Source organism: Telmatherina bonti, assembly GCF_933228915.1.
Source record: "Telmatherina bonti genome assembly, chromosome: 18".
In the NCBI taxonomy this organism is placed as follows: Eukaryota; Metazoa; Chordata; class Actinopteri; order Atheriniformes; family Telmatherinidae; genus Telmatherina; species Telmatherina bonti.
In genome coordinates this window covers 76,934-221,112 of record NC_136616.1, presented here as the reverse complement: position 1 = coordinate 221,112, position 144,179 = coordinate 76,934, and the positions used below count along the sequence as shown (strand labels likewise).

The following is a 144,179-nucleotide window of genomic DNA, read 5'->3' as shown; positions in this document are numbered from 1 at the left end:
TGCTCCTTTTCAGATCTGTAAACAGAATCTGTAGTTGTGTTTGCTTTATTTATTTCTATTTATTTATGTCTTTACATTCATTTATTCGGGTGAGAGCTAGATGAAGTATAGCCGGAGCCTGTTGTTGAAATGTTTATTATTCTTCTCAGCACAACTCATTCAATTTTGAACCCTTAGCCCCCATGAAAAGTTGTGAAACTTTGCACACACCTCCAGCCTGGCGACAATTTTGATTATCTGTGTTCCGCAATCATTTCAATCATTTCAATTTCCATTTTTTCTCTTTGTAAAACAGTTACTAATTATTTTTGATGAAGCCTAACCAACATTAACATAACGAAGAAACATTCCATACTAACGCAGTTTAAATATGGATACCAAAGTAGCCTGTAGTCCTGGATGTTGTTGAAGGACTTCTATACTGTGAAAGGATTCTGTTCTTTTCTTGACCTAATTTTCCTCATCAGTCTGCCAGAAGTTGTCTTGTCCAGTATGGATGGAGGCCACAGCTCAATATGCTGTTGTACCCTGAAAGAAAAAGACCTATCAAATTATGCAACAAACTCTTTTTCACTGAAAAACTCAAACCATGCATAACTTTGTTATGCATCATGCATAACAAAGTTTTTAACTTCTACAACTACTTCTGTGAAATTGCTGTGAGGATCCGCATGAGGATCGTATGATGAGAATCCATATAATGAAGATCTATATCAGGGATCAGCAACTCCAGTCCTCGAGTGCCACAGTCCTGCAAATGTTAGGAGTTTCTCTGCTTCAACACACCCAATATACACCAGACCTAATCAGCAGACTTGTACAGAGGTTGACATCAAACTCTGCACAAGTCTGCTGATTAGCCATCAGCGTTAGGAGTTGCCTAACCCTGATCTATATGATGAGAATCTGTATGATGAGAATCTGTATGATGAGAATCTATATGATGAGAATCTGCATGATGAGAATCTGTATGATGAGAATCTATATGATGAGAATCCGTATGATGAGAATCCGCATGATGAGAATCTGTATGATGAGAATCTGTATGAGAATCCGCATGATGAGAATCCGCATGATGAGAATCTGTATGAGAATCCGCATGATGAGAATCTGTATGATGAGAATCCGTATGATGAGAATCCGTATCATGAGAATCTGTATGATGAGAATCCGTATCATGAGAATCCGTATGATGAGAATCTGTATGATGAGAATCCATATGATGAGAATATGTATGATGAGGATCCGTATGATGAGAATCCGTATCATGAGAATCTGTATGATGAGAATCCGTATCATGAGAATCCGTATGATGAGAATCCGTATGATGAGAATCCATATGATGAGAATCTGTATGATGAGAATCCGTATCATGAGAATCCGTATCATGAGAATCCGTATCATGAGAATCTGTATGATGAGAATCCGTATGACGAGAATCCGTATCATGAGAATCTGTATGATGAGAATCTGTATGATGAGGATCTGTATGATGAGAATCTGTATGATGAGAATCCGTATCATGAGAATCTGTATGATGAGAATCCGTATGATGAGAATCTGTATGATGAGAATCCGTATGATGAGAATCCGTATGATGAGAATCTGTATGATGAGAATCCGTATGATGAGAATCCGTATCATGAGAATCCGTATCATGAGAATCCGTATGATGAGAATCCGTATGATGAGAATCTGTATGATGAGAATCTGTATGATGAGAATCCGTATCATGAGAATCCATATGATGAGAATCTGTATGATGAGAATCCGTATCATGAGAATCTGTATGATGAGAATCCGTATCATGAGAATCCGTATGATGAGAATCCGTATGATGAGAATCTGTATGATGAGAATCTGTATGATGAGAATCCGTATGATGAGAATCCGTATGATGAGAATCTGTATGATGAGAATCCGTATGATGAGAATCCGTATGATGAGAATCCATATGATGAGAATCTGTATGATGAGAATCCGTATGATGAGAATCCGTATCATGAGAATCTGTATGATGATAATCCGTATGATGAGAATCCGTATGATGAGAATCTGTATGATGAGAATCCGTATCATGAGAATCCGTATCATGAGAATCTGTATGATGAGAATCCGTATGATGAGAATCCGTATCATGAGAATCTGTATGATGAGAATCCGTATCATGAGAATATGTATGATGAGAATCTGTATGATGAGAATCCGTATGATGAGAATCCGTATCATGAGAATCTGTATGATGAGAATCCGTATCATGAGAATCTGTATGATGAGAATCCGTATGATGAGAATCTGTATGATGAGAATCCGTATGATGAGAATCTGTATGATGAGAATCCGTATGATGAGAATCCGTATCATGAGAATCTGTATGATGAGAATCCGTATGATGATAATCTGTATGATGAGAATCCGTATGATGAGAATCCGTATCATGAGAATCTGTATGATGAGAATCCGTATGATGATAATCTGTATGATGAGAATCTGTATGATGAGAATCCGTATCATGAGAATCCGTATCATGAGAATCTGTATGATGAGAATCCGTATCATGAGAATATGTATGATGAGAATCTGTGATTTCCGTCTAGCCTTGTTTCCTATTTATTATGTTCACCTGGACTCAATAGACTTATCTGCGCCTTGCTCTGTTTCTGTCTGCATGTATAGCCCTTGGTTTCCGTCTTGCCGTTGGTTCATTGTGTTTTGCTAATGTGTTAGCATATCTGTCGTTGCCTGTTTTTTCTCCATCCTGTTTGTTCACTTTAGTTTGAGGATTAAATTCCTGTTCTTGCATCTGGTCTGCCTCTCTGCCCTGCATTTGGACCCCCACATCACCACAAACTGTGGCAAGTTAGCCATCTGTCAGAACTCCACAAGGTCAAAACCATAAAATGGATACCCACGAGGTACAGCCAGATCTCCATGCCTGAGGCTCTGGAAACTGCCAAACAAAGACTCCGTGCTGCACGACTGAGGAGATACATTGTCATTGAATGGCTTTATAATTGAAACATCAAATCTTGAGATCTAGGAAATAAACAGCATAAGTGAGTGGATGAGCATTTAGGATGCAACATCGACTTCTTTCCCCTCAGTTTATTCACTTCACAGCTCGTTGATGCTGGTGAGAATGATGAGCATAATGATGATGGGACTTCCAGACCTGGCCTGCTTCTCAGCTGTGACGCACTGCCACCTAAGATTTACAACAGCTTGACGTCAACATCCCTTATACGCTTCCTGTAATGAAAAGTGAGACTGCAGCGTGACTGCCTGAAAGAATTCCATTTCCACTGCTTGACATTGATTTACTTGCAAGTCTTATTTCAAAAGTGTTTCTAAAACCTCCTGCAGTATTAAACCGTCGCCTGTGGGTTGATACAGCGCGGGGGTAAAGCATCCCGCTATTTATAAATACTTACTTTTCACCACAGAAATGTAAATATACTTACACAGATAAACTAGTTTAAAAATATTTTATTTCCCCCCTAAAAAGAACGAGTAGAACGAAAAAAGCCTGCTGGTGCAGAAAACTTTGTTAGATTGGAAAAGTAAAGGGTATGTCCTGTTCTCTACTAGTTTAACATCCCTACACTGTTCTTTTGACCTGGAAAACAGACACAAGCTGCACACACAGGTTGTTAAGTGATGCTGTGGATAGCAGCAGCGTATTTGATGATGGAGGTCTGGAATGCTGAGGAACACGGGGAAATGCTCAGTATTCTGAGTGTTTTCACTCTTTACCTGAACCTGAAGGCACACCTCTCGTCATGATTCATCAGCAGGTACAAATAAAAGCAGAAGGATGTTGTAACCATTACATCCTGCAAACTTGTGGGATTGCTGCTTGGTCTGGATGAGGAACCAGAGCCAATGGACACGGTGGTTCGGCCAGGTTTCATGCACCAAACTGGTTAAAAACCCAGCTGATTCAGGGTCCACGTTTGGTGCATCGCCTCCTGGTCCATGGTCCATGTCTGGTGCATCGCCTCCTGGTCCATGGTCCATGTCTGGTGCATCGCCTCCTGGTCCATGGTCCATGTCTGGTGCATCGCCTCCTCATCCATGGGCCACATCTGGTGCGTCGCCTCCTGGTCCATGGTATGTCTGGTGCATCGCCTCCTGGTCCATGGTCCATGTCTGGTGCATCGCCTCCTCATCCATGGGCCACATCTGGTGCGTCGCCTCCTGGTCCATGGTATGTCTGGTGCATCGCCTCCTGGTCCATGGTCCATGTCTGGTGCGTCGCCTCCTGGTCCATGGTCCATGTCTGGTGCGTCGCCTCCTGGTCCATGGTCCATGTCTGGTGCGTCGCCTCCTGGTCCATGGTCCATGTCTGGTGCGTCGCCTCCTGGTCCATGGGCCACATCTGGTGCGTCGCCTCCTGGTCCATGGTCCATGTCTCCAGGGTTGCCACCTGCTTCCCAGTCCTGGTCCCGGCTGGGGCTGAAGGCTCCCACACCAGTGCCCAGGTCCTGTCCTGCGCTGCAGGTTCCTGTTCCTGAGGGGGTTCAGGAAATAGACGCTCGTCCTCTGACCCTAGTTACCGAGGAGGTCGCTCCTCCTCCACCTCCAGTCCCCAAAGAGGTCGTGTCTTCACCTTCTCCTGCCTTCTCCCGGCTAGTTTAGCGGACGCCCTGCCTTGGAGGTCTGTCTTTGTTGGCCCATCTGTGGAAACCTGCCTCGCTGGCACTCACTGTCTCGGCCTCCCGGCCATCCAACGGAGCCATGCCTGCTCCCGTCATCCCGGCCTCCAGGTCGTTCCCCAGAGCCATGCCTGCTCCCGTCATCCCGGCCTCCAGGTCGTTCCCCAGAGCCATGCCTGATGTCTGTGCGGCCTCCAGGCCGTCCTCCTGAGCCAGTCCTGCCCTATTCGTCTCTGCCTCCGAGCCACCCCCCTGTGCCTGGCCTTCTGGACTTTCCCAGTATCCCTGGAGCTTGTTTCACCTGGGTCATTTTCAGGGTGCCCTCCTCCATGCACTTGGCTTTGTACTCTTTCTTTTGGGCTGTCCAGTGGCTGCCCTTGTGGGAAGGTGGGGGGGTACTGTCATGATATATTGTTTCATGTTGTGTCTTTAGTTCTAATTTCCTCTTTTATTTTGTAGTTTTTCCCAGTTCAGTTCCCTTGCCTTTGTTCCTGTTCATGACCCGGAAGTTCAGCCACACATAAAAGAGCTGTGAACAAAAACAAGCTTATTTGAGGTTGAGGAATGAGAGATGAGACTAAGGAGCAGATGATCAATCCAGGGGAATGAGCAGCTGTAAGATTCCAGACTCTAGAGACAGGGTCAGGATGGAGGCAAGAGGTCAAGATTAAGATGAAGTACTTATCCAGGACGATAGGTGAGGCCCGGGGACCCAAAGACAAGGCAAGGGTCTGTGACCTAGAGGCTAGAGGTGTTTGTTGTGGGCAAGCCAAGGAGAGCAACCCTGGGGCGTGAAGCGGTAGGTCGGCAACTGGAGACAATCCATAGAACGCTGGACAAAAACTACACACAAATCAACCAATAATCTGGCGGAGGGGAAGAGACTGGAGTGTTAAATAGGCTGTGAGTCATGACAAAATGGGCAGAAGACCAGGGGAACTGAATGAGACTGATGAGCGCAGCAGAGGTAATTAAGAAGTCCCAGGTGGACTGAGTTCCAACTGATGAGTGCCAGCGTAGCAGGGAAGAAAAACATGACAATAAAACTACATCTGATGGGATGTCTGGTCCAGTGTTGCAGTGGTTTACTTTTTTCTTGGTGCGTAGAAGCTTTAGTGTGTCAGCCAACCACATACTGTCTAAGCCCAGCAGCATGTTGTGTGGTGTGCCCCAGGGCTCCGTTTGGGAGCCGATCTTGTTCTTATTGTATGTCCTTCTTCTTGGTCAGATTATCCAGCAGTGTAAGGATGTTTCCTATCACTTATTTGCTGATGATCTCCAGTTGTAATGTTCTATAAAGCATCTGAAACCCTCAAATTGAGCTCTTTACTAGACTGTCTATTAAAAGCAGTGGTTAAGCTATAACAGTCTTCAACTCAACCCTAATAAGACCAAAACGCTTATCCAGACAACAAAATCCCCAACATTAAAGGAGTCATAACCTAGTCTTTTCATGTTTCCACTGTCCTCTCAGTGTTTTCAAATAATAGTTTGAAGTCTTTCTAAACCAAAAAATGTTTAAAAAGTGCTTGTTCTGACCATTTATTCATAACAAACTTTTCTCGTGGTTTCATGTGAGATTTTGACAAACACATATGTTAGATTAAATAATGTTAATGAGGTGTGCGATGACTGATTGTTGGAAGCCCAACGCCGGAAGGGGGCGGGGCCAGTACATCCGATGCTAAAAACAGCAGCTAGTGACAGCAGCAGCTTTCTGAATTCCACTATTCATGTCTGAACCCGACTCTGAGCCTGAGAGAGAATGATCACCACCATGATGGTGGAAGGAGCACGTTTACGACAAACTGTCTCTGAACGGTAAAATTCATCATTTTAATGTCTGCTCACCTTGCTGTAAAGTCAGATAGCATGTTGACAATGAGGCATGTCGTTCATGTTAATACGTCTCACTTTTATTCTGTGTCGTGTTTTTAAACTATGAATTTTAAAAAGTCTGGAGTTAGAGATGTAAAAACCGAAGTAATGTTGACCGCTGCATCATGAAGTTAAATATCCTGTATAAAGAAGTGTCACGGTTTCTCGTCTGCCGGATGAGATTTTATGAGAATAGCGTAATATTAACCAAACACTGTTCAATGGAAACGCTTGCAAACTGCAAATGTAGTTTGTTTCCTTGTTTATGGAAAGCAATAATCTCTCCTCAGAATGTTTTGAACCATTCTCTTGACTTACTGTCTCTTAGCATTTAATCCAACGTCCCAACCAACAGTCCAGGTGTTGGATGGGTTCCACACCTGATGCAAATCATGAAAACCTGGACTGTTGGAGACCACATCTGATTGGCTAATGGGGACTTCTATAAAGGGGGCTGAACCACTTTGAGACTGGACTGGTCATCTGGTGTGTGTGTGAGTGTGTGTGTGTGTGAGTGAATCTTTAGTTAGTTATAGTTGCAAATGATTTTTCCCAAAATGTAACTGAGTTTGTAACTCGGTTACCATGCAGTAAAAGTAAAAAGCCCTGTTATGCATGAACTATGCCGTCAACCAGGATGTTTGTATTAAGTGTTTTTTAAAGCGTGTTTTGATAAAATGTTTTTTAAGATGCATTTTTCAGAGTTTTTTATATGTCCATTATAGTGGGAATGTGTTCGGAACATGAAATATGTACTTAACAAATGAAAGACCTTTATCACATATAGAGTGAAGTCTTCAAATAAACATAAAAACAGTCTTGTACTGATGTGTTACACTTCTAAATATTTTAACATAGTTTCTCACTCCTTCGTGTCTCGTCTGTTGCACATTCACTGACGTCCTAAAGTCCATCAGTAAAATTAAGGAACAAAACTACACCACTACCACATCAACCTTCTTCCATCTGAAATGTTTAACAGACAGATGTTTGAATTGAATTGATCTTTATCAACAAATAAAAAACTGACTCAGAAAATGGGTAATTATTCACCAATTAATATGAATACTAGAAACCTTCTTTAATAAAGGAACATGGTTCAGCAAACAATCATTCATGTGTACTACAGACGCAATGTTTTAGTCTCTGGAAAACATCTGGGAAGTATTTATTGTTCGGGGCAGAAAGATGTACCTACATGTCATGATCAAATCTCTGCATTTCTTTGCTTCTGTAGGTTTGGGCCAGTGTTCTCCAGGACCAACCCTGATTTCAGGGAGTCTCTGTGACACTGGTTTGCATTTCAGAGGAGGTGGGAGGGTCTGGGTCATCCTCTTGTGTTTTCCTGGAGAACCTCCATTGTCACCAGTGCTAAAAGACACTAGTCTTGTCTTTTCTCACTGCAGTTCATCTTCACTGCCACCACCACCCTTGCTTGACTAAAGATGTCGATATAATATAGTTCTTTTTGTCCCTTAACTACACTTGAGCTCTATAAAGGATAGACACAAACTGTACACTGAATAGCCACAATCTGAACAAAAACTACATTTCTTTCTTTCTTTCTTTCGGTTTTTTTCATCAAGAATTGATCAAAAACAAAAATCAATACACATAAATCAGTGTTATTATAATTATTAGGAGTAGTATTCATCATTATGGGTACTCTAGCAATAATCACTGGCTAATTTTGATCAAATACTAAGTTGAAGTCCTTACTGTGACTAGGGTGTGAGGAAGTATTTGGGGGTCACTTTTAAGGCCTTCTGTCTTCAGCATTAACATCTAACTAACCCTCCTAACCCACCAACATCTCCATGGCTGGTAGAAGTGTACCATGAAAACAGTTGTCTTCTCCCTGAGGTATATACTTTGACAGCAGCCACTTGTCAACATCTGTGCATGAAATTAGGTTTAGGGTATGTGATGCACATCTCTTGTGAGGGGGCAACGTGATCACCACCATGATTATCATCAGCTGCATGAAGAGCATCATTCATGTCTGTAGATTATACTTCATCGTCCTGCTCAGAATCACTGTCCTCAAGTGGTTGGTGAATCTTAGACGCTTTTACAGAATTAGAGACATTATCTGTTACTGTTGCTGTGATTTTGTGTCCCATTTGTAGAGTATATATTGTCAAGCTCAACTGCAATGGTGTCATGACTGTGATGCCCCATGAACTCTGCAGGCAAGAGCTGATCTCTCTTTCCATCGTACTTGGGTGGATCCAATGTGCTGTCGCACCTATGTAACTTTTACTGTGGGCAGTCCAGATGTCTGCTGTATTGAGATGTACTCTTTTTCCTCAAATGACTTTTTGAGCTCAAAATTCATTTCTTCATATTTGCTGTCTATAAATTAAGCAAAAGTCTTTGGGCCCAGGGCAACCCCCCCCCCCTTCCTCCTCCTCCAGTTGGTTTTTAGGCAAGAATAGATCGAAATGACTCAAACTCCACAGTGGACAGAGGTAGATGTTTTCAACAACATACCTTGCAATCAATGTGTTCAGCTTGGCCCTAGTCACCTCTTGGTGACCTGAAAAATCAAGCTTTGCTTGTTTTAATGGAGAGGCTCCACCTCCTCCGTAGAGCTCCCGCTAGCTGCATCTGGCCTTGGGTTAGTGGCAGCAACAAGGTTGGAGTTGCCTGAAGCGGATGTTGATAGAATCTTCTTTCCTGGGGATAAGGTAAATGCAACATAAAAATTCTTGCCTTAAACTTGACTTTGCGAGAAGTAGTGTCCATACCTCCAGGTGGAAAATGCTACTTTGGAATCTCCCTGGAATGTCGCCACCGTCGGTAAACAGCCAACCTACCCTATTCTCCCAGCCAGCCAGTCATCATCGCATTTGCAAGGTTGTCATCATCACAGACTCCTGCTGTCCTGGCAGCTGATGTGTGGCTGTCAGAAAGCCTGACATGGCTGCAGTCACCCAAATTAATGCAACACTTTATATCCTTAATAGACTAAACGGCTTTGCAACAATGAAAAATGTAAGTAATTATATTACTTCTTTAGCTTAAAAAATAATGCAGTTAGTAACGCCGTTACTCCCAACACTGGTTGTGACGTAGGTTGTTGCTGCCATGCCGATGCTGACTACTCGCTTTTTATTTCTAATTAAACAATAACATGAAATAAACAAAGTGTTGCTGAATTTGTTCCAGATGACCAACAATGATGCTTACAAACAGCATTTAGAAAACCTGTTATTGCTGCACATCTGCCCTGTCATCCTGCTTGATTTGCAGTGTTCTATTAATTGCAGCAGTTTGTCCAGATTTCTTTCAAAATGGTGTTTGACTGAAGAATTTTCATCATGTGTGTTCAAAAGCTTTTATTTTCTAATGATCTCCACCAAGAAGCTTTTGTTTTTACCCGGGTTTATCTGTTTGTTTGTTTGTCTGTTTGTGTTCAAGATAATTCAACAAGTTATGAACGGGTTTTCATGAAATATTCAGGAGTTGTTGGAAATGTGAAAAGGAAGAACTGATTTAATTTTGGTGCTGATCTGGATCACCGTTTGGATTCAGGAACTTTTTAAGACCTTGGTGGAGGTTTGTGCTCTCTGAGTGTTTTTCTATTGTTCACTTTGAAAACTTTTACATCTTTAAACTAGAAAACAAAATGAGTCCAGAACGTGTCCTTCCCTGAGGGGTTCTGATGGTAGGCAGGTGTTGATGTCAGAACAGCCCCCCCCCTCACCCCAAAAACACACACAAACACACATCCACACACACACACACCAGGTTGGCTGGAGGGACACCTCTTAGACCTCTGGTTGGCTGCTCTTTTGACAGGCATGCCTTCAATACCAGCCTTTATTTCCAGGAAGGGGGGGGGACCACACAGAAGCCAAACACACACACACACACACACAGATGTGTAATTTCAGTCCGTCTGCATGCAGCTGGTCTGAGTCAGAGTTATTCCACCTTTCTCACCTCGTAAGCCTGAACGAGGCTGAGGCTGCGGATCTCTCCATGGCTTTTCTTCTGGCTGATGTACTTCTACGACTCCATCACAAAGTCTTTCTATCACCTCCAGTTTTTCAGCAAATAATTGCAGAAGGGCTGTTTTCCAATAGCTTCTTGGTATTCTTGGTATTTAACAGCTTTTTCAGTCAGGATTTATAACACATCACAGCACTGAAACAAACCTCGTCAATTAATAATAGAAGGTAGATCTCAGCAGCACTTTAGAACAGAACACCACGTTGGAACGACTGAAATAGGGCAAAAATCTTCTTTCCAGTTCTGATCACGATGATTCAGACATGAAAGACGGGTTATTTTGTGTTAATTGGTAACTGTAGATCTAAGTTTGCAGTTTAGACCCCTGATGTTCAGCATCTACAGGCTCCCACCTGCTCAGATCATAGAAACAAACTAAATATCTGATCATCATTATGCTGATGACACTCAGATCCATATTACTGTCGCACTAGGAGACTCTGGTCCCAGACAAAGCTTAATCGTATGCCTAAGTCAAATCCATATTAGCAATGCGAAATGATTGGTTTTGGAACCAAAGATGAGCATCCAGCTTCAGTCAGCAATGCTAAAAACAATCAATCCAGAAATATTGGTGTCTTTTCAGGATCATACTTCTAATTCAAGACTTCTTTTTGTCAGTTGTCTAGATTACTGTAATGGATATGAAATGACTATTCCACTGTAAAACAAAAAAAACAAACAAAACCCAACACATTTTAATGTCTACGATATTGTGATCTGAAACGGTCTTTCTCCATATAACTAATCAGATGTTTCCATCTTGCAACACCTGATTCAAATGAAATGGATCTCCAACACCTTGTTAAGTTCTGCTGTGATGAAAGACCTCACAGAGAGAGTGGAGTTAGCAAGACTTTAATTCAGGTTTGATAGCATACAATAATCTTACTAAATGAGGTAATGCTGAAAAAACACTGGAATCTGGAGGCAAAGCCAGATAAACCGGAGCTACAGGATGCAGGAAGGGAAGTCCATCTATCCATGAATGAGGTTAGATGAAGAGTGTTTGTGGAGCTGTTGCTTAACAGGTTTCATGTGTGGAAAATCAGCATTCTGGTGACTCAGATTGAGGGGCCAGAGAAGGAGTGGGCTACGGACACCTGTGGCAGAGACTGGTGTGGCGTAACATTTGCAGTCTGTTAATGATACATACATTAGAATCAGGTGTGTTGCCCTCAATCAATCAATTAAATCTGCTGTACAACACAATGGCTGGATCCGCTGCTGGTTTGTAAATGTGGGGCGAAATATCAGAATGAATAGTGATGAGTGACTATGTAGGTGTGACCAGACCCCCTGAGGATCAGAGTTGGACCAGGAGGCCCACGGGAACTGGAAGACCAGCCTCATTCCAGGGCACACACTCCAGCCAACCAACCACAGAGGCGACCAGACACCCACCCAGATGGCAGCAGAGAGGGGCCGCAACCAGACCACCTCTCTGCCCTGAAGCACAGACCCCCCGGAGGCTGTACATGGCAGCCACCAGCCCCCCAAAGGCAGACAGAGTGCAGGGTCACAGGGGCCCGAGGACAACCCACCCCCCCAAGGCAGAGGCCCCCCAACGCCCAGGGGGACCATGCTCTCCTGGCAGCTGCCCAATGCAGGCCAGCACACACCATGGCACCAAAGACAGATCCCCCTGGGATGGGGGCATGTGCCTGAGTGGTACCAACCCCCCCCCCCCAAACCCAATCCCTGTGTACCTCCAAACACCACCCCGTCCAAGAAGCAACACCCCCATCAACCAATCCTCCTCCCTGACAATCCCCCTCCATCCACTTCGTCCAACACGTGTAGGACCTGAGAGAAGGAAACCCACCGTTAAGCTGCAGGAAGCCCATCAGGAAGTCATTAGGGTGTGGTCCATGACAGGTCAACCATGGCAAACCTGTTAGGGGCGGAGCTTGCCATTGGGCTGTGCCATTGCCTGTTTTACAGCTTGTTTGAAAACGTGAGGAGAAACGGCCAATGCAAGAGCAGGACGTTGTATCATTGTAACTGTTTTAAAATGTCATCCTGGGCTGATTTTCCTGAAAAAGATGAACGCGGGCTGAAGGAGTGTCAGCAAAACAGTGAAAAACCGGCTCGACTTGCAGAGTTCTTATTCTTGTTTATTTCCTCCAGGTAGTGTTCTGTAATTAGCATTAGCAATTAGCAAGTGTTTAACTTACCTACCCAGAAGGAAAGCGGCAACCTCTGCATGGTGTTTCAGCCCCTCTGCTTGCTTCAGTCAGCACCAACGCTCAAAAGCTTGACCGAGGTTCACCCTAGTCCTGCTTTGTTATTGGTCCGTTTGTATTTGGGAAATATAATGGGGAGATGGCATTTCCACAGTCCGATTGATCTGGCAACTCCTGAGCGCCGCCTCATGTAACATCAACCTACGAATGCTATTGGCTTAGAATCCTTTAGTGTAGACGTTGCCGTCATAGCCAGATGTAAATATTCACATATTTTGGATCCATCAGAATTTATAAAACAATTACTTATATCCTAAAATGGATTTTTCTCTTTTCAGTAAAATGGATCCTTCTCTCAGAGGCAGGTTGGACCGTGGTCACAGCATGCCGGCTACAGACAATTTACTCTCAGACAGCATCGTTGTTCTCTGAAGCCTTTAGCGCTCGAAATTTAAACCAACATAAAATAGAAAATGTGCCTTTTGGCCAACAAACCATCTGCATGGACATGACAGTGTTATCTCTGTCCTCCTACTCCCATCGCTCTGAAAGGAACATTGGGGGGATTTCTGACTGCCTGTTTAAGTTTGACAAGCAAATCAGTTGTTTCATCAAACGTGACAGAACTTCTGGGAGTTTCCCGTCAGCGCCCCCAATCGACGGTTAACTCCGCCTCCATCCTGCCTGACCTGTTAGCTCTCTCCAGCCAGCAGACGACCATCATATAACTCGCTTGTTTTGTCTCTTTCTCTCTTTTAGCGTTTCTTTGCTGATTTTGCGTGTTCAGTATAACGGTTTCTTGTAACACCGTGAAGCGAGAAGTCACGTCGCATCCCGGATGTAAAAGTTATGTGGTGTCTGTTTGCTGCTGGGTAGCAGCGGCTCTAGAAATACACATGATAGATATCCTTGACCAAGTCCAGAACGCAGAGTTTTAAGGTCAGAAAGTTCGGGAATGCGTCTTTAAGTCGAGCTTTTTCCAGCTGAGACTTCTTTCAGAAATAAAGCCACATCTTCTGCTTTGTCCCATCACAACGTAGGGTTGCAGTTTCTCTCCAGCATTTGCAGAACTCTGCAGCCCACTTCTTGACTAAATTAAGCGATAGGAGCACATTACTCCTGCACTGGCTTCCCACCACAGGCTCCCAGTAACTTTTAGAGTCCAGTTTCAGATTTTATTCATTCTTTTGACTCACTTTATGACCCTCCTTATTTACCTGAGCTTCTGTGGCGAGTCCTCTGGTCTGCAGACCTGCTCTTGTTGGCAGGGCCTGAAACCAGGATCAGGACTAGAGGAGGTAGACGACTGTGGAGCTTCTCTCCCTCTGTCAGGTCCTCACACTCTCTGGACCAGTTCAGGTCCGGTTCAAGTCTCCCTGTAATTATAACCTAAACAGGACATCTTGGTTGTTGCTATTTCCATGTTTACAGATGGATTTTATGTTTTATTGTGTACCTGTTGTTGCTTGACATTTTACTTATTGATATTATTAGTGTTTGTACTTTTAATTAGCTTTTTTTTTTTTTTTCTTTTACTTTGTTTAGCACTTTGACCAGCAGAGGTTTGATAAATGTGCTGTATGACTTGTCCCGTCGCGTCTCGTCTTCATGCCACTTATCCGGGGTCGGGTCGTGGGGGCAGCAGCCTAAGCAGGGAAGCCCAGACTTCCCTCTCCCCAGCCACATTTGCCAACTCTGCGGGGGGATCCCGAGGCGTTCCCAGGCCAGCCGAGAGATATAATCCCTCCAGCGTGTCCTGGGTCTTCCCCGGGGTCTCCTCCCAGAGGGACGTGCCTGGAACACCTCACCAGGGAGGTCCAGGAGGCATCCTGACCAGATGCCCGAGCCACCTCAACTGGTTCCTCTCGATGCGGAGGCTCTACTCTGATCTCCTCCGGGATGATCGAGCTCCTCACCCTATCTCTAAGTGCTTTATGAATAAAATTTGAATTTAATTAACAGATTATATTTTTATTCTGCACCCCTCATGACATTCTGTCAATGCAAATACAAAGAAAGCAGACCTACTTCACAAGGGAGGAGAGTGAATGTAACTAGAATCAAGTATTTTTATATTAGTCTTCATTTAAATGAGTGGGTTTTTTTTCAGTGTGTCTGAATAAGACGACAGGTTGATGGCAGAAGAAGGTCCAACTTAATCCAGAACCTCCATCTCTATTAGATTTAACAGCAATCTCAGGGCCAAACACTGATGTCAGTGTTGACTTTGGAAGAGCAGAGCCAAGTTTACATCCATCCAGGATGAGATTTCACTGGGCTCACACTCACTCACACACATTTCTGTACTTGAATGAGTATAAAAAGATGCTTTTCCACCATAACCCACCCGTCCTTTCATCACCCCTCGTTTCAACACACACTCCCTCTCTGTCATCGTATTTCACCATGATAAGGTCTCACAGCCCTGCAGAAATCCTCCCAGTGGATTTCTTCACTGCAGTTTAATGTAAACTAACAGATGCCAAAAGATTCTGACCTGTGACTTCAAACTTTCTGACTGGTGAATATGGGCAGTTTCAGAATGTTGTTTCCATGTCAATCAGTATTTTCAGTTGTTTGACTGTGGAAAAAAAGAACTTTTATTTAGATATTGTCTTAGTTTTGTCTCAACCAGCAGCTGGTAGTCAGGTTCTTCCCCCACACGGTGAGCGAGCTGGTCCTTAACTACCAGCAGAGGTGTAGAATCCAAGTAGCACAAAGTAAAAGTCCTGTCCAGCAGCTGTTCCAACAGTCACTAAACCCGCTTGGACATGGTGTTAGCTAAAACCAAACACCTGCAAGTGGATGGGATTACAGCAAGACTGAATCAATTCCACTGTTTAAATGGTATTTTTGCTTTAAAAGTCCATCCATACTGAGAACATTCTTCTTCTATCACATGGGGGGAAATGGAATTTCCCTGCTGCAACACACCTGACTCACATCAACGGGTAACAAGTCTGCTAATTAAGTCAGGTGTGTGTCAGCAGGGAAACTCCTAACATTTACAGCAGGTTTTCCAAGTGTCCCTGCTGCAACAAACCTGATTCAAATCAGTATTTAGCAGACATGTACAAAGCTTGTCTGAGTCTGAGTCAGGTGCGTTCCAGAAGGAACTCTTGGAAAACCTGCAGGACACCGGTCCTCGAGCACCAGGATTGGGGATCCCTGATTTACAGGACCGAGTTGTTGTAGGACAATCGTTTACTCCGGAATAAACCACTGAATACATTTCATGCATGGCTTTTTGTGGTTGTGTCATGTTGAAACTGTGCAACAACGCACACACAGGTCCTGCTTAGAAATGACTTTTACGACTTTTTGTTTTGCTCTTTTATTTAACCAAGAAAGTCCCATTGAGATTAAAATGGAGTCTAATCTGTGTAAAGTAGATTATCCTTTTGGGACATGTACTGTAACTAGCACTGCCAGCCTGTGGTTGAACTGGTGGAACTGAAAGGTGAGTCAGGACATCGTTCTTCCTCTCCCCTCCTCGGTTTCATGTTCCTGTCTGAAAAAGTGCAGTCCTACAGGAAAAGAAAGACAAACACAGCGTTCGGCTGCAAACCCAACCCCCTTCTCCTCCCTTGGTGGCAGATGGGATATTGAACTCACACTGGATCTTGCTTGCCCCGAAGCAGCAAAGGGGGGTCGGCGGCTCATGGTGGGGAGGTTTATTGAGCCAGCCTCCCTTTTTTCTTTCTATACATTATAATATGTAGCTTAAACTGAAATCAGATGTTTGGGGAAGCCTGGGGGTCTTCAGATGGCAGGCCAGCAAACACAAACAAACCTGGGTCAGTCATTTCTCCTCCCTGTGTTTACCTCCAGGAGATGAGGAGGGAGGAGAGAGGAGGCTCAAGCCATGAGTCCAGGAGGTTGTTGTCAAACCCCTGCAGGCTGCAGGTCCATCTGAAGCCTTTCTCAGCTTGGCACATGAACAGACCTAGAAGTTCACATCGCAGGAGGATACCAGATCTATTGCAGATCTCAGACCCAGATCTGCAGACTCCAACCCAGATTCCTCTGTCTATATCACGAAATGTATTGTAGCTCCACTCAGCTGATGTTCGGGTTGATCGCCTTTTTCTCTTTATGTTAGTTTGTTAAAAGACTCTGGCGTTGCACTTTTAGGGTGCATTCACATCAGGTCTGGTTGTGGACTCGGTCCGTTGGTGACCCGGTCCAGCTGTAGGGGGGTGTATCCATGCGGACCGTGTTCACGCTGCACTTTGGTGAAACCAGCCAAACCATTAGAATAATATCTCCCCATTCCCACCAGAGGTGGCGCTGCACTAGTAGTTAGCAGAAGAGAGGACCAGACCGGCGTGAAGAAGAAAACTCTGTTGCCCGTTAAAACCAATGCTGTTTTGGGTTTTTTAAATTTTGTCTCTGGCAAGTTCATTCATTCATTCATCATCCTAACCGCTGAGTCCGATGAAGGGTTGTGGGGAGCTGGAGCCTATCCCAGCAGGCTCTGGGCGAAAGGCAGGGTACACCCTGGACAGCTCGCCAGTCCATCGCAGGGCTGATACAGACAGCCATTCATGCTCACACTCACTCCTATGGACAGTTTGGAGAAACCGGTAATCTAACGTGCGTGTCGTTGAACGGTGGGGGGATTAGCAAACCCTGACTAGCATTAGTTTGAAAGATGTGACTGAAACCTCATGCCTCTCTAAGAGTCATGAAATAAAACGTTTAAAGTTGGGGAAGGTAATGTTGGAGCTAGCAAGATGTGAAAGTGGTGCCCTGCCTTGGCTCCTCCCCCGCCTTGGCCCCTCCTCCTACATTGGCTCCTCCCCCTCTGGTTCTGCTCCTTGCGTGATCCGAGGCTTTTTTATTCGCAGCTTTTTCCACCAACGATTTTCTCTTTCTCGGCTGTTTAACGGGAGGAGGCAAATAAACCGAGCCGGGTCGGGAAATCCTTCCTGCATTTTCTCAGCCATGTTCGCCTTCCGAGTTTCTTCTTCACTACTTTGTATTTTCATCCTAACGCACTGTTTTTATGCTATATTTTTTATTGTTCATGATTACAGAATGTATAGACTACTATCAGGAAGAGGAACTGCTTCACCCAGAGGAACATGTCTCTGAGCAACGTTACCTACCGCGGTTTAAGACACTTAGCTAACAGAAGAGACGTGTTATTACAAACTTTCAGTATCCAGAAACCAATCTGATGGGGACCAGAAGAAGCTCATAGGTGGATAAAATGTCGACAAATGTTTTGCACTCGTACAGCTGACTTATTTAAAAGGTTGCAGAATGAATCTGAACTTATTGTATTGATTTTCACCCTTACGTCTTACTTCCAAAAGGGGAAGATAAAAGTTAGGATGCAACAGAGAGGTAACAAAACGTATGTACCGATTCCAGCTCCACACAAAAGAAGAGTGTCGGCTTTATTACATTTAAAATGTCTGCATGAATGAGAGGATATGGGATTTATGGAAGATGTTGCTTTCAAGCCAGCTAGTAAATATCACCTTCAGGCGTCTTTAGCATCAAACAGCCTGGATATGATCTACATCCCGTTTTTATTTACAGCAGGAAATTCGATGTAAGAAATATGCTAATCAGAGGTTAGGCTCCGCCTCCTAAAAGTAGAAACTCCACAGAGTTCTAACATTTCCCATGGTATTTAAACACAACAATGTGTCCATGCAGACAGTTTGGGAGGCAGAGAGAGAATAAAGTCAGCAGAGGGGAGGAGAAAGAGAGGAGAGGAGGGAGGAGCAGAAAGGAGGAGAGTTCCAATGAGCAGGCGGAGAGAAAAGAAGCAGAAAGAGAAGAAAGAGCCAGAAGTTTCCATACCAGTGGATTTACTGTTGTTGTTGTTGTTGTTGTTGAGGGCACGCGCCTCTTCAGTCCTATTGGATGAGGTAAAGTTGGCCATGAGGAGCGAGCCCGTCCTGTTCGCGTGCACCAGGGGTGAGTTTCCTTCTGCTGGAGCTTTATTTATTTACTTCTGCTTGTTTGTGTCATTTTCTTGTTTGTTGCTGGTGTTTCTGTTTACTTGTTTTTCTGTAAAACATCTATAAATTCAGACTATTGTACATCAGCCATCCATCACGTGCGTCGGCGTTAGCGCACGCGCACGCAGCTTGGTTTTGGCCCTGAGAGCAAGGAGAAGGCGGCTGTGGGGTTGTCATGGAGGAGTCCCATTAATGGGAGTGAAAGGCACAAAGTGAAAACCTTTGTGGAGCTCAGTTTGCAGGAGTCTGACCTGCAGGGCTCCGTGGATGAAACGGATTCTTTCAGGCTTAGTTTGGACAGCTTTGTATGGAGGTCATAATGACATATAAATGCAAAGTTTTGGAATAATTGTCAGTAATACATGAAGCCTGAAAAGTCTCAATCCCTACCAGATTCAGTCAAGTCCATCCACCTCGACCATCTTACATAAATCCTGCTGTTTTATGGACTTTGCTGAGTACAGCCGCCTGAGTCTGATCAGACTGAACTCCTTCTACAGCCTCTGGTTTCCCAAGTTAATCCTGGAAAGACGGTATAAATGCCCCATACTTGTCATTTCTGCTGCCTGTGGCCATGAATGGACGTGTAGAAGCAACACTAGCAGCTGTGGGGTATCGGGTAGCCTCTGCTGAGGCTCACACAGACCTCCATTGTGTAGAGCTGTAATCAGGTCTCAGTGGCACATGAACACGTGGTAGATAATGTTTGGGTTTGGGATCTGGTCGAACCAGTGTTGAGTCGAAGAAAACCAAATGCATGGATACACCAGTGGAAGAAGTTCAGTTTACTAAATCAGTACTTCCTTGATGTTGCATCTACAGGAACCAGAAAAAGTCCATTTTAAACTACACTGTGCAAAAAGGAGCCAAAAAACGGACTCCCCCCTGCAGCTGATGTGGTCCTGCTGCCTCCTGAGGAGCTGAAAGAGTCTCAAAGCAAATGTTTAGAAGTTGATTATGCTGACCAATATAATACTGTCTGATCTTATAGTTACACACCTTTGGATTCCAACATTTTCCTTAATGAATATAAGATGTTTATTCATTTCCTAAATCATTTAGTCAAAGTTTGGCTGGAAGGGAAGCTGAAGTCTATCTCAGCAGGTCGCAGGCAGAAGATGTGGTAGGTCTCGGTTAGGGTTGCTTTTTCTAAACCGTCTTTTACAAACGTACCGTACAATGTTTGATTCGTAATTTGGACCGAGTCTATTGGATCATTAAATGGGTGTATCAGTTATTTCTAGTTACAGGCTCAATTTGTTGGTCCCACCGCAGCAGAAGGCTCTTCAGCAGTAGTTCTGGTCTCATGTTCTGCTGTCATTTCATCCACTGGTGGAAGTGGGGAAACTCCGCTAATTACTGGACATTGGGAAAGTCCACTCCGTACTTTTTAACAGCTCGCATTCTTTGAGTGGCTGATGTTTGTTGGGATAGCAGAAATATTCAGGTGTGAAAGTGTTTGATGCAGTTAGTACTTCAGCTTTCCATGCAGAAAGCTCGAGTTGACGAGAAACTAATCGGAGGGGTTGTGACGTTCTAGCCCTCTCGGCCCATGTGCTCTTTCTTTAGAGGCGAGGATCCTTCTCTGCCTCTGATGGTTGAAGTTTAAAAGCTCTCATCTGTCAGACTTCTTCTTTAGCTGGTGGTGGGGCTGGATAGATTATGTAGAAGAAAGATGGGAGAAATGACCTTCTAATCTCTCCCTGCATGGAGAAGGACTTGGTCTGAGTAATCATAACCTTCGCAGAGCCCCCCCTGTCAATATCCATCCGGAAAATCACACAGAGAAGGGAGGGAATCTTGTGCCAAGCTCAAATACAATTCAGAAGACTGATGCATGCCAGATAGTACAGTTTCACAAGGTTTACATGCAACTAGTTATTAGTTTGCTGATTTAACGTCATCACCCAAGCTCCTGTGTCTCAAAATGTTTTACTTGCAGCTGCTTTGTCTTAATCAGTCTTGGATTAAATGGTCTTCGTCATTTGGAGCCATTAGGAGAGAATCATCCATGATGAGTCTCACCAGGCAGCTTGCCTAAAGGGATGAACCTCGTGATCTATCAGGGTATCTTTATTTGGGGGGGGGGGTTAACTCATGTAACTTTGGTTTTATGGCCGAGGGGATTTACACTGCAAGAAATCCTACAGATGATGTAGATCCTTTCATAGCGACAGTAGAAATGCTGAGGAGTCGGCTGTGTTGTGATTGGTGCTTGCCCTTACAGGTGGTAGCATTCTGTAGTCTGACATATGAAGTTTTAATCGACTGATAATCTGGAAAAGAAATGGTAAGAAGTAAAGAAAGATAAACACTGATTGGGATTTGCCAAATTTATTCTATTTTTGGTATTTTACTTTTATCAAAGTATGGGGATAATAATAATAATAATAATAATAATAATAATAAAGAAAATAAGTCTATTATATTACACCCTTTTATGAGTCATTTGCAAAGTCTTATAGCAGGTTTTAACTTGTATTTAAATTGAAAACAGGTAATCATGCAGTATTAGTATTGAGATTTATACCACTTCCACCAGCCAATAACTCGGACTTACATTTTTTTTTTTTTTTTTTTTTTTTTTAGAAATAAAATGTAGTTCTTGCTGGAGCACAATTCAATACATTGTCCAGGAAAAATAGTTGTCCCGATATGAGTTCAATCAAACTTTATCAAATCCAAGACAACAGACGAACACAGAGATGCAGAGAAAGACTGTTTGAGCTTCTAGCCAAGTACTTCAGATATGTTCAAAGTTTCTGTGTCTCATTGTGTGAAACTAAAGATTGACTATGGTTCAGAAACACTAAATATTATATTAAATATTGTCGGCAAATACTAAGGCAGCCAACAAATATTCTTAATTCCTTTTAAATTTTGGACAACAATCCTGTTTTCCTACGGCGGTTTCTCATGTTTTCTGCACTGAATAGAAATCCAGAACACAACAAGACTAAGCTGAATCATGTAAATGACTTCCGTCCATCTTTCCATCCATCCATCCATCCATCTTCTGCCGCTTATCCGGGGTCGGGTCGCGGGGGCAGCAGCCTAAGCAGGGAAGCCCAGACTTCCCTCTCCCCAGCCACATTTACCAACTCTGCGGGGGGGATCCCGAGGCGTTCCCAGGCCAGCCGAGAGATGTAATCCCTCCAGCGTGTCCTGGGTCTTCCCCGGGGTCTCCTCCCAGAGGGACGTGTCTGGAACACCTCACCAGGGAGGTCCAGGAGGCATCCAGACGGCTCTCTGCTGAGTGCGGCTCTTGTTGCATTAACAGTGACTATCACCGCCCTACGACGACTTTCTCTAGCCTTATTTATTAAATAAAACCATGCCGTCTCTGTACTGCACCGCCATCACTCAGACTGACCGGAAGGAAAGCTCCGCCTCCCTCCTCTCTTTTCCGCCGCGTTTGCCGCTCGCTGCAGACACACAAGCAGCAGACGCGGCAGGAGCGTTTTGGGCGTCGGACACAAAAGTGGCAGTTTAGTGACCAGCGTCGAGCGTTCAGCGTTTTGAGTGTTTTCGGCGCTCAAAACGCGTTTGGTCTGAACACACCGTTATAAAGGCATCATTCTCCCTTTCCTCATAAATTGATAGTAAGCCGAGGCTGGAATTTCATTTCAGTTCTCCATGATTGCCCCCCTCCCCGTCCCTTTCCTTTCCGTGGTTTTTAGCCCAGCACCCTCTAATTATCTTTTTAAAAGAGATACCAAAGGGAGCATCGTTTTCCATGCCAAATGCGTTTGGATACCCTGTATTTCTTTATACATCTCCAACGCCTCCCCCTTCACACACACACACACACACACACACACACACACAGAGAGACAGACTGGTGTGTGTTTGCGGTCTGGGAAACATCTGCTTGTACGGTAAACCACCTGTACTGTTTGATAGCAATCAGTCCCCACTCTGTAATGTTCGCTTGGCATGCCCTGTGGAATGAAACAAACCAAACAGAAACCTCGTAATTACAGAGCGGAGAAATGGGGCGAGAGCGGGACGGCTTGTCTTTCATTAAAACTAATGCAGCATCGCCCCTCCTCTGATCTGTTCGTAACTCTCCCTCCCGCTTGGTGTTCATCCAAGTCTGGGCTTTATGAAAAATTTATGACCCAACTTTCACATCTTTTCACCAGCAATGCAGACTAAAGATATGAGTACATGAACGTTTCTTCCATTATATTTTTTTTGATGGCTCATTGGTGGCAGTAACCATAGTGATGCCAGACCATAAACTGGCCAGCATTAACAACAAACCCTGTCTTGCTGTAACAATCAACTCATGGTGCAGTAAAGTCTCCCAGAACCAAAGAAAGGCACTGTGAAGACGACTCAATATTTATTCCATAAAGTGGCTCAGACTTGTTGTGCGACTGTTTGCTGAGGATTTGTCACCAGGTTTTAATCTTCTGCAGCTTAAATTCCTGTGATGGTTTAAGAAATGAGGCATCCCAATCAAATATCATTTCCATTACCTTGCCCTGCAGTTTAAGTTTGGATTCTAGTGGATGGGGTTTGGAATTTCTTTGTTTTGGTTTCCTTCATCACTTTCGGTTTATAAGTAGCAAAAGGTTAGAAATGATGTGACTCAATAAATAATTCTGGTCTGACTGACAGATTCAGCATCTCCATTGCTCTTCTTGTAGATGTCCACCATAGTTGTTCTTGTATTCCTCCTCAAGGATATTGTCCTCTTAGGATAACTGCTTCTTCTGTGGTAGTGTTGCCGGTACCGCCACCCTCTGGTAAAGCTGTGAAGCCTAGTTTATCTCCTGTAAACTGTATGACATTTTTACTGGTTTTCAAAAGACCCATTTAGATTAGTTTAGGTCGTGAATGAAAACCAAGTCAAGGGATATTTGTTTATGGCACTTCAGCTGGTCAAAGCCAGATAATCACTATTCCTCAGTCCGTAAAAGAAAAAGGGGGACCAAGTAGAAGAATTTGAATTGTTGCTGATGGGTTTACCAGTTAATGCTAAAAATGGGTTATTTATCTTATGATATAAAGGATTACTATACAAGACTATTTTATTTATCTTGCACAATGTGGAGAAGCAAGAAACCGATGGGGGACTTTTTCTTTTACTGCAGCAAAGTCTTAAAATTAATGTTTACCAGGAGATGGGGGAATAGTCTCAGATCCTCTATTCTGGTCTGGATGGCAAAGCCCTCGACTTACCAGTCGATCTACGTTCCTACCCTCACCTATGGTCATGAGCTGTGGGTCGTGACCGAAAGAAGGAGATCTCGTATACAGGCGGCTGAAATGAGTTTCCTCCGCAGGGTGACCGGGCTCTCCCTTAGAGATAGGGTGAGGAGCTCGGTCATCCGGGAGGAGATCAGAGTAGAGCCGCTGCTCCTCCGCATCGAGAGGAACCAGTTGAGGTGGCTCGGGCATCTGGTCAGGATGCCTCCTGGACCTCCCTGGTGAGGTGTTCCAGGCACGTCCCTCTGGGAGGAGACCCCGGGGAAGACCTTTCTGATATATAAATCAGAATCAGAATCAACACTAAATGTGGAGCAGTTGAGGGTTTGCCTTGTCCCGCCCACATGTCGGCAATAAAAGGTCAGGTAAATGCCCCAAGATTAATTAATATCATTTTCATAATTCTCAGCAAGAAAAAGAATAAAAAAGAAGAAACTTTTCAGGATGCAAGATTAAATCATGGGTGGAAAATCTGAAAAGGTTTAATTTGGTGGACACAGGATGGATGTCATTAATACCAGAGAGGCAGAGGAGTAAGCAGAGACTGGGTGGTTCTAGAAATCAAGAAGTTGTCAGACATTTAAGTGGAGAGATAAAGCGCATTGTTGTTCACATAAAAGAAGGACACTGACTGATGCTGAAAGTTTGGGGATTTCTGGACTTCTGAACCAACGACACCATCGTCTTTATCCCATCCTTCGTGAGATTTCCCCAACCAGTAATGTGTCTCTGATGTTGGCTTGACCACAGATCAGTTGTTGTTGCAAAAAATTCCACTACTTTCAGTTCTGCTGCAACTTTCTGTCTGCATTTTTTATGTAGCTCAGGTATAGCAACCTGGCTAAAATGTGTGCACTGCTTTTCCATTGTATTTATCAAAGCTGGAAACCCGGGCTTGGTCTCTGTTCTAATAGGCATCATATCTTTACGTAGGAACTCTGTGATTGCGCAAGTTATTCCGCGTGCCGCTTTGAATTATGTTGATATGGAGTAATACTTTCAACCAGTTCAGTCAGTGATCCCTGTCAGCTAGTAGTTTGCTTGAAGTTGAAACACTGGTTGATGGCGTTTTAGCCTTGCAACTATCATACATGGTTTTGTGATGTTATTTTAAGTGCTGATAAAGGTTTGTAGTGTTACCTGGTGAGGTAGCAGCAGGTTCTGCATAATACCAGATGTTGCGCAGCATCTTCTTTTTTAAACCCAAAAAGTTCCACACAACTGACGTGCTGTTCCTCTTTGGGAATAAACTTTGTGTACTGTCAGGTTGTGTCGAGCCTGGGTCATTGTGCAACTAGTTAAAGCGCAGTAGACTTTTTTCTCTGTCTGCGCCGCTGTGTACTGATCACACGTCATGTGACCAGATCTTGCAACCATTTAAATGGCCTTTGTGGTTTAGAAAATCTCATTTTGTCCCATCGCGATATTAATCGTTCAGCCTTGATTCAGTCTTGGTCTGCTTTTTTGTTTATGAAGGAAATGTTTAAATAAAGGAGCGAACCTATTTTCCTCACCATGCTTGGCTAGTGAAGAGATCTGAAATATACTGGAAAAAAAAGTTTAAAAAATCCATTTTTAATGACTACAGTTTATCTTTGGACATGGCAACATGCAGGTTCGGCCAAATCTTTTGTGTTGTTGGTGTTTCATAAAAGCTACTTCTGTAAGTTAGCACCTACAAGTTTGTGCTGATTTTCAGGGCTTGACGACAGTGAGGATGGTTAGGAAGACTGGGGTGTATGTTCCCAAGGGAAAACTATGCCAGGCTCCAATCTCACCAATATTTAATGCTAAAGTTTTCAAAGACTTCTCAGCAGTGGCTAAAAGGCAGATCTTAACCTGGAAACTTGCCAAACACTGTCATGGATTTCCAAGCTGTGTGTAGCTCTCTGTGGTGTCTGGCGGAGGCGTGGCCTGTGGTTAAGGCTGCACAGCTGAGCAGAATCAGGATCGTGCTCCTCACCTGCTTATAAGCCCCAAGCTGTTCACCAGTCGACACTGATCAGAGGCCAAATCAATAATCAAGAGTAAAATCAAGACATTATGGCAAATTAAATGGGACACACATGACAAGGGCAGAGACCTGCACAGTGTCAGCCCCCTGGTGGGGTCAGGTCGCCAAGGGGGAAGGTGCAGGAGAGAGGAGGTCATTTTGTTAAGGCTGCGAATTGGGCATGCAGGATTAAACAAAACCTTACATTTAATAGGGAAGCACGGGACGGGAAACTGTGACACTTGCAATGTATGTGAAACAGTGGAGCATGTGATAATGAACTGCAGAAAATGCAACGATGAGAGACGCCTCACTAAGAGGAAAATAGTGGATTCTGGGGAGACCTTTAGCTTGAGAAATATTTTAACCAAACCATCAGATCACATTACAGTGAAATACCTATTCCAGTTTCTTAAAAACACAGGGCTTTACAAAAGAATATAGTCAGTTTTTTTTTTTTTTTAAATAGCTTGTACGCTATCTTTCTTAAGCTGTAAACTTTAAAGATGATTGTTGACAATAAACTGGGAGGGTGGCGGTAGTGCGCAAAGCCAGTTCGCATCCGCCGTTAAAAGCCAAACGAAGAAGAAGAAGTCGACGCTGGATCGTTGCCTCTTCTAGGTGTAAACCTCACCTGAGACAATCCACAGGCCGGCCTTGCCGGCTCGGACCATCTCCCAGCCAGTCCTGCCTGCCTGCCTGGATCATTCCCTGCCTCCCCAGATTCTGCCAGGAACCTCGGACGTCAGCCATCTGGTCTATTTGGTGATTGCTCCATTAAACAGTTAAAACTGCTAACCTGTTCTGTGGGTTCATTATCTTTTGAGACAAACATGTTGTTAGGCATGAGTAACACACACAGACAGCAGAATGGTGTGTGTTAGTGAGATGTCAATCATAACAGCTGTATTCTGGGAAGAGGGAAGAAATCACTCCTCCCTCTAACCTGGCTAAGCATTTTCTGAAACAACAGCAGAGCCACAGGGACTCAAGTTCTCCCAAACACGACCCCGTTGCCTCGCACACACTCACACACACCCCTCTTTACGAGAAAAGAACCCCTTTGTTCCAGCCCTGGAAAGTGTGAATACCTGGCAGTGAAAGCATCTGTCTGACTTGTCAAGGTGTTTCAGGAGGTTTCTGTGTGTTCATAACGCAAGCCGGGTGTTGACTCAGCAAGTGTGGTTAGAAAGACACAAAGAATACACGGAAGTATAAAATGACTTTTTAAAATTATGTGCATGTTTTAGAAAATGGGAATATTATTCTGTACAATGGCAGGAAGGAAGTGTGCACAGGAGCTGGAGCTGTTTGTTTGCACGACTTCTTTCCTTTCTTCTGCTCGCCCTCAGGCCATGTTTGAGGGTGGTCTTTCTCCACGCCGCTTCATTTTCCATCGCCGTCTTTGGTGATCTGGAGAGCTCACTTAAGGTTTTTAATGACACACACACACACAAACATACATGTTTAGCTCTTTTTCTGGCCACCCTGGTGGAGGCAAAGTACTGCACAGGTTGCAGAAAACAATGAGGCAGTAAATGGAGAGTAAAGAGTTCTGGGCTGTTTTCTCTGGTGTGAAAACAGTTGAGACAGATAAAAGACGGCTGGTTGAGAAAATCAGTGGTGTTTCCAGCTTTATAAAGCTGTGGTTGATGATTACACTGTTGGATGGAGCAGCTTTGAAACATGGTGGAACTGGATATTGTGATCATGGATGTGGGGAAAAAAAAGGTTAAAATCAGACACAATATTCATTGTTTTAATTTAAAAAAAAAAAAAAAAAAAAAAAAAAGCTCCTCTTGGAGGTTGACTAGATGGATTATTTCTTCTGCTCTGACATTCCAGGAAGAATTTAATCTTCATCGCAGGAACACAAACAGCGGAACAAGCTACATGCTGAGAAAACAAGCTCTACATCATTCTAATCATTTCTGATCCAGATTTCAGCTGAAAATAGATCCAATATTCTTTTTAGGTTGAAAGCGTTATCGGAGATCTGGACAGGTAGCCGATACATGACTTATCCATGCAACTTTAAGGTTGAGATTTAAACCTTGTTTGAGCCTGAATCTATGGTAGACTTCTGAAATTAAAAGTTGGAGAAACAACAGTGGACTTTCTAAGGAAATGGGTGAACCTTTGAATCAGGGAGGCTTTTGTGTCTGCAGTCACACTCTTATCTCTGCTGAACTCCCCAGCTTGGTTCTGTTCTGGTTAATCTTTCACCCCCGCCTTTCTGCTGAATGATAATCAGATGATGTTAGGAACGTGTGAAAGCAGCCCCAGCGCTGCTGTCCAACCTTTCATCTAGCGATGAAAATGAACTTTGGTTGTGTTGCAATCCATTCAAACGTCTTCTGGATTTACTGCGAGAACACTGTGAAGTTCTTTTGGAAATGTTGGCATTAATCTTCTCCAACAGCATCAGATATCTGCACACTGTGTGTTTTTCTGGCAGGTTCAGATCTGGCATCTCTGCTTGTTTGCATATTGTAGAAAGACTTGGTGTTCCCACTAAAAGACTTCCTGACCTGGAATGGCTGGGGAGTCGGACTGAGCAGATTTATGATCATGCATCAGGACCAGCTTTGTTTTAACCTTTGAACCCTTGATGGACCCTCAGATTTTCAAATTTTCAGGTCCAAAACCAAGAAAGAAAACCTCCATCAGAACCAGGAAAGAAAAAAACCTCCATCAGGACCAGAACCAGGAAGGACAGAACCAGGACCAAAAAGGAAAATCTCCACCAAAACCAGGAAGAAAACCAGAGCCCATTGCATTGTGGGACGTCTTCCAGTAGCTTCAGGCTTTTCTACATGAGGATGAAATACTGACTGATCTTAAAGAATTTCAAGATCCCAGATGGATGTTGGACAGGAAGTCCAGTTAAGTCATCAGACAGGAAGAGCGGTGCATTAGTGATTGTTTTAATGGTCCACCCTGCATACCAGTATCAGGGGATTTGTCACCATTTGCATGGTTCTCTCACTGACCAGGAAATATACAAGTAAATAAAAATGACTGTTGAAGCTAGAGGTCGACCGAAATGGGTTTTCAGGACCGATACCGATTATTAGTGGTCAGAAGAGGCTGATAACCGACATTTGGAGCAGATATTCATTTACAGTAAAAGTGTAAAAATTGGCGTAAAAGGAATTGAATAATGCAAACACTGAACTTCATTGTAATGCCTAAAGCATGTTTATTGAATGACACAAATAGAAAATAATAGCTCCAGGAGTGCCTGAATTTCCTGCACTCAGAAACATCTCTTATAAAGTTGAATAAAAGGTTAAATAAATGAGTCTCTGAAATTTTTCTACAGAAAATACAGTAAAATTAAATAACTACAATGACTTGTCTTTGTTTGAAGTTCAAACACAACAAAAATACACAGAGTTCTCAGGCTCAGCTGCACCTCTTGTAAAGTTAAATAAAAACTTAAATAATAGCGCCCTGAATTTTTTCACAATAAATAAAATAAAATTTCAATATAACTGAAATAATTTAACTTTGTTTTAACTTCAAAGAAAAACAAAAAGTGCAGAAGTTCTCAGGCTCAGCATTATCTCTAGTGAATACAAATAAAAACTTTATTGTAATAGGATATAAAACAAAGTTAAATAAAATTTGCACAGAAATGTGTCAAAAGCTGAATGTTACTTGGCGGGGGGTTAATGCTGAGTGCATTAACAGTGACTATCACCGCCCTACGACGACGTTCTTTGTCTTTATTTATTACATAAAACCATGCCGTCTCTCTACTGAATGAGGAAAGCGCCGCCTCCCTCCTCTCTTTTCCGCCGCGGTTGCCGCTCGTTGCAGACAAGCGGCAGACGCGTCAGGAGCGTTTTGGGCGTCTGACACATAAGTGGAAGTTTAGTGACCAGCGCTGAGCGTTTGGTCTGAACACACCGTTATAAAACTTTTAAAATTTTCGGCGCGGAACGCTCAAAACGCGACACGAGAAAGCTCGACGCCCCCTTACCGCGCCTCCCCATAGACTTTACATGGAAACCTGCCGCTCTTGACGCTAAAAACGCGTTTGGTCTGAACACACCGTTAGCGCTCCCTAAAACAAGTGAACTACGTTTTTCATGCACTCCCTCCTAATCACACACACATGCTTCTCTATCATGGACTGTTTCCATCTGGATATCATCAGCAGTCTTTTAAATAATTCACAGACATGTTGGGACGTAAGTTAGCAGAGCTACCGCTAAGGTTTACTCTTTTCCTACGTTATTCTGCTGCTCACCGTAACGTTAGTAGTAGTTGTGAGATGCTTATTACAATTTCGGAAGAGCTTTCTGCATTTACCTTTGACGTGTTTTCTGTCCGGATCTTCTCATGCTAGAAACTTTTCCTCTCACTCTCCAGTGTGTGAGGATAGCGTCTTCTTCGGAGGCTCGGCCTCTGCAGCCTAACCCATCAGAGGACAGGGTGAACAGCGCAGGAGGCAGAACAGGCAGGAGAGAGAGGCGCGACTGAGCTGAAATGACCCAGTTTTAAATAGATTTCTTCATATCGGCCAGTTGGATTTATAAAAAGGCCGATAGCGATATGCGTAAAATCGCCAAATATCGGCCTGACCGATAATCGGTCGACCTCTAATTGAAGCTACACGCTACTCTCCCTGGTCTTGCTCCTGTTCCCGTGTTGGTTAACTGGTTAACTGGTGATGAAATAAGTTGGTCATGGATAAAACCAGAATTTAACCAGTAAGCTGCTGCAGCATGATCATGTTAGTGTTAGAAGAAACGAGGCAGGCCCCTGGACCTCTGCGTGAATCCTGAAGGTTTGTAGGACATTTCAGCAAAAACAACAAAACATTCAAACATTCTCCTCCTGATAAACTCACATGCTCTGTCATTAAGCACCTGGAGCTGCTGTCTGTTGTCATTACCTCTGATATGATCATGTTTACAAAAAGCTCCAGTGCACCTAAAGGACCCTTCTCTGGAGGACTCCAGTCAGACTACATCACAACCAGAACTTTCAAACAAACACGTACTTAAAGTTGGAACCCTGGCTGTTAGGTGGGTTGCCAGGTCTGTCTTGGCTATGTTTGATGACCTGAAAGTCCTGTTTTACAGCTTGCAACCTGGCAGCCCACGTCTCCCTTACGTAACTGAGTTTTGCTCTTTTTATTGTGTTTATTGTTGGATTTCAGAGCCAACAGACAGTTTTTACAACCTTCTGAGTAAAGCAAATGTTGCATCAGGACCTGTTTCTGGTATGACTTAGTCTCTTTAAAAGCTGAATCACCTGTTTGTGTAACACTGATGAAAATTACTTTTATCATTTGGTTTTGCTGCTACCTGCTTATTAAGTTTAATGCTTGTAGTTAAGGAAACATAAACATGATGGTGTTTGTCCTGCAGCAATGGAGGAGCTGGTCTGTGAACTTCGTCTGTTCCTGGACTTGCTGGACAGGGAATATCTGAGTGCCAGTGTCCGAGAGAAGAAGACGCACATCTCCAACATCCTGCACAGAGTCCTATCAGACAGAGGTGAGCTCTCCATACCAGGGCTGCATGATTTCAGGAAAAAGTGTTGAACATTTATAACTTGACATATTTGAACAAATACTTCATTGTATGATGCTAATCTCAGGTGTGGTGCTGTCTAATTCTGCACCTGTTAGCTGCACCTATAAAGTGAACAAAAGCAGTGTAAGACACCAGCGTCTGACATTTTCCAGCCTAAATGTCCAGTTCCAGTTTGTGCTTGTCATCAGAACCACCTTCCAGTTAGTACCTTCGAGTTCTGAGTTGCCATCAGGGACCAAAGTTGGTCAAGACCTTCTGTGTCAAGGTTGGACGTGTTAGGGCTGGGCGATATGACCTTTTAGTAATATCCCGATATTTTTATGGCATGTCATGATATACGATATATATCTCGATATTTACCTCAGCCTTGAATGAATGCTTTGGTGCATACAATCACATCAGTGAGATGATTTTGTGTCTCCATTAAAACACAATCGTTCATACTGCATTAAGATATGCTGATTTTAAACATTCATGCCAAAAGGATGAAATTTTAATGAAGCAAATTGATCAAAACCGTATTTATTGAACAGTTAAAGCAGAAACATGTCATTTTAAAACAAAATAAAGTGACTTTGCATGATGTAATAAATGCAAAATAGGTGCTCTAGGGGGGACTTTTCAAATGATGAACTATTATAAGGCTTTGCTTTATGGATACGTTTTTGAGTTGTCGTGTATTTTTATTAATCGCAGATTTTAGCGTAGAAATCAGTCTTATAATCCAGGCAGAATGTCCTCGTAACGTCTCCAATAAACGGCTTCAGCCAGCTTATAATTCAGGATTTGATTCCCACTGCTTTCTGTACTTTCTAGAGACATGAGGAGCTAGATAAATATGCTTGTGTCACACACAGTGGATGAGGTGAGTAAGTGACAGAGGCTGTGAATGTAATCAAATAGAATGAATTATTTTTGCGTGACGTGAAAAACGTTGTAATTTACGTCCCACTCTGTAATCCAGAGCGGGATCAGTGGTGGATTTGGCTGTTCATTGTGACTGTAGGTGGAGTCGTGCAGGAGTCCTCTCTGCTCCTCTGACTGGCTGCAGCTGCAGCCGGAGCGACTGAGTGCTTTAGGACGGGGAGAGACTCTCCTTCTGACAATAACTTTACAATATGCGCTTTAAAGTCAGTCGCCAAAACACCAGGAAAGTCTCCAATAACTCCTGTAAAAGTCGCTAGATTTGTTGCTTTTCACAAAGAAAGTCGCCAGATTTAGTGAGAAAGTCACCAAGTTGGCAACAGTGTCTCCACGCTGCCTCTCATGACGTAGCACGTAGCTCACGTTATGTACGTAACGAGGTGCGCTTGCTTTAACTCTCTGTGCAAAGCGGCGCAGAGTCGAGGAGGAGGGAGAAAACCCCGCCCACAGCTAAAAACACCTGGGTGACAACAGGATACTCCAATATGACGAATGTAGGCGTTTTCTATATCGCACAGAGGACTAGCCACAATATCTTCAGTATATTCGATATATTGCCCACCCATAGGATGTGTTGTGGATTCAGAGATGCTCTAGATATGTTTTGATCAAGATATGCAGACATATCTTGGTGGGAGCGCTTTGACTTGCTGTTGCCTTTACACATCCTCCTAAACAGTTCTTCCCAGAGCTTTGTTCCACTAAGAAATGCAATGAATTTGTATTTGTATCGACTAAATATTTATGCCACACAGTCAAACAAAAAAAAAAAACTAGTCTCGATCCAAAACTAAAGAATAACTGTGGTGTTATGTAAGAATTTAATATGATTGACGTAAAAATCCAACAAGAACTAGGTTGTTAATTAAAATCAACAACATGCCTTCTGGACATGATACCATCCGACTTCTTAAAAACAATTTTTACCTCAGTAGTAAGTGATCTCCTTCTTATCGTCACCAGCTTACTGGCTTCAGGTATTTTTCCAAAGTCACAAAAGATAGCTGCTATGAAGCCTCCTAAAAAATGACACTACACATCTGTATATTGTCTAAAGCAACTATTGACCTCCAACCACCTAAAGACCTCTCTCTACCTACCCAGAGACCTGCCTCCTACCGGCTAAAGGCCTGCCTCTTACCTGCTAAGAATATGTTTCTAGCCAACTATAGACCTGTCTCCTACCGGCTAAAGGCCTGTCTCCTACCGGCTAAAGGCCTGTCTCCTACCGGCTAAAGGCCTGTCTCGTACCGGCTATAGACCTGTCTCTTACCGGCTATAGACCTGTCTCCTACCGGCTATAGGCCTGTCTCCTACCGGCTATAGGCCTGTCTCCTACCGGCTATAGGCCTGTCTCCTACCGGCTATAGACCTGTCTCCTACCGGCTATAGACCTGTCTCCTACCGGCTAAAGGCCTGTCTCCTACCGGCTATAGACCTGTCTCTTACCGGCTATAGACCTGTCTCCTACCGGCTATAGGCCTGTCTCCTACCGGCTATAGGCCTGTCTCCTACCGGCTATAGGCCTGTCTCCTACCGGCTATAGGCCTGTCTCCTACCGGCTATAGACCTGTCTCCTACCGGCTATAGACCTGTCTCCTACCGGCTATAGACCAGTCTCCTACCGGCTAAAGGCCTGCCTCCTACCGGCTAAAGGCCTGCCTCCTACCGGCTATAGACCAGTCTCCTACCGGCTATAGACCAGTCTCCTACCGGCTAAAGGCCTGCCTCCTACCGGCTAAAGGCCTGCCTCCTACCGGCTAAAGGCCTGTCTCCTACCGGCTATAGGCCTGTCTCCTACCGGCTATAGGCCTGTCTCCTACCGGCTATAGGCCTGCCTCCTACCGGCTAAAGGCCTGCCTCCTACCGGCTAAAGGCCTGCCTCCTACCGGCTAAAGGCCTGCCTCCTACCGGCTATAGGCCTGCCTCCTACCGGCTATAGGCCTGCCTCCTACCGGCTAAAGGCCTGCCTCCTACCGGCTAAAGGCCTGCCTCCTACCGGCTAAAGGCCTGCCTCCTACCGGCTAAAGGCCTGCCTCCTACCGGCTAAAGGCCTGCCTCCTACCGGCTATAGACCTGTCTCCTTCCGGCTATAGGCCTGCCTCCTACCGGCTAAAGGCCTGCCTCCTACCGACTAAAGGCCTGCCTCCTACCGACTAAAGGCCTGCCTCCTACCGGCTATAGGCCTGTCTCCTACCGGCTATAGGCCTGTCTCCTACCGGCTATAGACCTGTCTCCTACCGGCTATAGACCTGTCTCCTACCGGCTATAGACCTGTCTCCTACCGGCTATAGACCAGTCTCCTACCGGCTAAAGGCCTGCCTCCTACCGGCTAAAGGCCTGCCTCCTACCGGCTATAGACCAGTCTCCTACCGGCTATAGACCAGTCTCCTACCGGCTAAAGGCCTGTCTCTTACCGGCTATAGACCTGTCTCCTACCGGCTATAGACCTGTCTCCTACCGGCTATAGGCCTGTCTCCTACCGGCTATAGGCCTGTCTCCTACCGGCTATAGGCCTGTCTCCTACCGGCTATAGGCCTGTCTCCTACCGGCTATAGGCCTGCCTCCTACCGGCTAAAGACCTGCCTCCTACCGGCTAAAGACCTGCCTCCTACCGGCTATAGACCTGCCTCCTACCGGCTAAAGGCCTGCCTCCTACCGGCTAAAGGCCTGCCTCCTACCGGCTATAGGCCTGCCTCCTACCGGCTATAGGCCTGCCTCCTACCGGCTATAGGCCTGCCTCCTACCGGCTAAAGGCCTGCCTCCTACCGGCTAAAGGCCTGCCTCCTACCGGCTAAAGGCCTGCCTCCTACCGGCTAAAGGCCTGCCTCCTACCGGCTATAGACCTGCCTCCTACCGGCTATAGACCTGCCTCCTTCCGGCTATAGGCCTGCCTCCTACCGGCTAAAGGCCTGCCTCCTACCGACTAAAGGCCTGCCTCCTACCGGCTAAAGGCCTGCCTCCTACCGACTAAAGGCCTGCCTCCTACCGGCTAAAGGCCTGTCTCCTACCGGCTAAAGGCCTGTCTCCTACCGGCTAAAGGCCTGCCTCCTACCGGCTAAAGGCCTGTCTCCTACCGGCTAAAGGCCTGCCTCCTACCGGCTAAAGGCCTGCCTCTTACCTGCTAAGGATATGTTTCTAGCCACCTATAGGCCTGTCTCTAACAAGTGACTGACCTGTCTCTAACTAGCTAAAGATCTGTCTCTAACCAACTACAGACCTGTCTCTAACCAGTTACAGACCTGTCTCTAACCAGTTACAGACCCATCTCTAACCAGTTACTGACCTGTCTCTAAGCAGCTACAGACCTGTCTCTCACCAGCTACAGACCTGTCTCTCACCAGCTACAGACCTGTCTCTCACCAGCTACAGACCTGTCTCTCACCAGCTACAGACCTGTCTCTAACCAGCTACAGACCTGTCTCTAACCAGCTACAGAACTGTCTGTAACCAGCTACAGACCTGTCTCTAACTAGCTAAAGATCTGTCTCTAACCAGTTACAGACCTGTCTCTAACCAGCTATAGACCTGTCTCGAAACAGCTACAGACCTGTTTCTAACCAGTTACTGACCTGTCTCTAACCAGTTACTGACCTGTCTCTAACCAGCTACAGACCTGTCTCTAACCAGCTACAGACCTGTCTCTAACCATCTACGGACCTGTCTGTAACCAGTTACTGACCTTTCTCTAAACAGCTATAGACCTGTCTCTAACCAGTAACTGACCTGTCTCTAACCAGCTACAGACCTGTCTCTAACCAGCTACAGACCTGTCTCTAACCAACTAAAGACCTGTCTCTAACCATCTACAGGCCTGTCTGTAACCAGCTACAGACCTGTCTGTAACCATCTACAGACCTGTCTGTAACCATCTACAGACCTGTCTGTAACCATCTACAGACCTGTCTGTAACCAGTTACTGACCTGTCTCTAACCAGTTACTGACCTGTCTCTAACCAGTTACTGACCTGTCTCTAACCAGTTACTGACCTGTCTGTAACCAGTTACAGACCTGTCTCTAACCAACTACAGACCTGTCTCTCACCAGCTACAGACCTGTCTCTCACCAGCTACAGACCTGTCTCTCACCAGCTACAGACCTGTCTCTAACCAGTTACTGACCTGTCTCGAAACAGCCACAGACCTGTCTCTAACCAGTTACTGACCTGTCTCTAACCAGTTACTGACCTGTCTCGAAACAGCTACAGACCTGTCTGTAACCAGTTACAGACCCGTCTCTAACCAGCTATCGACCTGTCTCTAACCAGCTATAGACCTGTCTCTAACCAGCTAAAGATCTGTCTCTAACCAGCTACAGCTCTGTCTCTAACCAGCTATAGACCTGTCTCTAACCAGCTACAGCTCTGTCTCTAACCAGCTATAGACCTGTCTCTATCCAGCTATAGACCTGACTCTAACCAGTTACTGACCTGTCTCTACCCAGCTACAGACCTGTCTCTAACCAGTTATCGACCTGTCTCTAACCAGTTACTGACCTGTCTCTAACTAGCTAAAGATCTGTCTCTGACCAGCTACAGACCTGTCTCTAACCAGCTACAGACCTGTCTCTAACCAGCTACAGGCCTGTCTCTAACCAGTTATAGACCTGTCTCTAACCATCTACAGAACTGTCTGTAACCAGCTACAGACCTGTCTGTAACCAGCTACAGACCTGTCTCTAACCAGTTACAGACCTGTCTCTAACCAGTTACAGACCTGTCTCTAACCAGCTATAGACCTGTCTCTAACCAGCTATAGACCTGTCTCGAACCAGCTACAGACCTGTTTCTAACCAGTTACTGACCTGTCTCTAACCAGTTACTGACCTGTCTCTAACCAGTTACTGACCTGTCTCTAACCAGCTACAGACCTGTCTCTAACCAACTACAGACCTGTCTCTAACCATCTATGGACCTGTCTGTAACCAGTTACTGACCTGTCTCTAACCAGCTATAGTCCTGTCTCTAAACAGCTATAGACCTGTCTCTAACCAGCTACAGACCTGTCTCTAACCATCTACAGACCTGTCTCTAACCATCTACAGACCTGTCTGTAACCAGCTACAGACCTGTCTGTAACCAGCTACAGACCTGTCTCTAACCAGCTACAGACCTGTCTGTAACCAGCTACAGACCTGTCTCTAACTAGCTAAAGATCTGTCTCTAACCAGTTACAGACCTGTCTCTAACCAGCTATAGACCTGTCTCTAACCAGCTACAGACCTGTCTCTAACCAGTTACTGACCTGTCTCTAACCAGCTACAGACCTGTTTCTAACCAGCTAATGATCTGACTCTAACCAGCTGTAGACCTGTCTCTAACCAGCTGTAGACCTGTCTCTAACCAGCTATAGACCTGTCTCTAACCAGCTATAGACCTGTCTCTAACCAGCTATAGACCTGTCTCGAAACAGCTACAGACCTGTCTCTAACCAGTAACTGACCTGTCTCTAACCAGCTACAGGCCTCTCCCTAACCAGCTATAGACATGTCTCTAAGCAGCTATAGATTCGTCTCTAACCATCTATAGACCTGTCTCTAACCAGCTACAGACCTGTCTCTAACCAGCTACAGACCTGTCTCTAACCAGCTATCACCCTGTCTCTAACTAGCTATCGACCTGTCTCTAACCACCTATCGACCTGTCTCTAACCAGTTATAGACCTGTCTCTAACTAGCTAAAGATCTGTCTCTAACCAGCTACAGACCTGTCTCTAACCAGCTACAGACCTGTCTCTAACCAGCTACAGACCTGTCTCTAACCAGCTACAGACCTGTCTCTAACCAGCTATAGACCTGTCTGTAACCAGCTACAGACCTGTCTCTAACCAGCTACAGACCTGTCTCTAACCAGCTACAGACCTGTCTCTAACCAGGTACAGCTCTGTCTCTAACCAGTTACTGACCTGTCTCCAAGCAGCTACAGACCTGTCTCTAACCAACTACAGACCTGTCTCTCACCAGCTACAGACCTGTCTCTAACCAGCTACAGACCTGTCTGTAACCAGCTACAGACCTGTCTCTAACCAGCTACAGACCTGTCTGTAACCAGCTACAGACCTGTCTCTAACTAGCTAAAGATCTGTCTCTAACCAGTTACAGACCTGTCTCTAACCAGCTATAGACCTGTCTCTAACCAACTACAGACCTGTCTCTAACCAGTAACTGACCTGTCTCTAAACAGCTACAGGCCTCTCCCTAACCAGCTATAGACATGTCTCTAAGCAGCTATAGATTCGTCTCTAACCATCTATAGACCTGTCTCTAACCAGCTACAGACCTGTCTCTAACCAGCTATCACCCTGTCTCTAACTAGCTATCCACCTGTCTCTAACTAGCTATCCACCTGTCTCTAACTAGCTATCGACCTGTCTCTAACCACCTATCGACCTGTCTCTAACCACCTATCGACCTGTCTCTAACCAGTTATAGACCTGTCTCTAACTAGCTAAAGCTCTGTCTCTAACCAGTTACAGATCTGTCTCTAACCAGTTACAGACCTGTCTCTAACCAGCTATAGACCTGTCTCGAAACAGCTAATGATATGACTCTAACCAGCTATAGACCTGTCTCTAAACAGCTATAGACCTGTCTCTAACCAGTAACTGACCTGTCTCTAACCAGCTATAGACCTGTCTCGAAACAGCTACAGACCTGTTTCTAACCAGTTACTGACCTGTCTCTAACCAGTTACTGACCTGTCTCTAACCAGCTACAGACCTGTTTCTAACCAGCTAATGATCTGACTCTAACCAGCTGTAGACCTGTCTCTAACCAGCTGTAGACCTGTCTCTAACCAGCTATAGACCTGTCTCTAACCAGCTATAGACCTGTCTCTAACCAGCTATAGACCTGTCTCTAACCAGCTACAGACCTGTCTCTAACCAGCTACAGACCTGTCTCTAACCAGCTACAGACCTGTCTCTAACCAGCTACAGGCCTCTCCCTAACCAGCTATAGACATGTCTCTAAGCAGCTATAGATTCGTCTCTAACCATCTATAGACCTGTCTCTAACCAGCTACAGACCTGTCTCTAACCAGCTACAGACCTGTCTCTAACCAGCTACAGACCTGTCTCTAACCAGCTATCACCCTGTCTCTAACTAGCTATCGACCTGTCTCTAACCACCTATCGACCTGTCTCTAACCAGTTATAGACCTGTCTCTAACTAGCTAAAGATCTGTCTCTAACCAGCTACAGACCTGTCTCTAACCAGCTACAGACCTGTCTCTAACCAGCTATAGACCTGTCTCTAACCAGCTATAGACCTGTCTCTAACCAGCTACAGACCTGTCTGTAACCAGCTACAGACCTGTCTCTAACCATCTACAGACCTGTCTCTAACCATCTACAGACCTGTCTGTAACCAGCTACAGACCTGTCTCTAACCAGTTACTGAACTGTCTCTAACCAGGTACAGCTCTGTCTCTAACCAGTTACTGACCTGTCTCCAAGCAGCTACAGACCTGTCTCTAACCAACTACAGACCTGTCTCTCACCAGCTACAGACCTGTCTCTCACCAGCTACAGACCTGTCTGTAACCAGCTACAGACCTGTCTGTAACCAGCTACAGACCTGTCTGTAACCAGCTACAGACCTGTCTCTAACTAGCTAAAGATCTGTCTCTAACCAGTTACAGACCTGTCTCTAACCAGCTATAGACCTGTCTCTAACCAACTACAGACCTGTCTCTAACCATCTACAGACCTGTCTGTAACCAGTAACTGACCTGTCTGTAACCAGTAACTGACCTGTCTCTAACCAGCTACAGACCTGTCTCTAACCAGCTACAGACCTGTCTCTAACCAACTACAGACCTGTCTTTAACCAGCTTTAGACCTGTCTCTAACCAACTACAGACCTGTCTCTAACCAACTACAGACCTGTCTCTAACCATCTACAGACCTGTCTCTCACCAGCTACAGACCTGTCTCTCACCAGCTATCGACCTGTCTCTAACCAGGTATAGACCTGTCTCTAACCAGTTACTGACCTGTCTCTAACCAGCTAATGATCTGACTCTAACCAGCTGTAGACCTGTCTCTAACCAGCTGTAGACCTGTCTCTAACCAGCTGTAGACCTGTCTCTAACCAGCTAATGATCTGACTCTAACCAGCTGTAGACCTGTCTCTAACCAGCTGTAGACCTGTTTCTAACCAGCTGTAGACCTGTCTCTAACCAGCTATAGACCTGTCTCTAACCAGCTATAGACCTGTCTTTAACCAGCTATAGACCTGTCTCTAACCAGTTACTGACCTGTCTTTAACTAGCTAAAGATCTGTCTCTAACCAGCTACAGACCTGACTCTAACCAGCTGTAGACCTGACTCTAACCAGCTACAGGCCTCTCCCTAACCAGCTATAGACATGTCTCTAAGCAGCTATAGATTCGTCTCTAACCATCTATAGACCTGTCTCTAACCAGCTACAGACCTGTCTCTAACCAGCTACAGACCTGTCTCTAACCAGCTACAGACCTGTCTCTAACCAGCTATCACCCTGTCTCTAACTAGCTATAGACCTGTCTCTAACCAGCTATAGACCTGTCTTTAACCAGCTATAGACCTGTCTCTAACCAGTTACTGACCTGTCTTTAACTAGCTAAAGATCTGTCTCTAACCAGTTACAGACCTGTCTCTAACCAGTTACAGACCTGTCTCTAACCAGCTACAGACCTGTCTCTAACCAGCTACAGACCTGACTCTAACCAGCTGTAGACCTGACTCTAACCAGTTACAGGCCTCTCCCTAACCAGCTATAGACATGTCTCTAAGCAGCTATAGATTCGTCTCTAACCATCTATAGACCTGTCTCTAACCAGCTACAGACCTGTCTCTAACCAGCTACAGACCTGTCTCTAACCAGCTATCACCCTGTCTCTAACTAGCTATCCACCTGTCTCTAACTAGCTATCCACCTGTCTCTAACCACCTATCGACCTGTCTCTAACCAGTTATAGACCTGTCTCTAACTAGCTAAAGATCTGTCTCTAACCAGCTACAGACCTGTCTCTAACCAGCTATAGACCTGTCTCTAACCAGCTACAGACCTGTCTCTAACCAGCTATAGACCTGTCTGTAACCAGCTACAGACCTGTCTCTAACCAGCTACAGACCTGTCTCTAACCAGCTACAGACCTGTCTCTAACCAGCTACAGACCTGTCTGTAACCAGCTACAGACCTGTCTGTAACCAGCTACAGACCTGTCTGTAACCAGTTACTGAACTGTCTCTAACCAGGTACAGCTCTGTCTCTAACCAGTTACTGACCTGTCTCTAAGCAGCTACAGACCTGTCTCTAACCAACTACAGACCTGTCTCTCACCAGCTACAGACCTGTCTCTAACCATCTACAGAACTGTCTGTAACCAGCTACAGACCTGTCTCTAACCAGCTACAGACCTGTCTCTAACCAGCTACCGACCTGTCTCTAACCAGCTACAGACCTGTCTGTAACCAGCTACAGACCTGTCTCTAACTAGCTAAAGATCTGTCTCAAACCAGTTACAGACCTGTCTCTAACCAGCTATAGACCTGTCTCGAAACAGCTACAGACCTGTTTCTAACCAGTAACTGACCTGTCTCTAACCAGCTACAGACCTGTCTCTAACCAGCTACAGACCTGTCTCTAACCAACTACAGACCTGTCTCTCACCAGCTACAGACCTGTCTCTAACCATCTACAGGCCTGTCTGTAACCAGCTACAGACCAGTCTCTAACCAGCTACAGACCAGTCTCTAACCAGCTACAGACCTGTCTGTAACCATCTACAGACCTGTCTGTAACCATCTACAGACCTGTCTGTAACCATCTACAGACCTGTCTCTAACCATCTACAGACCTGTCTGTAACCATCTACAGACCTGTCTGTAACCATCTACAGACCTGTCTGTAACCATCTACAGACCTGTCTCTAACCAGCTATAGACCTGTCTCTAACTAGCTATCCACCTTTCTCTAACTAGCTATCGACCTACTCTAACCAGCTATCGACCTACTCTAACCAGCTATCGACCTGTCTCTAACCAGCTATCGACCTGTCTCTAACCAGTTACTGACCTGTCTCTAACCAGTTACTGACCTGTCTTTAACTAGCTAAAGACCTGTCTCTGACCAGTTACAGACCTGTCTCTAACCAGTTACTGACCTGTCTCTAACCAGCTACAGACCTGTCTTTAACCAGGTACAGCTCTGTCTCTAACCAGTTACTGACCTGTCTCTAAGCAGCTACAGACCTGTCTCTAACCAACTACAGACCTGTCTCTCACCAGCTACAGACCTGTCTCTAACCATCTACAGACCTGTCTCTAACCATCTACAGACCTGTCTCTAACCATCTACAGACCTGTCTCTAACCAGCTACAGACCTGTCTCTAACCAGCTACAGACCTGTCTGTAACCAGCTACAGACCTGTCTCTAACTAGCTAAAGATCTGTCTCAAACCAGTTACAGACCTGTCTCTAACCAGTTACTGACCTGTCTCTAACCAGCTATAGACCTGTCTGTAACCAGTTACTGACCTGTCTCTAACCAGCTATAGACCTGTCTCTAACCAACTACAGACCTGTCTCTCACCAGCTACAGACCTGTCTCTAACCATCTACGGGCCTGTCTGTAACCAGCTACAGGCCTGTCTGTAACCAGCTACAGACCAGTCTCTAACCAGCTACAGACCTGTCTGTAACCATCTACAGACCTGTCTGTAACCATCTACAGACCTGTCTCTAACTAGCTATCCACCTTTCTCTAACTAGCTATCGACCTGTCTATAACCAGCTATCGACCTGTCTCTAACCAGCTATCGACCTGTCTCTAACTAGCTAAAGATCTGTCTCTAACCAGCTATCGACCTGTCTCTAACCAGCTATCGACCTGTCTCTAACTAGCTAAAGATCTGTCTCTAACCAGCTACAGACCTGTCTCTAACCAGTTATAGACCTGTCTCTAACTAGCTAAAGATCTGTCTCTAACCAGCTATCGACCTGTCTCTAACCAGCTATCGACCTGTCTCTAACCAGCTATCGACCTGTCTCTAACCAGTTATAGACCTGTCTCTAACTAGCTAAAGATCTGTCTCTAACCAGCTACAGACCTGTCTCTAACCAGCTATAGACCTGTCTCTAACCAGCTATAGACCTGTCTCTAACCAGCTACAGACCTGTCTCTAACCAGCTATAGACCTGTCTGTAACCAGTTACTGACCTGTCTCTAACCAGTTACTGACCTGTCTTTAACTAGCTAAAGATCTGTCTCTAACCAGTTACAGACCTGTCTCTAACCAGTTACTGACCTGTCTCTTACCAGCTACAGACCTGTCTTTCACCAGCTATAGACCTGTCTCTAACCAGTTACTGACCTGTCTTTAACTAGCTAAAGATCTGTCTCTAACCAGTTACAGATCTGTCTCTAACCAGTTACTGACCTGTCTCTAACCAGCTACAGACCTGTCTCTAACCAGCTACAGACCTGTCTCTAACCAGCTAATTATCTGATTCTAACCAGGTATAGACCTGTCTCTAACCAGTTACTGACCATTCTCTAACAAGCTAAAGATCTGTCTCTAACCAGTTACAGACCTGTCTCTAACCAGCTATAGACCTGTCTCGAAACAGCTACAAACCTGTCTCTAACCAGTTACTGACCTGTCTCTAACCAGCTAATGATCTGACTCTAACCAGCTGTAGACCTGTCTCTAACCAGCTGTAGACCTGTCTCTAACCAGCTACAGACCTGTCTCTAACCAGCTACAGACCTGTCTCTAACCAGCTATCACCCTGTCTCTAACTAGCTTATCCACCTGTCTCTAACCAGCTACAGACCTGACTCTAACCAGCTACAGGCCTCTCCCTAACCAGCTATAGACATGTCTCTAAGCAGCTATAGATTCGTCTCTAACCATCTATAGACCTGTCTCTAACCAGCTACAGACCTGTCTCTAACCAGCTACAGACCTGTCTCTAACCAGCTACAGACCTGTCTCTCACCATCTACAGACCTGTCTCTAACCATCTACAGACCTGTCTCTAACCAGCTACAGACCTGTCTATAACCAGCTACAGACCTGTCTTTAACCATCTACAGACCTGTCTCTAACTAGCTAAAGATCTGTCTCAAACCAGTTACAGACCTGTCTCTAACCAGTTACTGACCTGTCTCTAACCAGCTATAGACCTGTCTCGAAACAGCTACAAACCTGTCTCTAACCAGTTACTGACCTGTCTCTAACCAGCTAATGATCTGACTCTAACCAGCTGTAGACCTGTCTCTAACCAGCTGTAGACCTGTCTCTAACCAGCTACAGACCTGTCTCTAACCAGCTATCACCCTGTCTCTAACTAGCTTATCCACCTGTCTCTAACCAGCTACAGACCTGACTCTAACCAGCTGTAGACCTGTCTGTAACCATCTACAGACCTGTCTGTAACCATCTACAGACCTGTCTCTAACTAGCTATCCACCTTTCTCTAACTAGCTATCGACCTGTCTATAACCAGCTATCGACCTGTCTATAACCAGCTATCGACCTGTCTCTAACCAGCTACAGACCTGTCTCTAACCAGTTACTGACCTGTCTCTAACCAGCTAATGATCTGATTCTAACCAGGTATAGACCTGTCTCTAACCAGTTACTGACCATTCTCTAACAAGCTAAAGATCTGTCTCTAACCAGTTACAGACCTGTCTCTAACCAGCTATAGACCTGTCTCGAAACAGCTACAAACCTGTCTCTAACCAGTTACTGACCTGTCTCTAACCAGCTAATGATCTGACTCTAACCAGCTGTAGACCTGTCTCTAACCAGCTGTAGACCTGTCTCTAACCAGCTACAGACCTGTCTCTAACCAGCTAATGATCTGATTCTAACCAGGTATAGACCTGTCTCTAACCAGTTACTGACCATTCTCTAACAAGCTAAAGATCTGTCTCTAACCAGTTACAGACCTGTCTCTAACCAGCTATAGACCTGTCTCGAAACAGCTACAAACCTGTCTCTAACCAGTTACTGACCTGTCTCTAACCAGCTACAGACCTGTCTCTAACCAGCTACAGACCTGTCTCTAACCAGCTACAGACCTGTCTCTAACCAGCTACAGACCTGTCTGTAACCAGCTACAGACCTGTCTGTAACCAGCTGTAGACCTGTCTCTAACCAGCTGTAGACCTGTCTCTAACCAGCTGTAGACCCTTTCTCTAACCAGCTGTAGACCTGTCTCTAACCAGCTGTAGACCTGTCTCTAACCAGTTACTGACCTGTCTCCAACCAGCTACAGACCTGTCTCTAACCACCTTTCGACCTGTCTCTAACCAGTTATAGACCTGTCTCTAACTAGCTAAAGATCTGTCTCTAACCAGTTGCTGACCTGTCTCTAACCAGCTATAGACCTGTCTCTAACCAGCTGTATACCTGTCTCTAACCAGCTGTAGACCTGTCTCTAACCAGCTGTAGACCCTTTCTCTAACCAGCTGTAGACCTGTCTCTAACCAGCTGTAGACCTGTCTCTAACCAGTTACTGACCTGTCTCCAACCAGCTATAGACCTGTCTCTAACCACCTATCGACCTGTCTCTAACCACCTATCGACCTGTCTCTAACCACCTATCGACCTGTCTCTAACCAGTTATAGACCTGTCTCTAACTAGCTAAAGATCTGTCTCTAACCAGCTACAGACCTGTCTCTAACCAGCTACAGACCTGTCTCTAACCAGCTACAGACCTGTCTCTAACCAGCTATAGACCTGTCTGTAACCAGCTACAGACCTGTCTCTAACCAGTTACTGACCTGTCTCTAACCAGCTACAGATTTGTTTCTAACCAGCTACAGATCTGACTCTAACCAGCTACAGATCTGACTTTAACCAGTTACAGACCTGTCTCTAACCAGCTACAGACCTGTCTCTAACCAGCTACAGACCTGTCTCTAACCAGCTACAGACCTGTCTCTAACCAGCTATAGACCTGTCTGTAACCAGCTACAGACCTGTCTGTAACCAGCTACAGACCTGTCTGTAACCAGCTACAGACCTGTCTCTAACCAGCTACAGACTTGTCTCTAACCAGCTATAGACCTGTCTGTAACCAGCTACACACCTGTCTGTAACCAGCTACACACCTGTCTGTAACCAGCTAAAGATCTGTCCCTAACCAGCTACAGACCTGTCTCTAACCAGCTACAGACCTGTCTCTAACCAGCTACAGACCTGTCTCTAACCAGCTACAGACCTGTCTCTAACCAGCTACAGACTTGTCTCTAACCAGCTATAGACCTGTCTCTAACCAGCTATAGACCTGTCTGTAACCAGCTACAGACCTGTCTCTAACCAGCTACAGACCTGTCTCTAACCAGCTACAGACCTGTCTCTAACCAGCTACAGACCTGTCTCTAACCAGCTACAGGCCTCTCCCTAACCAGCTATAGACATGTCTCTAAGCAGCTATAGATTCGTCTCTAACCATCTATAGACCTGTCTCTAACCATCTATAGACCTGTCTCTAACCAGCTACAGACCTGTCTCTAACCAGCTACAGACCTGTCTCTAACCAGCTACAGACCTGTCTGTAACCAGCTATCACCCTGTCTCTAACTAGCTATCGACCTGTCTCTAACCACCTATCGACCTGTCTCTAACCAGCTATAGACCTGTCTCTAACCAGCTACAGACCTGTCTCTAACCAGCTATAGACCTGTCTGTAACCAGCTACAGACCTGTCTGTAACCAGCTACAGACCTGTCTCTAACCATCTACAGACCTGTCTGTAACCAGCTACAGACCTGTCTCTAACCAGTTACTGAACTGTCTCTAACCAGGTACAGCTCTGTCTCTAACCAGTTACTGACCTGTCTCCAAGCAGCTACAGACCTGTCTCTAACCAACTACAGACCTGTCTCTCACCAGCTACAGACCTGTCTCTAACCAGCTACAGACCTGTCTGTAACCAGCTACAGACCTGTCTGTAACCAGCTACAGACCTGTCTGTAACCAGCTACAGACCTGTCTGTAACCAGCTACAGACCTGTCTCTAACTAGCTAAAGATCTGTCTCTAACCAGTTACAGACCTGTCTCTAACCAGCTATAGACCTGTCTCTAACCAACTACAGACCTGTCTCTAACCATCTACAGACCTGTCTGTAACCAGTAACTGACCTGTCTGTAACCAGTAACTGACCTGTCTCTAACCAGCTACAGACCTGTCTCTAACCAGCTACAGACCTGTCTCTAACCAACTACAGACCTGTCTTTAACCAGCTATAGACCTGTCTCTAACCAACTACAGACCTGTCTCTAACCAACTACAGACCTGTCTCTAACCATCTACAGACCTGTCTCTAACCAGCTACAGACCTGTCTCTCACCAGCTACAGACCTGTCTCTCACCAGCTACAGACCTGTCTCTCACCAGCTATCGACCTGTCTCTAACCAGGTATAGACCTGTCTCTAACCAGTTACTGACCTGTCTCTAACCAGCTAATGATCTGACTCTAACCAGCTGTAGACCTGTCTCTAACCAGCTGTAGACCTGTCTCTAACCAGCTGTAGACCTGTCTCTAACCAGCTAATGATCTGACTCTAACCAGCTGTAGACCTGTCTCTAACCAGCTGTAGACCTGTTTCTAACCAGCTGTAGACCTGTCTCTAACCAGCTATAGACCTGTCTCTAACCAGCTATAGACCTGTCTTTAACCAGCTATAGACCTGTCTCTAACCAGTTACTGACCTGTCTTTAACTAGCTAAAGATCTGTCTCTAACCAGCTACAGACCTGTCTGTAACCATCTACAGACCTGTCTGTAACGATCTACAGACCTGTCTGTAACCATCTACAGACCTGTCTCTAACTAGCTATCCACCTTTCTCTAACTAGCTATCGACCTGTCTATAACCAGCTATCGACCTGTCTCTAACCAGCTATCGACCTGTCTCTAACCAGTTATAGACCTGTCTCTAACTAGCTAAAGATCTGTCTCTAACCAGCTACAGACCTGTCTCTAACCAGCTATAGACCTGTCTCTAACCAGCTATAGACCTGTCTCTAACCAGCTACAGACCTGTCTCTAACCAGCTATAGACCTGTCTCTAACCAGTTACTGACCTGTCTCTAACCAGTTACTGACCTGTCTCTAACCAGCTAATGATCTGACTCTAACCAGCTGTAGACCTGTCTCTAACCAGCTGTAGACCTGTCTCTAACCAGCTACAGACCTGTCTCTAACCAGCTACAGACCTGTCTCTAACCAGCTATCACCCTGTCTCGAACTAGCTTATCCACCTGTCTCTAACTAGCTATCGACCTGTCTCTAACCACCTATCGACCTGTCTCTAACCACCTATCGACCTGTCTGTAACCAGCTACAGACCTGTCTCTAACCAGTTACTGACCTGTCTCTAACTAGCTACAGATTTGTTTATAACCAGCTACAGATCTGACTCTAACCAGCTACAGATCTGACTTTAACCAGTTACAGACCTGTCTCTAACCAGCTACAGCCCTTTCTCTAACCAGCTACAGACCTGTCTCTAACCAGCTACAGACCTGTCTGTAACCAGCTACAGACCTGTCTCTAACCAGCTATAGACCTGTCTGTAACCAGCTACAGACCTGTCTCTAACCAGCTACAGACCTGTCTCTAACCAGCTACAGACTTGTCTCTAACCAGCTATAGACCTGTCTGTAACCAGCTACACACCTGTCTCTAACCAGCTAAAGATCGGTCCCTAACCAGCTACAGACCTGTCTCTAACCAGCTACAGACCTGTCTCTAACCAGCTACAGACTTGTCTCTAACCAGCTATAGACCTGTCTCTAACCAGCTATAGACCTGTCTGTAACCAGCTACAGACCTGTCTCTAACCAGCTACAGACCTGTCTCTAACCAGCTACAGACCTGTCTCTAACCAGCTACAGACCTGTCTCTAACCAGCTAAAGATCTGTCCCTAACCAGCTACAGACCTGTCTCTAACCAGCTACAGACCTGTCTCTAACCAGCTATAGACCTGTCTCTAACCAGCTACAGACCTGTCTCTAACCAGCTACAGCTCTGTCTCCAACCAGTTACTGACCAGTCTTTAACGAGCTACAGACCTGTCTCTAACCAGCTACAGCTCTGTCTCTAACCAGTTATTGACCTGTCTCTAACCATCTACAGACCTGTCTCTAACCAGCTACAGCTCTGTCTCTAACCAGTTACTGACCTGTCTCTAACCATCTACAGACCTGTCTCTAACCAGCTACAGACCTGTCTGTAACCAGTTACAGACCTGTCTCTAACCAGCTACAGACCTGTCTCGAACCAGCTACAGACCTGTCTGTAACCAGCTACAGACCTGTCTCTAACCACCTAAAGACCTGTCTCTGACCAGCTACAGACTTGTCTCCAACCAGCTACAGACCTGTCTCCAACCAGCTACAGACCGGTCTCTAACCAGTTGCTGACCTGTCTCTAACCAGCTGTAGACCTGTCTCTAACCAGCTGTAGACCTGTCTCTAACCAGCTGTAGACCCTTTCTCTAACCAGCTGTAGACCTGTCTCTAACCAGTTACTGACCTGTCTCCAACCAGCTACAGACCTGTCTCCAACCAGCTACAGACCTGTCTCTAACCAGCTAATGATCTGACTCTAACCAGCTGTAGACCTGTCTCTAACCAGCTGTAGACCTGTCTCTAACCAGCTGTAGACCTGTCTCTAACCAGCTGTAGACCTGTCTCTAACCAGCTATAGACCTGTCTCTAACCAGCTATAGACCTGTCTCGAAACAGCTACAGACCTGTCTCTAACCAGTAACTGACCTGTCTCTAACCAGCTACAGGCCTCTCCCTAACCAGCTATAGACATGTCTCTAAGCAGCTATAGATTCGTCTCTAACCATCTATAGAACTGTCTCTAACCAGCTGTAGACCTGTCTCTAACCAGCTATAGACCTGTCTCTAACCAGCTATCCACCTGTCTCTAACTAGCTATCCACCTGTCTCTAACTAGCTATCGACCTGTCTCTAACCACCTATCGACCTGTCTCTAACCAGTTATAGACCTGTCTCTAACTAGCTAAAGATCTGTCTCTAACCAGTTACAGATCTGTCTCTAACCAGCTACAGACCTGTCTCTAACCAGCTATAGACCTGTCTCTAACCAGCTACAGACCTGTCTCTAATCAGCTACAGCTCTGTCTCTAACCAGTTACTGACCTGTCTCTAACCATCTACAGACCTGTCTCTAACCAGCTACAGCTCTGTCTCTAACCAGCTACAGCTCTGTCTCTAACCAGTTACTGACCTGTCTCTAACCATCTACAGACCTGTCTCTAACCAGTTACAGACCTGTCTGTAACCAGTTACAGACCTGTCTCTAATCAGCTACAGCTCTGTCTCTAACCAGTTACTGACCTGTCTCTAACCATCTACAGACCTGTCTCTAACCAGCTACAGCTCTGTCTCTAACCAGCTACAGCTCTGTCTCTAACCAGTTACTGACCTGTCTCTAACCATCTACAGACCTGTCTCTAACCAGTTACAGACCTGTCTGTAACCAGTTACAGACCTGTCTCTAACCAGCTACAGACCTGTCTCTAACCAGCTACAGACCTGTCTCTAACCACCTAAAGACCTGTCTCTGACCAGCTACAGACTTGTCTCCAACCAGCTACAGACCTGTCTCCAACCAGCTACAGACCGGTCTGTAACCAGCTATAGACCTGTCTGTAACCAGCTACAGACCTGTCTCTAACCAGCTACAGACCTGTCTCTAACCAGTTACAGACCTGTCTCTAACCAGCCACAGACCTGTCTCTAACCAGCTACAGCTCTGTCTCTAACCAGTTATTGACCAGTGTCTAATCAGCTACAGACCTGTCTCTAACCAGCTACAGCTCTGTATCTAACCAGTTATTGACCAGTCTCTAACCAGCTACAGACCTGTCTCTAACCAGTTACTGACCTGTCTCTAACCAGCTACAGACCTGTCTCTAACCAGCTACAGACCTGTCTCTAACCAGTTACAGACCTGTCTGTAAACATCTACAGACCTGTCTCTAACCAGCTAAAGATCTGTCCCTAACCAGCTACAGACCTGTCTCTAACCAGCTATAGACCTGTCTGTAACCAGCTACAGACCTGTCTCTAACCAGCTACAGACCTGTCTCTAACCAGCTACAGACCTGTCTCTAACCAGCTACAGCTCTGTATCTAACCAGTTATTGACCTGTCTCTAACCAGCTACAGACCTGTCTCTAACCAGTTACTGACCTGTCTCTAACCAGCTACAGACCTGTCTCTAACCAGCTACAGACCTGTCTCTAACCATCTACAGACCTGTCTCTAACCAGCTACAGACCTGTCTGTAACCATCTACAGACCTGTCTCTAACCAGCTAAAGATCTGTCCCTAACCAGCTACAGACCTGTCTCTAACCAGCTACAGACCTGTCTCTAACCAGCTACAGACCTGTCTCTAACCAGCTACAGACCTGTCTCTAACCAGCTATAGACCTGTCTGTAACCAGCTACAGACCTGTCTCTAACCAGCTAAAGATCTGTCCCTAACCAGCTACAGACCTGTCTCTAACCAGCTACAGACCTGTCTCCAACCAGTTACTGACCTGTCTCCAACCAGCTACAGACCTGTCTCTAACCAGCTACAGCTCTGTCTCTAACCAGTTACTGACCTGTCTCTAACCATCTACAGACCTGTCTCTAACCAGCTACAGACCTGTCTCTAACCAGTTACAGACCTGTCTGTAACCAGCCACAGACCTGTCTCTAACCAGCTACAGCTCTGTCTCTAACCAGCTACAGACCTGTCTCTAACCAGCTATAGACCTTTCTCTAACCAGCTACAGACCTGTCTCTAACCAGCTACAGCTCTGTATCTAACCAGTTATTGACCAGTCTCTAACCAGCTACAGACCTGTCTCTAACCAGTTACTGACCTGTCTGTAACCATCTACAGACCTGTCTCTAACCAGCTACAGACCTGTCTGTAACCAGCTACAGACCTGTCTCTAACCAGCTACAGACCTGTCTCTAACCAGCTATAGACCTTTCTCTAACCAGCTACAGACCTGTCTCTAACCAGCTACAGCTCTGTATCTAACCAGTTATTGACCAGTCTCTAACCAGCTACAGACCTGTCTCTAACCAGTTACTGACCTGTCTGTAACCATCTACAGACCTGTCTCTAACCAGCTACAGACCTGTCTGTAACCAGCTATAGACCTGTCTCTAACCAGCTACAGAACTCTTTCTTAACCTTTGCTGGAGTGTGTTGGACCAGACAACATGGAAATGATCCTTACTTGGCCTTCATGTTGACAGTATCAAATTCAATATGAGTGAATATTTGAAAGAAAAAAACTTCAAAAAGTAAAGTTATTTGGTTTGAACCTTAAATGTTGTACTTTGGAAGGGTAAAAGTGATTTGCAAATCATTGTGTACTGTTTTACTTCCAGTCTAAAATCCCCCTACTTGATTGGAGTTAGGGTCGTAAGACGCTTTGGAAGTGAGATAATGATGATGATGTTCTTGTGTCCTCTGTATTGGCTCTTGCCAAAGTCGCTTCTACCTTGTTTTTCCAGAGCCTTCTTTCAAGTCAGAAATCCACAGTGGTGTGCCGGCTCCACCTCAGATGCCCCTCCCAGAGATTCCCCATCCGTGGCTGGTAAGACCTCTTTACCAACCCAGAGACAATTGTCGTGGCTCTGTCTTCATATTTATCTTCAGACTTTATGTAGCCATGTTTTTTTTTTTCTAGTTTCGGTATATTTGTTAGCCTGATTTACCTAAAGTGTTATGGATCTGATTAGTGCAAGACCAAGTTCTGTTTCCAAATCTGATCGAACTGATCGTCGATCAGTTCATCTAATTTCTGCCTAAATTTTGCCCGATCTCAACTGAAAAACATGAACACAGTTTACTTGAATAATATTTCATTAATTGCAGAGGGAAATTCATCTCGTAGTGGGCTTTTCTTCTTTTTTCTAAATTAAAATAATAATGTTCAACTGGAAGAAGATGATGCCTCGTTCTGGAGGGTGATGCCTGCTAGCAGGAATGATCTCCACTACCTACTGTCCTGCATTGGATTTGACGAAGCCTCACACTGAATTCACTCTGTTGTTTCTTCATTGTGTTGTGTTGAAGACGTGAAGAATCATCAGTTATCTTCAGCAGCTTGAGCACCATTTATTTCTGGACAATCGGCTCCTGCAGCTCCAGCGTTATCCATTACCAAAGAACCAGCCTTCTTGATCAGTTTGTCCAGTCTCTGGTTCTGGTTCTGCTGCCCCAACTGATGCTGCAAAGCTGACTGCACTTTCCATAACAGGCTGAGGGAAGATTGGTGGAGACTTTGAATGATCTCAGCTTATTTAATGAGTGGAGTCTGGTCTGGCGTGTTCTTAGATGCCTCTATGTTGCATTTGCTGTCCAGTGTGTTGTCTAGCTAAACTCTGAGGTTCTGGTATTGCTCCACCACCTCCTCCTCCTTTCCCAGGATGTAGACAGTGCTATTTTTAATCGATGGCTTTGCAATGCAGGTCACTATTGTTAGAATTCTTTAAAGAATCAGTCAGTGGGTACACACCACCTTATCTGTCAGCTTTCCATTAGAGTCTTCATATGCTGCTTACAACAGCTGCTGCTTGTGAATGTGACTTTTCCAAACATACTAATGCCCATAAGTTTGTGAACACTTTCCCACTGGATTTAATGGGAAAATGACCAAAAACCCATGACTGGAAGTGTAATAATCAGCATTTATGTCAAATTTGAGTGGGATACATGAACCACAACTGACTGTCTTAAAGCACCTGATAATACTGATGCATTACTAGCAGTTCTGCTAGAAACAGTGGCTGTGAATACAGCTCTTTGTTGAGCGTCAGGCAGCATTATAAACACACCTGGCTATAGAACACATTAGAATAACAAGGAGAGGACTTTTAAACATGGAGGTCTTTATGTTTGTCCGGTTTGGTTGCTCTCTGTAATTCTGCCCCAGCTCCTGATGTCGCAGTTCTTCTGGACCACCATGTAGTTGGTTCCAGAATAGTACCAGGCTTTTGGTGATGTGTAGCTTTGGTGGTTGAAACAGAAAAAACTGCTTTTACATTTGGATCTGGCTCCAAACCAGCACTGGAACCAGTTTGGTGGAATAATCCAGTGCACACCTCAGTCTTGTACTAGCAGGAATCCTTCTGATCCTCAGCATACATTCAACAAATAAATATTGTTTAATGGCAAGAATGCCAGATTTAGCTGGGGGGGACACTGGGGCCATGTGACATGCTTTTACAGTTTCTTGTAAAGCAGTAGGGAGGCTGGTTTGGGTTCAGCAAGTCTTCCTGGTAATGTGTTGGGGAGGACAACAATGTCTCCATCATCAGCGAAGTAATCACAAAGTACATTTTTAAAGATACAGTCTAATACAATCATTGTTTTCCTATTATAATATAATCTCCTTGATACGACCCACAGTTTAAAATGATTAATTTCATCACAACTATGCTCTTATAAACCAATTCATGAGTAATCACCTGCTGTAGCTAAAAAAACCCCCATCAGGACCAGAACCAGGAAGAAAACCTCCATCATGGAGGTTCATGGAGGACCAGAATCTCTATAAGTAACGATTCTGGAGGGTTTCTTCATGTCTGTGATTAATCAGATACCACAAACTCTGCCCCTTTTATGTGAGTGTACTCTGATCCAGATGGAAAACCCTGGTTTGGTTGATAAACAGCGTCCAGTGGTGCTGATCAGAATCCTGATTGTCTGGATGAGTTAAATAGATAACAGAGAGATATCCTGGTCTAGTTAATCCTGCTTTCTGGTTCTGGGCCCAGCTGGAAAAGATGGATCAGTTATATGATAGTGTTCCTCACTAGTCTCCGTGGCATGTTCATGCCTCTGTGACCAAGTAACGATAGTTTCAGATTCAGAAAACTTTATTGATCCCATACAGGCAATTCGTTTGTAGCTTACCAGACTTTTGACCAATCAGTGGATGGTAACGTATTAAGCACCACCCTTCATAAAACTCTGAGAAAAGTTGGATGAGTCAACCCAGATATTCTGGTTCCTCCCTAGCTTTCCCCTGAGGAAACACCGATCCATCCCATCGGACCCATTGATGGAAATGGGCTGTTTTTAAAAAAAAAAAAAAAAAAGTTTAACTTTTACGTGCACATTCCGTGCATGTGTGTATTTTCTCTTGGTATTCCTTATTCCTCCTGCTAAGTGTCATCCTCCTGATACAGATGACTGCCACCTTTGAGTTACTGCATCAAAAAAGTGGAATTTTACAAGCAGATACGTATGGAGCTGATACATGAAGAAAAGTGTCTACAGTAACACGTGCACAGTGTTCATGAGTAACAGCAAAGTAAAACTCTCATAAATATAGTTGGATGGAGACCCAGCTACCGTCTCTTTATTTTCTTCCAGCTCTCTGGCTCCGTGTTGCCGTCTGTGTGCTGTGAAATTACCATCCATCACATTTCCACATGGACTCCTGGGTAACGTGTCCAGGCAGAGAGAAAAAAAGAGAAGCCTCCCTTTCTCCACTAATCCTCATTTTCCTTGAAGTTGTACAAGTTTCAGAGTGCTGCAGAAGAACAAAAAGGTACCACAATAATTAGATGAATAAACAGGGGAGAGTTGCTTTTGAATACACATCTACAGCATTAAAATTTGGATAGTTCAATAAATGGACATGAGACGTGACGCGGAGCCTGGGTGCCGAGCCAAACCAATGCTGTCTGGAAGGCTGTGGCTTTAGAAGCTGCTGCCAGAGCTGACAAAATGCAAAAGATGTATAAAAAGACCTTCCCAAATGCTTCTGTAAAAAATGAGACATCAAGCAGCATCCAGGTGCTGCTGATCATTGTTGCTATACCTGTTGTGAGAGAGGGGCTAGTTGGATCCAAAGAGCGGACACTGTCAGAGTACAGAGAGAGGTTTATTTGTTCTCAACAGATCCCTGTGAATTCTTCCAGCGGAACTGCAGAGACTTGGGGACTGGCGAGCAGCAGGAGGCAGGCAGGCAAGCAGGGGAGCAAGCGAACAAGCAGGCAGGCAGGCAAAACTGGCAGGCAGTGTCTATGAACTGGCAGGAGGAAAACAGGACAGGTTACAAACCGAAGGCATGTACAAGCAACGTAAGCTGAGGCCGAGAGCTGTTTACTGCAGGGCAATCAACAATCTGGCGCTGGATAGCAGGCAGAGCTGGTCTTAAATAGGTTGTTTGATGATTGCTGGAATGTGGATCAGGTGTGCCTCCAGGTCCCAGCTGACCACGCCCACCAGGGAACAGGAATCACCACAGTACCCCCCCCCCCCCCCCCCCCCCTCAACGGGAGCCACCCGGCGACCGGAACTTCTCGGGATGGGCCCGACGGAAATCCCTGACCAGGGAAGGATCCAGGATGAAAGAGCGGGGGACCCAGGCCCGCTCCTCAGGACCATAACCCTCCCAGTCAACCAAAAACTGGAAGCCCCGGCCGTGACGGCGCACATCCAGAAGACGTCAGACGGTGTACGCCGGGCGACCAGCCACAAGCCGGGCGGGAGGAGGGGGCCCGGAAGGAGGGACCAGAGGACTGGAAGACACAGGCTTCAACTGGGAGACATGGAAGGAGGGATGAATCCGCATAGATCGGGGGAGCTGCAAGCGAACCACCATGGGATTGATGACCCGCTGGATCTCAAAAGGTCCCAGGTAGCGGGGAGCCAATTTCTTGGCGTCAGTTCTCAAGGGAATGTTCTTTGAAGACAACCAGACCTTCTGACCAGGAGTGTATCTGGGCCCAGCTGTGCGATGGCGATCGGCCTGGCGTCGACTCCGTTCCCCAGCCCGAAGAAGAGCAGTCCGAGCCGTCCTCCAGGCCCGACGACAACGGTGGATGTGGTGCTGAACTGATGGAACAGCTACTTCAACCTCTTGGACAGGGAACAGGGGCGGCTGGTACCCAAGAGAGCATTCAAAAGGAGATAAACCAGAAGCTGAGGATGTGAGGGAGTTGTTCGAGTACTCAACCCAGTCCAGATGGTCACTCCACGATGAAGGGTTGGATTCAACCACACAACGAAGGACGGTCTCTAGGTCCTGGTTGGCTCTCTCGGCTTGACCGTTAGTCTGGGGGTGGAAACCGGAGGACAAACTGACCGTGGTACCGATGGATAGACAAAAGGCTTTCCACACCTGGGAAGTGAACTGGGGTCCTCTGTCAGAGACTATGTCAGTGGGCAATCCATGGAGTCGGAAGACATGGTGCACCAACAGGTCGGCAGTTTCCTTGGCCGAGGGAAGCTTGGGAAGAGCGACGAAATGCACAGCCTTGGAAAAACGGTCCACAATAGTCAGGATGGTGTCTTTACCTTTGGAAACAGGTAGGCCGGTAACAAAATCCACTGCAATGTGCGACCAGGGTCTGCTAGGGACAGGCAGAGGACGTAGAAGTCCAGCCGGGGGTCGATGCAATGCCTTACTCCTAGCACAAGTAGTACAGGCAGCCACGTACTCCTGCGCATCCTTCTCCATGGTTGGCCACCAAAACCTGCGTCTGATAAGGGAGAGAGTGCGTGAGGAACCAGGATAACAAGCCAGACGGGAGGAGTGACCCCACTGGAGGACCAGGGATCGGGCGGTGTCGGGGACAAACAGTCGATCCGGGGGACCAGTACCCGGGTCAGGCTGATGTTGCTGGTCTGCAATGACCCTATTCTCAACCTCCCATGAGACCGCAGCCACGATGCAGGAAGCTGGTAGGATGGTTTCCACCACAGAGGTGGTGGCCTCAGGCGCCAACTGACGTGAAAGTGAGTCGGGTTTCTGGTTCTTGGAGCCTGGTCTGTACAACAGTGTGAAATGGAACCGGTTGAAGAATAGAGACCAACGGGCTTGGCGGGGATTCAGTTGTTTAGCCAACTGCAAATACTCCAGGTTCCTGTGATCGGTCCAAATAAGGAATGGAACTCTGGACCCTTCCAGCCAGTGCTGCCAGTGCTCTAGAGCCAGCTTGATGGCAAGGAGTTCTCGGTCCCCAACATGATAATTGCGTTCCGCGGGGGAAAGACGTCGGGAAAAGTAGGCACAAGGGTGTAGTTTCTGGGTCTCAGGAGATCTCTGGGACAACACGGCTCCTACCCCGGTGTCCGAGGCATCCACTTCCACTACGAATTGGTGGTTCAGGTCCGGATGGAGAAGAACTGGAGCTGAGGTGAACAGTTCCTTAAGCTTGTTGAAAGCCTGGGCCGCCGCATCTGACCAGTAAAAGGGAACTGATGGGGAAGTGAGACGTGTTAGGGGGAGAGCTGTACGGCTGAAGTTGCGGATAAAGCGTCGATAAAAGTTTGCAAAACCCAGAAAGCGCTGCAGTTCTTTCACAGAGGTTGGAGTCGGCCAATCCGCAACAGCCTTGATCTTATCTGGGTCAGCTCGGACCTGTCCACGCTCAAAGATATAGCCCAGAAATAAGATGGTATCTTTATGAAAGTCACACTTTTCTGCCTCTACAAATAAGCGGTTTTCCAACAGTCTCTGCAGTACCTGTCTGACATGTTGCTCATGTTCCGAGTGAGTCCGGGAGAAAATGAGGATATCATCCAAATAAACAAACACAAAACGGTTAATGAGGTCTCTCAGCACGTCGTTGACCATGGCCTGAAATACTGCAGGAGCATTACACAACCCAAATGGCATCACCAGATATTCGAAGTGGCCGAGAGGGGTTCTGAAAGCAGTCTTCCATTCATCACCTTCCTTTATTCTCACCAAATGATATGCGTTGGAGGTCCAATTTAGTGAAGATTGTGGCACCATGAAGGGAGTTGAATACAGAGTCAAGCAGAGGTAAAGGGTACTTATTCTTCACAGTGATAGCGTTTAAGCCACGATAATCTATACAAGGCCTGAGTGAACCATCCTTCTTTGAGACGAAGAAAAATCCAGCCCCTACGGGTGACGAAGAGGGCCTGATTAGTCCTGCCGCGAGAGAATCGGAGATATATTTCTCCATAGCCTCAGTCTCTGGTCGGGAGATGTTACATAGACGGCTGGTGGGTAATGGCGCCCCCGGGAGCAGATCAATGGAGCAGTCATGGGGTCTATGTGGGGGAAGAGCCGAGGCGTTGTCCTTACTAAAGACCTCCCTTAAGTCATGATAGACTGGGGGAACGGTGGACAGGTCAAGGGGAACAGGTTGGCGGCTGGAAACAAGGGTAGCAGGAACAGCTGAATGAAGGCAGGTGACATGGCAGAAGGAACTCCAGTTAATAATCCAGCTGGTCTGCCAGTCCAGGTGAGGGTTGTGCAGAGCCAGCCAAGGGTGGCCTAAAACCAGAGGGGATTTAGGTGAGTCAACAATGTAAAACGAGATAAGTTCCTGATGATTACCCGAAACAATCAATTTTATAGGAAGGGATTGCCGTGTGATGGTGTAAAGGAGACTGCCATCAAGGGCCTGCGCAGATATGGGGGATGAGAGGGTCTTCAAGCTGATATGTAGCGAGCTAGCTAAGGATCTATCCAAAAAATTGGCCTCTGCACCAGAGTCTACCAAGGCATCAACAGAATGGGGAACATTATCGCAGAACAGGACAGCTGGGATGAGAGTCTTAGTGTGGGGAAGTACCTCAGAGGATGTGGTCGTCAGTACCCCCACTGCTGCTGACGACCCTGGTCTTTTGATCGGTTGGGACAGAAAGAAATACGATGTCCAGGTAGCCCACAGTAGTAACAGTCACCCGAGGTCCTTCTCCTCTGCCGCTCCTCCGGGGAAACGTGCGCTCTTCCCAGCTGCATATGCTCCTCTGTGGGAGTGGCTGTGTGAGGGAAGGATGCTATTGCTCCAGAGGAATTTTCCTGCTTGTAACCGGATTGGGATCTCCGTTCCCGGTCCCTCTCCCGCAGTCGGTTGTCCACCCGGATGGCGAGGGAAATTAGTCCCTCCAGGGACTCGGGCGTGTCACGGGTTGCCAGTTCATCCTTCAACCGGCTGCTCAGACCGTTAGCAAAAACGTCACGGAGAGCGTCATCATTCCACCCTGAATCTGCGGCGGCTGTCCTGAAATCAACAGCAAAGTTAGCCACACTCGTACTTCCTTGACTGAGGCTGAGGAGACGTGTAGCAGACACTCTGCCTCTTACAGGATGGTCAAAAACCTTTTTCACCTCATGGACAAAAGATGAATATGACTGCTGCCTGAAACCCTGTTGTTCGTAGGCTGCTTCAGCCCAATCCAGAGCTCTCCCTTCAAGGAGTCCGATCACAAAAGAAATCTTTGAGCGATCCGTGGCGTAGGTGAATGGTGTCTGATCGAATACCAGTGAACATTGAAGCAAGAATCCTCTACATTTGCCTAAATCACCAGCATACGGTTTGGGATCTGGAATATGCGTCTCTCTTACGGGGTGTGCTGAGTCAGGTTGGGAAGCGGGCGGATCAGGAGCAGGCAGCTGAGACTGTGCAGGACGGCCCAAGCCGGCGACGTGTGTTGTAAGCTGGGTTAGCTGAGAGAGGATCGCACGATAGTTCTGATCCAGAGTTAGCATCATTTGCTCATGTCGAGCGAGACGTGCATTCTGACCTGAAATAATGTGCTGAAGGCTGTCAGCGGTGTCTTCCAGGTTCGTGTCCGTCGGATCCATTCGATGGCCAGATTGTTCTGTTGTGAGAGAGGGGCTAGGTGGATCCAAAGAGCGGACACTGTCAGAGTACAGAGAGAGGTTTATTTGTTCTCAACAGATCCCTGTGAATTCTTCCAGCGGAACTGCAGAGACTAGGGGACTGGCGAGCAGCAGGAGGCAGGCAGGCAAGCAGGGGAGCAAGCGAACGAGCAGGCAGGCAGGCAAAACTGGCAGGCAGTGTCTATGAACTGGCAGGCTTTCTCTGGCAGGAGGAAGACAGGACAGGTTACAAACCGAAGGTATGTACAAGCAACGTAAGCTGAGGCCGAGAGCTGTTTACCGCAGGGCAATCAACAATCTGGCGCTGGATAGCAGGCAGAGCTGGTCTTAAATAGGTTGTTTGATGATTGCTGGAATGTGGATCAGGTGTGCCTCCAGTTCCCAGCTGACCACGCCCACCAGGGAACAGGAATCACCACAATACCCTCAAGAACAATAAACATTTTTTATTAATCGCATAAGAGGAAATGATTTTACTGACATCAAATGTTCAATGATCAATATTAATGCATGGGTAGAAGTCAAAGAAACATGAAATGAAACCAGTTAGACACAATGTGAATTAACCCATAAAAACCCACTGTCACATATATGATACTTACAATTCCTAAAACATTTGGCATCGCTTTATGCAGGGTCCGAAATGAACACTCGACAATCGCCAAATGCGAGTAAATATTTTTTTTGCCGAGTAAATGTCAGAGGGCTATCTGCCACAGGGCGAGTAAATGTTTGTACCAGTGTTGTTATAGTGCGATATGAGTGTCATCATAAACTATCTCTGCACGTACATGCATAACCGTTGTTACAACGGTTCCTAACCCAAGGCATTCAAGATTCCACTAATTTTAGAAAACAAATAATAACATGAAGCTTTGTCTTGACAAAGTGCAAATACTGATGTTAACTAGATAGATAAATATAAGTAAGGATTAAACTATGCTGAGCGTCGTGGTGTTCTCGACTCTGAGTCGGGCATTATAACCGTCAAATGCACAGTTACGAGTTGTTTAATCCGCTTATGCCATGGTCCCACACAGTAAACATTTTATAACACATTTGTATATCTTTTTCACAACATTTTATAAATATACAAAATTATACAAATAATTTCATGTTGGCCTGGATGTACATTTTATGCCAAACAACCTTCCACAACCTACTGCAGTTATTCTACATTGACCTGCAGCCGGAGCCGACTGAGACTGGCCGCCTGGGAGTGCTTTAGGACGGGAGAGGCTCCCGCTGCTCCTTCCTTACAGTAACTGCAGAACAATATGTGCCTTCAAGTCAGTCGCCAGAACACCAGAAAAGTCTCTGATAACTAACAGTAAAAGCTGCTAGATTTGTCGCTTTTAACAAAAAAAGTCTCCAGATTTAGCGAGAAAGTCGCCAAGTTGGCAACAGTGTCTGAAAGAAAGCAAAGCGGCTGTGGGAGGAGTTTACAGCACAGCGCTGCAACGCCAGAGACGCTCGATTAGCAGCTGAAGACAGCAGGAGAGGAAACTGCAGAGAGAAAAATAATCACACCCTTTTAGTTTTATCATCGTTGGAAACCCAGATCGTACTGAGATTACAATCTGATTAATCGCCCAGACCTAGCAGACGCCGCACTGATCCGTCTGTCGATCTCACGCTCCATCCTTCCCTCACTTGTGAACAAGACCCCGAGATATTTAAACTCCTCCACTTGAGGCAGGACCTGACTCCCGACCCGGAGAGGAAAATCCACCCTATTCCGGCTGAGGACCATGGTCTCAGATTTGGAGGTGCTGATTCTCATCCCAGCCGCTTCACACTCGGCCGCAAATCGCTCAAATGAGAACTGGAGATCACGGCCCGATGAAGCCAACAGGACCACATCATCTGCAAAAAGCAGGGACCCAATCCTGACTCAATAAACAGAGTGTTAAAGGACAGCCATGGTGGTGTCCAACCCCTCACTGGAAAGTAATTCGAAGTACTGCTAGCAATGCAGACCAACTCTGACGCTGGTTGTACAGGGACCAGACAGCTCAAACAAGGAGGGCCAGTACACATACTCCCAAAGTTACCCCCCATAGATGTCCGTGAGGGACATGGTCTATCATGGAACTGCAGTCTAGTGCATCCTGATGCCAGGTGTACATATGAATATTCTGATGCTTAAAACTGGTGTTCGTTTTAAACAATTTGTGATGAGCACAGAAGACCAACAACAAAACACCACTTGTGTTCAGACTGGGGGGTGGGTGTTCTTCCCAATTATGCTCCTCCACATCTCATTGTCATTGAGCATTGAAGTCCCCCAGCAGAACAATGGAGTCCCCAGAAGGAGCACCCTCCAGCACTCCCTCCAAGGACTCCAGAAAGGGTGGGTACTCTGAACTGCTGTTCGGTGCATAAGCACAGACAACAGTCAGGACCCGTCCTCCCACCCAGAGGTGGAGGGAATCTACCCTTTCATCCACCGGGGTAAACCCCAACATGCAGGCACCAAGTCGGCGGGTAAAGACCATGCCCACACCTGCTCAACGCCTCTCACCAGGAATAACTCCAGAGTAGAAGAAGATCCCGCTCTCCTCAAGGGTACTGGTTCCAGAGCCCAAGCCATGCGTTGGGGTGAATCCAACTATATCGAGCAGGAACCAATTAACCTCGTGCACAAGCTCAGGCTCTTTTTCCCACCAGAGAAGTGACGTTCCAAATCCCTAGAGCCAGTTTCTGCAAGTCCCTGCTGCTGGATGTTGGCGCTTGGTGCCCACAGGTTGTTTTGTGATGGCGTCACTTTTTCTCGGTGGCTGTTACTTGTTTGAATGCTTGTTAATGTGAATTATTACACATTATTGAGTTCCTGTTCTTTCTATCTTATTATTATTATTAAAATATATTATTCCGCCAGATTTTGTCATGCTACTAGTCCTGTACCGCTCAAGTCCCTTAAATCATTCAGATCTTAAACTGTGCAGCTCCTTCAGGACATGTGTGCTACGATTTTTTTTATTTTAAATCTTTGTAGTTTATGAGATATTTAGCATTTTGTAAAAATAAATTCAGCCTTGTGATTGGATGAAAGTCCTTCAAACCAGATGCGGATTGGATATTGAAAAAATTCAGCTCGGAGATTTCTCGGTCCGTTTTTGCATAATGAACTGAAAACAGCTTCAACGGGGGTTCGGAGCTCTGCACCGGTTTGCAGTGTCCGGTTCGTCTCGGTCCCAGTTTCCATTGTCTTTTCTTGCAAAATATTTGAAACGCTACTCCTCCTACACAATTTGTCTTACTTCAACCATTCAAGTATCAAACTCTTCAGCCCATTCAGGAGATATGTTCTATGACTTTTGGTCTTTGTAACATTTTAAGTTATTAAAGTTTTTGTCAATATATTGAAATCCGTTCCTGTGATTGGACGAAACGGAATTCAGCTCAGCGATTGGTCCATTTTCTGTACCGGTGTACAGGTATGTAATGGTATACAAGGCAAGGGTTCAAATCCCATATTAAACCATTTGCTGTATGGTGGTATGTCAGTTTTTTCACCCAGAGTGTTGTGTACTGGTCCATCAAAACACTTCAGCTTTAGATGCAAACTGCACAGTTAAAATATGGGCGGTCTGCACATGTAGGATAACATCTGTGCAATGCCGGTCTTGAAAAGTTAAACACTTAATATGAAGAGTTTATATATTGTAAAAATTAAACTGTGCAGAAATGACAGTTCAATTTTAAATAGTTAAAATGCTTCAAATGAAACAAAGTGGTCTTTCCTGCAAAGTGTTTGAAACACTACTCTTCCTATATTTTTTGTCTCACTTTAACCATTCAAATGTCAAACTGTTCTGCTCATTCAGGAGATATGTGCTTTGACTTTTGGTCTTTGTAATGTTTCAACTTTTTAGGTATTCAAGTTTTTGTCCATTTTTCAAATCCGTTCCTGTGTTTGGACAAAACAGAACATGTAGTTCAGCGATTGGTCCATTCTCTACACCGGTACACAGGGACACATTGGTATACGTGGGACTGGTTCAAATCCAGTCTTGGACATTGTACACCATAAAACTGTATGGCAGTTATGCACACAGAGTGCTGTGGACTGATCTGGTCAAAGCGATTTGGCCTTGGCTTTGTTTTTGGTTGAAAACTGTTAAATTAAAGTGTGGGCTGTCTGCACAAATAAGATAGATCCTATGCAATGTCTGTCCTCAGATGTTGTGCAATTAACCCATTTAATACCAAATTTTTCCCAAACATAAAAATATTCAAATCAGGTGTCATGGGTAGCCCTTTGAACTAATCAGTATGTTTAAAAAATAATAACATAAAAAAATATAAGAAAAAGTGTGTTTTATGCACGGTCACAATTGTGACCAGTGGGATAAAGTGTGGTACTCTCAAGATGGTGTTTTTTGCCGAAAGATAGAGATCACAATATGTCAACATTGTTTCTTTATTTTAATAAAACTTGCAACACCATCACATTGTGTAACATTTGTAATAGTACTTTTGTACAATAAATTGCAATATTATAACATTTTAGTGCAACATTCACTTGATAATGTGAATTAGGGTCATGTGATCCATTCACATTAAACAGAACACATTTAGGTGCAGTGTTCCCTGTAGTGTAAACATTCAACTTTTAATATGCTATGTGTAAAGAATCTGGCTCTTGAACAAAGTGCTTAATTTATCTGTATAACTATACTATATACAGTCATACTCTCATCGCAGTAATATAGAACATAAAGGTAACATTTATGGTATAAAATGAATAACAAAAACAAAGAACAATAAACCTTAATCTTTGACTCCTACTTGCATACAGCAATAACTGAACCAATGTTTTCTATTGTACTGTGCCTTTTCACCATTCAACGATGTTAGCATTCTTTACTTGATTCCCTGTGTTGGTTGGCCAGTGAGAGTCTTGATCATATCTTGCCAGATCTTGAACAGAGGCAGTCAGTAGAGATCTCCTTCCATGGCTTAGTGGCTTTGTGCCAAACCTTTGCATAAGAGATTGTGCTACTGTCCATGAGAAGGTCAGCAGGTCAGTGGTACCTCCCAAAACAAACTTGTAAAAGTAATAGCAATTTACAAGTGCGCTGTTGAGAGACCACGAAAAGATGGGCCACCACCACTTCTTGGACCTGATTGTGATGCTGTATCTTGAGGCCATTTGGTCATGTAGGTCTACACCTTCCATGTGCTCATTATATTGCCTGATACTTTGTGGTTGTTGGACTTGGGCAAAGGAACAGTGTTCTTTGTTCCATCTCTTGACAGCTGTTTCAGTATACACCTTCTCCAAATTTGTTGCTATAGTGACAATGTTGTTGTCTTTCCAGCAAATCAGCAACTTTTCTCCTTGGGTTAGAACTTCAGAGGTTTCTCTGGGTAACTTCATGAATTCATTCTTTGGTTTGAAGGGAACATCAAGGAGACGGTTTTCTCTCATTGTCCCATAGCTGCCATATCCTCTCTTAGTCATTTCATCCAGGAGTGCAAGGGAAGTAAAGAGGTTGTCATGGTAGAATTTAGAACCCTGTGGCACCTCACCTTGCTCTGCAAGACCAAGAACAACACTTGGCCCTTGGCCTAACCCAGTCTCTGGTAGGAGCATATGGCATCCTGGATATGGCTCCATATGATGCATGTATCCACTGGAGGAAGCAAGGCTCCAGATCTTATAACCAAAACGGATTGGTTTGCCTTTTATAAACTGCTTGCATCCATGTCGGCCATAATATCGTATCATGCTTTCATCCACTGACAGCCATTCTGGATAGGACAGGACTTTGTATGACTTGTTCAGCTCAATGAAGATTGGCCTAACCTTGAAAAATGGATCCTCAGTGATTTTTGTGCTGTCAACAAAATATAGTGAGGCCATTATTTCATTGAACCGATTTCTTCGCATTGCATTTGAAATGCTTTCATTATGCACATCCCTGTCAAGAGACCAGTGCATATGTCTTCTTGGCACAGTACTGTACCCAGATGCCAGAAGGATGCCATAGAATGTAAGGAGCTCATCCATACTCATATCGAGTTGCTTATCTTTGGGCTGGGTTGAGTACAGGTTAGGCATTTCAACTGTGATCTCTCTTAGTGTGGGTGGATACCATTGGATAGGAAGGAAAACATTGGATAGGAAAACATCCATTGGATCAGGAGAACTTTGTTTGATACATTCAGCAGCATTTGGACTGTATACTTGGTGTTCAGGGATGCTAGCAGTGGCTGGCCTCTTTGATTTTTTTGAACACTATCTTTATTCTTGACTACTTCAAGCTGCATCAATGGCCCCTCTGATCGACCCTTCTGATGACCAGAGGACCTTGGAAGTTCTTTAGATGTATCCCTCTGGCAACTAGAGGACCTTGGTGTTTCTCTGCCCATGTCCCTCTGGCAGCTAGAAGACCTTAGAAGTTCCCCAGACTGGCCTTTCTGATGGCTAGAGGAGCTTGGCTCATCTCCAGTTGAGGGTGATGGAGAATTAGTGGTGGGTTGGAGAGATTTATCAACACTGATTTTCCTGTCTTGAATTTTATGTTTGATCATGAGGAGCTTTGCTCTTGGCTCTTGTGGCTGCCTTGTGTGGCTTTCAGAGGTCTTAGACTATTCACTAGAAAATATGCTAGGTTGTTGGGGAGAGCTAGTAGTTTGGGGGAGGTCCTCATCTGTGCCCATAAGTTCAGCACGTGCATTCAAAATCCGATATGGCAAATGGCCTATCTCCCCTTCATAGTCCATGTCTGACTCATCACTGTCACAATCACTTAGAATAACATCTTTCTCATTTTGAGGGATAACTGCTATGTTGCATGCTTTGTCTGGGCCATCACCTAAGTCTAACATATCAAGAACCTCACTCAAAGTATATTTAAAAGAAAGAGAAAAGTACAACATTAGGCACGGCAAGAATTTTCTATTTATAAAAATATGTGTCCAGATAAATGCAATGTACTATCCCACCGGTCACTTTTGTGACCGTGAAAATGTTTACTTATTCTGCAAACACACCTAACAAATTTGAGTAAATGCAGTAACATACATTGTAACTATATACCTTCAAGATCATGTGTACCAAAAATCTGTCTTCCGTTGATTTTAACATACTTTACTAACCTCTTCTTTGTGAGGTTTGAGGCAGCCATCCTTCCCTCAAGGTACAACCAGGAAGTAGGCAGGTCTGGTCATGTGACAGTTCACACTAAACATGTGACACTGCACATATTCAATCTAAACACTATAATTTTTCATTATTGACTGAAGGAGAGTAGAAAAATCCCTCAAACATTTTTACAGCTCTCACTATTGTGACCGGTGGGTTGAAATGGGTTAATACAAAGGGTTAGTTCAAGGTAAAAAAAAAAAAAAAAAACTGCAGAAATGACCGTAAAATATTAGTTTTGTTGTTAAAAAGCTTCTAATGAAACAACATTGCTCACGTTGAACAAAAGTCTTTAACTGATTACACAAGCAGTTCTAAATGGTTTTCTGCAATGATTGATGTGGTTTAACTACTGACTTTAGAATTTCAGTTATATTTACAAACTATTTAAAATAATCTTTGGCTTCTTGACAGCAGTTCAACCTTTCACATCTTTTTGCAGTTCTGCGGATGACACACTGGTAGCAAAGGCAATCCCATACCAATGGCTAAAATATCAGCACTTTCGCCAATTCCACACTGCAGGAAGTGTAAAGAAAAAAGATTCCCATTCCATTGACAAAAAGTTTTGATGATTCTGCCAAAGTACAGTGGAGAGCTGTGCTGGTGTAGTGGTTGAAGAAATGGGCTGTTTTCAGCTGTTCGTGGGTTCGAATCCTGATGCATTATTGTGATAAATTAAGTTGGATAGTTGTGCTGCTTCTCCAAATGGTTATGCAATTCCATTCAATCAATCAGCATAGAAGGGCATTCACATTTCTTCTTCAAGAAGAGCACTTTTCTAGTTTGAATTTAATTTTGTCATGCTCACCAGTCTACGAATATAAAATAATTTGAATGACCTATCATATAGTTTTATTTCAACTATCATTACACACGGTGTTTCATGACATATAGTCAGTTATGAAATAAATAATCAAAGTATACTTAGTTTTGACCATACCCTGGGACTGATTTGCCTTTAAGGCATTTAATGCTTGACACAGAAGATGGATACGCAGACATACCGACAGTTTTGTTTCTCTCCTGCATCTGTTACGTGCATAATTTGGTTAATTTTCAAATGGATAGCTATCTGTCACTTATTTAGGAAAACAGAGCAGTGCCGTCAGAAATTGCAGAGGTAGTGTTGAGTTGTATAGCTGACATGCAACTAGCTAAAGCAACAAACCAGACAAGAAGAAGAGCAACAAGAGGATGACGCACAAACTGCCAAAAAAAAAAAAAAAATAGAAACATCGTGAGAAGAAGACGCAGAAGAAGAAGTTGAGGAGAACAACAACATCAATAACTAAAGACATGTCGAGAGTAGGGCTGTGAGTATGTCAGCAACTACAGCCATCAACTGGTGTCAAAATGCAGCAGTGAATTCTGAACTCAACATTGCCTACTAGTTGATGAACTGACTTCACAACTATGACAACATAAAAAAAGATGCATGAAATTATCAGGGCAGCGACGTAAGACAACGTTTGAAAGAGAAGTTGCCTTACAATATATCGGAATTTAAAGTGGAACTATTCTGTGCATTTCAGGCTAATTTATGTTTATTTCTGAGCCCAGAAGGGCTGGGATTGATGGAGTTATTGTCCCAAATGGCTTTATTTACTTCAGACCGACCCTCTCCGTAGGCTGTCAGATCAGCCTGCGGGCAAAACGAGTGGATTGAGACTCTTCCGCATTAAGCCCCGCCTCCCGCCACTGCACTACATCGGGAGCGCGCACCGCACCTGCTTTCACCGTCATTGTAACGTCGCATAAACAGAAGGATTAGGCTCATATGAACTCAATAAAAAAAAAAAACTACCATGTCAACACATAGCATCCAGCCCTACATTTTGGAACCTGAATCAGAGCCTGAAAACGAAGTGGAAAACAGCAACCCACAGCAACGAATGCAGCAGGATGTCTCTCTTTGGTAAACTCACCAGCCATCATTGGAAATAACTTTATCCCACGTTTTCCACCCGCCTGATGTATTTGTACATGCCCTTGTTAACCAGTAGAAGGTAACCAATCACCCAACCTTATCCCCCGGGACGTCACAAGGATTTCCACGTAGAAAAAACTCTCTAAAACAACGCGTTTTTCATCGCCATGGAAACCGAACAGAGAGAGCGCTGGAACTCAAACTCAAACATGCGTTTAGGTGATAAAAAACAGTGTCGTTCACATGTCTGATGAGGATTCAACACTGGAACACTGTAGAAAGCTCAGAAAACTCCAAATACCATCATAGGAACCCTTTAAATGGGCCTTTAGAGAAACCACCAACATGTATTACCCTAGACATCACAGCCCTCAGCTTTTAAGCCATCATCACTTCCACCTTAATCTCCAGATTTAGGAAGACTATTCTTGAAATATTTTGTCACCACCCCAAAAGAGCTTGATGATGTGCATAGAATCATCTAGTTTTACTTAAAGGAGCTACACTTTCACAGTCTTTTTTTACCATGATTGAGGTGAACAGTTTAGTCTGAACTGTAAGCCCTGTTTTCCCTAGGGAGAAACACTCCTACTCTCCTTTATATGCTCATCCCACTTGACGTGCATGTGATAACATGCATATCTTGTGCTTGATTCTCCAGAGGAAACTCGCATCTTCCAGTGAATTCACAGTTTTTCTTGCAGTAAATGACTGAGTCTCATATATACACAATTCACAAAAAGTTAGGGATATTCAGCTTTTGGGTGAAATTTCACAACAAGCCTAAAATGCATTCAAACCTTTACAGGTGAACTTAATGTGATCTTCTCTAAGCAGCATAGTTGCATCCTTCTACTTAAATGTCTTACTTTTATGATATTATATCACTGTAGCATGAACATATTGCATTTTCCATAAATTTCACCTGAAAGCCAAATATCCCTAACTTTTTGTGAGTAGTGTATATATTTTTTAATATAAATCCCCTGCTTTCCCGTTTACAAGCCCTTCAATTAGCAATTAACAATGTAAAAACCATCATGGAAAGTTTACCAGCTAGTTAGCATTAGCAGCTTCCACCCTTTCAAAAGGCCTGGACTCGTACATCTGCACTATCAATGAGTCATTTTTAAAAAATGAAATAACCTCTTTTACCACATTATATTTAGCAGAAAATGCATTTTTCTTAACAAGAATAAAATAAAACAAGGTTTGGCTCCTTTAATATAATATACTACTCTCAAAGAACACAAGTTATAGAAGTGTGTTTAACTTTGCAAGAGTCTCCATTATCCTGATTTCTGTAATACACTTCAGCCCGATAACCGGTCCCTGTGTTGGTACAGCCAACCTAAAAGGACTGTGTAGAGTAGTAGTCATTAAATGTCATGGCAAATTGTGTCCAAATCTCCATTTCTAGATATGGACTTATTTAACTACACACAAACAGCACATCTGCCTGTCTTCTCCAGTGTGAGGAACCCGTCTTCCACCTACTCCCTCCAGCTGCTGCAGACCTACATTTACTCCAGAAATACCCAACCCCAGTCTCAATCTGCAGTTTATTTTTCAGCCCAGCTGGCAGAATTGGCACATCTGTCTGCAACGGCCCTCTGGTGAATGCACCTGGGGAAAAAGGGGGGATAGTCCTGGAGGGGTAGTGAAAATGGCGTTTCATAAAAAAAGAAGGAAAGAACCATGATAAAAAATGTTTTGTTTTGCTAGAGGTAATACCAGCATGGGTGGTTTATTTATGAGAACATTTAGATGTGTATCGCCGGTCTTGCCAGGTCTTCAGGTTGGATAAAGTCCTTCATACACGGAATTTTATTTAGAGAAATTCAATTTGCATGTATATGCAGTATGCAGTTTTTTCTGCCTGAATTACTCATTTTTATGTTTCACTGTTTTTTTTAGAATCTTGTTTTCAGCCTCTCCACATGGAATATGAGCTGTAAAGCATTAACCCTAACTTTTACTGGATAATAATCTTGGGGTTATCCTGGGACAACATGCTAAGTCCATCTGAGACTGAAGAGCCTGAGAGTATGCCACTCATTATTCCTTCATCTTCTCCTGCTGTCTGGTATCAATTTAGAGCTCTGTGCCTTTTGACCTTCCATCTATGCTCCAGAGAATGCAAAGAGTGCTCCAAAGAACTTTACTCCTCACATCCCTTTCTGCTCTTTCAGCATTGTTGACTTTCATTGCAGATTTTTAAGTGACCAGGGTTTAACAGAGGCTATACTCTGGCATATTGCTTGGAAAAGCTTTCTCTGGAAGTGTGCTGATAAGGAAACAGCTGATCTGAAACGTTTGGTCAGTCGTTGCTTCATTTAAGAAAGTGAGGCTAAAAACAAATGTGCTTGACTAAATATGGACATTGGTAAAATTGGAATAAGAGCAGCAGCTGGGATCAGCTGCAAAAATCTGCCCAAGGAAAGTGAAAGAGAAGGACTCTATGACGCCTGCCCTCTAATATCTACCATTCACATAACATTGGGCAATGCACTTAACCTCCAGTTGTATGTAAGTGACCAGAAGCCGTCAGTAGCAGGCTGCACTTGCACTATGCAGCTCCCAGATGTGTATTTGTACATCTGTGAGGCAAGATGGTGCGTAAGAGCGTAAGCCTCAGTAACCTTCTTTTGGATAAATAAAGCTTACTAAACCCCCTCATAATCCTAAGCTTGGGAATACAGTAACAAGACTTAATGTCAATGTGTTGAATACTATCATTGAGATGCAGATGGCCCTCAAGCCCTGGTAGATTTTACTTTTCCTAGTATACATTTATGCACATTTTTGTGCATAAATGCATTTATTGTATTTATTTATTGTGCACATTTTGCATTTATTGTAAACATTAAAGTGTTGTTGGGTGTTTTTTGTGTTGATCTTTCACCATGGACTATTCCATGCCCATTAAAACCTCCCAAAAAAAATGGCATCAATATATTGCCAGATTGTGTGTTGGGAAAATCGCCCATGACAAACACACTGCTGACAAATCAGATTCTAACTGATAATTTGCATCAGTTTGAAATGCCTTGACTCACAAACTGAATAATTCTCCAGGAGTCATGGGAGATGCAGTTTTCGCTTCCCAAATCTTTTCTTTTTTTTTAAATTTTTTTTTTTTAAAAATATTTTATTGAATTTTAATATAACAAAACAAAACAACACAAATGAAAAAATAAATACAAAACATAACACTGAACGATGAGCAGTCTGAGCAATATTAAAAAAAAAAAAAAAAAAAATCACAAAAATAGAAAAAATAAATACCTCCATCTGTCACAAACGTAACATCACATATTCATTTAGATAGACCCAAAGCACTCCACTTCAGGCCTGTACCTCTCCGAAGGACACAGCTCAAGTCTCCGGGTAAGTAGTCCAAGAAGGGATGCCATAAATAAAAAAAAAACGGTCATCATTACCATTCAACTTTGCACTCAGTCTTTCCATAGGTAAAACTTGAAAAATTTCTTTATACCACTGAGTAACAGTTGGTGGTTTATCTTTTATCCAATTGAATAAAATACACTTCCGTGCTAAAAATAAAAGCTTATTTACTAACATAAATTGTTTTCTATCTGCAAACTTATTAGAAGACGGCAGCCCCAAAAGAAACTGACCCGGGTCTTTGCAGATTCTTCTCTTCAATATAGCACTTATTTCTTTTGTTACACAAGTCCAATACTTCGATATCTTTGGACAGCTCCATAGACAATGTAAATACGTCCCATCAGTAATTTTACATTTAGTACATAAGGGGGACCTTAGTGAGTCTATCTTGTTCAGGAAGACCGGAGTCCTGTGCTGGCTATGTAATATTTTATACTGAATTTCTTTGTATTTATTGCTAAGAAATAATGAATGAGTAAATCGAATACAATCTTTCCAGTCAGTCTCATCATAGTGGCACTGAAGATCCTCCTCCCATCGATCAATCAACTTTCCAAGATGATGTCCAGCATATTCCTGTAAATTTGCACACGACTGCTTAATGATGGACTTCTTCACATTAAGATCCAGTATAAATTTCTCGATGGGTCCTGGCAACATTGTTCCTTGAGTAAGTCCAAAATTTACTTGAACAAAATGTCTAATTTGTAAATATGCAAAAAAGTCCTTTTGAGAAATACCATATTTACTCTGTACCTGTACAAAAGACAAAAGGATATTACCTTCAAATAAGTCACCAACTACTCTTATTCCAGCACTGTACCATCTTTGAAAAACAGCACTTTTAACCCCTGGGGGAAAATCAATATTATTCATTAAAGGTGTCAAGTAATAGAGGTTGGAAATATAAGATGTATGTTTATTCATATCTCGCCAAACTTTTATAGTATTGTAAATCAACACATTAGTCTGTGTTACCTTCTTCTTTCTCATAAGTTCACTTATTAATGAATAGGGAGTACACGCCCATGATTCAAGGGGATTTCCTTTTCCCTGCAAATAAGCATGTACCCAGTCATGGAGAATTCTACAATGACAAGACCAGTTGTAATACATAATATTAGGAAGAGCGAGTCCACCCCCATCTTTGGGTAACTGCAAAGTTTTAAAACTTAATCTGGGCTTTTCCCCTCTCCATATAAATTTTGACAAGTCCCTCTCAATATCCTTTATCACCTTTTTTGTTAAATATATTGGAAGCATTTGTAAAGGGTATAGAAGACGTGGTAACACATTCATTTTAATTAAATTTATCCTGCCCATCCAGGACACTGGGAGCTCCGCCCATCTAGTGAGATCTCCTTTAACTTTCTTATGAACCACCTCAAAATTTTTCCTAAGAATAGTCCTAATATTTGGCGAAATATGAATACCTAAATATATGAACCCAGTGTCAGACCAAGAAAATGGGAAATTATCAATCTTGTTACGATTTCCTAATGGCATGGCAATTGTTTTATCAAAATTAACTTTATAACCTGAAAGAGACCCAAATGATTTTATAACTGACATTACAGCTGAAACAGACTTCTCAGGATTAGTGATAAACAGCAAAACATCGTCAGCATATAACACAATTTTATATTCAGACCCTCCAATTTGGTATCCAGAAATGGAACTATGACTTCGAATGGCCTCAGCCAAAGGCTCAATTGCCAATGCAAAAATTAATGGAGAAATCGGGTCCCCTTGGCGCGTGGATCTACTCAGTTTAAACTCAGTCGATTTAATACCATTTACAATAACACAAGCTTTGGGAGAATTATATAACAACTTAATTAGGGCAATAAAGCCGTCCCCCAGACCAAATTTCTCCATAACTGCAAATAAATATGGCCACTCCACACGGTCAAACGCTTTTTCAGCGTCAAGCGATATGACCAGACCTTTTGTTTTAGTGACGTTGGAGTATTCAATGATGTTCATGAGCTTTCGCATATTACTAAATGAGTCGATTTTTAATAAACCCTGTTTGCTCCGACCTGATGAGGGTTGGTAAATATTTCTCTAATCTTCTTGATAATATTTTTGAGAAAACCTTGCTATCTACATTTATCAAACTAATTGGACGATATGAGCTACACTGATCTGCTGGTTTACCTTTTTTTAATATTAAAGAGATATTTGCTGAGTACAATGTAGTAGGGAAGGTGCCCAATCCTGCCGCATGCCGGTACATATTTAGAAGCGGTTGAACAAGTTGGTCTTGGAAAGTCTTGTAAAACTCGGGACCATATCCGTCAGGCCCACCTACTTTTCCACTTTGAAGAGATTTTATTGCATTAATCACTTCTTCTTTTGTTATTGGCCCTCCAAGGGCAGCCTGATCCTCATCTGTTAAAGAAGGCAAATTGAGAGTTTCCAAGAACTTAGAAGTAGCATTTGGTGATATTGATGTCTCTGATGAATATATTTTCTGATAAAAATGTTCCATTATTTTTACTAACTTTGTACTTTCATAGTGAGTTTGACCATTCTCATCTTTCAAGGATGATATAGCTTGAATGTCTTGTCTGCCTGCTGCCAACCGTGCCAGGAGCCGTCCTGGTTTATCTCCCATTTCAAAGAATCTGTGTCTAGCATAAAAAACACTGGCCTCAGCTTTCTGAGTCAACAAATGATTCAAAGCTGAGCGAGTGGCCTCAACCTTTTTGTGCAGAACCACTGTAAAACCGGCCTTAAGTTGAGTTTCCAACCTGAGTAACTCCTGTTCTAACTCTAATTGTTGTTGGATTGCCTCCTTTTTTCTAGCTGTACTGTAAGAAATTATGGCTCCCCTTAAAAAGGCCTTCAGCGCCTCCCAGAGGATAGATGGGTTTGTACTGTCATTATCATTATTGGACAAAAACAGTTCAATTTGGTCTCTAATAAATGTTACAAATAATGGGCTGTTTAAAAGTGATGGATTGAGACGCCAGTTACGTGATATTAGTTGTGGTTGAGGTGGCAATACCAGCATATGAACATCTGCATGATCTGAAAGTACCCTCGTACCAATGTCACATACCTGAACTCTATCCAGAACCGACCTAGAAGCAAAAAAGTAATCTATGCGAGAGAAGCTACAGTGTGGATTTGAATAAAACGTATAATCTTTTTCAAGTGGATGAATAGCTCTCCACACATCAATCAATTGCAAATCAGAGCATAATGCCTTAGTTGCCTCTCTCATTCTACACATTGAACTTCTTTTCTGAAGGGATGGTCTCCTCTGTCTGCTCAGTTTATGCATTCCAGCGTTCAACAGGCTCTGCAGCAGAATCATTTATCCAGCTACATTCCTCCTACTCACAGCAAAAATGGATACTTGGCACACATGCTTAGATTTGAGTTTGAGGCCAGGGCTGGAGCAGCAGGCAAACATAGCACTCAAAGTATCCAAACCAAGGTCAGGACTCCTCTACCGCAACGTAATTACATAGTATGACTGTGGAATTCTGGTATTTCTGATCTGCATCCGTGGGCATGACCTGGACAGGCAGCTCTGCTTATGATGGGAGCAGCAGTTCCTCAACAAATGCATTTTAGTCAGGGGCCGCCATGGCACATAGAAACCCCTTTTTCTCTCCCACCAGCATGAGTAGATTGTAATTCAGTTGCTGTATGTGGTTGATGGTAAACTTTATTTTCACAACAAAACCTTTCCATATAAAAGCATTAATTATTGATGGAAGCAAGTCTAGAAATCCTCCATGAACTTAAAACTGTATAAAGTGATAATGGCTGATTTCATAGCAGAGATCTTGGATTGTCTCATACATGGTTCATCTTTCCAGGAGACCTGTGTTACACCTGCACCTGGCTCTGCTATGGACAGGTTTTATTGCAGACACTCTCCAGATTACTGATTGATCACACCTGCATCTAATTTCCTACCTGGCTTCTTACACCTCTGCTCGACTCACACCTTTTCAGACTTCCTGTTAGCAATGCTGGAACTTCCTCTTGTCTCCTTCCTGGCTCCAACTCACCTGTCTGGACTTTTCAGTTAAATCATTCCTTTGCCTTCATTGTAATCTTTCAGTTGATATAAAAATCCTGATTGGCTCTGATTTGTCTCTGAGAGGTCCTTCCTTCAATAGTATCAACATTCAGTTGGAGGGAATTTTAGATATCCTAATATCATAAAAATACTGGAAAAATCCAATCAGTCTGTTTATAATCAAACTAAATTAAATATTGTAGAAAAAACTATACTTGGCATTGTACTGTCATTTAGTCGCTGAGGTAGGCTTGGGTCTGAAGAACCTGGATTGGAATCCCCGTCATGCCAACAGAGCTGAACTACCGTGGGCCCTTGAGAAAGGGTATTAATCCCCAACGACTGCTCCCTGGGCACTGAAGCATGGCAACCCACTCTAGTACTTCTAGACCTGGGTCAAATGCAAAGCCTAATTTCCCCTCAATAAAGTAAAGTCATTGTTATTGTTTTAGTGATGTAGATAGTTTTAGTTTTTCGGTGTTGAACGGCCATATTAGCGACCACCAAGGCTTTAGGCTTGATGCTTAGTTTTCTGTCAGGAACGTAAAAGTTACATATATTTGACATGTTTCAATGGTAAACTTATCTTCACCAGGTTTCTGGTCTATGTGTCTCAGGTTACATTTCTGATAGAAAAATAAACAACACTATGTAAACATGAGCTGGATGTGGGAAGGGAGGGTATCTGGGATCCACAGAGCAGATAAAGCCAATCAGGCTTGGGGTGTTTTGGCAGAGATGCAGGGAAGCCGAGGGACAGTGTGCACTGAGACCTCAGTGAAGCTTTCTGTCTGATTTATTTGTAGATGTCTGTATTCAATGACCAGGCTGTTGTGTTGGTGAGTGAAAACAAAGGAAAAACTCTGACTGTCTGTGTGGAAGTGTGTGTGCGCAGTGTGGGTCATCAGTGGAGACTTTTTCAGCTTGGAGTCAGTACATAGCAAAGCAGTCGGATCATATTCTCTGGAGCGTAACGTCACACATACCGTTTTTGTCAGGAGGAAAACACTTACTCTAACATCAGCATCATTAGTAAGTGCTATGCTGTTTGCTAACAGTTTGCTCAAGAAATTATGATTTAAGATACGGAGCAGCAGGCTTCATATTAACAGTCTTTTTCCACCAATGCAAACAAGTCCAGACATTGTGGCTTATGCTTCAATCCTTCAGGCTGAGTGCTTTTGTTCTTTTTGCTTTTCTGCTTCTTTCCTCCCATCATCCTCTCCAGGGGAATATTTATTTCACTTTAGGGCTGAGGTATGGAGGAGAATGCTGGCAGTGCATGAATTCAGCAGGGCAACGTATCCCTGCCAAGGAATGAGTTCACTGAACCGCTGTCTACCCCAAAGGAGGCACAATAAGGTCTCTGAACGAGGTCTGAACCACCACTCAATTTTAAGATGTAAAGAAAGGAAAAACAGGCAGGATTAGCAGAAGGGATCGGGTGTGTTGCCAAAGATGGAACTCAGCTCTGTACAATGAACTGTTCAGATGAAGGTCTTGCAGGTTTTTGGGACATGGATCTTCATTTTCATGCTTATTCCTAATGAACTTGCCGTGACAGACATTTTCATGCAAAAAACTAAAAGAAAAGAAGATGTAAGCATGTAGGGGTGGAAAGACAGTCTGGTGTTATCTCTTTGATTAAATCCTGTCAGTTCTACATTCTTATGATCTGGATTATTTCCCCTGAAATAAATTCAGGTTGGATGCTGCTGATGAAAACGTGGCACATGCTGCAACATCCTTGGGACTGAAAAGCTGTTTACTAACACTCTGAATCAAATTGCGAGCACATAAATGTTTTCTGATCTTTGTCATGTGCATGCCAAAAGCGTGCACCTAAAAATACCGCCCAAAGGAAGTGCAGAACTGCTTCACAATAATGAGGCTTATATTCACGTTCTTGGTATTAAGGGACATCTAACTAGCTCAGAAAGTCGTTAAAAATGTTATGTGTTACTATACCTGAGAAAATTGCAATACAACTCCTTTTCCTGGTTATAAATGCCTTTGCTTTCGGATTTTTTTCAGCTGACAGAGAAATGCATCATGCTACCAATCCTTAATTATTTGGCAACTAAATCATTTGTAAAATTCAGTTTAAATACATCCATTCTTGTTTTATGAGCATTAAGGTCCAAACTATAAAGGGTCTTTAAACAACACCTAAAGAAACACCTTTGTCTTGTTTAATCATATTCAGTCCTTAAAAAGATGAATGGAGATAACAGCTGTGGAGTAAATTCAGTTGTACAAATTTCTGTCTCATGCATCGACAAGGACGGTGGTTTGGTTCAGTTCTGTCTTTACAAGCAGAGTAACTTTAGTAAAGATGGATGACCCATGATGCCTAACAATGGTTGGTCAGTTTCTTTTCATTCTTCTTCATCAAGATTACTACTACTTTTTCTTCTGATAAGTTTCCATAGTTTTGAATGTGAGCCTTTCAGATATTGTCTCCTGTAAAAATGGTCCCGTTCTCAGCATTTGGCTTCCCCAGCAGGTGTTCAAACAGAAACCAGCTCTTTCATAGCAGGAATCGGGTTATTATAGCAGTATGACTGAGGCTGGACAGTCCACCTAACTAAGGCTGCATGTCAACCAAATCATTTCATGAACGCTGTTGCTACGGCAATGGGTGCTGACATCACTGCAGTTCTGACACCTGATTGGCTCAGCCACAGCCAATGGCGCATAACACATAGCGTCATAGCAGTCAAGGTATTTCCCCCTTCTTCATAATAGGACAATGGCAGCAGCAAATAACATAAAAAAAAACAAAAGAACCTTTCCTGCTGGCTTCGTGGTTTTCCAGGGCTTCACGGCTGATACTGGCTGATTGTAGCTGCATAAGAAACATTAAGATTTGAACGATCAGTCCATCCGACACTTGTTATCAATGCATAAACATGTGAAAAGTTAAAAGTTGTTTAGACATGTTTAAACATATAGACTAATTAACTCTTGTTTAAAAGGTTTTATAGCTTCACTCTTTGGGCGTAAAATTTCACTTCATCATGAAAATAGTTTGAGTTGACTTTATGTCGATAAACACTCTCTACACATTGTTCAGCCGTAAAGTTTGGTGTTTGAGGGTACAACTATGCTGCTGAATGTGTGTAGCCTTTGTTCATCACGTCATGGATTTTATTTTATTTATTTATTTAACGGATTTTAACCAGCACATGGTCCCTGTTTTGGTTTAGATTTAATGTCTTCTGTCATGTCGGAAAGATTTTGACCTTTTTTATTTACCACGAAGAAAAAGAAGGAACATCATTCAGGTTGAGATCCGAACTCTGGGCCATTGCAGTAAATTTATTCTTTTTTTCTCAGCCATCCTGTGTTCGATCTGCTGTTGGAATCATCCTGATGCATGAGACAGTTCCAGACTGACTTCATCTGTCAGACAGATGGACTTCTTCACTGCTCCACTACTTACTCCCTAATTCCTACAGAAGTAGCAAGAACAAACTTAGTTTTGTTTTGTTTTGTTTTGGGTTTTTTTAAAGTTATTTAATTTTTATTTAACAAATAATGGCACTTAAATTATTGTTTTCATGATTTTAGATCTTTAGGCTCGAACAAGGTCATATTGATATATATGATATATTAATAATATGATATTGAAAGATCCTGCTTTTCTGTTATTAGGTTTAATGATTCAGCCACAGTTCTGTAATCTGTAGGAGGTGGGATAGGGCAAGCTTCCTCTGGTAGCTGGATTTGCAGGTCTTTGTGAACACATTCAGAGGAGGTCACCCCTCCAGCCTGTAGCGCCTACAACCTGACAGTAAAATACCATGAAATATCCATTCAAGCCCAAATTAGTTATTCAGCTAAAACAGAAACAGATTTTCAGGGAGATTTTGTGATATTACATTAATTTATTTAGTTGGAGTTGCAATTATGACTTCCATAAAGCTGAAGTATGCATGCCCCATGCTTTTGTACCAAGCTGCCTCTTCTATGCTCTGACATGCCAAAGCCAGACCCCAAAAAGTATCATACCACACGGTTCGTTCAGTATCATCCTTTCCAGTTCATCTTTCACATCTCAGAAACAGTTGCATATTGGAATTACTTCCTGTCTCACTGTCCTGACAATGATTACAGACAGGTGTGAAGAGAAATCACTCTTGGATCAATGCAAACACTTTCCAGGACTTCTAAGACAAGAAATTATTTTTTAAATTCATACTCACATCAATCTTTGAGTATTTGCTTGCAGTGAAGACCACCCTGCAGAAATGAGACTTCTAGATGAAAAGCAGAAGTTTGGTTCCAACATAGCGGTTGGAGGTTGGGGACAACAGCACTTGTCTCTGGTGAATGTGACACCTTCCCATTTAGTGCCATGTTATGTAGCATCTGCCTCCACTATCTGCACGCCTTTGCAGCTGTACAACAGGTTTCCTCCTGGGCATGGAGGCACCTCCACCTGCCTCCATCTGCCCGATGGCCGCTACACCACGTCTGGCTGTGGAGAACATCGTTCTGTTCCTCTGCTCTGGGTTGGGAAAAGGAGCGGACCCGACCTGTCAGTCCCTTCCCTTTGGAAGGTGCCGGACTGGAGTCCAGAGTCTCCATGTTCCATGTCCACCAGCAGGGACAGATAAGCCACATTGGGGAGCATTTTATATCCAACCATCACTTCATGTTCTGTACATCTGCAGGTGTGTGTGTGTGTGTGTGTGTGTGTGTGTGTGTGTGTGTGTGTGTGTGTGTGTGTGTGTGTGTGTGTGTGTGTGTGTGTGTGTGTGTGTGTGTGTGTGTGTGTGTGTGTGTGTGTGTGTGTGTGTGTGTGAGGGGTGATAACCCACTCAGCCTAATGATGGGCAGTTGTCCCCTTCCCCGGGGTCTCCTCCCAGAGGGACGTGCCTGGAACACCTCACCAGGGAGGTCCAGGAGGCATCCTGACCAGATGCCCGAGCCACCTCAACTGGTTCCTCTCGATGCGAAGGAGCAGCGGCTCTACTCTGATCTCCTCCCGGATGACCGATCTCTAAGGGAGAGCCCGGCCACCCTGCGGAGGAAACTCATTTCAGCCGCCTGTATACGAGATCTCGTTCTTTCGGTCACGACCCACAGCTCATGACCATAGGTGAGGGTAGGAACGTAGATCGACTGGTAAATCGAGAGCTTCGCCTTTGGCTCAGCTCCTTCTTCACCACGACAGACCGGTGCAGAGTCCGCATTACTGCAGACGCTGCACCAATTCGCCTGTTGATCTCACGCTCCATCTTTCCCTCATTTGTGAACAAGAATCCCCTGTAATTGGAACACACCTTCCAGCCCCCCCTTCTTAAAAAGGGGGCCACCACCCCTGTATGTCAGTCCAGAGGCACTGTCCCCAATGTCCACGCGATGCTGCAGAGACGTGTCAGCCAGGACAGCCCCACAGCATCCAGAGCCTTAAGGAACTCCGGGCGGATCTCATCCCCCCCAGGGCCTTGCCACCAAGGAGCACGCCAACCACCACTTCAACTTCAACCCCAGGATTGATGAGGTCTTTGAAGCATGCCCTCCATCAACCCACATTGTCCTGAGTTTAGGTCAGTAGCTCTCCATCTCCACTGCACACAGCATTGACAGAATACTGGTTCACCCTCATGAGTCGCTGGATGGTGGACCAGAATCGCCTCAAAGCTATTCAGTAGTCTTTCTCCATGGCCTCACTGAACTCCTCCCATGCCCGAGTTTTGACCTTGGCGACAGCCGAAGCCACATCGCGCCGAGCCTGTCAGTACCCATCAGCTGCCTCCAGAGTCCCACAGGCCAAGAAGGCCCAATAGGACTCCTTCTTCAGCTTGACGGCATCCCTCACTGCTGGTGTCCACCAACGAGTCCTGGGATTACCGCCACGACAGGCACCAACGACCTTACAGCCACAGCCCCGGCTGGTCGCCTCAACAATAGAGGCACGGAACACAGCCCATTCAGACTCAATGTCCCCCGCCTCACTCGGGACATGGTTGAAGCTTTGCTGAAGGTGGGAGTTGAAGCTCGCTCTGACGGGGGACTCAGCCAGACGTTCCCAGCAGACCCTCACAACATGTTAGGGCCTGCCAGATCTGACCGGCTTCCTCCCCCACCATCTGAGCCAACTCACCACCAGGTGGTGATCAGTTGACAGCTCCGCCCCCCTCTTCACCCGAGTGTCCAAGGCATGTGGCCGCAGGTTCGATGATACGACTACAAAATCGATCATCGAACTGCGGCCCAGGGAATCCTGATGCCAGGTGTACATATGGACACTCTTATGTTGGAACATGGTGTTCGTTATGGACAATCCATGACAAGCACAGAAGTCCAATAACAAAACACCATTTGGGTTCAGGGGGGGGGGACCATGCCTCCCAATCACTCCCCTCCAGGTCTCACTGTCATTGCCCACGTGAGCATTGAAGTCCCCCAGCAGAACAATGGAGTCCCCAGAAGGAGCACCCTCCAGCACTCCCTCCAAGGACTCCAGAAAGGGTGGGTACTCTGAACTGCTGTTCGGTGCATAAGCACAGACAACAGTCAGGACCCGTCCCCCCACCCGGAGGCGGAGGGAAACTACCCTTTCATCCACCGGGGTAAACCCCAATGTAAGGCACCAAGCTGGGGGCTGATGAGAATGCCCACACCTGCTCGGCGCCTCACACCATGAGCAACTCCAGAGTGGAAGAAGGTCCAGCCCCTCTCGAGGGTACTATATCTAGCTCAATTGCTCAATCTCACGCACAAGCTCAGGGTCCTTCCTCATCAGATTCCACGTCCCTAGAGCCAGTTTCTGCAGCAGAGGATTGGACCACCAGGGTCCCTGCCTTTTGCTGCCACCCAGCTCACATTGCACCCAACCCCTATGACTCCTCCCTTAGATGGTGAGCCCACATGAGGTGGACCCCACGTAACCCTTTTGGGCTGAGCCCGACCAGACCCCATGGGCGAAGGCCCTGCCACCACACACTTGCTCTCATGCCCCACCCCAAGGTCTGGCTCCAGAGGGGGGCCCTGGTGACCCGCATCTAGGCAAGGGAACACTTCCACCCTTGGTCGTTGTCATCGTAGGGGTCTTTGAGCTGCACTTAGTCTGGTCCCTCCCCTAGACACCTGTTTGCCATGGGTGACCCTACCGGGGGCATAAAGCACCTGACAGCATAGCTGCTAGGATCTTCTGGACACACAAACCCCTCCACCACGATAAGGGGGCGGTTCTGGAAGCGGGTAGTAAAGGACATCTTTGCTAAATCAATGATGATGTGTTCTCTCTGTAGGCTTCAAGCAACGGACCTCCTCCATTGCCCAGCTCATCTCTACCAGAAGGTTACTATGAGGAAGCAGTTCCTTTAAGTCCCGGAAAGGCTCCAGAGTACATCACTTCCAGTAAGTAACTGTCTTATTGCTGCAGCTCATCACTAGATTTAAAGATTAATCTTTTTATCTTTAAATAAAAAATGATAGTAATCTGTTTATGCCTTGTTAGACTATGATTCAGACGCCATGAGTAGCTCTTATGAGTCATATGATGAAGAAGAGGAGGATGGGAAGGGACAGAAGATGCGTCATCAGTGGCCATCTGAAGAGGCATCCATGGATCTGGTAAAAGATGCCCGGATATGTGCCTTTCTGCTCAGGAAGAAGCGTTTTGGCCAGTGGACCAAACTCCTCTGTGTCATCAAAGACAACAAACTGCTGGTGAGAGAAACTCGTTGAGAGTTGTGTTCTTTTTGTAGATGGTGAAAGAAACCATATTGTGTTATGTTTTATCTCACTGAAGTGCTACAAATCCTCCAAGGACCATATCCCCCAGATGGAGTTTACCCTGTCAGGATGCAGCATCACACATATTCCCAAAGATGGCAAGAAGAAGAAACATGAGCTGAAGATTGTCCACCAGGGTGCGGATGCTCTGGTGCTGGCTGTGCAGAGCAAAGAACAAGCTGAGGAGTGGCTCAAGGTAACTCAGTCCACACTGAAACCTATGTCGCATGTTTTCTCCTCAGTCACGTCCTATTGTGGAGAATTAGCTTGTAAAAATACCAGTTTGTGTAGCTTAACTTTGAAGCTGCAATGAACCTCAAATTCCAAGTGTTTCCATGTTGCACCACAGAAGAACCATGTAGCATAGACTTGAATCTGATGAGCTTTGATGAGTCCAAGGATTTGTCTCTTGTTTGTTCTGTCACAAACTTAGACATTGACCTCCTCGAGATCATTTAATCTACAGACTAATGTGGCTCATTGTTATGTTCACACTGCTCGTACCAGGTTGAACCTGGTATTGACATGAAGCACCATGCAGTTTGACGACATCACAATTAGTATCTCATTATTCCATCAAATCACCATGAGAATCTCCCGTTCCACCTCATCACCATGAGAATCTCCCGTTCCATCTCATCACCATGAGAATCTCCCGTTCCACCTCATCATGATGAGAATCTCTGGTTCCATCTCATCACCATGAGAATCTCCCGTTCCATCTCATCACCATGAGAATCTCCCGTTCCACCTCATCATGATGAGAATCTCCCGTTCCACCACATCGTGATGAGAATCTCCCGTTCCACCTCATCATCATGAGAATCTCCCGTTCCACCTCATCACCATGAGAATCTACCGTTCCACCTCATCATGATGAGAATCTCCCGTTCCACCACATCATGATAAGAATCTCCCGTTCCATCTCATCACCATGAGAATCTCCCGTTCCACCTCATCATGATGAGAATCTCCCGTTCCACCTCATCGTGATGAGAATCTCCCGTTCCACCTCATCATGATGAGAATCTCCCGTTCCACCTCATCAAGATGAGAATCTCCCGTTCCACCTCATCGTGATGAGAATCTCCCGTTCCACCACATCATGATAAGAATCTCCCGTTCCACCTCATCAAGATGAGAATCTCCCGTTCCACCACATCATGATAAGAATCTCCCGTTCCACCTCATCATGATGAGAATCTCCCGTTCCACCACATCATGATAAGAATCTCCCGTTCCATCTCATCACCATGAGAATCTCCCGTTCCACCTCATCATGATGAGAATCTCCCGTTCCACCTCATCGTGATGAGAATCTCCCGTTCCACCTCATCGTGATGAGAATCTCCCGTTCCACCTCATCATGATGAGAATCTCCCGTTCCACCTCATCACCATGAGAATCTCCCGTTCCACCTCATCGTGATGAGAATCTCCAGTTCCACCTCATCACGATGAGAATCTCCCGTTCCACCTCATCGGGATAAGAATCTCCCGGTCCACCTCATCGGGATGAGAATCTCCCGTTCCACCTCATCATGATGAGAATCTCCCGTTCCACCTCATCGTGATGAGAATCTCCCGTTCCACCTCATCACGATGAGAATCTCCCGTTCCACCTCATCACGATGAGAATCTCCCGTTCCACCTCATCACAATGAGAATCTCCCGTTCCACCTCATCGTGATGAGAATCTCCCGTTCCACCTCATCGTGATGAGAATCTCCCGTTCCACCTCATCGTGATGAGAATCTCCCGTTCCACCTCATCATGATGAGAATCTCCCGCTCCACCACATCATGATGAGAATCTCCCATTCCACCTCATCATGATGAGAATCTCCCGTTCCACGTCGTCAACATGAGAATCTGCCGTTCCAAATCATCACCATGAGAATCTCCCGTTCCACGTCGTCAACATGAGAATCTCCAGTTCCACCTCATCACGATGAGAATCTCCCGTTCCACCTCATCGCGATGAGAATCTCCCGTTCCACCTCATCGTGATGAGAATCTCCCGTTCCACCTCATCGTGATGAGAATCTCCCGTTCCACCTCATCGTGATGAGAATCTCCCGTTCCACCTCATCGTGATGAGAATCTCCCGTTCCACCTCATCGTGATGAGAATCTCCCGTTCCACCTCATCGTGATGAGAATCTCCCGTTCCACCTCATCGTGATGAGAATCTCCCGTTCCACCTCATCACCATGAGAATCTCCCGTTCCACCTCATCACCATGAGAATCTCCCGTTCCACCTCATCGTGATGAGAATCTCCCGTTCCACCTCATCATGATGAGAATCTCCCGCTCCACCACATCATGATGAGAATCTCCCGTTCCACGTCGTCAACATGAGAATCTGCCGTTCCAAATCATCACCATGAGAATCTCCCGTTCCAAATCATCACCATGAGAATCTCCCGTTCCACCTCATCACCATGAGAATCTCCCGTTCCACCTCATCACCATGAGAATCTCCCTTTCCACCTCATCACCATGAGAATCTCCCGTTCCACCTCATCGGGATGAGAATCTCCCGTTCCACCTCATCATGATGAGAATCTCCCGTTCCACCTCATCACCATGAGAATCTCCCGTTCCACCTCATCGTGATGAGAATCTCCCGTTCCACCTCATCACCATGAGAATCTCCCGTTCCACCTCATCGGGATGAGAATCTCCCGTTCCACCTCATCATGATGAGAATCTCCCGTTCCACCTCATCGTGATGAGAATCTCCCGTTCCACCTCATCACCATGAGAATCTCCCGTCCCACCTCATCATGATGAGAATCTCCCGTTCCACCTCATCGTGATGAGAATCTCCCGTTCCACCTCATCGTGATGAGAATCTCCCGTTCCACCTCATCGTGATGAGAATCTCCCGTTCCACCTCATCGTGATGAGAATCTCCCGTTCCACCTCATCACCATGAGAATCTCCCGTTCCACCTCATCGTGATGAGAATCTCCCGTTCCACCTCATCGTGATGAGAATCTCCCGTTCCACCTCATCACCATGAGAATCTACCGTTCCACCTCATCATGATGAGAATCTCCCGCTCCACGACATCATGATGAGAATCTCCCGTTCCACGTCGTCAACATGAGAATCTGCCGTTCCAAATCATCATGATGAGAATCTCCCGTTCCACGTCGTCAACATGAGAATCTGCCGTTCCAAATCATCACCATGAGAATCTCCCGTTCCACCTCATCATGATGAGAATCTCCCGTTCCACGTCGTCAACATGAGAATCTCCCGTTCCAAATCATCACCATGAGAATCTCCCGTTCCACCTCATCACCATGAGAATCTCCCGTTCCACCTCATCACCATGAGAATCTCCCTTTCCACCTCATCGGGATAAGAATCTCCCGTTCCACCTCATCGGGATGAGAATCTCCCGTTCCACCTCATCATGATGAGAATCTCCCGTTCCACCTCATCACCATGAGAATCTCCCGTTCCACCTCATCGTGATGAGAATCTCCCGTTCCACCTCATCACCATGAGAATCTCCCTTTCCACCTCATCGGGATAAGAATCTCCCGTTCCACCTCATCGGGATGAGAATCTCCCGTTCCACCTCATCATGATGAGAATCTCCCGTTCCACCTCATCGTGATGAGAATCTCCCGTTCCACCTCATCACCATGAGAATCTCCCGTCCCACCTCATCATGATGAGAATCTCCCGTTCCACCTCATCGTGATGAGAATCTCCCGTTCCACCTCATCGTGATGAGAATCTCCCGTTCCACCTCATCGTGATGAGAATCTCCCGTTCCACCTCATCGTGATGAGAATCTCCCGTTCCACCTCATCGTGATGAGAATCTCCCGTTCCACCTCATCACCATGAGAATCTCCCGTTCCACCTCATCACCATGAGAATCTCCCGTTCCACCTCATCACCATGAGAATCTACCGTTCCACCTCATCATGATGAGAATCTCCCGCTCCACGACATCATGATGAGAATCTCCCGTTCCACGTCGTCAACATGAGAATCTGCCGTTCCAAATCATCACCATGAGAATCTCCCGTTCCACCTCATCATGATGAGAATCTCCCGTTCCACGTCGTCAACATGAGAATCTGCCGTTCCAAATCATCACCATGAGAATCTCCCGTTCCACCTCATCATGATGAGAATCTCCCGTTCCACGTCGTCAACATGAGAATCTCCCGTTCCAAATCATCACCATGAGAATCTCCCGTTCCACCTCATCACCATGAGAATCTCCCGTTCCACCTCATCACCATGAGAATCTCCCTTTCCACCTCATCGGGATAAGAATCTCCCGTTCCACCTCATCGGGATGAGAATCTCCCGTTCCACCTCATCATGATGAGAATCTCCCGTTCCACCTCATCACCATGAGAATCTCCCGTTCCACCTCATCGTGATGAGAATCTCCCGTTCCACCTCATCACCATGAGAATCTCCCTTTCCACCTCATCGGGATAAGAATCTCCCGTTCCACCTCATCGGGATGAGAATCTCCCGTTCCACCTCATCATGATGAGAATCTCCCGTTCCACCTCATCGTGATGAGAATCTCCCGTTCCACCTCATCACCATGAGAATCTCCCGTCCCACCTCATCATGATGAGAATCTCCCGTTCCACCTCATCGTGATGAGAATCTCCCGTTCCACCTCATCGTGATGAGAATCTCCCGTTCCACCTCATCGTGATGAGAATCTCCCGTTCCACCACATCATGATGAGAATCTCCCGTTCCACCTCATCGTGATGAGAATCTCCCGTTCCACCTCATCGTGATGAGAATCTCCCGTTCCACCTCATCGTGATGAGAATCTCCCGTTCCACCTCATCACCATGAGAATCTACCGTTCCACCTCATCATGATGAGAATCTCCCGCTCCACGACATCATGATGAGAATCTCCCGTTCCACGTCGTCAACATGAGAATCTGCCGTTCCAAATCATCACCATGAGAATCTCCCGTTCCACCTCATCATGATGAGAATCTCCCGTTCCACGTCGTCAACATGAGAATCTGCCGTTCCAAATCATCACCATGAGAATCTCCCGTTCCACCTCATCGTGATGAGAATCTCTCGTTCCACCTCATCGTGATGAGAATCTCCCGTTCCACCTCATCGTGATGAGAATCTCCCGTTCCACCTCATCACGATGAGAATCTCCCGTTCCACCTCATCATGATGAGAATCTCCCGTTCCACCTCGTCACCATGAGAATCTCCCGTTCCACCTCATCGTGATGAGAATCTCCCGTTCCACCTCGTCACCATGAGAATCTCCCGTTCCACCTCATCGTGATGAGAATCTCCCGTTCCACCTCATCATGATGAGAATCTCCCGTTCCACCTCATCGTGATGAGAATCTCCCGTTCCACCTCATCACGATGAGAATCTCCCGTTCCACCTCATCATGATGAGAATCTCCCGTTCCACCTCGTCACCATGAGAATCTCCCGTTCCACCTCATCGTGATGAGAATCTCCCGTTCCACCTCGTCACCATGAGAATCTCCCGTTCCACCTCATCGTGATGAGAATCTCCCGTTCCACCTCATCGTGATGAGAATCTTCCGTTCCAGAATGTTTCCAGCAGATTCTGATCCTACCATGTGAATGTGGAGCTGAACTGGAGACTCATCAGACCAGTTTCTCCATCTTCTATTGTCCAGTTCTGGTGAGTCTGTGTGAATTGTAGCCTCAGTTTCATGTTCTTACTGACAGGAAGGAACCGGTGTGGTTCTTCTGCTGATTCTGGTCCAGAAAACCTGCTGCTGCTGGATGTTTGCTCTTTTTCAGACCTCTTTAAACCCTGGAGATGGTTGTGGTTCAAAATCTCAGTAAATACTCAGGTTAACAACCTGAAATCTCCCATCATTCTGATGGTCAGTTGGAACTTCAGCAGGTCATCTTCAGCATGTCTACATGAATGCATGCTGCCATCTGACTGGCTGGTTGGATGTGTTTATAGACACTTGAATAAAGTGGACAGTGAGTTTCTGTCTTAAAATGGAATCTTGAACAGAGGGTTTCTTGGTTGGGATCAATACGGTTCATCCTCATCTCTGTATGGTTGTTATTAATAGGAACTTCTACTGATTCCTATCTGAAGTAGAGATGTTTGGTCCCATCCTCCTCTTATGCATTTAGTCTGCACCTCACATCTTAGGCCTCCATCCCTACTGTTTTCTCTTTTGCTCTGTGATCTTAATCCTGACAGCTCTGACTCTCAGGTCCTTTCTGCTTCCCTTCATCCATTTGTTGTTCAGAAGCTCTTTTGGACTTTGTCTGTTTCTGCCACAAGAGAAAAATATAAGCCTCAGCTGGTCTTTGGTTTTAAAAAGGAACTCACCAGGCTCCTTGTAACCCTTCCCCTTCACCTCTACTCTCCTCAGCTCTGCTGAGAATCCTGGAATCCCATGTTTTTCATTCACCATGCATTGTGCTATATTTTAAGATTTCCCCTTACACTGAAGTTATTTCTGGAGTTGCTTTTTCTGCTCTGGCTTCTTTCAGCTACTTGTTTGTCTTCTGTCTCCTCCTTTGTGTTATAACTTTGTCATGTTTACTGTAAGGAAACAGCTGTTTCTTAATCTGCTGGAGCAGGTTACCTGGTGAGCGCAGAGAAATCTGCAAATGCCACAACACTGACTGAGTTAATGGAAATAAAATTGGGTTAAAAAGAAGAAAAGGACAGAAAAGAGGAAGCAATGGAAGATGAGGATGGAAGATGGAACAAGAACAGACAAAAACTGAAAGGAAGAAGGCAAAAGATGGTGAAAGCTGGGAGAGTACACAAAGCTTCCTGAAGTCCACCAGCTACTGTAATGATTCTCCCGGACAGACTGCAGGCAACACACATGACCATTTTGTGTCCTCCTAACCATCAGTCCATCTTTAAAAACTCATGGGTCTCTTCCTCTGCTTTTACCTCTCCTGCTTCCTGATGATTCTTTTTGTCTGCATCACTGATGACATATCTTCAACCCAAACTCATATGCTCATATTGAGGTGAAAAAACATGTTCTGTTGTGATCTTTCACTACGATAGCCCTTTTTCACTCATGCTTTAATAACTTATAGAAATGTTCAGAAACTCTGTTTGCTGACAGGAAAGTAAAGGCCTCATTGTTGGTTGAGCCTGAATGTTTCCTGCTTATGCCAGATAAAGACCTCATCACAGATGCAGTTTTTTGTCCCTGAAATGCATAAAATTTGTACATTTTCACTTTATTTATATGATATGCCGACTGATTTTTATTCGATAAGAAAGTCAATTTTGATTTCCAACAAAAAAAGTCACTGCCTTCAGTAGTCTCTGTCTTTATTGAAAGTTGTCTTTCTTGCTCAAGCTAGCTCCTGTCATCTTATCCCTTTTGTCCAGTTTTATTTGTAGTTCATCACTGGATCTAGAAGTAGAAGATACCGCAGCCTGGTAGCATTGACGATCTGCTGTCCCCGCTGCCCCAGTCTATACACCAGACAGGTGGAGCCACAGCCTGTCATTTCCCCCACAAAACCCAGTTATGCTCCTTGCAAGCAAAAACTAGCCAGAGAAGGCTCCGGGTGCTTGCGGAGCAGACAAGGAGAAGTTTGTGTGTGTCAAAGTGTGCATAACAGTGGGTTGTAAAAATCTCATTTCCCAGTACCCCCAGCTCATCTAGACATATTCCCAACACCGCCATATGCTTAGGAATGCCAGAGCAGTAATGGTCCACACAGTCCAACAAGGTCTCTCTAAAACTCACCTGCACCTCATCTTGCAGAACTCATTTAACATTCGTGGATTGGACTATGTCGGCATTACAGTGGTGTAGAGCTGTGTGGTGTATAGTCCACACTTAACTTCCACTACACACCACATCCATGCAAGCACTCAGCTTCTCTGCTGTTACTCCCTTGCATGTCCCGTAATGCCTTATAATCCCTGAGCAGCCATTCATTAGCATGATGACATATGAGATGAGGATAGCAGAACATGTGGCCCACATTAGCCCAGGCATGCTTTCCAGACACGAGGAACGAGCTGCTTAATTATGTGGCAAATGGGTGAGGAAATATTTGAGGGTTTTACAATATGGGATCCACCCTGGTGTTATGATCAGGGTTAGGAGCCTATATTTCACCAGCCTAGTCTGACATGGTGTAAACTGACAACCTCTGGAGAGATCATGAAGACTTTATTCAAATGGAATCATTAACTGTTGCTTCTCCATGGTTTCCAGGTGATGAGAGAGGTGTGTGTTAATGGGAGCATTGACTTGGATAGAGCTGGATCTGGATCTCCAGTCCACAAACCTGAACTGGAAAAGGTAAAAACAAACAAACAAAACATGCATGGTCAGTTAGTTAATGTTGGTGTCTTTCCAACATTTCTCTTTTTTTCACATTAAGTAATGATGTGAATCAGGATAGAGAAAAAGCTGAGGTCGGATCCAAAGTAAGTAAATTGGAATAAATGTTTCAGCCTTGACTAATTCTACTTGAACACAGATTTCTCTTTATGAAAGTCCAGGATTCCCTATTATAGATCACCATCAGATTCACTACGAGTAAATATATCAACTTTGCTGGCTTCTAATGTCATATCACAATTTAATATGACAGTCAAAAATCCAGAACGACAATAGCGATCATTGGGGCTACATGGTGGAACAGTGGTTAGCACTGTGGCCTCACAACAAGAAGGTCACTGGTTCGATCCTCAGCTGGGGAGGGGTTTGGTCAGTGGCCTTTCTGTGTGGAGTTTGCATGTTCTCCCCGTGTATGCGTGGGTTCTCCCCAGGTACTCCGGCTTCCTCCCACCATCCAAAGACATTCATGATAGGTTAATTGGTTACTCTAAATTGCCCCTAGGAGTGAGCGTGAGTGGTTGTTCGTCTCTCTGTGTGGCCCTGCAATGGACCGGCAAGCTGTCCAGGGTGTACCCTGCCTGTCACCCAAAGCCAGCTGGGATAGGCTCCAGCTTCCCTGTGACCCTGAATTGGATTAAGCAGTTTAGAAAATGAATGAATGAATGAATGAGTCAAAAATCCATCAACAAACAGATCATCATTTAATGTAAAAAACACACACTTTGGACATGATACAGTCGCAATGTTTAACTCAGTAGAAAGAGATCTCCTGCTTATATTTACCAGCTCACTGATATCAGGTATTTCTCCAAAATCACTAATGGTAGTCATTTCAGTATGCACAATGGTAAAGATTGGGTTTGATCCCTTGCCTTGTATACCAATGCGTAGCTGTGTACCGGTGCAGAAAAAGGACCAATCGCTGAGCAGAATTCAGTTTAGTCAAATTACAGGAACGGATTTGAAAATATTGACAAAAACTTGAAAAACTTTAAAAGTTTACATGTTACACAGACCAGAAGTCATAGCACATATCTTAAGATTGGGTGAAGAGTTTGAATTTGAATTTTGAATATGTGAAGTGAGACAACACGTAACATTTTTAACATTTTCTAACATTTTTAGAAAGTTTTTTTTTTTTTTAATTTATTTATTTATTTTTTTAAACATTCCAAATCCAATGGTAAAAAAATTACCTTCTGCCAGATGCAGCTGAGAGCTGTGCTTGTGTAGTGGTTAATGGAATAGGCACTTGTTCAGATGTTCCTGGGTTCAAATCCCTGATAAATCAAGTTGGATAGTTGTGCTGCTTCTCCAAGTTGCTATGCAATTGCATATACTATTTAGCATAACGGAGCATTCACAGATGCTTTTCTGCAAGAAGGGCAAAATTTCTAGTTATTATTATTCTGCCTAATTTTGGCACTCATCTCCTCTTTAACCACTTTTTTTTGTGCCACTTCAGCCATTCAAATATTAAACTCTTCGGTACATTCAGAAGAATATAGTAGTGAATTTTGTCATGGCAAACTTTAGTAGATTTTTGTAAATTCAGGCTTGTGATTGGCTGAAAGCCCTTCAAACCAAATGTTGATTGGACACTGAAAAAATTCAGCTCAGTTATTGGTTAATTTTTGCACAATGGGCTGGAAATTGGCCGGTAAGTGGCAGCCATATGAATACTAACAACTTCCATTTTATTACTGATTTAGCAGAGTTTCACAATAGTTATGTACACATAGATATTTTTCAATGTAAATCTCCCCTGTGCTACCTAAAAGGTCACAAGTTTTACATAAATTCATGGTGGAACTTTACTTTTATTGAACCTGCTTTCATTCACAATCTGTCAAGTCAGATGATTGCTCCCAGCTGTGTTCTTCAACCAGCAGTCTGTTTGTTACTATATAAGTTAGCATAGTTAGTATCAGCTCAGACTTTTTGCAACTATTTAAAAAAAAAAAGGGGGTGTAACCCTGTGACATCAAGTCAACTCAGTACTTCTCTTTTGTAATTTTGCCACTTTATACATTCAAATATTAAACTCTTAACCTCATTCAGGAGATATCAAATCAAATCAAACTTTATTTCTTGAGCACTATTCATGCCATGGGCAACACGAAGTGCTTTACAAGATAAAATCAAGTCATGAAAATTAAAACAGTGGATAACAAGGCATTTAAAAATAATAAAGACACAAGCCTTTTACACACACACACACACACACACACACACATACACACACAAGGACATAGAGCAAACAACACCCCCCATGCAAAAATAAGAAATCTAATTTAAAAATAAATAAAATAATAAATGAAGTAAATTAAGATAAGTAAATATCAAATTCAATTAAATACTAAGCTAAAAAGGTGTGTCTTGAGCCTCTTCCTAAAAACATCAACAGTCTCCATGGCCCTGAGGCTCTCTGGCAGGCTGTTCCACAGTCGAGAACCCTAACAATGGAAAGAGGTCTGCCTTGTACAGTGGAAAGATATGTATTGCTGTTTCAAATTGAAACTTTCTCAGTTATTAAGGTTTTTGTCTATTTTTCAATTCTGTCTTGTGATTGGAGAAAACAGAAATTCAACTCAACAACTGGTCCATTTTGTGCCTAATGAGCTGCAAAATGCTTCATCAGGGTGCACCATGACACGTGTGGAGTGGTGTACAAGGCCCAAGTTCCCATCCAGCATCTAACACAGAGCTTCTAGATGGTCAATGTTGGGATATTGTGAGGCTCAATCAGAGGCCTTTGATTGGTGCTGCTATTTAATTGCCTCCTGCAGTGTGCTGCACGGACTGCAAGTTGCAGTCTAAAGGGAGGCAAAAGGTACCTGACTAGTACGGTGCAAAATGCAACATCATTATTGTTGGGAAAAAAAGGATGTTTTAACTCCAGAAAACAGGTATTTTTAAAGACCACAAGTAGATTTAAATGATTGTTTACAATGATTTCAACAGCCAAACAAATTTTTACTGCTAACTTTAAATTTGTAGTTATATCTGAAACCTATTAGCAAGTCAAACTTTTTTAGCTGGTTCAGAGGTCTGCACCAGTTCTCAGTGCCCGGTACGTTGTGGTCCTGACTCCCATTTTCTTTTCTGTATCACCTTGGCAGGATCTTACAACAGCCATGTTCACATATAGATGCTCCTACATGAAAAAAAAGAAAGGGCCTCGGTATATCAAGTCAGCTCAGTACCTCTTAATAGTACCAATAATAGGACCTTAAAAAGAAAAATGTTACTTTACATGGACACTAGATGGCACTCTAAGACTAGGAATGAAAAGAAACTGTGCTTTTCAGTCTATGGTGCTTTTCAGTTGACCAACAGGTCGATGGCAAAAGAAAAAAAATAATGCTACTGCAAGAGTGCTATTAGGGTGATTCTCAATTCTCCCCCTTCCACTTAGCTCTATCCCTCCATATTGCGCAACCATGTGGGGGGAAGGGGTATTCCAATTCTCCTTTGGACAAGGGCTAAGGGGGAAGGGTGAGGGCTACACACCCCTTAAAGTGAAGAATTTCCAGGACCACACTTCATTGAAGAAGGGGTAGAGACGTATGGCTGCCAGTTACTAGTTCCTGTACAGCGCGTTCACCAGCAACATGTCTACCAATGCTGAAAAAGAGGTTTACACATTTAAATATTTTTAGCATTAAAATACGATTCAATAACAAGACTGAAATTACAGCATTCTATTTTACGATTGTATGTTCTGCTCTGTGAAAGTTTGCTACAGTTAGCACAAGAGGCTAGCATTTGCTGAACTGCTGGTTTGATATATTAATGCATAAAACCACTGTGGCTGTTTTCTTTCAGTGACAATCATCTATATGTTGCAGCATTTCCTTTGTGCAGGGTGCTAAATTGTATCATATGTTTTAACCAGGGACACCAGAACACACGAGGGCATTTATCCACTACATAGCAGAAAAAGAGGAGTTTATTGTTTACGTTCCTGTTCTTGGACTAATTTCTGTTAAAAAGCCTCTATTAAGTTATAATTACATAAAGAAGTTACACATTCAATTCCCATGTTGTGAATACCATCCATCCATCCATCCATCTTCTGCCGCTTATCCGGGGTCGGGTCGCGGGGGCAGCAGCCTAAGCAGGGAAGCCCAGACTTCCCTCTCCCCAGCCACATTTGCCAACTCTGCGGGGGGATCCCGAGGCGTTCCCAGGCCAGCCGAGAGATATAATCCCTCCAGCGTGTCCTGGGTCTTCCCCGGGGTCTCCTCCCAGAGGGACGTGCCTGGAACACCTCACCAGGGAGGTCCAGGAGGCATCCTGACCAGATGCTCGAGCCACCTCAACTGGTTCCTCTCGATGCGGAGGAGCAGCGGCTCTACTCTGAGCCCCTCCCGGATGACCGAGCTCCTCACCCTATCTCTAAGGGAGAGCCCGGCCACCCTGCGGAGGAAACTCATTTCAGCCGCCTGTATACGGGATCTCGTTCTTTCGGTCACGACCCACAGCTCATGACCATAGGTGAGGGTAGGAACGTAGATCGACTGGTAAATGGAGAGCTTCGCCTTCTGGCTCAGCTCCTTCTTCACCACGACAGACCGGCGCAGAGCCCGCATTACTGCAGACGCCGCACCAATCCGTCTGTCGATCTCGCGCTCCATCCTTCCCTTACTCGTGAACAAGACCCCGAGATATTTAAACTCCTCCACTTAAGGCAGGACCTCACTCCCGACCCGGAGAGGGCAATCCACCCTATTCCGGCTGAGGACCATGGTCTCAGATTTGGAGGTGCTGATTCTCATCACAGCCGCTTCACACTCGGCCGCGAATCGCTCAAGCAAGAGCTGGAGATCACGACCAGATGAAGCCAACAGGACCACGTCATCTGCAAAAAGCAGGGACCCAATCCTGAGGCCACCAAGCCGGATCCCCTCAACACCTCGGCTGCGCCTAGAAATTCTGTCCATATAAGTTATGAACAGAATCGGTGATAAAGGGCAGCCTCGGCGGAGTCCAACCCTCACCGGAAACGAATCCGACTTACTACCGGCAATGCGGACCAAGCTCTGACACCTGTCGTACAGGGACCGGACAGCCCTTACAAGGGGGTCCGGTACCCCATACTCCCGGAGTACCCCCCACAGGAGCCCCCGGGGGACACGGTCGAATGCCTTCTCCAGGTCCACAAAACACATGTAAACTGGTTGGGCAAACTCCCATGCCCCCTCCAGGACCCCAAAGAGGGTATAGAGCTGGTCCACTGTTCCGCGACCAGGACGAAAACCACACTGCTCCTCCTCAATCCGGGATTCGACTATCCGGCAGACCCTCCTCTCCAGGACCCCTGAATAGACCTTACTAGGGAGGCTGAGGAGTGTGATTCCCCTGTAATTGGAACACACCCTCCGGTCCCCCTTCTTAAAAAGGGGGACCACCACCCCAGTCTGCCAATCCAGCGGTACTGCCCCCGATGTCCACGCGATGCTGCAGAGGCGTGTCAGCCAGGACAGCCCCACAGCATCCAGAGCCTTAAGGAACTCCGGGCGGATCTCATCCACCCCCGGGGCCTTGCCGCCAAGGAGCTTTTTGACCACCTCAGCAACTTCAGCCCCAGAGATAGAAGAGTCCACCCCTGAGTCCTCCAGCTCTGCTTCCTCATCGGAAGACTTGTTGGTAGGATTGAGGAGGTCTTCGAAGTATTCCTTCCACCGACCCACAACGTCCCGAGTTGAGGTCAGCAGCTCCCCACCTCCACTGTACACAGTATTGATGGAGCACTGTTTCCCCCTCCTGAGCCGCCGGATGGTGGACCAGAATCTCCTCGAAGCCGTCCGGAAGTCTTTCTCCATGGCCTCGCCGAACTCCTCCCATGCCCGAGTTTTTGCCTCGGCAACAGTCGAAGCCGCATGCCGCTTAGCCCGCCGGTACCCATCAGCTGCCTCCAGAGTCCCACAGGCCAAGAAGGCCCAATAGGACTCCTTCTTCAGCTTGACCCTCTTCACCCGAGTGTCCAAGGCATGTGGCCGCAGGTCCGACGATACGACTACAAAATCGATCATCGAACTGCGGCCCAGGGAATCCTGATGCCAGGTGTACATATGGACACTCTTATGTTGGAACATGGTGTTCGTTATGGACAATCCATGACGAGCACAGATGTCCAATAACAAAACACCATTTGGGTTCAGAGGGGGGGGGGGACCATGCCTCCCAATCACTCCCCTCCAAGTCTCGCTGTCATTGCCCACGTGAGCATTGAAGTCCCCCAGCAGAACAATGGAGTCCCCAGAAGGAGCACCCTCCAGCACTCCCTCCAAGGACTCCAGAAAGGGTGGGTACTCTGAACTGCTGTTCGGTGCATAAGCACAGACAACAGTCAGGACCCGTCCCCCCACCCGGAGGCGGAGGGAAACTACCCTTTCATCCACCGGGGTAAACCCCAACGTGCAGGCACCAAGCTGGGGGCTGATGAGAATGCCCACACCTGCTCGGCGCCTCTCACCATGAGCAACTCCAGAGTGGAAGAAAGTCCAGCCCCTTTCGAGGGTTCTGGTTCCAGAGCCCAAGCCATGCGTCGAGGTGAGTCCAACTATATCTAGCCGGAACCGCTCAACCTCGCGCACAAGCTCAGGCTCCTTCCCCACCAGAGAGGTGACGTTCCACGTCCCTAGAGCCAGCTTCTGCAGCCGGGGATCGGACCGCCAGGGTCCCCGCCTCTTGCTGCCGCCCAGCTCACACTGCACCCGACCCCTACGGCTCCTCCCGCAGATGGTGAGCCCACAGGAGGTGGGGCCCATGTAACCCTTTCGGGCTGAGCCCGACCGGGCCCCATGGGCGAAGACCCGGCCACCAGACGCTCGCTCTCGTACCCCACCTCCAGGCCTGGCTCCAGAGGGGGGTCCCGGTAACCTGCCTCCGGGCAAGGGAACATTAATGCCCAGGTTGGTCGTCATCGTAGAGGTCGATGAGCCGTGCTTGGTCTGGTCCCTCCCCTAGACACCTGTTTGCCATGGGTGACCCTACCAGGGGCATAAAGCCCCCGACAACATAGCTGCTAGGATCTTCGGGACGCACAAACCCCTCCACCACGATAAGGTGACGGCTCAGGGAGGGGAATACAATGTCTGCAAAACAGCGTTCAAGGGACAGTAGTTCCCGTTTATGCAGTTTACACAGCATTAATATTTTTACACAATTACTCTTACAGTCTGTATTTATATCTACATTTAATAAAAAAAAATAATCAAGCTATGCATATGTATCTCAGACTACTTGTATCTGACCCTTGTAATGGAACGCATTGGGCTGATGAAAACAAACAAAATTTCTACTTTCGATACAGAATATTCATAAAAGAGGTGTAGTTGGAAGGAAAGGTGACTGGCCAACAAGCAGACAAAAAATAGGAGATATACCGATTGCCCAGACAACAGAAAGTAACACGGCTGTCGACAACGGCATCTTGGAAAACAATCACTCGTCGCCTCTGTTTGCGTAGCCGCAGCTTGATGACGTCGTCACGGTGGAGTGGTGTCCCATTTCTTAGGGGAACATTTTCACCACTTGACACTTAAGTTTAGTTCAACCTTGCACATGTTTTTGCAATCCTGCTAATTACACCCTGCTGGAAGTGAAAAAAGGCATTCCCATCCCATTTGGAAAAAAATTTCAATGCTTTTTCCAAGGTGCAACTAAGTGTACAAGTGGCATAGTGAGTCAGTGTGTTTCAATTACAGAAGTTCATGGATTCAATCCCGGTAAGCCAGTTGTTGCACACAGAATGCAATGTACTGTTCCATCAAAGTACTTGGCTTTAGCTTTAGCTTCAAGCTGTGCAGTTAAAGTGTGGACTGCTTGTACAAATAAGATGTCTGATTTTAAAAGTTCTACAGTTAATACAAAATGTTAATTCAAATTAAAAAATCAATTGTGCAGAAATGACATTTCAATGCTAGAAAAATGCTCTTCTGAAAGAAGAGCAAATGTGAATGCCCTTTTATGCTGAATGATTGATATGGAATTGCATAACCATTTGGAGAAGCAGCACAACTATCCAACATGATTTTTTATGGCAACGCATTGGGATTTGAACCTATGAACATCTGAACAAGATGTTTAAAAAAAATTTATCATTGGAATGGAAATTTTTTTTCTTAAACTTCTTGCAGTGTGAAATCGGCAAAAGAGCTTAAGATTTAAATGTGTGAAGAAACACACAAGATCAATTAGATATAGATCATCATAAGAACATGAAGTACAACCATCTGATATGATTTATGAAGAATCAGCACCTCGATTTGAACTCACGACCTTCTGAATGAAAGGCAAGTCATATTGGATTGCCTTTGCCACCAGTGTGTAATCAGCAGAATTGCAAAAAGATGTCAAAAGATGACCTGCTGTCAAGAAGCAAAAGATTATTTTAAATAGTTTGTAAATACAAAATAATAGTGTGTGACCCGTGGCGGCTGTAACTCAGGAGGAAGAGCAGTTGTCCTTCAACTGGAAAGTTGGGGGATCAATTCCAGGCTTCCCCTGACAGGCTGAAGTGTCCTAGGGCAAGACACTGAACCCTAAGCTGTCCCCCATGTGCCTATCGGGGTATGAGTGTGAATGGGTGAATGTGACAAGTAGTGTAAAGCGCTTTGAGTGGTCTGCATGACTAGAAAAGCGCTATAGAAGTACAAGTCCATTTACCATTTAAATACAACAAAAATTCTGAAGTCTGTAGTTAAACTACATTAATCATTGCAGAAAACCATTTAGAGCTGCTTGTAATCAGTTAAAGACTTTATTGGCGGAATAATAATAATAAAGAACAGGATCTCAATGGCCATGGCGCAGTGCTGGCGCAAGAGCTGTGGTGGCAAAGTGGTAAAATGAATTACATTACATTCAAAAGATTGCGGGTTCAAACCCAGGTTCTGGATCTTGATAAAACATAAATGCTTATGCTGACAAAAACTAACAAATAACTTTTGTGTGCTACTCACCCAATTCAATCTTAAGCTCCTTTGCTGATTTGACACTGCAGGAAGCTTTGAAAATAACATTCCATTTCCAATGGTAAAAGATTTTGACACTTCTGTAAAACACAGCTGAGAGCTATGCTGGTGTAGTGGTTAAAGAATTGGGTTCTTGTTCGTGGGTTTGAATCCTGATGCGTCGCCATAAAAAAATCAGCTTGGATAGTTGTGCTGCTTCTCCAAATGGTTATGCAATTGCGTATCAAACATTCAGCATAAAAGGGCATTCACAGTTGCTCTTCTGCAAGAAGTGTTTTTCAAGTTCACATTGTTGTTTTCCTGTTTTTCTCTTTTAGTACTTAACTCCTCTTTAACCATTTGTACCACATCAGCCATTCAAATATTAATATCTTCAGTACAATAATGAGCATGCTATAACTTTTTGAGGGAGGGGTACTGTCTGGATGTGATGTTTCGTGTTCTCTTTAGTTCCTGGTTTTCTGTTTTAGTTTGTAGTTTTCCTGGTTTAGTTTTCTGTTTTTCTTTCTTGTTCATTAGCTCACCTAGACTCATTAGACAAGTCATTCCACCTGTGTCTTGTTCCGCTTGTGTGTGTATATATATGGCTTGGTTTCTGGTTTTAGTTGCTGGATCATAGTGTGTTAGACCATGTTTCCCTGGTTAGTTCTGCCTTCAGTTTATTACTTGATTAAAACCTCTTCGTTCTGCCTGTCTGGCTCCCTTCTCCTGCATTTGGGTCCAAACCTAGACTACCACTCGTGACGAAATGAATCCAGCTAAACTTGATGAATGGGGAATAACGCTAAACAGAAATCCAATGACAAAATAAAACAGGAAACAAGAACTGAAGGCACAAAAAGTTCAATCCATGACATTTATATCCTTTTTGCAGATCTTCTCCTTTACAGTGACATAGCTGGATGGCACCAATGGCGGTTAAAAAGCTCTGCAATTCCACCCCCTTTAGCTTCCTGCTTTTTGTTAATGCAACTCATGCACACAGTCTTGAAACTGTGCACGGATATATTAGAGGCTGGAATGTGTTCATGCAGCTATGTCTCTGTGGAGCACATGATACTACATACCCTGTATTCTCTTTGAGACTTTGTTAGTACCTTGAGCTCATCCGATTTGTAAGCTAGCAATCTCACGTTACCCATCAGAACAGTTGGAGGAAACTGAATCCTCTGTTTTTCTCTCTGCTTATTTCACTGATTATTATCTTGGTTTTGGATAGCTTAATCGGTTGAATCCATTGGTAAATTACTCTTCTGTTACAATGGAAACTCATAACTGTCAGAGAAGACTTGGTGGTTGGTGGACACAAATGCAGGATAAGCATAGATAAGTTCTTTTAATATTCTCAAACAGGTAGCAAGAACACTACATGAAGAAAATGGGTGAAAGCCTGCTATGGGGAAGACAAGACTACACAAGGAAGCTGAGGAAACACAGGGCTTAAATACAAGGAAACACAGGTGCAACACATAAGGATAGCAAAGAGAACACAGGGGAAATCCATGATGGCAGGTAAAGGGGAATCCTGGGAAATGTAGTCTGGACCAGTGATCAGTAGGTAGGTGAGGCTGAACAAACCAGTCATGTCACCTGTCTACTCCTCCTTGGAGTAGACATGACAAAACCAAGTCTAAAAAAGTCCAAATTTAACAGAAAACTCTCTGGAGCAGCACTACCTCTGAAATAGCATGAAAAACTCTTCAAAACAGTTATTACTTATCTGATTACTTATCTGATCTTAAAGGTCAGATCTGCTATGATTTGCTGCTACCTTGTGGTGCATTCTAGAGTATTTTGTACATAAAACATACCTGACACTAAAAAAGTAGGTAAAAGAGCTATACAGGTGCATCCCGGGCTGTATGTTTGCTTGTTGAAAAATAACCTCTGTCAAACTTGTCCCAACCTGGAGCAACAAACCCAAACTGATAACTGGTCCATTAACTTGTTGCAGATAATGCTAATGTAATTACAGCTGTGTTCACCCATTAATGCCTTTCGTGACTGATCTGGTTATGGCTCTTTACTCTTGTGTGTACAGACTAATCCTCCCCTGTATGTTTTTTTGCTGATAGAAAGCATCATGTGACAGACCGAGTTCAGATGGTGAAGCAACCCACGAGAATGGACACATCGACTCCAAGGATCAAGGTGAAAGTCCGTAGATCAAGGGTGTGCAGCTCTGGTCTTCGAGGGCCACAATCCTACAGGTTTTAGATTAGTCCTTGCTCACCTGACTCAAATTAAATTGTCATTGGGCACAACATCATTGGCTATTGGACCCATATAATGGAAGACGGGTGTGTTGGAGCTGGGATACAGTGAAAACCTGCAGGACAGCGACCCTGGAGGACTGACATTGGACACCTTTCACTAGATTTTTAATAGTTCGTCAGATGGATGAAAGCAGTTGGCTGCAGTATTCTGCCTTTACAGAAGCACTTACATTCAGATATTATCAGTACAGATGTTTCTAAAAGCAAACAAATATAACTTCTTAATTCTCACAAAAATCTGTAGAGAGGTCAGACTTTCAAGATAACGTTTGTATTCATTCCTGTTTGTCATGCAGGGATCACATTTCCCACTGGTAGTTCATTTCAAAACTCTGGTCTGATTGGATTTTTATGTATCAACTCTGAGCTGTAATTCATGGACTGGATTGTGTAAAATATCAGAATCAGCTTTATTTGTCATTGAGCCAGCATCCCGGCACTACAAAATGATTCCAGTACAGCCCGTCCAAGATCAGACAAAACAACATACATGTGACAAAAACAGGATCAGGCAGACTGAGGCAGTAACCACGAAAGTGGTGCACCTTTTTTATGCCGGATGAGTAAAAGATTACATGAGGGAGGATGGGTGGGTGTTAAAAAAATGTATCTCTACACTTCACGTAAAAGAGGGGAGGATAGAGATGCAACAAAAAAATACACCCCTAAAACAAAAAGCACATATTCAGACAGTCACAACATAAGGGGAGGAATCTCGTGGCACAGCCAAGTGAGTTTGCAGCCAACTGGCGGTCCTTCCAACTCGCCATCCATCAGTGGAGGGAGGGGCATATGTACTGAGAAGGTGGTGAAAGATAAGAGAGTGTGTCTGTAGCAGTGAGGGTGAGTGTGTGTGAGTGAGTCTGTTAACTATCCCCCAGTTCATCCCAGTATGCTACCTGTTGATGTAAATGTGGCATTGAGAGCTGAGTTCAGTTTAGCTCCACAGGCCTGAGAAGAGAGTGGGGTGAAGGGGTGGGGGTTGGAACTGAGCCTCAGAAGTAATTACATTCCCGGTGACGTTCTAACCAGCCGGCAAGGCCAGTGCAGGGAGCCAGATTTAGATATTAGCTTTCTTTTGTGTCAGTCTGAGTGTCATTCAACTCATCCTAAGTCCTTAGTGGTCTCAATTGGACTCCGAAACAGCAGGATCAGGGGTCAGTTTCCACAAAGCCAAGCTGACAGCTTCTCTAAGATGTTTCCCACCCCATGGATGGGCTCCAGAACTGGCAGCCTGCCAGTGTGGGCCAGACTGGCATCCAGTTTACAGTCCAGCTCTAGCGCTGCATGAGTTCCAGTGCTGCTAGTTGCTTAGCATGGTCCATCACAGATCCTCCAAAGCTGCGACACAGCAGGAAACCGCACACACCAAACAGCAGAAACCCAGTTATCATAAATCTAGTTGTGTAGAAATCCTCCACAGAAAGAAGCGACAGGCACATGACCTTCATCATGTATCCAGCAGCATACATTCGGTCGGACATGTGGCTCCCCTTCGCCCGTTCTTCTGGGTAAACAAAAAAGGATTTGATCAGGTACATTGAGAGACCAGCTGACCAGATCCATGATTTAAATTTGGAAGGAAATGGAGAAAAATGCTCAGATAGATAGACGGACAAGCAGCAGGGCAGAGTGGGAATGGGAGGGAGAGAAAAAGCATCCGTCCTCTCCGAGAGCAGGAAGTGAGGAAATATGTGGAAATGACAGTCATTTCTAAGTTTTGTTCAGATATAGACTCTGATGTTGGATGTGTCCGAGTGAATTGATTCCCATAAGTTCAGCACCACACATGTAAAGAGGAAAAAAATATAATTCTGTGTCATGGGAGTTGGTTCTTATTTGAAGTATCATAATGCAACAATTTAACATCAAAATATCAAGAAATGTTTGTGAAGAATTGCTTATGTGATTTTGTTTTCTTAACACTTTAAAAAAAACATGTCACTCTTAAATACAACAGATAAAAGCTGACTCATTCTTATCGATACAAATTACATTTATGATAGCAGGAGCTAGCTGTTGCTAACTCTGGCCGTAGCTAACACTATCAAGCCTGTTGACACGCTTCCTCTGAAAGAACGCAAGCTACACTGTAAGCCTTTGATGTAAATTTACAGTGAAATCTGAAGTGTTTTACTATATTACTGTCGTACTGTGAACTGCAATGCAATCTGGGAGAAATAAATGCAATTGCAGCCTATTACAGCACTATAAGAGCATACCATTTTTTCCAGGATTATACTTTAGTTTTTTCTGTAAACAGCTGAGAATCTTGGGATGGTGAAAGAAAAGTGCAGTATAAAAGTTGAAAATCCACTGGCACAGCAGCATCAACGCATTGCAACTGCATTTTATTCTTTATTTTTTTTATTTTTACTTTAAACTTTGGTGTGAGCCAATCTTTCACCATGAAGGCACAGTCACAGGACAACGGGCACAGCATTTTGCCACAGTTATCCAGCGCTGCCTGCTGTCCTCCACTGAGTAAGTTTGAATTAATTCACCTTTTTCCTGTCTTATGATGATGAGTTGAGGATTTCTCCTGTTGGATTGTCTGCTACCATATTTTCACGACCATAAGGTGCACCGTATTAAAAGGCGCAGTCTCAGTTACTGGTGCTATTTCTGTCTTTAACACATGCATAAGGCGCACCGGGTTTTAGGGCACGGTAAAACATCCCGGTACGAAAGCTTTAAACATGCTTGCTTGTGTGTGTTTTAAAAAAGGTCGCGGAAGAAAAACCGAGTTCACTCTATCAAAGAATTTGGCCATGTTTTCATGTTGTTTTTTCATCAATCCTCATTAACAAATCCATCAAAGTCCTCATCTTCTATTTCCAAAATGAACAGCTGGGCAAGCTCTCCATCGAAGACACCATTTCCCGCTCGTCATTGCCAGAGTCAGTCTCGTTGCCGTGTGGCTCCTCATAAATGATGCCGGCTTTTGCAAAAGCTCGAACAACAGTGGAAGCAGACATGTTAGCCCAAGCATCCACAATCCATTCACAAATTGTCGTGTAACTCGTCTAGCCCTGCTTCAAAACTGTGTTTGCCATCCGTTTTGTGCCTTTTTCTACTTTTAGCTTTTTGTTTTCACAGTTATATTGGCCTCATCATGAGGTAAAAATGGAAAAGAAATGACTTTTTTTTGGATGAATTTAGTTACTTAAATATTGGCTTTTATTTCATTTGCTAAAATGTTTCCATGTGAACTGTGAGGTCATAATTGTTTCCTTGTTAACCATCTCGCTTCCTTTTTTTAGGTTAAATAATGCAGACAAACCAATGCTGGATGGGGATCATTGAAAAAGAGGTGCTATGTGAAGGAATATCCTTTGTGCCTGGGCTCACTGTTGTCTTTGAGATAAACTCAATCTCCTACTACAACTTCAACCTTCAGTGTTGACATGATGCAGCATGCAAACTGGAATTTATTCAGATGTAGTTTCTTTTTCACATACACTGTATCACAGAGCTTGACTTTTCCTCACACAACACCATTAACCTGCAGCAATAGCAAATAGTGCTTCTGACAGCAACTACAAACTGCCGCTGATAATATTGTTATGGTTGACACTCTTTAAAGTGGTTCGAGATTCTGCATCACTACATAGTGCTGAACATGCCTTTTTTAGTGTCGCATTCACATCATCAAAGAGAAAAATATTTTTGTCTTTCTATATTGTTGTCCAGAAGCTGCTTTAAAAACAGTCCTGAGAGGGACACGAAAATGAGCCGTCAGAAGGTACACAGCAATAAGAGCAGCAAGATGGTCCAAAATAAGTCTCTGTCAGAGAATCCACACGTCAGCATCAAGAAGATCAGTGACATCAAGTTGAACATTGTCTTTCACACACTAGCACGCATGCACACGTTTATACATACATCACCCATATGCTCATTTAAAAATTGATTTCTTTTTCAAACTTTCCAGATCTACATTGTTTGGAAAAACTTACCCTAACCCTCAACTTTACTATTCACAGCTACAGTCATGCAAACTAAACTACTGCTGTTTTGCAGCAGGTTTATTAAAGCTGGGGTAGGTAATGTTGGGAAGCTAGCAAGACCCTGTCTTGGCTCCTCCACCTCTGGCTTAGAGTTTTTACAGATTTACAGTAAACTGAGGGGTCTAACTATATTTCTTATTGTTCATGATTACCGAATGTATAGACTACTATCAGGACGAGGAACCACTTCACCCAGAGGAACACGTCTGATTGTTACAGAGAGTTACCAAATACACATACTTTCATTTAGATAGGGAGTAAACATTTATTCATGTCTAGTTTTACTTGTCTTGGATTACTTTAATAAACATTTGAAAAAGAACTGCATAATATTGTCCTGCCGTCATTTCCTTTATTATAATAGTAACATACTGTGATTCAAATACAATTAATACTGTAAATATACAGTAGTTTACTGACAAATGTTACCAGTATTGTATTGTAAATTTACAACAATAATCTCTAGATTTTCCTGTAATCTACTGTAATTTTAAAACAGCAAAACTGCTGTCTGTAAATTGCTGTAAATTGACAGTGAAAAGTTTATCAGTGATTGTTTGGATTTTCCATTCCACAGCATTCATTTTATTAAAAAGTAACTGGGAGATATAAGGACATTAGTTATGACAAACGAAATCCCAGGTAACAGGCGGCCAAATTTAGATTCTTCTAGTTGGGAACAATAGCTGTAGCTAGTAACTTGTTGCTCACAACCTTACAGCTTTACAACTAAAGCAAAAGTAGCTAACAATGAATAAAAAGGAAATAGTGATGAAGGTGCGAAGATGAAAGTGCTTCAAAAGAACTTCATTTCAGATAATAATCTTAAATTTTAAGTTTTAGATATGGTTCTTAACGTTCTGAGGACAATTATTTCCTCCGTGGATACAAGTCAGTGTGGGAATCAGCCAACAGTGAAACAAACTGCCAGTGGAGATTAAACTATTTCCAAATGTTAACACATTTACATCCAAGTTAAAAGATTGTCTGCATGAAATTTGTAATTGATAACTCTGAGGATCTGGTATTTCAGCCTCACACAGGTGTAAATGTTTTAACAGAAAAGATTTATTGAAGGTTGGAGGTTGTAAATTAGATCTTGGAGCCGTCTGGTTTAATAGACAATAATGCACGGTGGATCAGCAGATTTTAAAGAGTAGGAAGGAACATATCACACTTTGACCAAAATCTGATTTTGGTCATTTTTCTATGGGACCAACAAAATGTTGACCTTGCCAATTTGATAGTTGAATTTAAGTCCAGTAAAGTAGCCATACAAAAAAACCCCTCAAGATTCATCTGTAAAACTTTTTATACTAATTTGTATATACTTAGTGAGTTATTGGCAAGACAACACATTTGGAGATGATCGCTGGGCCAACAAATCAGTGTTTTGTCTACATGTGTCTCAAAAGTTCAACTAACATGACAGAAAGAAATTAGACTTTCACATTGATGAAGGTTCTGGAATTTGGTCTGCTCTAAGGTCCTTAATGTTGATCACTGAGTTATCATCAAATGGATTTTGTCTAAAAATAAATCTGAATGATGATGGATTTTCTCAAGTCTTCATGTCTGTGTCATGTCCTGACCAGAACGAATATGCAGCAGAGTTGTATAGTTTCACTGTTTGGGAGATTGTAGTTGTTCATATGTATTACTAAATATTCAGTCAGGCTTTCAATTTCACACAAGTTCATTTAAAAACCTCTACTATGTTTTCTTAGAAGAACCCAGTCCACTCCATTGTTGATCCTGACCAGGTTTCTATCTTCTTTTTTTCTTCAGACAACAAAACAGATTGTACAGTTTTCAGCTTTATCAGTCACATTCGTTCCACAGACGCTAACAAAAGAAGCTGATTGTCTCTAATCAGATTTAAGTTTCCCTGCTTCTCTGCTAAAAGAAAACCAAATTGATCCTTTTTTTATACAAAGACTCAAATTCAGAGCTGCCTCTTCTCTCCGACTTCAACTTCCATTGATGCAAACAGCTTGCTATTTTACGAAGGCTTCCAGCCTGGTCAGTTTGGACTTATGATGTTTACTTTTTCACAGCTGGATGCTGAAGTCCGCAAACAAAGAGTGTCCAAACCAGGCCTTGTGCAAGTTTGTATGACATAAGCCACTGGGAATGCTTCATATTTTCACCACACTCCCTGTTAAACTAACTTTATTTAGTTTTTTGGGATTTAGGCTCACAGATGCAGGTATATCGTCTCGTCTTCGTGCCTGTCGGGTCGCGGGGGCAGCACCCTAAGCAGGGAAGCCCAGACTTCCCTGCAGGTATATATGTATTGCTTTATTTCTTGGATTCTCTTAAAAATCCATTCGAGACCTTCTGAACAACTAAAGCTAACAGGCAGTAAAGACCGAGCTTACGCCATGTCAGTCTTCCATCATTTCTGTCCGTCTCTGTGCTTTTTTCTTTATTAGATTGAAACTAGGCCAAATCAGTTTAGACCACTCTAAGGGAAAAGCTGAATTTTAGAATGAGCCCAATTACGCCCAAAAAATCCACAAGGGTCTGATTAAATAGGGTGACCTCTGTTTACAGCAGCAACTGAGGTTGCGCTTTCTTAACAGATTGCAAAAGAATTTAAATTTAATCGATTCAATTTAAATGAAGCATGTTTAGATAAAGTCCGTGGAGCACATTAAGTCTATCAGCACAGACATTACAGTGTTTTATTAATTTCCCTTCACTGTAAATCTTGAACTAAATGAACAATCTGTCTCTCTCTCAGGGAAAGCGAAGAAAAACTCAAAGTCAGACCAAAAAACTGGGACTGTAGGAAAAGGAGCTGGAAAGAAGATCACAAAGATCATTGGGCTTGGGAAGAAGAAGACATCTATGGATGAGCAGACTTCATCTGCAGAGGAAGATGTACCTACCTGCGGTAAGATCACAACCACAGGAGACCCTCCTGTCATTTAACCTATTTACTTCATCTCTCTAATCTAATCATCTTCTTCTTGTTTTCCTTCAGGCTATCTTAATGTGTTGTCCAACAATCGCTGGCGAGAGCGCTGGTGCCGTCTCAAAGAAAACCAGCTGCTCCTTCACAAGGACCGGGATGATCTCAAGAGCCACATCGCCTCCCTGCCCCTCCGAGGCTGCGAGGTCAACCCTGGACTCAACCACAAACACCCATTTGCCTTCCGTCTGCTTCGCAACGGCCAAGAAGTGGCTGTGCTGGAGGTGAGCAGCTGGTATCAGCTGGACTGTCATTCTTTAACCTCTCAGCATGAAATCCTGGAAATGAACTTGCTTTTAACTACACACGATTAGCACGACCATTTTCTGTCATCAAAAATGACCATAACACATTCATATATTGTAACATAAGTTTTCCAAGTAGGGCCAGTGCAGAGACCAGTTTGACAGATGGATGGTCGCATGGTTGACAGTGGTAAATGTGATAGACAGTTTAGCAGACAAAACATGGTGATTAGTTTTCGACTGTTCCATATAATCCAGGATACCACTGCTGTTTTTTTTTCTGCCATTATCTCAAACTGAAGCAAATGTCACCTCCGCTGTTGTTGCTTCCTTTATGGTCTTGTTTATATGCAACAAAATCCAACAAACTATTATCTGTTCTGCATTCCTTGACGCACCCCTTAGTGGAATTATCAATGAACAAATGCAATACACAAGCAAGGACATAAGCAGTTGCACTCCTAATGGAGCCGGTTGAATATGCAAATGCAAAGCTACAAAGCAAGTATATACACAGCCTAATACTGCATACATGTACCCTTTCTCCAGGCTTCCTCGTCTGAGGAGATGGGTCGCTGGTTAGGTGTTTTACTGGCAGAGACAGGCTCAACCACCGACCCTGCCACCCTTCACTATGACTACATTGATGTGGAAACCACAGCCAATGTCATCCAGCTGGCCAAGCAGTCATTTTGGTATTGAATCATATTTTGTCTTTCATTTTTACATTTTTCCTACTGAGTCCTGGAACAGCTACCACCTGTTTAACCCTTTAACGTTCAGACTAACAAGACTGTTTTTCCAAATCTTTTGGACAAGACTAAACAGAATAATTTTTTTTTTTTGTTTGTTTGTTTTGTTATCAAAGTCACTTCAAATTTACCTCTATCAAATGATAGACCAGGACCTTAAAGGGTTAAGAAAACTTAAACCCAAGAGACCAGTGTGTTTTATTAAACAGCATTTGTTTTAATTTCGTATTATAACATCAACTACATAACCTGGCACGTTTTCATTTGTTTATTCATTCAGAAGTTTATTTCATTCTTTCACAAAATAAAATTAGAAAATGAAAACATATACAAGAAAAGGTAGTTTTGAATGAAAAGGTGGCAGAAGGAAGGAATAAAACTTATAGAATGTGCCCCATCAACATAAGATCATGAACACATTTTCATTTAAACTTGGGGGGAAAAAAATCAACACTTTATTACCATCCTTCCCAAGGATGGGATTAAAACCCATCGTTCATTTGGACAGAATGGGTGTTATTCCTTCTGTAGGATGGGGCTAACGCTTGTCCTTCATTTGGAAAGTACCAACACCCTTACTTCCCTAGGATGAGTACATGTTAATAACATATTTAAGTACCAGCTCTTGAAAGTTAAGGACACATACTGTTAATGCCCTTAATAGAGAGTGAACCTTGATGTTTTCTCTTCAGTTTCACCAGTAAGCGTGCAATATCTCCCAACCCATATCTGGACAACCCTGTCAACGGCTACGCCTGCCCATCTGGTATGGCCTTGCACTACGACGATGTGCCCATAAATGGCATGGTAAGGAAGCCTTGTGGAGACATTCTTTTGTCAAGTGCTGGATGATTTTTAATGGCATTGATTGTTGACACTAACTCTTTTACCCCAATGTCTTCTTTGTATCATTTAATCTTTATTTCTTTCTTTTCCTTTTGACTTGTCTGCATGCTTGTCTGGTCTAACCCAAGGAGCTGGAGGCACAATATCCCAGTCCCAGCACAAGGGGACGCCACTTGAAAGATTATGCGAACTATGAAAACACTGAGCAGTATGAGAACATGCCTTCATCCAAACTGGCCAAATGCTATCCACCCAAGCCTTCTTCCACTCTTGCCTCCTTTTCCTGTGCTTCTGCTGGTCACTACAAAACTCCTGTTTCAAAAATCTCCTCTAAGTTCCTCTCTGCTGACTGTAAAACTAACAACACTGCCCAGGTGACTAACTTTTGGTCTTTAATCCCAATTTTTTCTCCTCTAATTCTGCATATTGACATAATTTTACAGTTTTGTGACTTTCTAGCTAGTTTCTTAAAGCCTAGGGACTAAAACTACCTAAGTGCATAGTTAACAGACTGCTGATTCTCATCCATGTTGTTTGCCTCTGTGATTGTTGTCTGAAGGTATTACCGCTTAACACTGTTGAAGCTTCCTGCAGAAACCTGTTTTTTTTTGTTGTTTTTTTTTTTTGTGGTAGGCTGATGGTTCAGTTTGAGGAAGAGAATAAAACTGCTACTGGAATAGTAAACAGGCTTTGATTTGGTGGTAAAGATGTTGATGTTGGTGACCCTTCAGCCCACCTTTCTCCTCAGCAGCCTGTAAAAGGTGTCCCTTGCTGTTTGAGATAATTGTAATTCAATCATTATCATGCCTTGGTCTGAAATCACTCCCATGTCCAAGATTTGGAAATCCTGTCAGTCTGGATCAATAAAGCCAATAATGATCACTTAAAAGCTTCAGTACAGTTGTACAACATGTTCAGTGTGTGCAATACTGGACTGCTTGTTGCTGGGGTGTTGTGGTTTTTCCTCACTTCTTTTCTCTTTTCTCTCACCTTTTCACGACAAATGCAGACTGTTTGTGTAATTTTTATTTTTACTGGCAGGTTCTAAGTGCCACTCTGCCTCCACGATCATGTTAGCCACCGCATCGTGTCGTATGGAGCTCTGTGTCCTCCTCACCACTGCTTCTATGTGTTTGCTGTATGTGGTATGGCCAGCGGGTGTTAACATCGCCTATGAGACCACAAAGAGCAGCTGTAGTAGGCTTTCATCCTTCAAGGTGAAGGGCAGATTGCAGGACTTAAAGCCAGTTTCACTGGTTTGGTTTTCTTCCTTAAAACTTTCCGTGTTAGAAAGGCAAACATCAATGAAATTAAATTAAATGAAAAATACTTTATTAATCCCCAAAGGGAAATATTGTAGTATATAATAATAATAACTAGAGGAGGTCTTGTTCCGGAGGCTGATGGCTGCTGGCAGGAATGATCTTCTGTATCTTTCAGTCTTACATCGGACCTGAAGAAGCCTCTCACTGAACACACTTTGTTGTTTCATCACTGTGTTGTGGAGAGGGTGTGAAGAATCCTCCATCATCTTCATCAGCTTGTGCAGCATTCTTCTTTGGACAATCAGCTCCAGCAGCTCCAGAGTTACTCCAAGCACAGAAGCAGCTTTCTGGATCAGTTTGTTGATTCTCTTCAAGTCTCTGGTTCTGATGCTACTACCCCAGCAGATGCTGCAAAGCTGACTGCACTCTCCACAACAGACTTATAGAAGATATGCAACATCTTGGTGCAGACGTTAAACCATCTCAGCTTCCTTAAGAAGTACAGTCTGCTCTGACCTTTCTTGTAGATGTAGTCAGTGTTGCATTTCCAGTCCAGTTTGTTGTCCAGCTGAACTCCAAGATACTTGTATTCCTCCACCACCTCCACCTCCTCTCCCAGGATGGAAACAGTGCTTTGTTTATTCTTCTTCCTCCTGAAGTCAACAATCATCTCTTTTGTTTTGCTGCTATTTAATATGAGATGATTGTCACCGCACCATTTAACAAACTGACTGACCAGTTCTCTGTACTCTGCTTCTTGTCCATCCCTGATACACCCCACAACTGCAGAGTCATCAGAGTATTTCTGCAGATGACAGGACTCAGAGTTGTACTGGAAGTCTGAGGTGTACAGAGTGAAGAGGAATGGCCAGAGTACAGTTCCTTGTGGTGCACCAGTGCTGCTGACCTCCATCTCAGACACACAACCTTTCAGTCTCACAAACTGGGGTCTGTTTGTGAGGTAGTCATAGATCCAGGTGGTTGTGGAGGTATCCACCTGGAATTTATGGAGCTTCTCACATAACAAAGCAGGCTGAATGGTATTAAAAGCACTGAGAAATGAAAGAACATGACCCTCAGAGTGAATGGTCCAGATGAGAGTGTGCTCTCTGGAGCAGGTATATGATGGCATCTTCAACCCCAAGTCCATTACGATATGCAAACTGGAATGGGTCCTGAAAGGTGTTTACTTGCTTGTTGAGGTGAGCCAGTAAGAGTCTCTCCAGGACTTTCATGATGTGAGATGTCAGGGCAACTGGTCTGTAGTCACTTGGTTCAGCTGGTTGTGTTTTTTTAGGCACTGGAACAAGGCAGGAGGTTTTCCACAGCACTGGGACTCTATTTTGTCTCAGACTGGTGTTGAAAAGGTGCTGGAGAATCGGACATAGTTGTTCTGAGCAGGTCTTGAGAACTCTGGGACTGACACCATCTGGACCTGCAGCCTTGTTCTGGTTCAGTTTCTCAAGTTGCTTCTTAACCTGATTGCAGGAGACAAACAAGGTGGAGGTCTCAGGATGTCCTGATGTGGAGGGAGATGAAGCTGTGTTCTGGTCCATGACTGAGCTGCAGGGTGACAGATTGGAGGCGTGACAGGAAAGCAGTGGGCTTATGGAGGGTGTGTGGTCTGTTGGGCTGGAGGTAGGGGGTGAACTGAACCTGGTGAAGAATATGTTCAGCTCATTAGCTCTGTCCAGACCTCCATCAGGCTGGTCCCCCTTTAACTTGAAGCCGGTGATCTTCTTCATTCCAGACCACACATCCCTCAGGTTATTCTGCTGGAGCTGACTTTCTAACTTCTTCCTGTAGTCCTCCTTGCACTTCTTAGTTTGGGTTTTAAGTTGTTTTTGTGTTGCCCTCAATAACTCCCTGTCTCCATCCCTGAAGGCTTTCTTTTTGATGTTCAGCAGCTTTTTCAGGTCACTGGTGATCCAGGGTTTGTTATTGGGGAAGCACCTCACTGTTCTTGTTGGGACGATGCTGTCCACACAGAAGTTTATGTAATCTGTCACACACTCAGTCATGGCGTTGATGTCGTCTCCATGAGGTTCACAGAGGACGTTCCAGTCTGTAGCCTCAAAGCCTCCTCTAAGAGCATCTTCAGCTTCAGCAGACCAGATTCTGATAGTCTTTGTGATGACTGGTTGCTGCTGAACGATGGGCTTGTAGGTGGAGGTGAGAAGAACCAGATTATGGTCAGATCTTCCTAAAGGAGGCAGGGCAGAACAACTGTATCCATTATTCATATTTGCATAAAATAAGTCCAACATCTTATTTTCTCTGGTGGAGCAGCTGACAAACTGCTGGAATGTTGGTAGAGTTGCAGAGAGGGAGACGTTGTTGAAGTCTCCGGAGATCGCCATGAATGAGTTTGGATGCTGTGTTTGTAGCCGAGCAACGACGGAGCTGATGACGTCACAGGCTGCGTCTGGTGCGGTACCAGGTATTGTATAAACCGCTACCAGAATAACACAGGTAAACTCTCTGGGTAAATAATATGGACGGAAGCTCACAGCTAACAGTTCCATGTCCCTTGTGCATCTCTTCTCCTTGACAGTAACATGTCCAGGATGACACCAACGCTGGTTAACCAGCACTGCAATTCCACCACCCTTTAGCTTTCCGCTGTGTTGTCTACTGCGGTCTGCACGGACCGTTTTAAAGCCCGGTACAGACACATTACAGTCAGGGATGTGTTCATGCAGCCATGTCTCGGTGAAGCACATAATACTGCACTCTCTGTATTCTTTCTGACACCTTGTTAGCATCCTGACTTCTTCCATTTTGTTAGCTAGCAATGTCCTGTTACCCATCACAACAGTTGGAAGAAATGGTTTAAATCTCCATCGCTTTCTCCCCTGCCTCACTCCCCCTCTGCATCGTCTTCTCTTTTGTTTCAACTTCATCTGGATTTGATGTGTTGTTTCACTGACAATCCTGATTTGTGAGAATAATTAGTTTATCCCTATGGTAAACAAGTCTTTGGTTGCCATAGAGACTCATCATAACAAGTCTTGAGAGAGCCAAAATATGCAGAAAAATCTTCTTAGCAGCACACCCTCTGAACCAGCATTAAATCCTCTGGAAAAACAAGACCTAATTTGAGCTAATATCAATATGAGAAGAGTTTGTACTTTTCAAAAAATCAAGATAGCAATTCAGAGCTACTACAGTTTGCTGCCAACAGAATCAATCTAGAATATTTAAAGCGTTGCAGACAACATCATTTTTAATTTGTCAGTGGTTGTATAGTGGCACACCAAAATAAGTCCCAGACAATAGCCAACATCAGAGACACATTACTGGTTGGGGAAATCTCACGAAAGACGGGATAAAGACGATGGTGTCGTTGGTTCAGAAGTCCAGAAATCCCCAAACTTTCAGCATCAGTCAGTGTCCTTCTTTTATGTGAACAACAATGCGCTTTATCTCTCCACTTAAATGTCTGACAACTTCTTGATTTCTAGAACCACCCAGTCTCTGCTTACTCCTCTGCCTCTCTGGTATTAATGACATCCATCTTGTGTCCACCAAATTAAACCTTTTCAGATTTTCCACCCATGATTTAATCTTGCATCCTGAAAAGTTTCTTCTTTTTTATTCTTTTTCTTGCTGAGAATTATGAAAATGATATTAATTAATCTTTATTGGGGCGTTTACCTGACCTTTTATTGCCGACATGTGGGCGGGACAAGGCAAACCCTCAACTGCTCCACATTTAGTGTTGATTCTGATTCTGATTTATAAACAGAAACAGGCATGAGAGGCACACAAAAACTGCACATGGGCAGTTTTTGTTTTCCTCTCGTCTCGTCTTCGTGCCACTTATCCGGGGTCGGGTCGCGGGGGCAGCAGCCTAAGCAGGGAAGCCCAGACTTCCCTCTCCCCAGCCACATTTGCCAACTCTGCGGGGGGATCCCGAGGCGTTCCCAGGCCAACCGAGAGATATAATCCCTCCAGCGTGTCCTGGCTCTTCCCCGGGGTCTCCTCCCAGAGGGACGTGCCTGGAACACCTCACCAGGGAGGTCCAGGAGGCATCCTGACCAGATGCCCGAGCCACCTCAACTGGTTCCTCTCCATGCGGAGGAGCAGCGACTCTACTCTGATCTCCTCCCGGATGACCGAGCTCCTCACCCTATCTCTAAGGGAGAGCCCGGCCACCCTGCGGAGGAAACTCATTTCAGCCACCTGGATACGAGATCTCCTTCTTTCGGTCACAACCCACAGCTCATGACCATAGGTGAGGGTAGGAACGTAGATCGACTGGTAAATCGAGAGCTTCGCTCCTTCCCTCACTCGTGAACAAGACCCCGAGATATTTAAACTCCTCCACTTGAGGCAGGACCTGACTCCCGACCCGGAGAGGGCAATCCACCCTTATCCGGCTGAGGACCATGGTCTCAGATTTGGAGGGGCTGATTCCCATCCCGGCCGCTTCACACTTGGCAGCGAATCGCTCAAGTGAGAGCTGGAGATCACGACCAGATGAAGCCAACAGGACCACGTCATCTGCAAAAAGCAGGGACCCAATCCTGAAGTCACCGAGTCGGATCCCCTCAACACCTCGGCTGCACCTAGAAATTCTGTCCATATAAGTTATGAACAGAATCGGTGATAAAGGGCAGCCTTGGCGGAGTCCAACCCTCACTGGAAACAAATCCGACTTACTACCAGCAATGCGGACCAAGCTCTGACACCTGTCGTACAGGGACCGGACAGCTCGTACAAGGGGGTCTGGTACCCCATACTCCCGGAGTACCCCCCACAGGAGTCCCCGGGGGACATGGTCGAACACTTTCTCCAGGTCCACAAAGCACATGTAGACTGGTTGGGCAAACTCCCATGCCCCCTCCGGGACCCCAAAGAGGGTATAGAGCTGGTCCACTGTTCCGCGGCCAGGACGAAAACCACACTGCTCCTCCTCAATCCGGGATTCGACTATCCGGCGGACCCTCCTCTCCAGGACCCCTGAATAGACCTTACCAGGGAGGCTGAGGAGTGTGATTCCCCTGTAATTGGAACACACCCTCCGGTCCCCCTTCTTAAAATGGGGGAACACCACCCCAGTCTGCCAATCCATCGACGATCGATTTTGTAGTCGTATCGTCGGACCTGCGGCCACATGCCTTGGACACTTGGGTGAAGAGGGGGGCGGAGCTTCAACTGATCACCACCTGGTGGTGAGTTGGCTCAGGTGGTGGGGGAGGAAGCCAGTCAGATCTGGCAGGCCCAAACTTGTTGTGAGGGTCTGCTGGGAACGTCTGGCTGAGTCCCCCGTCAGAGCGAGCTTCAACTCCCACCTTCAGCAGAGCTTCAACCATGTCCCGAGTGAGGCCGGGGACATTGAGTCTGAATGGGCTGTGTTCCGTGCCTCTATTGCTGAGGCGGCCAGCCGGAGCTGTGGCTGTAAGGTCGTTGGTGCCTGTCGTGGCGGTAATCCCAGGACTCGTTGGTGGACACCAGCAGTGAGGGATGCCGTCAAGCTGAAGAAGGAGTCCTATCAGGCCTTCTTGGCCTGTGGGACTCTGGAGGCAGCTGATGGGTACCGACAGGCTAAGCGGCATGCGGCTTCGGCTGTTGCCGAGGTAAAAACTCGGGCATGGGAGGAGTTTGGCGAGGCCATGGTTTTTGTGTGCCACATTTCACTTGGCCTTGTGAAAGCCTGAAAGACCATCTGTAGTGATCTTTGCTTCACACAATTTTATAAATGAGGCCCTCTGATTGAAATTAAGATAGAAAGACATGAGAGCTGCATTAAGACGTTTTGTAGAACTGTATGTTATAATCTCTGTAACGCAGAATCATTTTATAAGGTCAAGATATAAGGTAAGGTCATCTATGTTATTTAAAAAGTATCATTATTTATTTGTATTTTTATTGCTATGTTTCAACAAGCCAAAGGGAAAGAAGGGAACAACAACCAATGGGGTGGCATCAAAACAGAAGGTGATGCTCAAGAATCAGCCAAAGAAGAATGGAGTCAGTGGGACGAATGGGACCCGGTCTGTGAAACTCAACAACTCCAGTAAGTGTTGTGGTACAGGACTGTAAAAAGCTATCTTTTATTTTCAAACTACAGTATAAGACCCATAAATGCAAGAATGCCTGACTTTTCCATTTAGGTCTTGTGCTGTAAGGTAGCAGCGGGTCATGCTTCCCAGTCCCAGCCTAACTATTGCTGATTGCTTCATAGAAAAACTCCACAGAAATTTGGAACATGCACAATGTCTAAATTACACTTGGTTTAAGTAGAGAAAGGGGGGTAATGAAGTCAAAATTTACCCCCCCCCCCCCCCCCCTCCCCCCAAGGGGCAGATTTTGCTGCTGAGATGGGAGGAGCTTTCATGACTAGCAGGGCCCACATAACCAGAGGATGGAGACGTGGTCGGATTCATTTTCCATGTCCAAAATGGTGTTTCTCCTCTTAATATGTCAAGAAAAAGGATTGTCTGAGCTAGTGCAGGTTGCTATTTCTCCACATGGCAGGATGGAAATTCCAACTGTGCTGTTTTGGATGTTCCTTGGAAGATTTCCACAATCAAACATTCACCTTGTAAATTCTAGTAGTGGTCTGATTGAGCTGTTCTTTATAAACAGAGCAAGTTCTTGCCATTCCCATATTTTCCAGCAATTTAAGGGATGGTCCTGGTAATTAATGACTCCTCAAGGCTGTGGCTGGGAATTCTGGGTAGTTTGTTTCTGTGCACTGATATTCCACTTCTGGGTGTCTGTCTCCACTCTGTCTTTTACATCCAAACCCTGTCGTGCAGATGCCGATCAGTGCAAGTACGGAAAGAACCGCGTGGAGGCAGACGCCAAGCGGCTGCAGGCCAAAGAAGAAGAGCTGATGAAGAAGAAACAGGAAATCAGGAACCACCTCACTCAGCTGAAGAATGAGCGGAAAGACCTGCGTGCCGCTGTAGAAGCTGCTGCTGGTAAGACGGGACAAGGTGTCCAAAGCAACAAGAGGGAAAGTGTCTCCTTCTCTAACATGTCTTCACCCATCAGGAAAGCGATCACATGCCTCACTCTCAGAGCGCCTGACGAAGGTGGAGGATGAGTGCAGACGAAAGGAAGAGGAGCGGGTCAACCTGGAGCTGGAGTTGACCGAGGTGAAGGAGAGCCTGAAGAAAGCCCTGAGCGGAGGCGTCACCCTGGGACTCACCATTAAACCTAAAGCTGGCTCATCTGGCATCCAGGTGAAAATGCTTTCTTCCTTTTAGTATTGCTAGCTTGCGGCTACCACATTAGCATGCTGAAATTTTTGTTGTTGTTGTATTTGATTGTAGTCACCTTCCATGCTGCGGCGAACGCAGCATGAACCATCTCCGTTCTCCAGCTGCGATACCAGTGACACAGAGTCCTGTTTGCTGCCGGTCAACAGTGCTTCACTGCTCCGCCGCCAGCAGAGCAGCCACAAGTCCTCACCTGTTCGGGGACACGTCCTCCGAAAAGCTAAGGTCAGTTGCTCGCTCTCTGAAGGTTTCTGACTTAAACCAAGATGACCCAGGTTTCTTAAATGTAGAATGCATTTGTAGAACCGTGAGGGTTATGGAGCAAAACCAGTCTTACAACTTAAAGGAAGCTTTTAAAGATGTAAATGATATTTGAGGTTGAGAAAATATACTAAGCCCTTTAAAATAGATAATTGACATAATACACTATTCACAAAAAGTTAGGGATATTCAGCTTTTGGGTGAAATTTCCCAACAAGCCTAAAATGCATTCAAACCTGTACAGGTGAACTTAATGTGATCTTCTCTAAGCTTTTAAATGCACATGTCCAACTGTTAAATGTCTCCATAAATTTTGCACAAGTTGCTGTTCTCTAACAAGGAGCTTAACGGCAAAAATCACGGCAGGTGTGTGATCCTTGAATTGACCAATAAATGTCCTGGTTCAATTAGAGCTGGTGTTTAAACAGTTGTCCTCATCATGCTGTTCACATTTTGACATCATGAGACCAAGACGACACCTAACAATGGAACAACAGTCCCTTGCCATTGCCATGCTTCAAACAGGACGTTCTCAGACAGAAGTGGCCACTGAGCTTGGAGTGTCACAGAGTGTCATCAGCAGGTTGCAACAGAGATATGGAGAGACTGGAAGAGTCACAGAAAGGCCTAGAAGTGGACGTCCTTTGGCCACATCCCGTGCTGATGACCGCTACATTGTGAACACTGCCCTGAGAAACCGGATGATGAATGCCACTCAACTCCAGGCACGTTTAAGAGAGGTGAGAGGCACCCAAGTGTCACGTCAGACCATTCCAAACCGTTTCCATCAGCGTGGTCTGCGTGCTAGACGACCTGCACGGGTACCTGACCACACCACCAGGCACAGGCATCATCGTCTTGCATGGGCCAGGGAGCATTTACGCTGGACGAGGAACCAGTGGGCCTCAGTGCTGTTCTCTGATGAAAGTCGACTCACACTGAGCAGAAATGATGGCCGGCAACGATGTTGGAGACGTCAGGGAGAGCGCTATGCATCAGCCACTGTTGTCACCAGGCCAGCTTTTGGTGGTGGCGGTGTTACAGTGTGGGCAGGGGTGTCCACTTGGTACAGAACTGCCCTACTCTTTGTGAATGGTACAGTGACAAGCCCATACTACCTGAATAACATCATTAATCCAGTGATTGTGCCCCTACATGAACAGCACAGGCCTAATTTCATCTTCATGGACGACAATGCTCCTGCTCATCGAGGCCGCATCATCAGGGAACGACTGTTGGAGACTGGTGTACCTCAAATGGAACGGCCTGCACTCTCTCCAGACCTGAATCCCATTGAAAACCTGTGGGATCAGCTGAGCCGTCGTGTAGAGGCTCGAGACCCTGCACCCCAGAACCTCAATGACCTGAGGGCTGCCCTTCAAGAAGAGTGGGATGCCATGCCTCAGCAGGCAATAAGTTGCCTTGTGAACAGCATGAGACGTCGTTGTCAAGCTGTAATTGATGCTCAAGGGCACATGACCAGATATTGAGACGTTCACATTTTTTGTTGTGGTGTAACTACCATTGTTGTTACCTTTTGTGTTGAATGAATTTTTTGAGATGAGGAAATCAGTAGTGCATCCTTCTACTTAAATGTCTTACTTTTATGATATTATATCACTGTAGCATGAACATATTGCATTTTCCATAAATTTCACCTGAAAGCCAAATATCCCTAACTTTTTGTGAGTAGTGTAATTGCTAATGAAAAAAAATACACTTTCATCCCATATATGAAGAACATTTAACGTTTGTGATTTTATTAAATAAAACTGGTAGGTTTATATTCCCAAAAGGAAATTAAATGTTAAAATTGTTTAAAATGTACATGCAGATTTCATGGTTACGATCAGAAGTTTTTCAAAAGATATCATGCATCAAATATGTTAGAAATATTAAACATTTCATGCATCTTGGTAAAAGGGATTTTTTTTTTTATTAGCTTACTCTGCTCAGAAAGTCATTATGTTAAGTTCTACACTCTGATGTATTTAATTTGAGGGGGTGCACAGAGGTTAATGTGAAGTTTGTATTTGAGACATTCCGTTTTAAGACCAGCTGCTGTGTCATCTTATGATCAAAACATTGTTTACAACCCCTTGCAATATAATGTGACATTTGACTTCTGCCCCCTGGTGGACAGCTTTGGCACTACAATAATTCAGACATTACATGGTAATAATCTCTCTCTCTCTCTCTCTCTCTCTCCATATATATATATATATATATATATATATATATATATATATATATATATATATACACATATATATGAGCAAATATATGTTATATCTTTTTATATTTAGATAACAGACTAAATAAAAATCTCGGAATAGAAAAACTATTCTAATAGTTTTTTACTGGGCCAGGAAGTAAAATATTGTTTAAAATTATTTTCTGAGTTAACATTGCTTAAAAAGTCAAATTTCTGCTAATTGTTTTACACATTTGCAACCGTAATGAAACTGATTTCATGTCACATTCTGTTTTTTATTTCAATGCACATGATACTGTATCATGGAAGTGTATAATTTTAAGTTGCAGTACATTAAACTTCTTCAGTCTCACATGATTTTTTCAAACAAATAGATGGAATAGAATCTAATGGCTGAAATTTTAATCTTTATAATTTGACCTCATAATGATGATGTAATTAGAGTTTTTTTTATTTTTTTTATTTTATTTTATTTTTTTTTATTTAAACCTGTTTGAATGTTAATCAACATATGATTGTTTTAACTTAAACAACAAAAGCTTTTGTAATCATCTGGTCACATTGTTATACACACCGCTAATCGTGAACCCATACCGTGATACACACAAAGTCGATTTCTGCCCTGTTGCTTCTCCTGATATTTCTCCATTCTTTGCTGTGGGACAAGCGGTGATTTAGTAATCATTATTTTAGTATTGATCTCAAGAGGGATAAAGATTCTAGCTAACCTTGGCAATAAAGTAATGTAAAGTTTAGTTTAGTTGATTTTATCAGCAAACCAAACAAGACACGAAAGACCTTTGTATCACCGTTTTTGTCATTTTTCATGTCATGAAATTACAGCTTTCATGATTTGAATCATTTCAAGGATCCAAAATATTTAAGAATATATATGAAAATGAAAAAATATATGAAATATTTATTTCCATTATTTTGGCTGTGGAAAAAGCTGATTCTCCTGAAGTTGAGCTCATCACAAATGAAATGTCTGTGTGTTTGTCTTGTAGGAATGGGAGCAGAAGACCGGCACATAAATCCCTCCTACTGTCACATCAGTCCTTCTTTTCTGCTGAAGACTTTGTGTATATATTTATTTAAAGATGATCAGAGCATACTGATGAGGACGCAAGTGTAGCTTTCATGCAATCCTGGTTACACACCACACCAATATCACTGCGTACAGACACAGCAGCCTTGGTAAACCTCTTTGCTACCAAGCATGCTCAGTGTGACCTGTCATTCCACTTGTATTGTCATTCTTCATTTCTGTTACAGCAGCCACTTTATATTTCCCTCTTTTAATATCTGTTCACACAGTTTAGCTTTAAAAAAGTAAAAAACAAAAACAATTATTTATTTGTAAATGTTTAACAGAAATACTGACTTCCCTTTGTTTTGTTTTTTACTTGATGTATTTAAAGTATTTTTCCAGATTTTGTGGATCACCAACATGTTTCTTACACATCCATAAGATGTCTTCCAGTGAGCTGCATCTTTAACAGTCACCCTAACACACCAGCACCTCCTACTGGGTTTTAAAAGGAGCAGAATAGATTTACTCTATGAGAAACATCTAAAACCTGCAGAACACTGGTCCAAGAGGTCTGGAGTTGGTAATCCCTGCTATAGATCAGCAGAATACCCCTGAAGACCCCTCACAGCACCAAAGGTTATAACAGTGTTTTTCAACCACTGCAGTGACACCATGATGTGTTTTTAGAGATTGTCAGGTGTGTCAATGGAAATGGTCTTATTCATTTTTTTTTTTTTTTTTACAAGAACGGCTTCATACTGTTAATACAGGCTACAGAGTTTCGTTTTTCAACATTTTCAGTTTTTGTTATGCCCTGTGATCTTTTCAATGAAAACGATGTAGCTTGGCTCAGAAAAGGTTGAAAAACACTTGTTATAAACCACGTTTAGGGTTAGGATGTACTTGCTGTGTATGTTTAGCTATGTCGTGTATATACTCGCTGCAAACAACACAGGCATGGTGCACCAAAATGTTCAATACTTGAGGTCAGTGCTAGGGGAGAGCACACAACACAAGGGCTGAACTAGTGACAGGGTCAATATGACAGTAACGCTGTATTTCTGTGGCATTTTGGTAAACAGTTGCTAACTGTTGGGTATGAGTGTTTGTCACTGTGCAACAGGGAGGAACAATTATTGAATTGCTTGTAGTTGCGAACAAAGTCTGAGAGGTGCTCTTAAAGCTATCCATCATTCTTGTGTCGTGCTCTTTCACTCTTCACACGAGTGCCTCTAGTGTTCAAGTCAATATTGTACCTCATGCATCTGACACATTGTGTTAACGTGGATGACCTATGTGCCACATATACTCAGAGAATTCATGGGTGCCATGGTACATACGTAGACGTGTTGCCTGCAAGTATAGTCTTAAAGAAAACAGATGCAGTGTGTATGTGTTTGTGTGTGACAAAAAGCTGGTATTTGCTTCCTAAAGCTGTGTTGAAACAGATAATTAGTTTGCTCACACCTGATAGAGAAGATAAACTCCATCAGAGCAGAGTGCTGGTCTGCTGACACAGATCTCCAAGCTCCTGAAAAAGTTAGACTGATCACGTTAATTTAAATGTGTAGCTCATGGGAGCCATCGAGTTCTCATCAATAAGGAAAATGTAGCGTCTGCAGCTCACAGTCGTTTAAATGTGAGTAATCAGGCTGAATTAACGTGACATCATCTAGCCCAGGGGTCTCCACGTTGGTCCTACGAGGTCTGCAATCCAGCAGGTTTTCCAACACAGCTGATTCAAACTATTGATTCTTTGAGCAAACCTGATAGGCTGTTAGATCCATTTAATTCAGGTGTGTTGAAGCAGAAGTACATGGGAAACCAGCTGGATTGTGGGCCTCGTAGGTCTGATCTAGCCCAATCAGTCAAAAGGGTTTTGTTATTGTCCACCGCCAACCCTACAAACTGACTAAAATTCCAGCTAACAAGTTTCTGACAAAAACGGAAAATCACACATTTCGGAAGTATTTAATTTAAAAAGGTGTTGTGTTTGCAGGAGACTGCATCCATCATTGATTGGTTTCTTCTTCTCCGGTCGGCAACAGATAGTCTGAAGACGTTGGCACTCAGCTGCTAACGGAGAGACTGAATCTGTAATGTGATGATTGACAACTGCTGCAGCAGTTGGTGGGTCACTGCTCTCATCCATCTTGTCCATCTCCTGACATAAAACCACTGCATACTGTAGCTGTGTGTGTGTGTTTGTCTATATGTGTATATGTGTGTGTGCATCTAAATGTGTCCAGGGCACATTCCCCTTGCTGGGTTCTGCTGTGACTTCCGACTGACACACAAACTGATCAGTTTCACGTCGTCAAGCTGCATTTTCTACTTTACTGCCTTAGCTTGGCTTTATTGTCGATACTGCATGAGTGTAACAGGTGCGTTTAGAGGCTGCTGTGTTTGCGTGCAGTCCTTTCAGTGCTCTATAAAGCACAACAGCCTCATCTGCTCTGCAGTCGTCTTCCAGCCTGGTTCTCCACCAGCCTGCGAGCTGCAACCCAGAGGACAAGTAGAAACATCTAACTGGAAGAATTTAGCAAGAATAAAGCAGGATGTTGGTGATTGTCAACCGGCAGGGCATTGTGGGAAAGTTTGGGGGTTTGTGTGTTTTTGCACCTTATAAGTTCTTTGTGTTGTATATCTCAGACGGTCTCCACCTCGGCGACAGACTCACTTGTATATAAGTGAATAAACTTTCTGATCAACATGATTGTTTTATTTGACTCCGTCATTCAGTCTGCAGCAGGTAAGACAGCTTAATGCAGGATTTAAACATACAGGAAAAGAAGTAATTCACTTATTGTGTTGAAAAACGGGTTTGCAAACGTAGTGGACACTTATTCTGTGAGGAGGTCTTTCACCTTCAGGAAAATTAGATTTTTTTTAAAACAATTTTCTTCATTTTCACATCTTACTCCAGGAAAAGCCCAAACCATAAAGATTTGTTAGATCAAGGGCATGAAAACTAAAAGAATCATTAGATCAGCACAGGAAATAGAAGTCTTATTATGTATTGCATTATATGAAAATGTATTTAGGTATAACATAGTGGCTCCTGTCAGTCCTCAGTAAACCACATCTAAAGTCTAACTTTGGCTAACTCATTGCATGAAACAACTATTTGGTTCATGCAGATTTTGTGGAAGTGTGAGGAGTCATTGTGGAGCGCAAGTAGTTAAAAACCTGTGGGACGCTTTTAAACCTTCAAATAATATGTGAGGTTTAGAAAATACAAACATTTTCAAATAGATGATCCTGTTTCCCTCTCCTGTGTCCACATCCTAGTTACACAAACCCCTTTCCTTTCCTGTTTAAACTTTTCTGGAAGTGACATAGAACATGAATATTACTCTTCCTGACATATCACATGGCACAACAGACCAAAACTCCATACTTGGTCAAATGATTGGTTTTAGGATGCATTTATTAATAAATCTATATCATCACACATTTATGTGATCAATATATTCTTCATGTACTCACTAGAAAACACACAATACTGATGTAAACTAATTATATTACACCTTTTTTAGTCAAATAACCATTTCTTGTTTCTGACTAAATCCAGTTTACAGATTACGACAAATCGTTTCAGCCCACAAAAACAGACAAACCAGTGACATCTCAATCAGATGATGCAGAAAGGTACTTTTGTATATGATCCGATTAAAAAGGTTGAGTTTATTTGTTCTTTTCTTTTTCTTTCTTTTAATTTGGATCCCCATTAGCTGCTGCTAAACTGCAGCTATTCTTCCTGGGGTCCGGCACATAGAAAGCACAACATTTCACACTATAAGCAAGTAAAAAATAAAAGTAAATGTATTCTTATACTGTTAAGAGCACAGACAGTTTTTGATATGGGCAAGGTGGGCGACCGCCCAGGGTGCAATCTATTTCAGGGTGCACAAGCACCCTCAAAAAAAAAAAGAAAAAAGAATTCCAATTTTCGAATACAGCTCATTTCTAGATCAGTTAATGGGAGCTCTGATGATCACACACACACACACACACACAATACACACTGCTGCTTCCAAATGAGAAAATTAATACACAAATCTGCATCAACATGAATTCGTTCACATCAAGTGACGTCAGTCTTAACTCTGGGTGTTTACGATGTTAAGTTGAGTCAAGTATGTATTATAGACAAATGACCAGAGAAACCATCTGGTTCCCAGTTCAGAATTAGAAGGAAAGAAGAAGAGGAGAACAGACGAAGGTCTGCAGGTCCCTGAGTGACGTTACTGTACTTGTGATAAAGCACTATTTATTATCCTCTTGCTAACACGTTGCTACTTCGCCACACTGTTTGTGGTTTTTAGCTTTGCTGCAGCAACTATTAAAGTTTAAGGCATCAAGTCATACGGTTAATTTCACCAAGAGGCTGGTTTGTGTTTGCAACACAAGTTCACATGTTAGTCTGGGAATTTGGTAAACAATAGTTTACACCTGACTCTGGATATATTAGAACTGTGACTAACTTTGTTTTCTCAAGATAAAGAGATAATTATCTTGTTACGACAAAACAAAGTTGGTTATGCCCTGATAATGAGACAATTATCCTGTGATCACAAGAAAACGCTCTTCGTTGTCTCAAGATAACAAGGAAATTAAGTCGTTATCTCGATGTAAACTGGAAAAAAAAGAAAAAAAAAAAAGATAATTTGTAGATTTTTATGGTTTATTTTAATTGGGGATGCATTCTCTATTCTATTCTATTCTATTCTATTCGATTCTACAGTCATTTAGCAGACGCTTTAATCCAAAGTGACTTACATATGAATGAGAACAACACAACCAGGAAATCAACAGTAAGAACATCATAGGAAGGTGCTGGCGGACTGCTGTGAGTCCAGTTGGATGCAGGTGATGACATGTAGCGCTATGTTTGAAAATGTCTTTTTTTTATTTTAAAAAATAAAATCAAGTAATTTTAATTGTATTTCACAACTGTGTGACACTTTGTGTTGGTCGTCCACATAAAATTCAAATAAAACATATTTATGTTTGTGGCATGTAATATGACAAAATGTGAAAAAGTTCAAGGGGTATGAATACTTCTGCAAGCCACTGTATGTCCTTAAAATCCACATTATAAAGAGAGTCAGTGATCAGAAGTGTAAGGAATACTGACTATTTTACCCAGTTTGAGGCTGAAATATGATCTTGAAAGTGTCATGAGCGCTTTCTCTCCGCCCCCCCTCCCCGTCCCTGCTCTCTGATTAGTCCCACCTATGTCTCAACACCTGCCAGCTGCACAACCATGGCTAGTTTACCACCGTTTCCAGTAGTGCGGGGCGTGTTAAAATATGAACATTTTTGAGGAAGAAGTTTAGAAAAGGGAAAACACTTATCCTCCGGAGCCACGTCTCGGTCAAGAAGAGGCAGTCCAGACCTCAGGCCACAAATAAGTCATTGAGGACAAAAGTTTTTCCTGTTAATGATCTGGTGTTGAGAAGGGCCAGTTGGAGTGACACATACACGGTGTCAGAAGATTGGGCTTAGCGTAGCAAGGGGAGATTCTGTGGATCCATGCTGTGTTTTACTCCACCTCTAGTCAGGTGAATGAGGCGCGCCTTTTGCGCTCCATTCTGGGAGCACCACGTATCCACTTCAGCGGCGCTTGGTATGACTGGGATGATCCACCACCGCATGCAACCTAGCGAAGAAAGACAATCTGACTGAATAGTGTCATGTCGTATGTGGACACTGTTGGCACTAGACCGCAGTTAAGCCCTCACTCATACAAGCTCTGGAGCAGTAAGCACTGAGCATGCAATAGGTCCGGTGGTATAGCAGCAAAGGGAGGAGGGCTATCCGAGTTTTTCTCAGTATAAACTTGCTTTAGGAACAGTTAACGTTGATCCCGAAAGGCAAGTAAAGCTTGGCAATCAAACAAGCAGAACTTAAACTTCTTTATAACTTCAATCTATTAATAGAGTAAACAACAAGACAAACATAAATGAGACGGGCTGCCGTGCACACTGCTGGCGCCATCTTTGTCTCAGAAAGATGCAGAAAAATGAGTCCACGCCTTTATTACTTCCAGACTGGATTACTGCAATTCCTTATTTATGGATTGTTCCAAATATGCCCTGAAAAGTCTCCATCTGATCCAAAATGCTGCAGCGAGGGTTCTGATGAGGACTAGCAGGAGAGATCATATTTCACCAGTTTTAGCCTCTCTACACTGGCTCCCAGTTAAATCCCTGTTAAAGTCGAGGCAGATGGCTGCCCTCCCTGAGCCGGGTTCTGCCGGAGGTTTTCTTCCTGTTAAAGGGGAGTTTTTTCCTTCCCACTGTCGCCTCGTGCAGCTCAGGATGGAGGATTGGATCCAAGTCATGATTTGATGCAATCAGTTGGTTTCTATTATTGGAAATGTATGAAGTGGCTTGAAATGATGTATATGTTGATTTGTGTATGTAAAGTGCCCTGTGACAACATTGCTATACAAAAATAGCTGAATTGAAAGGACCCAGCGAACGTCTCACCCGGCATGAAAGCCGACAACCCAGAACCACCTACTGCCATGCAGCGTCTGGAACATGCAGAGGAGAAGGTAAACCGCATGACTTCGATTGCCTCCTTGCTTTGGATCAGCCACCAGCAGCAACAGATTCAGCAACAACTTTCCATGATTGTTCAACTGCTCACCAATCTGACTCCTCCGTTTGCTCCTGATCCAACTGCTCCGCCAGTTCCAGTCTCGGACGTATCCACCGCAGCCTTGACTCCAGAGATCTCTTTCCAGATGGTTGCCCCAGCCACTGCTCCAGAGCCCAAGATTGGCAACCCTGAGCGGGTCAACAGCGATCCGACCCAGGTTCAGGCGTTCCTGACAAGCTGCCGGGTCCAGTTTTTCCTACAGCTCAGAACCTTTGCTACTGAGGGGGCGAAGGTCTGTTACATCATCACTCACCTGACAGGTCGGGGCTCGACTGTGGGGAACAGCAGAGTTTGAACGTCAGAGCCCCGCATGTGCAACCTTTAACCTGTTCGCTGAGGAGATGCTCAAGGTCTTTGACTTAGAATCCTCAACAGTTAAGGCATCTTGGACTCTGATGAACATTCATCAGGGCAGAAGAACAGTTTTGGATTACTCAATTGACTTCCAGACCCTGGCAAAGTGGAGCTGCTGGAACATGGGTGCACTGGTAGATGCTTTCTTCCACAGTCTGGCAGACTACATAAAGGATGAGTTGGTTTCACATGACCAACCCTCCAACCTTGACGAAGCCATTGCCCTGGCTGTCCACATAGACGGAAGAATCCAGGGCCGCCATCAAGAGAGAGTCTATCAAATCCTAGCACAAGAAGCAACCCATAAACCCTAACCCATAAGACCAGTCTGAGCCAATGCAGATTGGCCACTCTCCACAACAGACTTATAGAAGATATGCAACATCTTGGTGCAGACGTTAAACCATCTCAGCTTCCTTAAGAAGTACAGTCTGCTCTGACCTTTCTTGTAGATGTAGTCAGTGTTGCATTTCCAGTCCAGTTTGTTGTCCAGCTGAACTCCAAGATACTTGTATTCCTCCACCACCTCCACCTCCTCTCCCAGGATGGAAACAGTGCTTTGTTTATTCTTCTTCCTCCTGAAGTCAACAATCATCTCTTTTGTTTTGCTGCTATTTAATATGAGATGATTGTCACCGCACCATTTAACAAACTGACTGACCAGTTCTCTGTACTCTGCTTCTTGTCCATCCCTGATACACCCCACAACTGCAGAGTCATCAGAGTATTTCTGCAGATGACAGGACTCAGAGTTGTACTGGAAGTCTGAGGTGTACAGAGTGAAGAGGAATGGCCAGAGTACAGTTCCTTGTGGTGCACCAGTGCTGCTGACCTCCATCTCAGACACACAACCTTTCAGTCTCACAAACTGGGGTCTGTTTGTGAGGTAGTCATAGATCCAGGTGGTTGTGGAGGTATCCACCTGGAATTTATGGAGCTTCTCACATAACAAAGCAGGCTGAATGGTATTAAAAGCACTGAGAAATGAAAGAACATGACCCTCAGAGTGAATGGTCCAGATGAGAGTGTGCTCTCTGGAGCAGGTATATGATGGCATCTTCAACCCCAAGTCCATTACGATATGCAAACTGGAATGGGTCCTGAAAGGTGTTTACTTGCTTGTTGAGGTGAGCCAGTAAGAGTCTCTCCAGGACTTTCATGATGTGAGATGTCAGGGCAACTGGTCTGTAGTCACTTGGTTCAGCTGGTTGTGTTTTTTTAGGCACTGGAACAAGGCAGGAGGTTTTCCACAGCACTGGGACTCTATTTTGTCTCAGACTGGTGTTGAAAAGGTGCTGGAGAATCGGACATAGTTGTTTTGAGCAGGTCTTGAGAACTCTGGGACTGACACCATCTGGACCTGCAGCCTTGTTCTGGTTCAGTTTCTCAAGTTGCTTCTTAACCTGATTGCAGGAGACAAACAAGGTGGAGGTCTCAGGATGTCCTGATGTGGAGGGAGATGAAGCTGTGTTCTGGTCCATGACTGAGCTGCAGGGTGACAGATTGGAGGCGTGACAGGAAAGCAGTGGCCTTATGGAGGGTGTGTGGTTGTTTTGTCGACAAGTTTAGGTTCGCTGGAGGTCAGCACACAGAAAACACACACACAGCTACGATGCTAGAATAAATGTATCTTTTTATTCTTATTAATCCCCTCAGAGCATTGCAAAATACATCACACACCACTATGGTGCTAGAATAAATGTGTTTGTTTATTCCCCGCACGCATAGCAAAATACATCAGTTCAGAGTTGAGCTTAAGCACGCAGTTACAATAGTGCAGTCTCTTACCGATGACACTTGAACTGGAGAGCCGACAGTCCCCGGTCAGAGCAGCTCCAACTCGGCTGGGCGTCCATACGTAACCTGCAGCTGACTCTGCCGGGGGGGGAGAAAACAGTTCCATGTCCCTTGTGCATATCTTCTCCTTGACAGTAACATGTCCAGGATGACACCAACGCTGGTTAACCAGCACTGCAATTCCACCACCCTTTAGCTTTCCGCTGTGTTGTCTACTGCGGTCTGCACGGACCGTTTTAAAGCCCGGTACAGACACATTACAGTCAGGGATGTGTTCATGCAGCCATGTCTCGGTGAAGCACATAATACTGCATTCTGTATTCTTTCTGAGACCTTGTTAGCATCTCGAGCTCGTCTAATTTGTTAGCTAGCAATCTCACATTACCCATGACGACAGTTGGTAGATATGGTTTAAATCTCCATTGTTTTCTCCTCTGTCTCACTCCCGCTCTGCATCCTCTTCTCTTTCTTTTCAACTCCATCGGGATTTGATGTGTTGTTTCGCTGATAATCCTCATTTGGTAGAGTTTAATTAGTTGATCCCAATTGTAAACAAGTCTTGTTGCCATGGAGGCTCATCATAACAAGTCTTGAGAGAAACAAAAATATGCAGAAAAATCTCCCTTGCAGCACACCCTCCAAACTGGTATCAAATCCTCAGAAAAAATACCTAAATTGAGCTAATAAATATGTGAGAAGAGTTTGTACTTAAAAAAAAAAAAAAGTCAAGATAGCAAGTCAGAGCTACTACAATTTACTGCCATCAGACAGCACAATCTAGAATGGAATTAATCTAGAATGGAATGTTTGTGCCTGTATAAGTTCATTGTGCCTGTCCTGTGGTGGTGATGGTCATACAGTCACCACCTGCCTAGTAAAAGCCAAAGCTCACCGAATGTAGGAGGAATCTAGTTGAGCTTTATGAAGCTCAACCAGACTCCTAAACAACATCACAGTGAAGAATTAGTACCCTCTGCTCACCTCTGCTTTTAAGTTGCTCCAGGGATCCACAATCTTCACCAAGCTGGACCTCAGAAATGCTTACCATCTAGCGCAAATCTGGGAGGGTGACGAGTGGAAGACTGCATTCAACACCCACACTGGCCACTACGAGTACCTGGTGATGCCGTTAGGTCTCACAAATGCCCCAGCGGTGTCCCAGGCTCTGGTGAATGATGTGCTGCGGGACATGCTGAACAAATTTTTCTTTGTTTACCTGGACGATATCCTGATTTTCTCCAGAACTCTATTTGAACATACCAGTCATATCCAATTAGTCCTCTGTCGCCTCCTAGGGGACTCCCTCTATGTCAAAGCAGACAAGTGTGAGTTCCATGCCCCATCCATGTCTTTCCTGGGCTACATCATGGCTGAGGGGAATATACAGATGGACCCCACTAAGGTCTTTGTGGTGACTTTCTGGCCACAAAGTCACAAAACAGGAAGAAGTTGCAGCCGTTCCTTGGTTTTGACAATTTCTACAGGAGATTAATGTGGAAGTACAGTTTTGTTGCTGCTCCCCTTACTGCTCTGACCAGTACCAAACTCCCCTTTGTCTGGACCCTGAAAGCCAACAAAGCCTTTGATGCCCTCAAGTCCCGGTTCACCTCTGCCCCCATCCTACATATGCCAGATGCAGACCTGCAGTTCATCATTAAGTTGGATGCCTCTGACGTAGGGGTTGGGGCCGTTCTCTCCCAACGAGCAGTGGAGGACAACAAGTTGCACCCCTGTGCATTCTTCTCTCGCTGGCTTTCACCTGCAGAGCATAATTACTGATGCTTCCCTTGATATTCTGGATTTTAAATGTATTTTTCTATTTATTTTGCACAATTATTTGTATTACAAAGTTTGGACCACTGGACCGGACTGGAGAGGACAGAACAGGGACAGAAAGAGAATTGAAAAGAAGAGAAAACAGAAAACACCCCGCATAGAGAAAAAGAGAGAGAGAGAAAAAAAGAATACATAAATTTGCATGTACATAAGCATGCATACACACGCGCTTACACAGACACATCCGTACACCTATACACACTGGAGTCATGTTCCCCTGCGGGAGGTTGAAACTATCAACTATCAGGAAAACCTAGAGTTCACAAGCTAGATCAGACACACAGGAAGAAAACCAGCTGCTGTTAGTGAATAAACCTGCAGGCGACTCTGTATGTTCTGCATGTGACACAGTCACTGAGTGGAATGTGTTCAGAGAGGAGTGATCATGCTAATGTGGCCCCACCCACACAATGTGCCCCCACCCACACAAGGTGGCCCCGCCCACACAATGTGGCCCCACCCACACAAGGTGGCCCCACCCACACAATGTGCCCCCACCCACACAAGGTGGCCCCGCCCACACAATGTGACCCCGCCCACACAATGTGGCCCTGCCCACACGCAGGCAAGAGGAAGGCCAGGAGAACCCAGAGGCCCGGGCAGGTGGCAGCCGTCCCCAAGCACAGATCCCAACCGTACCGCTTCAGAGCACAGCCATGCATCCACCCAGGAGGGCAGCAGAGTCCCCCACGGACAGGGGTAACTGGCCCCAGTAGGCTTGGCCGGGCACTGGCCACCCAAGGCAGACAGAATGTGGGCACCAGGACCCCAGGAGCCCGAAGGCATAACTCTTTTCTCACCACCCAGCACACTATGCCCACCTCCCAACACCCTACCTGTGTGTGATGGAGAGCAGGGAAGGAAAAGGGACTGGGGGATTTTTGTCCAGAGGAAACTGAGTTCTTCCTTCAGAAGATGAGCCACCAGCGGCACTAGGCACGCCCCCCATCTCCAGGGCCTGGAAGGACCAGGACAAGCCGGGAGCAGCCGCCCTAACAAACAGAGTTCCCAGCAAGCCAAACCAGGGAGCCGCCACCGGCCCCAACCAACCACACACAAAGGGGGTGGGAAGGCAGGGGAGGGGAAGGGGAGGCGGATGGAGACCCCAGACCAAAGGCCCACCCCTCCCCACACCCTCAGGGACGCCACCACCCGAGGACATGCCACAGTCCCTCCTCACTTACACACCAGCACATCCACACATTCCCACCCATGACACGCACTCACACACCAACACACACACACTCACAGGCACACACGTCCACATCCCACCCCTACCACTACACCCACCCACACCCTGTCACTCAAAATACCCACACCCCTAAGCCCGGATCCCTGCCCTTCTTCTCCCTCCACTGCATCTCCCGAGAGATCCCTCCACGACGCCCTCACCCATCGCCTCCCCTCCTAACCACTTCTCCTGCACCTGCCGATATACACCCACCACCACAACGACACAAGCACCCCCCCCACACACACACCCATCCGCCTCATGTCCACACACTCCCCGATACCCCACGACACATGCACCACCTCACTTCTCCACACACTCATGCTCCACCACTTCCCCATACACACACTCATACTCACCCCAAACTAATTTTTAAGTCAAGTTTTTAAGCTAATGGTGGTGGTTTGTTCTTCCAAAGAAATTTAGAAATGTGAGAGTCCAGTGACTTAAGCCACTAAGGGGATGGTTTAAAGGGTATCATAGAGAAGAGATAGTGGATTTTTGGTAAAACCGTCATTTTAATTGTAGAATCTCTGATGAGAAGGAGTCTGAGCTTGTGCGTGAGATTGAGCGATTGAGCTAGATATAGTTGACGCATGGCTTGGGCTCTGGAACCAGTACCCTCAAAAGAGGCTGAACCTTCTTCCACTCTGGAGTTGCTCATGGTGAAGGTGTTGAGCTGGTGTGGGCATTCTCATCAGCCCCCAGCTTGGCGCCGTACATTGGGGTTTAACCCAGTGGACGAAAGGGTAGTTTCCCTCCGCCTTTGGGTGGGGGACGGGTCCTGACTGTTTGTGCTTATGCACTGAACAGCGTTCAGAGTACCCACCCTTTCTGGAGTCCTTGGAGGAAGTGTTGGAAGCTGTTCAGGACAATGTGGGTTGGTGGAGGGCATGCTTCAAAGACCTCCTTAATCCTGGGGCTGAAGTAGCTGAGGTGGTCAATAAGCTCCTTGGCGGCAAGGCCCTGGGGGTGGATGAGATCCGCCCGGAGTTCCTTAAGGCTCTGGATGCTGTGGGGCTGTCCTAGCTGACACGCCTCTGCAGCATCGCGTGGACATTGGGGACAGTGCCTCTGGACTGGCAGTCTGGGGTGGTGGTCGCCCTTTTTAAGAAGGGGGGCTGGAAGGTGTGTTCCAATTACAGGGGAATTTTGTTCATGAATGAGGGAAAGAGCGTGAGATCGACAGGCGGATCGGTGCGGTGTCTGCAGTAATGGGGACTCTGCGCCGGTCTGTCGTGGTGAAGAAGGAGCTGAACCAGAAGGCGAAGCTCTCGATTTACCAGTAGATCTACGCTCCTACCCTCACCTATGGTCATGAGCTGTGGGTCATGACCAAAAGAAGGAGATCTCGTATACAGGTGGCTGAAATTAGTTTCCTCATGAGTAGAAGATGGATGGATGGTTTCAGTTCTGTTTACTTGTCCATTGTATCTAGTTCTGTTAGCCTCCTGTGTTAGCTCTCTGTTGAGTTACTTTTTTTTTTTTTAATAAAACTTCTAGTTTCTGCATTTCTAGCTCCCGTCACTGCATTTTGGATCCACACTTCCACCAAGCCATGACAGTTACGGTTTTAGCTGTGCCTGTGACTGCATGTGCCATTGCACATCCATGTCAAAGAAGTGGGATTTGCATTTTGACTTTGCACACGGGGGGTGGGATTTGGCATGGTGGGAACAAGTTCATTTAGATCAATCAGCTCTCTCAAATGTGCATAAGATGCTGATTGACAGCAGAATTCAAAAGCAACAATTAGACTTTTTAGGTAATTTTGTCCCCAAAATAACAGGCCCCTGGGGTTCAGCCCAGGTTAACCTGTGCATTAAGGCGACCTTGCCCACGGGGGAAGAAGTGATGTCGCTCAACATGAAAAATCCACCAGACACACGTGCTGGCTAGAAGCTCAGAAACATCGTCAGGCAAGTGATATTCTTACACATTGATTTCCATCCACTGACAAAATAACTTTCTGTCCCTTTGTGCAAAAAGATGTGAAATCTACAAAGTTTGTAGATTTCACTGATTCAGACCACCTTCGTGTGCCTAAAATGCTGCCGGTAACAAATTTTTTCACTTTTCTACTGTTGGAGATCTGTGAGAAAATTTGATGAAGCGGTACTTCAGAAGATGTTCTCCTCCTTACCCCTTTACGATCCACTCCTGAGGGATGTGTCAACATCTCCAGGGACAGGTACATGTTAGGGTTAGCTCTCTATTGATGAGAAGGAATTTTTCTTGCATGGTTTACACTTTTTATTTTACAGCAAGGGGTCCTGTTCCCTCAGACTATCCTCACTTAAGCTCAACTGAGAGAGGAACTTATTGTGTACCTGATGACAGAGAGCATGCAGCTCCCCCAAGAAGACAAACTTGACAGATTCTGGGGCCTGGTAGGGAAGGATCCAAGGTTCAGTGGGGTGCCAAGACTAATGAAGGCTTTACTATGCATTCCTCATAGCAATGCCAGTTCTGAAAGACTGTTTAGTATGGTGACAAAGATTGTTACACAGAATAGGATGTCATTGGATAACAGCACTATTTGTGCTTTAATGTCCTGTAAAATCAACCACTCTGGACCAGCCCACACTTACTCCTTCCCAGAAAGTGTTAGAGGTTCTGCAACAAATCTGTATAATAAGTCATTACTGAAAGACAGAGAGCCACAAGGGTGAACTTGAAAATTAAAAGAAAATGTAAATGTTTAACATGAAGACAAGCTGTGTAAACGAAACAGTAACAGTTTTGTATATGAAAATGTGTTTGTACATGAACAGAAAATACCTTAATAAATGTGCTTTATTTAGCTTTTTATGTGTTCATTTAGTGTTGTGATTCGACTTTCTTGCCATTTCTGATTTTGTTGTTGATTTTGTTTTTTTCTTGCAGGCACACTCTGGGCCTCTTTAGCCGCTGGCTGATTCCAGAGCTGATTATCACCTTTGCCGTTATTGTTATGGCTGGTCGCCGGATACAGGAACAGATCCAAATGCAGGACTCACATTAACTGATTTTATTCCTTGACAAGGAGAACCAAAAAAGGCTGTGGCAGAAAGCCACAGACAATTGTAAGAAAAAAAAACAAGACACTAGCTAATAATTTCCGAGGATCTGCAGCCGCAGGTAGAGTCCAGAGCTGAGTGAAGAGAGGAGAAACTGAAGAGCTTGCACCAGCAGTGAGCATGTAGGAGGTTTAAATGCAGGTGGTCAACGAGGGAATGAGCTGCAGGTGAGACATATGACACAGGTGAATAATCAGCTCTGGAGTCAGCCAGCAGCTGCAGAGGCCAGAGCGTGCCGAAAAGAAAAGAAATACAAAGTGAAACAACACTCATGTAAAGAAAAGGACCACTTCAGAACAGTTATCATCACTTGCAGGCAATTCCCTCATCAAGCTTTTGCTTTTAAGCCTCCTACCTGCTCTCTGCTGGTGCAGGTTCTTCAGCTTCTTACTCAGCTCAGGACTCTTCCCGCGGCTGCAGATCCCTGAGGTGCTCTGCCTGTTTTGATTTTTCTGCTGAACTACTGTGGCCTTTTTCCTCAGCCCTATGTTCTTCCTTTTGAAAAGGAAATGAATCTGTTTTTGTGAGTCCTGCGTTTGGGTCCGTGCTTACCTTTGACGACCAGCCGTAACATTTAGACCACATTATAATATAGGAATGACCACAGTATTTCTGTCATGATGTGGTGGTTTGTGCTTTTCCTTAGTTCAGGTTTCCTGTTTTATTTTGTAGTGTTTCCTGTTTGGTTCTCTTGTTTGTTGTTTAGCTTTATTGATTTACTCATTGAGTTCACCTGGTCTTGTTTTAGTTCATTCCGTACACCTCTTTCTTGTTTGGGTCCCCAGTGTATTTATCCCCTCAGTTTTAGTCTTGAGTTGCTGGATCATTTTGTTGTACTTTGTTGTTAGTCCCCTGAGTGCCTTTGTTTAGAATAAACCTACTGAAATCTGCATCCCTGTTCCCTCATCTCTGGATTTGGGTCCACACCTTCCTCACCACCACCCCATGACAATTTCAGTGTCAACAAAGGTAGGCCTTTAAGATTCCGATCCCCCTGAAAGTAGTTAGCAGGTCTTTAACAAGTACTTGTTTTATATTTCTTGTACACCTTATTTAAAATGTTGAATTTAAAAATAAGAGAAATTTTCAAATGCCAACACTTAACAGGTATGAAGAGAACGTCTTTTTAACTTCACAAATCCTCTGTTAGCACTGGAAAAGATTGTTGTGATGTACAAAGATGTAATTTTACTTACAACTGGATTCCAAAAAAGGACATCACAGCCTGGCGCCTGAGAGAGAGGATGCAGGTCACAGTAGCTCCTGGGTTTCACACCTTCTAGAGTTGACTTTTTGTCTTTTTTTTTCTCTCTTTTTTCCTCACTTTACCTGCCTTATGAAACATGAAACATGTTTTTCGGGCGTTTTTGTTTGTTTAAACTGCTTTTTTGGTTTTTCTCTGGGCTTTTTGTGTTTGGCTGTCTGGCCCAGCAGCACTGCCGGCCCTTTGTGTATTCCAGAGAACAGCTTCTTTCTCTGGCCAGGGTCCCATTCCTGAGTGGAGCTAAGCCAGTCATCCCCAAGCAACTGCAGAGGAAGAAGCGCCGAGGAGTCCGTGCTGGAGCGAAAGTGAAGGAGCGGAGGAGGAAGTTCAAGCCTGCAGTTCCAGCTGTGCTTATGGGGAACGTGAGGTCTTTGGGAAATAAGATGGACGAACTTCATGCGCTTGTCCGGACTCAGAAGGAGTATGCTGTGAGTAGTATCATGTGCTTCACGGAGACATGGCTCCATGCGGACTTCCCTGACCACAGCGCATCTGTACCCGGCTTCAAAACTCTACGTGCGGACAGAGACAAGCACCTGAGCGGTAAGAAGAAAGGCGGTGGAATTGCTATTTTTGTGAACGAGCGGTGGTGCAATCCTGGACATATTACTGTGAAGGAGCGTGTCTGCTCACCGGACATTGAGCTTTTGGCTGTGGGATTACGTCCTTATTATTTACCAAGGGAATTCACGTCTGTGCAGTTCATTGGAGTCTACATTCCGCCCTCAGCGGACGAGGCTGCTGCGTGTGACACTTTACACTCCACTGTAGCAGGACTACAGGCTAAACATCCGGAGGCCCTCGTCCTTATTTCTGGGGATTTTAATCATGTTTCTCTTGACTCTGTCCTGCCCACCTTTAATCAGTTTGTGAACTGTGCCACACGGGACAATAAAACTTTGGACCTGCTGTATGCTAGTTCCAAGGATGCATACAGCTCCACTGCCCTGCCCCCCCTCGGCCGATCGGATCATAACCTTATCTGGATGTCACCGGAGTATGTCCCTGTTGTGAAGAGGCTTCCTGTTTCCACTAGAACTGTGAGGAAGTGGAGCCAGGGGGCCACTGAGGCGCTGCAGGACTGCTTTGGCACTACAGACTGGGATGTGCTCTGTCAGGACCATGGGGAGGACATCAACAGTTTAACGGACTGCATCACGGACTACATCAACTTCTGTGAGGATGTAGCTGTGCCCACTCAGACTGTCAGCTGTTATCCGAACAACAAGCCCTGGATCACCAGTCAGCTGAAGGGTCTTCTTAATCAGAAGAAGAGGGCTTTTGCGTCTGGTGATAAGGACAAGTTGAAAGAGATACAGGGACAGATCAAGGTCAGACTAAGGGAGTGTAGGAGCGCTTATGGGTGGAAGCTGGAGGCCAAGCTCCAACAGAACAACACCAGAGAGGTTTGGAGGGGTGTAAAGTCCATCACTGGCTTCAACACCAAAGCCAAACAACAGGATGGTGGAGAGGACATGGCTGAACGACTCAATCTGCATTTCAACAGATTTAGCCTCTCACCTCCTGTTGCCCCCTCCTCCTCCCCTCCTGTACTCACACTTCCTAGACCGTCTACACACACCTCCCCACAGAGCACTCAGACGGACAATCAACAACCCTCACCTTCAGCCCCCTTGTCCCAGCTCAACACCCCTGCCCCCCTACCTGCCCCCCTGTCGCAGCTCAACACCTCTACCCCCCTACCTGCCCCCACCCCCACAGAGGAAACGTCCCCTCTGACATTGACAGCCGGCCAGGTGAGGAAGCAGCTGGAAAAGGTTCGTCAGAACAAGTCTCCTGGACCGGACCAAGTCAACCCATGGGTCCTGAAGACTTGTGCTGCTCAGCTGACTGGAGTCCTGCACCTCATCTTCAACCTGAGTCTGAAGCTGGAGAAGATACCGGTGCTATGGAAGACCTCCTGTATAGTACCGGTACCAAAGAGGCTCGTCCCATCTGGCCTCAATGACTTCAGACCGGTTGCACTGACATCTCACGTGATGAAGGTGTTTGAGAGACTCGTCCTGGCCCAGCTGAGACCCCTCGTGTCATCTGCCCTGGACCCTTTACAGTTTGCATATCAGGCTCAACTTAGTGTGGATGATGCCGTCATCTATCTTCTGCAGCGTGCTCA

General features: G+C 44.5%; 1 protein-coding gene across 1 annotated transcript; it reads left to right on the top strand.

Moving 5' to 3' along the window:
• Positions 1-31,310: 31,310 nt before the first annotated feature.
• On the top strand, positions 31,311-128,495 carry afap1 (actin filament associated protein 1; the record flags this gene model as incomplete). The annotated part of the gene is made up of 16 exons (XM_079257495.1): positions 31,311-31,437; positions 52,969-53,051; positions 84,884-84,992; positions 85,093-85,304; positions 85,387-85,566; positions 93,608-93,694; positions 104,796-104,871; positions 111,753-111,905; positions 111,996-112,207; positions 112,778-112,923; positions 113,673-113,787; positions 120,984-121,113; positions 121,859-122,023; positions 122,097-122,287; positions 122,378-122,548; positions 125,807-128,495. The coding sequence occupies 16 exons, from the start codon at positions 31,311-31,313 to the stop codon at positions 125,831-125,833; spliced, it is 2,184 nt and encodes a 727-aa protein (XP_079113621.1). The 3' UTR covers positions 125,834-128,495.
• Between the last annotated feature and the right edge of the window lie 15,684 nt (positions 128,496-144,179).